The sequence below is a fragment of the Piliocolobus tephrosceles genome, chromosome 4 (genome assembly GCF_002776525.5).
Source record: "Piliocolobus tephrosceles isolate RC106 chromosome 4, ASM277652v3, whole genome shotgun sequence".
Classification (NCBI taxonomy): Eukaryota; Metazoa; Chordata; class Mammalia; order Primates; family Cercopithecidae; genus Piliocolobus; species Piliocolobus tephrosceles.
The window spans coordinates 164,593,897-164,724,911 of NC_045437.1; the positions used below are offsets into that span (position 1 = coordinate 164,593,897).

A 131,015-nucleotide genomic window follows, 5' to 3' on the forward strand; every position below is an offset into this window, starting at 1 on the left:
TCTATCTATCTATCTATCTATCTATCTATCTATCTATCTATCTATCTTTCTACCTACCCATCTATCCATCTATCTATCATTTATTTTAAACTTTTGGATGCACTCCAGGCAAGTTAAGAGGTGTAGAGAAAAAGAAGCAATCAAGGGTCTCTAGAGAAACAAGAGCTAAATCTAGAAGGTCTGAGAACAGAGAGAAGAAATATTAAGGAAGGTGAAGAACCAAGGGTCAGCTACGCAAGTAGATTCTGAACAACATGGTAGCAGAAACCCAGGATAGAGTCTAGAAAACAAGAAATCAGAGTTTAGACAAAAAGTTTAGGAACAGGTACAAAATTAGTAGAAACTGTGTTTGGCTCTTAGAATTAATGAATTGCATGCTTTCTGTGTAAGCTCAGATGAGATTCAGAATGTGGGTTGGTTTGGGCTGTAGGCAGGGGTAAGGTAATATGCCTGGCTAGAGTTAGACAGAGACAGGGTGGAGGAAGCTGTTGTTGATAGTCAACACAGCTCAACAGGAACTTCTCTACCTAATACAATCTTTGCAGGAGACCCTAGTAAAGGGAAACCCTAACCAGATGCTCTGATTATCACCATTAGTGAAGAGATTGGAATATTAGTACAGGGCTTATTGGTTCCTCCATGGTGGTTAAAATTAGTGCCAGATGGCTCACCTGACCCATACCCTGTTTTCTGTTCTCATCTATTAAAAAAATAACTAAAAACAAAAATTTTAAAGGATCTGCTATTACTATCACTTCAAATGCTGATATAATATTCATTTCAGTAAGATTAGTAATAATTTGTATCATTCTATAGATCTCATGCATTGTGCATGCACTTCACTTTCTTGATACTAATCTAATGAAACAACTTAATCTCTTTTTGCTTGTAAAAGCTCATAGTGTCCATTTTTCTTCCTGAAAAGCAGAAGTCTTAGAAATGAAATATTGTAGGTGAATTGATAGAGACAAAATAGAAAGATACATTTCTATAAACTACATTTATGTTTTAAATACATGGAATAAATATGTAATCTCTCTAGACATTTTATAATTTAAAAACTATTCCATATTTAAAAAGACTCATTCTATGACATTTATGTAGGATTTTCAATGGTGTGTTCATATAGTCATAGGTTTCCAGAAAAAAAAGAATATAGATGACATTATAATAACCTTTGGCATAAAACTGCATAAATTAGGAGAAACCCTTCTGTTTACTCCTACCCAACTACCCCTTTGCAACTTATAATTACACATAAATAGTTGTTTCTAATTTCTTTGAAGAATTTGATTCAATAATATAGTCATCATCCTTATATAGTCTTATAGAAGTCAAAGCTTCAAATATTCAGGTGGCCCATTGAAATGGTCTATCTAAACCAGCAAACTTTGTTACAATGCTTTTAGTTATTTAAATAAATATTTAAGAATTTCACAATTTATTTTAGCCCTGGGCGTTAGAAACAGACTAATCTTGATAAAGTTTGAAATTGTGTCACTTATATGAGAGCTATACTTTTTTTTTTTTTTTTTTTTGAAAGTAAGAAGAACAAGCACTGAAATCTCTTTCAGAAAGATTTACAGCATTAATAACTTCAGGCTATTTTAAGTCACAGTCAATCTTTATGGAAGAAGTACAGAGATTATACAACAATTATCTTATTTTTTTTTCCTTCTAGAATTGCAAACTTATATTTCATATAAAAGTTATTTGACGAAAACAGTGCATTCACACTTCAAGAATACGCCTAAGGTCATTACTTCCTCTTTTTCTTATTCTTTCCATCTGTGCTCAAATGCTCAATGAAAAAAAAGAAAAAGAGTGCTACACTGAATTTATCAAGCCCAAGCAGGGCCTGAAATGGAAACTTATCTGGTAGTATGAAATACACAGTTGTCTACATAAACCAAATGGACTCTCAGTTTTGTGGGGAGAGACTGGGAACCTGAAGATAAGATGCAGGATCTAAAGATCTATATAGAAATGTCCACAGCAACATTATCCATGATAGTCAAAAATTGGAAGCAGCACTGATGTTTATAAGTAGAAAGAATAAACAAATTTTGGTATAATCATAACAGAATATCCCTCTGCAATAAAAAATATCAAACTACTGATACAGCAAACATCATGCCAATTGAAAGAAGAGTTATAGTAGAATTAGTATATAGTAGAATATAGCAAGAGTAGAATCAGAATTAATGAATTGCATGCTTTCTATGTAAACTCAGATAAGATTCAGAATGTGGGTTGGCTTGGGTACTAGGCAGAGCTAAGGTAATATGTATAATTCCATTCAAAAGATGTGCTAAATAAAACTAATCTATGGTGGGAACAAAAATAAGAACAACAATGGTTGCTTCTGAGGGGCAGAAAGTGGGTACTGACTGGGAAGGGGTGTAGGGAACTTTCTGGAGTGATGGTAATATTTAATATTGTGATAGTTCTGGTAACATTGATGCATGCATTTTTCAAAACACAGAATTCACATTTAAGATGTGTGTCTTTTATTGATTATCAATTTTAATCATAAGAATAAAACTATAAAGAAATGTTGAATTCTAGCTAATACACCTAATGAAGAATTGGGGAAAATGTACTGAAGTCTGCAATGTACTTTGAAATGCATCAAGAAATGAGATGGATTGATCGATATCTATGGGGATGCACAAACAGATGAATAGAGAATAAAGCAATATAGTAAAATGTTAATGGTAGAATCTAGGTGATGGGTATACAGACGTTCACTACAATACTATTTTAACTTTGTGGCATGTTTGACATTTTTCATAATCAAATTTTTTTTAAATGGTAGAGAAGGGTCAACCTTGAAAGAAAGATATCTATAATCTAATGGTGATTTTGTCAAGAAATCTTAGTCTGCTGATGTGCCATTTCATATATTGAAATATATGAAGACATCACAAAACAGCATTCAAGTGTCAACATTCATCTGAGGAACACTGAGTTTCTTATCATGCACGTCTTCATTGTGAACCCTACTGAGCTAAATAAAATTCCAGGGAGTCATTTTTCTACACAATACAAACACGTCCTTCGATTTTTACTTTTTATTTTAAAGTACACCCTATTAACTGATGATCTTATTTTTTAAAATTAGAAACCAAAAGAGGCTGGGCGCGGTGGCTCAAGCCTGTAATCCCAGCACTTTGGGAGGCCGAGACGGGCGGATCACGAGCTCAGGAGATCAAGACCATCCTGGCTAACACGGTGAAACCCCGTCTTTACCAAAAATACAAAAACTAGCCGGGCGAGGTGGCGGGCGCTTGTAGTCCCAGCTACTCGGGAGGCTGAGGCAGGAGAATGGCGTAAACCCAGGAGGCGGAGCTTGCAGTGAGCTGAGATCCGGCCACTGCACTCCAGTCCGGGCGACAGAGCGAGACTCCACCTCAAAAAAAAAAAAAAAAAAAAAAATAGAAACCAAAAGAAATGAAAACATTCTTAGTTCTAGAAATCCCCTAATGGTTACTAATATGGTTGTTGTTTGGTTTTTAGCTAAAAGTGGTGTCTGACTTTCTGGGGGGAAGAAGCGAACAACTTTTTATATACTCTTTGGAAACAATCATCCAGAATTTTTTCTTTTTTTTTTTTGAGACGGAGTCTCACTCTGTGGCCCAGGATGGAGTGCAGTGGCCAGATCTCAGCTCACTGCAAGCTCCGCCTCCCAGGTTTACGCCATTCTCCTGCCTCAGCCTCCCGAGTAGCTGGGACTACAGGCGCCCGCCACCTCGCCCAGCTAGTTTTTTGTATTTTTTAGTAGAGACGGGGTTTCACCGTGTTAACCAGGATGGTCTTGATCTCCTGACCTCGTGATCCACCCGTCTCGGCCTCCCAAAGTGCTGGGATTACAGGCTTGAGCCACCGCGCCCGGCCAATCATCCAGAATTTTTACAGGTTCTTTCTATGTCAAAAACTGTGGTCATGGGGATCCTCAACAATAAGTGAAAAATACTTAGGCTGATTTATCTCGAGTCTGGTTTGTCTCAACATGATTCCTTCAAACATCTCATCACTAAGTTGCTATTTAGTTGTCTGCAGGTTGTTGGCATCTGCAATTTTCATTTTAGAAAATGAAGGCCTGTATGTGGGCTTTGGGATGACGGATAGCAGAGTCACATATTTGCAAAGTTTGTGACAAGAATGACAACTCTCTCAAGACATTGTTCATTGTGAGTCAGATTCAACATATACTGCTCATTCTCAATGTTTCTTTGGATCTAGATTTATCTGTTGCTGAATACAGGATCTTTCCACATTGTGTTATAGGATATAAAATGTTTCCACAATGTTGTCTCTGACCTTAAAGCCTCCTTGGCTGTTCCATAGCTGCAACTCTGCCCTGCAAGTCAAGGATGGAGCCATTTTAGCAGCAACTCGAATCTGTGCCCTCAGTTTGTGCTGGTTTGTTGTTGATGTAAATATATGCAGTTGCTTTGCCATGACTTCTTGATACTAAGTTAGCTACACACTCATCAAGAGCTCAGAAATTGGATGCAAATCTATTGATAATCGTATCAATTTATGCCATTTCAATTTTTTTCTGTCCATTACCATCCAGGCACTTTGGTGGTGGATTACTAATCTGTTATCTTTTTCTTTCACTTAACGTGAAAGAATTCGCTTAATGAAAACAAGAATTGATTTCATGTTTGCTATCCTTTCATGCCCTTTCCCCCAAATTTTCTGTGCCAGAGACATGGGGCTGACTGAATCAAAAAAAGTCTCATCAAGGAGAAGAAACAGCAACTAATGTGTTATTTATGTGATACAGTGTTTTTTGCATTTTGTGTTTTTTATTTTTCATTTTTATGTAAAAACAGTTGGAATGCCAAAGATGGAGAGTCTCAACACATGCTCCATTTAATCTCTGATTGTTAAAAGTCAGACTGTGAAAAAAAAAAAAAAAAAAAAAAAGTGCTGTTTTTAGTAGGAAAAGCCAGAGCTTCTATACACATTAGCTGAAATAGTATTCAGTCTCTACAAATACCTTTTAATGGATCCAAGAAGGAAAATAAAAGTTCTTTTTATCTGTCATTTTCACTAATGTCATGAACTTTGAGTATATAAGGGTTACATGTGCTCCTTTATCTTATTCTGTCCTTTACTTTTCTTGTTTCCTAGTTTCTAAATACAAATTTCTACACTGTAAAAAAATGCACGATTGTTCTGATTTATTTCACACTAAGTTTACGTCTATGCTTGCCATTTTCATGTGCATTCACACAAATCTTCTATTCAATTAGCCATCTGGAGTAAAGAGTCTTTCTTTTCTGTAATATTTGGTATATTAGGGACTTCGGTTTTCTCTGTTTTATCATAATCTGAATTCTCTTTGTCCATGCTATATTTTTTTGTAAATTTTATACTCATATAAAAATATTTTTTCTCTAACATGACATTTTAAAACTAGAAAAGGCCTTTGAGGCACCTAGACCAAAACCCAAAATTCTTTTTTCTAATTACAAAGAAAGAGTACTGGAGCCATGAAGTCATACCTGAAACCCACATATCCTGACTTCCCATCTCTTTTTGTAGGCCTGTGTATAATCTCAAACTATTCTTATTCTTTGACTTCCGGCTTTAGTCCATAGGTAAGGCAACTATTAATTTTCTATAGATAAAAGGGTTATGTACACTCAAATTTTGAAGAATTTCCTTGGAATTAATTTTTCTCCTGGAGTCCAAGAATATAGCTTGGAAGCTAAACTTTTCAAAGTTATTTGAATGGCACTGTCTCATTCTGTCTTTCTCTGCTCTTTCTGTCCCTTCCCCCCTTTCTTTGTTCCCTTGCCTCCTCTCATCTTTCTCTACTCCCCTTTTGCCTTTCCCTGTCCCCATTTCCCCCACATCTCTTTGGAAAAGTTTCTAGAATTTGATCGCAAAACTTAGTGCAGCAAGTTTTGGGCCTGTTTTAGTTCACAGCTGATTGTAATGAGCCATTATACTTACGACTTTTGAATTGTATTGCTTCATCATTTGTGTGAACCCCCTACTAAGCAGCAGTTTGTACTCTGGTGACAGCAACAGAATCATGTGTTGTTTTCTGAAAGATGTGGCGAGATGGAAGTACTGGAAGTGTGCTACCACTCTGGCAAGACACATTCAGTTTTCCCTTGCTAATTCACATATTTTTTCAATAAGGTGTTATTAGCCAGTCTTGGGGAGCTGAGACAAAAGATGATGTGATTCAGGATCTAGTGAAATGCCAAACTGTGCATCTTTCAGAGTTTTGCAGATAGAACATCATCCATCCATTATCTATTCAAGGAACTACTCTGTGCCAGGTACTGTACAAGACGTTAATGATACAAAGGTGGATGACGCATATATTCTGCTTTGAGGAACTCATGCTTCTTTAGGACGACAGAGAAGTAAGCCAAGGTGATGTGTGAGCTCAGCAGTGGAGCATATCACTCAACAGAGGAGAAAGGGGACTTTAAAAATTATCAGGAATGATTCCTGAAGGAGGTCACAGTTAAACTGCCTCTAAGGATGAATAGGGATTAGCATGTAAAGACAGAAGAGAAATCTAGGTCAATGAATATCATTTGTAACAAACTGATGTTATGACAATAAATGTCCTTCCTGTTCTTGGAACTTCAATGAACAAAAATTTATAAATTTTAGGCAATGTTTTTCAACTCCCAAAACAAAATAAGGAAATTGCAATGATGTCCTCTGTACTAAAGAATTCAGCTACAGAGTTCTAAGCCTGCTCCCTTTTTATGTCCAATCAGATAATTCCAAAAGGTATTATTATCTGTCACACTTGCTCTATTCACCACTTTTTCCTCACCAAACATACATAATTGGCAGCTGATAGTGGAAGAGATGGGGGAAGAACACAAAGGGGAGTACAATGGAGAGATGACTGAGCATTAAGTCAGCAGTCTAGAGTCCACCCACAGCTCCAACCCTCTCCCCATCTCTGATCTTGAAAATAGCATTGAACCCCTCTGTACTTCAGTCCGCTCAACTTTTCATTGGGACAGAACAATATCTTTACTTCTTGACAACATAATGGAGAATAACAAATGAGAAATAAGGAAGTAATATAGAAAGTGTACAGCATTCTACAGATATAAGCTATTACTATCTATATATAGGGTACATATAACAGCCCTGTCTGTGCAAAAATAATGCACATATCCATCTATATGCCAAGGGAATGAAGGGAGCATGCACTGTTTCCCAAAATGATAAACTCCATGTCTGTTCAGTACATAGGTTCTGTGCATTTCCTTTATAGTTCTTCACACCTGTAATAGTTAATGTTCACTTTCTCTGTTAGGTCTGAGATTGTATTATTCACTACCATATTCCCTGCACCTAGTAAACTGCCTGGGAATATGATGAAGGGGAGGAACCAACATAGTTCTCAGTAAATTTAGTCTGACTAAAGAATGAAGATTTTAAACCTGAATTATATAGCAGGTCAACATTTTACTAGCTCTGAAGACATACTATTTTAATTGTACACAAAGTAATGGTTGGAGAGATTAATTTCCAGTGGATTTTCTTACGTGGTACTTTTGGCCAGCTGTGATCCTTTTTGAACATGCATAGGAGTATTCTTAGCCATATTCCATTTATTCAATGCACAGTTGTTAGACAGCTACAATATAGATTTATGGCATTTAACTATGTTCTGTGCAGAGAAACAAGAAGTATTTAATAGGAGCCTCCTATCTATATAAAGTTATCTGGCCATACAAATCAACGAGTGTTCAAGTGTGCAATGAGGAGTTCAGGCCAAAATAGTACAGTAGTTTAAAGGAAGGAAAGACATGGGCTAGTCAGGAAATGACTTCGTGGTGCATTAAAATAATAGCTAATGTTTATTGACTGCTTGCCAAGTGCCAGGCACTGGCCTAACTCTTTTATACATATTAACTCATTTAGTGCTCACAACAACACTTCACTTAGGTACCATTATATTCTCATTTTAAATTCAAGGAAATTATAGCTGAACGTGGCTTAGTAACTTGCAAATTTCCATAGCAATAGAGCTGAATCAGAACCTACGCAGTCTTACTCCAGCACCTACACTCTAAATTACTATAATATGCCCCCTCCAATAAACCTTCAGGGCTGAGTCAGATGTGATTAGTCAGAGAAAATAAATAAGAATGGGGGAAGAGTGAGTAAGAACAAAGTCATGGAGATAGGATAAGAATAGCTCAGTTCGAATGTAGGTATGTTAGGTCATTCTTGCACTGCTATAAAGAAATACCGAAGACTAGGTAATTTATAAAGAAAGGAGGTTAAATTGGCTCTTGGTTCTGCAGTTTGTACAGAAAGCATGGTGTTGGCATCTGCTCAGCTTCTGGGGAGGCCTCAGGAAATGAAAACAAGGGTAGAAGGTGAAGGGGAAGCAGGCACATCACATGGCTGGAGCAGGAGCAAGGGGGTCAGAGCTGTACACGTTTCAACACCAGATCTCATGAGAACTCACTCACTTTTGGGATGATAGTACCAAGAGGATGGTGCTAAACCATTCATGAGAAATCTGCCCCTGTGATCCAACCACCTCCCACCAGGCCCCATCTCCAACATTGGGGATTACAATGGAACATGAGATTTGGGTGGGGATACACATCCAAACCATATCAGTAGGATTACAGCTGAGCAACAGCAGAAGTCTGATTTAGAAAGTTCAGATGAATTGATACTACGAAGTCTTGAAAGATAAACTGAATAACCAGTAGAGACTGGTTACCGAGAGTTTGGCCAAGTTTAAATACGTTAACACAGTGACGTGCAGAGGTATGCAATAGAATCTGTGCCTTCGGTCTTTGAGGCAACAATTATTTTCCCAGAAAGAAGAGCATGCCCATCTCTGAACACTCTGCTTTGGCTGCCTCACCACCATCCCTTGTCCTCTTCCTAACAGCCCTGATTTCCATGTGGGCATCCATCAGGCTCCATGACTGGAGAGGGTGAATGAGGCTAAGCCAATCAGAGACTTTGGGCTCTCTGACAACAAAGACATTCAAATCTGCATTACCTTCAGACTTTTCCTTGAGGTGTTTAGGCAAAGCATGGGGTTGAGAGTAGGAATATGCGGCCAGAGGAGCTAGGCCAGGAATAAACCCGACTCACAAGGTAGAGCACAACAATGAGAAATAGAGCTCAGACTCTCATGATATAACTGACCTATCAATCCCACATGCCTGAAGCCCACCCAACTTCTGAACTCTTCAGAGAGGTGAACCACTATATTCTCTTTGTTATTTAAGCAGGTTTGAGTAGGTTAGCTATTATTACAATAAAATGGTAAGTAATATATTGCTTCATGCTAAGGATTTCACCTTGATTTTAGGACAACTAGAAGCTCTCTCTGAGCTGGGTGACACAGCTCATAATATTATCTCCTTCTTTTCATGACCCGCTCTTCAGGACATCACCTGGACAAATCCCAGTGATTTTTCATAGTTCAGCCCTGAAGCCTCAAATCCCAAGTCAGTATCATCTTTCCCAGGACTGCTGACGTCTCTGCAATCTGGAGCTTATAAAGACACTGGGGTGACCGAGGAATAGCTGTATATCATCCCCAGGGTTTTCACATCAAAGGACCCAGTGGAGGCCTCATCCTGTTCAAAATGACAAATTAAAATGAATCCCAGAGCTTTATTCTCTAAGAACATAAGACATGTTTTCTTTTTGAACATTTCATTGCACTGTCTTCAGAATCAAGCTCTCTAAAGAATGTTATTATACCTTGAGCTTCTTGACACATTTCCTAATAATTTGAAGCTTCTGACATTTATACAATAAAAGATTGCACTCTGCAAAAGAAAAAAAAAATCAATGAATCTTTTTGGCAATCGTCCTAAATCTGTAGAGATTAAGTTCACTTCCCAGACATTGCTATTTCATATCAAACACAGAGTCACGCAGTATAATTAAGATAGTTGTAGAACCATATATTTCATGCCCTAGCTGTCTGCTTTAAACTATCTTGGGAAGTTCAGAAATAATAGGGAAGCTACATCTTAACCAGAGTAATTACATTTGCTAAGCAGAATGGGATGAGCAAGAGCTATGTAAAAGAATAAAATAAATCCACCACAAAACCAAGAACTTCTACATTCATTCTGATATATAAACCTTGCTGATAAAAAAGAAAAAAATAATAAAGGGAATAAAAAGAAGAAAGGCTCACCTCCAGTTACAACTCCCAGGAGAATGGCAGCTATTATTTCCTATTGAGTTGGTACTTACCACACAGAGCCTGAACAATTCATACAGAAAAATAAACCATAACATTCCTGTTTATTATTACTTTAGCTGAGAGGTGGTGACATTAAACAGTTCTGCACTGCTGCTATAAATCAGCAGGCTAGAGATGTTCTCAGCATGGGACTAGGACTCCTTGGAAACCACTCTCATCAAAGCAACCAGCTGTCAGAATTCTTCAAATTAAACTGTTATTACAGTAGTATTCATTAGTCAGTTACTGGCTATTAAGATATTTTTATATCAGCACCATTGACATTGGTTGTTGCTTTTTAATATGCAACTTATATATAAACATGATTCAGTGGCTCATGTGAGGCCGACAGCCTCTATTAGAGCTTGGTGTCCTCTGTCTAAAGGCTACTGCAAAGGGTTGCTGTCTTATCCATGCACACTTGAATTTCTCTGGGAAGCTGGATGTTTGTTCTGGTGGTCGGAGTGGGGAGAGGGCTAGTAATAATATATTTCAACACTAGTATTTGCTCAGCAAATTGATAGCTCAACATCAGAAATTATAACTCTTAAAGCTGTTACTGAGCCCCTGATGACAGTGGTTTATGCTCCTCCAACTTGACACTCTGGGTTTCTGTTTAGATGCTGAGCATGTGTTTAACTTTTGCCTGAAGTCCAAAACTAAACAAAGGATGTAAAATGGAATATGTGGAGAAGTGAAGAGGAGAATCAGTCTACAGGCTCGGGTAGAAAGAAAAAGTATGACAGGTATTAATTGAAACAGTGTTCTTAGCATTTGGAAAAGTTCTTAAGCCTCAATTTAGTTTCAGGGCAAATTTAACCTAAATCATTTTATTCCAACTAGGGAAAAAAAGACACATACTAACTATTAACTGGCTTAGAAAGATTAATATGATACTTATATGCATACCACAAACTCATTCGCACATGGAAACCACAGAGTTTTTACTTTTCCCCAATTCTCACTTTAATCTTCATACAGCATAGAGAATACTAGCCTATTTAATTGAAATAGAGAGAATTCAGTCCAAATTGTTTATTTTGTAGATGACAAAAATGAGACTCAAGGAATTAGCTTACTGGTATCAGCCTTAATTTTGTTTTCCTCCTCTCTGTTTTCTAAAACATGTTGGAGCTCCCTCCTCCACTTGGAAGATAAGACGTTTCCTGATCCTCAGACCCATAAGATGCCAATACACAGCATATAAACAATCTCTGCCTCTGCTGCAAGGAGTTGCAGCATTTCTCATTTCCTCTGACCCAGAATTGAGATACCAGGGGTTCAACACGGGGGTAGGGTTTCACTGGTTGTAACTGGCTTGTGCCAGCTCTTACGAGACAATTGTTAAAGTTTCAGGAATTTTGTGATCAATTAACATCATGTTAGTAGTATTCAATGGACTATTTATATCACAAACACTACAAACGGGCAAAAACCACAAATCAAGGTTGTTGTTGTCGTGGTTACTATTGTTGTTTCTTCTGAAGATCCAGTTGTTACCCAATTACCAGTACACCACTGGTTCACTGCTGAGTCTCTTTGCTACATCCAGACCAGGGAGAGTGTGCTCCACCGATGAACATGGCCACAACCAACCCCCTGAAGTTCATTTACTAAACAAATATTTACTGAATGCCTACCTTATTTCAGATACTTTGGCCACCTCCTACCATTGTGCAGAACAAGTAAGGACTGCCTGCACACCTCAAAGCAGTCTTAAAATTGTGAAAACACATTGTTCCAAATCTCTCAAAGAGATTCACAGAACTATGGGCTTGTAGGATGCAATCTATAGCTTGGTGTCTGTCAAGAGGGGTGCTTTTTCTTATTTACTTAAAGGGACATTCTGGGCCAACAGTGGGCCCTGAATGCTGTGCATATGCTAAAGGCACCGGAGTGTGCAAGCCAGACAAAGTCCTGGCTGCAGAGCTCACCTTCCAGAACTGGAAGAAAATGAACATGATAATTTCAGAATGTGACAGCACCTTGAAGAAAAACCACCAAGAAGATGTGAGAGAAAGACGGAGGTGGTGGGAGGGGTGCTGCTTTGGGGAAGGAGTTCAGGACTGGTCTCTGTGGTCTGCGTAAAGTGCACGCCAAACAGAGAGAACAAGAGCCAGTGCCCAGAGTGAAAAGGGAGTGTGTGTTACTAAGGACAGACAACAGCCCATGTTACTTGGAGCAGAGTGAGAAACACAGGGAAGGGTATGAGTTGGGGACAAAGAGGTAAGCAGGGGCCCTAGTTGTCCATGAAATGGAAGTTAGATATTATTGTTTGGGTAATGAGAAGCTATTGCAATGTTTTAAGCAGTGGAGTGATTTGCATTTTTAAAAGATCATGCAGGCTTTCATATGAAAATCAGATTGTAAGGAAACAAAAGTACGTGCAAGAGACCAGTTTTTACAAGGCTGGATGCCTCTCTCCCCAAATCTGAGTACACACTCCCCAAGATGGGGCTTCTCCTTTGTGTTCTTTATTTTAAAATCTTATCCCTGCACCTCAGCCCAGACTTCCTGACTTAACCACCACTTACCAGTCCAAGACCCAACTTCCATCTCTGAAAGCTTGTGTTTGGTTTTCTTTGATTTATTAACAATATATCATATCATGGTGTCTATACTAGAATAAATCAAAAGATAATTTAAGGAACACAAGGCATCAAAAACAGAACAAGAGCACCAGGACAAAGGAAAAATAATCCTGGTACATGCCAGATTAAATGCTGAGTTTGAGATTAGATTTCATACCAGGGTTATTAGCCTTTGTTAAATCAAGTTTAGTTTAAAGCTGCCTCCTTACATATTTTAAGTTTGGCCTAAAGTTTCTCTGTACAGCATTAACTATAGCCTAAATGGGAGTGTTAAACAGACTATAGTCTACGCTTGTGCCAATCACCAAATTTTGACCAATCAAATGTGGCCAAATATTCAGACCGTGTCCAAATAAGACAAACATCGAACTATAACCAATCCAGTTGTTTCTGTACCTCACTTTAGTTTTCTGTACGTCACTTCCTTTTTCCGTCCATAAATCTTCCACTATGTGGCTGCCCTGGAGTCTCTGAGCCTGCTCTGGCTTGAAAGGCTGCCCAATTTGCGAACTGTTCATTGCTCAATTAAACTCTTCAATTTAATGTGACTGAAATTTTTCTTTTAACACCTTGCGGGGCTAAAGATCCCTTTTCTAAATCGGTTCTAAGTCCTGGAGGCATGTTGGTGTCACCTGAAGGACTTATAAAAATACCTATGCCTAGGTTCAATTCCAAGAGTTTCTGATTTCACTGGTCTATGGCAGAACTGTGATACTGGAGTTTTTTTTTTTTTTTTTTAATCTACCCAAATAATTTTAATGGATAACCATAATTGAAATTATGCTTCTAAATGCATGGGCATTTAGCCAGGAAGAAAGGAAAATTGATATATGGAGCAATAGCAACAAGACCTTCCCACCCTTGAGCCTGAAATGAGGAAGAGTAGTACTACTTTTTTTTTTTTTTTTTTGCCATGAAGGATGCAGGTGGAAAGTTAATTTGCAATACAGAGACCAAATAGCAAAAAAAAGGAAGTATTTCCAGAAATCAGAGCCTTAGCTAAGTCTAGATCTAAGCTATCTCAAAAAAGAAATGTAAGCTGTCTCAAATACTAGATATCTAGAAGTGACTATTTAAGAGCAACTGGCTCTACTTCACACTTATACAATTTAAAATACAAATCTAAAGTGGAATAATGTGAGATCTCTTTCCAAAAGACTTAACTGCCACTCAGATACTCAAAGCTTGAAAGGAAACACATACCCAAATAAATATCAAAAGGGAAGTTCTCTCTTGCCTTCCAACCATCTGGCTCAAACCCCTTCATCTCCCAAAAAATAAACACTAGTCAGGAAATGATACAAAAGAGCAGAGCTGGTGTTGGAGAATTCAGAAGAGGAGAGGCAATGGCACACACTGCTTTCCTACTATGTATCAAGCATTGTGAGGGACATTCCCCAAATTACCCCATTTATCATAAAAACGATCCAGTGTTAGCATCATTTCTATTTCACAGTTGTTTAAACTGAGGATTCAAGTATTAAGTACTTTTATTAAGATCCCACATCTAGAAAGCCACAGAGAAGGGTTCAGAGCTCCAAAACCCACGTTCTTCATTATGCTATGCTTCAATCAGCCAAGATAAGGTGGGGCAAAGGGAATGAAGAAACTAGGCAAATTGGAAATCAGGTAGATACTGAAAAATGTACAAAATTAAGAAGCTGAAGAGAGACAAATGCCAAAATTAAGAAGTTGAAGGTGGACAAATTTCTGCCTGGAATCCCTGACGTAATATCTCTGCTCCCTCCTTTCTGGCACAGAGAGGAATAATTCCAAGTAGGAATTTAACGTGGAATGTTGAGGGACCCCAGGCTAAGAATATGGCATGGACAAGAGAGTCAGCAAAATGAGGGATGGGAGAAGACAGAGCCACCTGGGACTCGTCGCACCAATTGCCGATGACTTGCCTTGTGAGATGGGAGACTCTTTTCTTCCTCCTCACCTATCCCAGAAGAGCATTTCACAGAGACCTACTTTCAAATGTCACATTTCCCACTTTTTCTTTGTAAAACTGTCAAGAACACTTCCTGCCTTCTTGTATGTTTATTTTATGTAGGAGCTTGTTCATTTATGGTGATATGGATAAAAAGAGCTTTGGGATGTTTCTCTTTTCTTTTCGGTTTGCAAAGGGATTTTGAGAGTGCTGAGGAATAGTGTTGTTCTTTCTCTGTGAAATAAACATTTGCTGACATGGACCAAGGAAGCAGAAGTGAATATTTTCTGCCCGCTGCAACACTTCTCAGCTTATTTCGTTTGAGCCACTTAGACACCTCGCTTCTAGTTAAGCAATTTCATACAGAACTCTTTTTTCCATTATGAAATCATTGTTGTTCCTTAAGGGACAAAATATCTTCTCAGCAAATGAAAAACTTGATTCTAATCATTTACTCTACTCAGTAATTAACATTTTGCCAAACTACTAAGAATGCAACGACACACAGAAGAGCATTTTCATGAGGGTTTATGCATGTTTCCCAGCCTGCTTCTTTTTAATTTTTAAAACTCTCACAATAATTCTCTTAAAGATTCTATCAAACTACCTTTCTCAGTCTCTGTGAAATCCGAGTTATTATGAAGACAGACACTATTTATAAATGGCTAGTGGACATCAATATTCTGTCCATTCATTCAGTACCTATGGGCCTTTTTCTTTGTTTTGTTTTGAGTCCCAAAGAACAAGACAAAGATAAAGTCGAACACAAAGCAGTCACTCTTTGCTGAAGAGTGTAATGATATCAGAGGCAGCCAAACTGGTTATCTGTTAGCGAGGCTATTTGAATCCTGCTGCCTCATTGGTTTCCTTGTTATAAAGGTTGCTCTGGCCTTTCCCCACACTTGGAGAAAATTTTATTCATTGCAATGTCACACCTGTGAAATAGAGCTCTTTGATGACAACACTGCCTCAAGATAGAAGGTAACCTTTGCTTCACTATCAGGCAGCTGGGGAAGTGCAGCCATATCTCAGGGCTGTGAGTGATGTCATTGAAAGGCAAGGCTGTTAGAAGGAAAACCAAACACAAAACACTGGACTCCCACTGCATTCTCTCCAATAAGAAGACATTCCATCCGAGAACAACTGTCATGGCTGGGTTGGATTACTCCGAAATTGCCAATGGCACGCCAGAACAAAAGGCATTGATAGCTGCCAGAAACCCAAACTGTGATACAAAAACAATTATGTCATGGTTTCGTAGGTGTGTTTCCTCTTTTTGTTCTGTTGCCGCAAGGAAGAGAACTTTATCCCTATAGATAAAACTCAAAGGTAGAAGGCCAAACTGAGAAAAGATGGTGTTGGAGACTTTTTAAATTTCTAGTGAAATCTGGTGACGCTTCTAACCCACAACTCCTAGCTCAGACTTTAAGTTGGTAGTTACTCAGCTTACTCTTACTTTAACATAAAATAAAAGCAGTTTCTCTGTTTAGAGATGTATAAGCCTCCATTAAAAAAAAAAAAAAAATCAGAGACTTCTTTATGATCTGCTTTATTCTGAAATAATAACTTTTCTTAAGTGTATGCTATTCTTAAGCTCAGTATAAAAGAAACTTTGAACTATTGACCTTATGGATGATAGGGGCAGGTACCATTCACAACCTTTTCAAGCAGCCATTTCAATTTTCTGAGGGTGAATTTTTTTCCCTCATATTAGGCAACTCTGGTATCTTTAAAGATTAATTATTCACTTTGTGAATTTTCTGGACCTTTTGTTCCTTTTCTTTCTCTCTCCTGCTGCATTATCATGACATGACTATTCACCCTGTGTCAAAGGGAACTCAAGGATATAGAACTCACACCAGCCAGCATGGCTCCTTGGAAACAAGTTTGGCAAAGAATATCGTGGGTGAGGAAGTACTGGGAATTTCTAGCTAAAATAAAGTTTTAAGAGTTTTCCATGGATTTTTTGGCTTTCTTTGGTCTCAACATTTCCAATCGAAACATAATTGAAATACAACTGTTTCATGTATCAGCATTTGAACACAGCACAATCCATTGATGTAGTATGATGTTTGGAGTAGTGGAACATCTGGTAAGAAACAGGGGTTCTGACACTTGTCTAAACTATAGATGTTGTAATTGTTACTTTTCTATCCAGTGTTTATAGAAGAGTAGAATTTTCCACATTGTTGACATAATTTATATATTAAAATCATATGGAGATGTTGTTTCAAGACATACATATGTAGTATCCAAGGCTAGAGATTCTAATTTAGTTGTCTGTGATGGGGATGAAGCATGTGTGCTTTTTAAAACTTTCTAGGTGCTTCTCAACTAGACCACTAACTGAAAACCAATGGTGTAAAGATTTATTTTTTTATACTTTTTAAAAATGACATTTAAAAATTTTTAAGTTAAAAAAAAATAAGTAAATAAATAAATAAATAATTTTAAGTTACATCTCCACTATGTATTTTATTTTTTGTTTGTGTTTTTTTGTTGTTGTTGTTGTTATTTTTAAGACGAGGTTTCATTCTGTTGCCCAGGCTGGAGTGCAGGGACAGGATCTTGGCTCACTTCAACCCCTGCTTCTTGGGCTCAAAAGATTCTCCCACCTCAGCCTACTAAGTAGCTGGGACTACAGGTGTGCACCACCACATCCTGCTAATTTTTTATATTTTTTTGTAGAGGAAGGATTTTGTCATGTTGCACAGGCCAGTCTCCTACTCCTGGACTTAAGCAATCCACCTGCCTCAGCCTTCCAAAGTGCTGGGATTACGGGCTTGAGCCAGCTCATGGGACTCTACTATCTACTTTAAAAAGAATCTCCTGGATACTGTTTAAATGTCTTATACATGGTATCTGTATTTCCATGGTCAAATTTTCTCAAGATCCACTCCATTAAGTTGCATGCTAAGATCCTGATGGCTGTATTCATTTTAGTTGGCAAAATTAGATTTCTCAATCTCATCAATTAGGGAACAGACATATAAATTCCTGTTGTCAAATGTTTAACTTTAAAATTACACGCTGTAGAGTAAACAAAAGATTGGAGTATGAGTCAGAAATGTGGGTTCTAAACACAACCATGCCACTAACTTAGAGGTCAGTATCTGCATTGGTTAAATGTGGGTTGGATTTAGGTGTGGCCTGAGATCCTGTTCAGATTCAGCATATGTGATCCCATTTACACTCTGATCCTGTGTGAAATGGACTGGCAGTTGCTAACAGAAATAACGAGTGCAGGAGAGGTTGCCTTTGCTGCTTTCCAGAGGGTTGCTGTAGCTATCAAGTCAGGAATACCCAGGAGCTAAGCTTCCTCTGTGCCATCTGCTCCAGCAAGTAATGGCTTAGTTCACACAACCCGCTGTCTAGGTAGCAGGCCTTGGACTGTCAGCTCACCCGTCAACTTCAGTCCTGTTAGATTCATGACCCCTAAAGGTATTAGTTGCCTGATTAACTGACTGATGATGACTGACATGTATACACAATTAACTCTTTAGTCTCACTAGCCCTCAAATGAGACCCATATGTTCCTAATCTACAAATATGCTTTAGTCTCTCCTCCCATGGTGAAATCACAATTGGGCACTTCTCGGGAGATATAGACCAGTGATTTTTAAGCACCTTTGCAGTCACGCAAAATTTCCACTCCATTGACTGTTCCATACCACACTTGATAATGCCTGTCTTTTATATGTGATTTTACAGCCATCTACAGAGATTACACATAGAGAAGTACACTTTTTTTTTTTTCTTTGCCAAATCATTCTTAAGCTACCGCTGACTTAGTTTGTCTCCATTGTTTGCATCTGGACATTTGGGCTACAAATAATTTTTCCACTAAAACAATTTCTGTTAAAAATACTCTATACACATATCAACAACACTAGTTAAATACTAACACATCGTACTGTGTGTACTAATATGCAAATACGTGATTCACGGTAAGAGTTGCTTATTTGTGCATCTGTGACATGAAGTAAGTTGAATTATCACTTTTAATTTAGAAATGCCTACAATTTCTTGAACATGGAAATAAGTAAGGCTTGGATGGGTAGATTTTAGTAGACCTAACAGCCCTTTGCCAGTTTAAATATATGCCACCTACTTTGCTTTTTAGAATCCTTCCAAGTGGCTTTCTTATAAAGAAGGAAGAAAATCTGTTTTCTATATCACGCTCATTTCCTGAGGATAGTAAGCCATTGAGGAAAGGAACAATATCTAGTCTTTATTTGTACCCCAAAGTGGCAGTTCTCTGTGCTTCACATGAGTCAATAGCCCAGATTATCATATATTCTCCCCATGTGTCCAAACATTGACCCACACTTCATCCATGCATTCAACAAAACCATCCTGTGAGTTTCTACTATGGATAAGTACTCTACACGGCAGTAACTGTAGTACTCTACAGTGAGCAGTGTGCAAGGAGACACCATCCCTATGGCTCAAAGAAGACCAATAAAAATAAGTAAATAAATGAATAAAAAAGATATATTTTGGAGAGTATTAAATGCTAAGAAAGAAAAAGAAGGGCAATGTGATAGATGTAAGCTAGAGAATTATTTTCTTTGTTTACTAATAAAAAAACTATACTTAGTAGCACTCAGAATGTCAGCAAAACAGCTGCAACTTTTTTTTTTTCAATTACAGAGTGATATTCAGTTAACAGAACAACCATGATTTCATATAAGCTGCATCAGAGACAACTAAAGATAAAAAAACCACCATCCTTATATATAACTAATTCGTGCTGTGTACCAAAAACAACCTGCTTTATATTTCCATGCCAATTTGCAACCTCCGTACTGTACCAGGCAAGGTTAGTGGCTTTGGAAAATGCCACCAGCATGGGCTATTTAAAGACACATGTGGTAGTATGTTAACTACATAATAAAGACACTACAGTTTAAAAACAAATCATCCACAGCCTTATGTTTCCATTTTTGTTTTAATTCAAAGGAATGCATTGTGTATGGGGCAGGGTAAGTGCTTTTTAGAACAGAAAAAAACACTTTGCTAGAACCGACTTTTTCATCATCATCATCTTCATGCTCCTCATCTTCCTTTTCTTGCTTTTTTTTCAGCCTTGACAACTCCCTTTTTTACTGCATCAAGTAGGCAGCAGTATGCTTTTCATATTTTCCCATCAGCTTTGCAGCCTTCTTGTCATAAGGCTGCTCATCATCTTCAGCAGTGCTATTGTACATCTCTCCCAGTTTTGTTGCTACATCACCAATGGATAGGCCAGGATGTTCTCCTTTGATTTTTGAGCGATTCTTGAACTTTTTTGTTTCCCCTTTAGGAGGGATATAGGTTTTCATTTCTCTTTTGTAATGGGCCTCATATGCCATGGCCATGTCTTCACATTTTTCCTTTCTCTTTAGCAGACATGGTCTTCCATCCATCTCAGCACTTCTTAGAAAATTCTGAGAAGCTGATTAAACCATCTGAGCTCTCCTCTTGCGCTGCTCCTGACAAGTTTGTACAAAGAATATGTACGATGATATTTTGCCTCTTGGCTTTTTAGGATCTCTTTCTCCTGTGTTTGGTTATTTTGCACAGTGCCTCTTACTTGCCTGAGTGCTGTCTCTATGGAGCTCAATGGACAGCAGTGGCTCTGAGAGTGGGAGCCAGATGCCCAGAGGATTACTTTAGATTAAGAAGGGAAGAAAAGCTGTGCTGAGGAGGCAGCAATTTAAGTTGAACCTTAATGGGAAAAGAAAAACTAGCAGGTGACATGAAGAAAGAGAATCCAACGGCTGAGGCCCCAAGACAGCCACAAACATGGTGTTTTTGAAGAACAAAAGGCCAGTTGTATGGGCAAGATGGAGAAAAGAGAAAGAGATCAGAGAGGGAAGTGTAAACCACAGCAAAAAGGTTGGATATTATTCTAAGTGCCCCAGTGAGCTGTGAAGGACTCGTTTACATGTAGTAAAGAGCCCTGAGAAGTATTGCCTGACTTATATTTTCAAAACTGGTTACTTCATGGAAATCGGATTGCAAGGAGCAACAGTAGAAGAAGACATGGGAGGCAACAGCCCCTTCCTTATGGGATAATTATGAGGCACATAGAGGAGTCTTACATATTTTCAGTATTAATGAACGCTAGGCATCAGTGTAATTTGTCTTCTTCCTTCTTTTCATTTTCCTTCTGGTTCTCCTGATGATGATAAAGATAATCCTAATTATCATTACTAGAACTTTCATAGTTCACCTGTGAGGTGATAATGGGCTTGAACTAGGAGGTTATTGCTGGAGATGAAGGAAAGTGAATGAATTTGGAAAATGGTTTGTGGTTACTACTTATCTTTTGATGCCCAGATCGTCCCAAATCCTCTGTGACATTTCCCCTACAACCATCACTTCTTCCTCAATATACCTACAGTACCAGTCATTTGGCTATTATGGACATTCTCTTCTTGAGTCTTCTAGCCAATTCTGTGTCTAAAACTCATTCAGAAAAAGAAAGCATTTGTAAGCATTGTTGAAATGTTGATGCTCAGATTTAATGTTTTTTTTTTTTTGTTTGTTTTGTTTTTTGAGGCAGAGTTTCAGTCTTCTAGCTCAGGGTGAGGTCCAATGATGTAATCTCCACTTACTGCAACCTCTGCCTCCTGGGTTCAAGTGATTCTCCAGCCTCAGCCTCCTGAGTAGCTGGGACTACAGGCACCCACGACCATGCCTGACTACTTTTTGTATTTTCAGTAGAGACAGGGTTTCACCATTTTGGCCAGACTGCTCTCAAACTCCTGGCCTCAGGTGATTCACCTGCCTCAGCCTCCCAAAGTGCTGAGATTACAGGCGTGAGCCAGCCCGCCCGGCCATAGTTCTTACTCAGTATCCTTACTCAGTAGGGTGAAGGAAGAAATCCGCATTTCAATACAAATACAGATCATGATTCAGATCATGGTGGCTTGTCAATCTCACCTGAAGGAATACTCATCCAGATCAGGACTGGAGATATTTAGAAGTCATTCATGATATATATAGCATTAAAACCAGGGACATGGATGCAACTATGTGGAGATAGTACATAGACGAAGGAGAGGGAGAGGCTTAGAACACAACCTTGGGAAAACTTGACATCTAAGAGACAGGTGACAGAAGACTCTCAGGAAAATAAAAAGAAAGCAAGCCAAGAGTTTTGTCAGTAAAGCCTAAGAGCAGGATTTCAAAAAGATGTAGTCACAATTCATTCCTACAGCAATATTTTTAGATGGCCTTCTTTGTGTTAGGCACAGGGATGTAGCAGAGAATAAGACAAACAAAAATCCCTGCTTTCAGAAAATGTGCAACCATTCCTCAGAATTCCTCAGAATTAGTGGGAGATGAAAAAGTGGAAACAGGAATTGTGAGTTACCCTTTCTACATGGTCATAAAGCAGACAAAGGAACAAAATCCATATGGCCTCTCTCTGCCACTTACCTTTGAGTTGTATAACCTCAGTGACACTACATTTCTACCAAGAAGTGAAAATTTAATTTTGAACTCTAACAAACAAAATTATAGATTTTGAAAGAGCTAAAATACTTTCAAGTCCCTGGAACCAGGAAGAACAAAAATAGAATTATTTGCAAAATAGTCCAAAAAACTAACATATGACAATAACAATGCTTTGGTTTCCAGAAGAAAAAAAAAAATCAGGGTATTTGAAGGTTAGCAAAAGGAACAAAGGTGAATTAATAAATGCACAACAATCAAGCATGCAAATTATAAGATTAATATTCTGCAAAGTTGTTGTGACACTTTTTTAACCGCATAAAAAAAGAGGTAGAAAGGAATTCAAGACCAACTCGAATATACAAATATATGATTCACACCCATTTCCTCCCTTCCTGACTCATTTCCTCCTGCTCTTTTGTCCACAAACTAAAAACAGCAGTCAGGTCAGGGAAATTAGTTGAAAATTCATACTGCCATTCTCTGTTAAACCCTCAAAAACTAGCTGGGGTGTCAAAATGCCTTATTCTAAACTTAGAAAACCTAAACATCATTTCCCATTAGCAAAATAAGATGTTCATTTTTGGAGGTATAGTCTTTAGTTATCAAGACAATTGAGTCTCTCCAAGAATACATTAAAATTTTTTCATCTTTTTGGATTTTTCCATGATTTTAACATGAAACCAATCAAAACTCCAAATATTTTTGGAGTGCACAGTATATTCAGCAAAATGATACTACATTGATAATTAACCTAAAAACATATGAAAACTATCACAAAAGTTTATAAAGAAAATGAAAGTACATTTCTTCCTCATACTAAATAAATTTCAGATGGACCGAGAATACAAAGAGAAAAAACAGAACCACACAAAGTCAAGAAGAAAAAAGACAGAAATTTATTTATAATCATAAAATAGGTAATACTTTGTTTCAAACAGTACACAAAACCCAGAATTGATAGAGTGTCTGACTTGATAAAAATTTAAAACATTGTATAATAAAACATTTACTGAAGTTGAGTGACAAATACAAAAGAAGTACTTGGAATGATTATCATAAGGAGTTAATTTTCTTAATTTCCAAAGAGTTCACGCAATACGTTAAGAAAATGCGAAATAAACCAATTAAAAAATGGCAAGCAGGGCAATCAGGCAGGAGAAAGAAATAAAGGGTATTCAATTAGAAAAAGACAAGTCAAATTGTCCCTGTTTGAAGATGACATGATTGTATATTTAGAAAACCCCATCATCTCAGCCCAAAATCTCCTTAAGCTGATAAGCAACTTCAGCAAAGTCTCAGGATACAAAATCAATGTGCAAAAATAACAAGCATTCTTATCCACCAATAACAGACAAACAGGGAGCCAAATCATGAGTGAATTCCCATTCACAATTACTTCAAAGAGAATAAAATACCTAGGAATCCAACTTACAAGGGATGTGAAGGACCTCTTCAAGGAGAACTACAAACCACTGCTCAACGAAATAAAAGAGGACAAAAACAAATGGAAGAACATGACATGCTCATGGATAGGAAGAACCAATATCGTGAAAATGTCCATACTGCCCAAGGTAATTTATAGATTCAATGCCATCCCCATCAAGCTACCAATGATTTTCTTCACAGAATTGGAAAAATCTACTTTAAAGTTCATATGGAACCAAAAAAGAGCCTGCATTGCCAAGATAATCCTAAGCCAAAAGAACAAAGCTGGAGGCATCACGCTGCCTGACTTCAAACTATACTAAAAGGCTACAGTAACCAAAACAGCATGGTACTGGTATCAAAACAGAGATATAGACCAATGGAAGAGAACAGAGCCCTCAGAAATAATACCACACATCTACAACCATCTGATCTTTGACAAACCTGACAAAAACAAGAAATGGGGGAAGGATTCCCTATTTAATAAATGGTGCTGAGAAAACTGGCTAGCCATGCGTAGATACCTGAAACTAGATCCCTTCCTTAAACCTTATACAAAAATTAATTCAAGATGGATTAAAGACTTAAATGTTAGACCTCAAACCATAAAAACCCTAGAAGAAAACCTAGGCAACACCATTCAGGACACAGGCATGGGCAAGGACTTCATGTCTAAAACACCAAAAGCAATGGCAACAAAAGCCAAAATTGACAAATGGGACCTAATTAAACTAAAGAACTTCTGCACAGCAAAAGAAACTACCATCAGAGTGAACAGGTAACCTACAGAACGGGGGAACATTTTTGCAATCTATTCATCTGACAAAGGGCTAATATCCAGAATCTACAAAGAACTCAAACAAATTTACAAGAAAAAAACAACCCCATCAAAAAGTGGGTGAAAGATATGAACTGACACTTCTCAGAAGAAGACATTTACGCAGCCAACAGACACATGAAAAAATGCTCATCATCACTGCTCATTAGAGAAATGCAAATCAAAACCACAATGAGATACCATCTCATACCAGTTAGAATGGCAATCATTAAAAAATCAGGACACAACAGGTGCTGGAGAGGATGTGGTGAAATAGGAATACTTTTACACAGTTGGTGGGACTGTAAACTAGTTCAACCATTGTGGAAGACAGTGTGGTGATTCCTTAAGGATCTAGAACTAGAAATACCATTTGACCCAGCCATCCCATTACTGGGTATATGCCCAAAGGATTATAAATCATGCTGCTATAAAGACACACGCACATGTATGTTTATTGTGGCACTATTCACAATAGCAAAGACTTGGAACCAACCCAAATGGCCATCAATGATAGACTTAGATTAAGAAAATGTGGCACATATACACTATGGAATACTATGCAGCCATAAAAAAGGATGAGTTCATGTTCTTTGTAGGGACATAGATGAAGCTGGAAACCATCATTCTCAGCAAACTATCTCAAGGACAGAAAACCAAATAACCCATGTTCATAGGTAGGAATTGAACAATGAGAACACTTTGACACATAAAAGGGAACATCACATACCAGGGCCTGTCGTGGAGTTGGGGGAGGGGGGAGGGACAGCATTAGGAGATATACCTAATGTAAATAACAAGTTAATGGGTGCAGCACACCAACATGGCACATGTATACATATGTAGCAAACCTGCATGCTGTGCTCATGTACCCTAGAACTTAAAGTACCAAAAAAAAAAAAAAAAAAAGGCAAGAAATACGAGCAGAGGCTTCATAGCATAAGAAATATTATTTGTTATTAAAATAAATATAAAGATTCTTCCCTACATTCATAACTCACAAACTAAAGTAATTCCTATGACAACTGCATGACTTGGGGGTACTATTATTAGCCCTCTTTCAGATGGATAGTCAATTGTTTGAATATCATTTGCTTAAAAGTCCCTCTATGTCCCATTGATTAGCAATGCTACAGCTGCTATGTGGTAAATTCTTCTATGAACTTAGTTATTACTGGGCTCTCTGTTTCACTGGTTTAGTTGTCTATCCCTGAACAAATGTCACAGTATCTTAATTACCATTGCTTTATAATAAGTTTTGATATACGATAAGCAAAGTTCCCCCATGACAGTCTTCTTCAGAGTTTTCTAACTATTTAGGGGTCTTTACCCTTTCATAAAGTCTCAGAAAAAATCCATTTTTTCTGTTCCACAAAAGAAAACTTGTAAATAGGAATAGGAAGTTATAAATATATTTGTGGAGAATTAACATCGTTTCAAAATTGAATATTCTCCCCCATGAACATGGTATAGCAATTCATTTATTTTGGTTTTCTATAATTTTCTTCAATAATATTATATAATTTTTAGGTAACTTGCAAAATATCCTTTTTAAGAATTATTTTTAGTTACAGAAGACTTTTGTTTACTAACTACCTTTTTCTTATGTAGAAAATGTTAACCAACTTTTTGGGTAGAGTTGTAGCAACAAATACCACACACTCAACATTAGTAAGAACTGGATTCTGGGAAGAAAGAAAGAAAGTGCTTATCAGCCAGAGTCTTAACACATAAAAATAACAGCCTTTCTCTATATATCTGTGTTTACCTCTCCTGATCAACCTGACTTCCAAGAATGTCTTAATGATCCACAAAAGGGAAGTTTCCTTCTTATTACAAGTAAACAAACTTCGAAAGAGTAAACTGATAGTATCCAGTTGAAAAGGGGTCAAAAATACACATTTGAAAGATAATTAAATTATTCAAATAGTAATATTCCATTAAAAGTCTGTACAAGAGTAATGATCATGGTTCAAGGGAGTAATACATTAAGAAATTTTTTGCTAGTTGAGTCTTTAACTTTTAGAATCACATGACATAATCTGTTGATTAAAGAAAATTATCTCCTTTTCAGTAGCACTCAAAAATCAGGAACAATTATCCCAACTCATTTCTTTGTAAAGATGTTCACATTTCAAATTTACTAATGATATTACAGTGAACAGTGAAAGGAGAGGGTCTTAGAAGAAATGTGGGTTTAAAAAACAAATACAATAATTAACACAAATTATTTTCCTCCTAAAATTCTACTGACCATGCTTGCTTTATTATACAGTCTCTCTCTTGTAGCCATTCTCATTTTTTCTTAATGCTCATAACCATGACAACTTTATTAAATGAATACCCAATAGCACTATGCTAAACTTAAAGGATATATAGGAATAAGATAATTATCAAACCCCAAAAAGAAACTTAAAATATTTTTGTGAAGGTAAGAAATATCAATATGGACTAATTAGTAAACAAATATGCATAACATAGACAACAGATCAAGCATCTGTCTGCTGGAAAACAAAACAAAAAAGAAAGCAAAACTTAGATTTTCCAAAGGAATTCTATGAAATATAAACTAAAAGGAAATAGAAAGGATATTTCTATTTTCCTAAATTCTGGTGTCTAACTTCTCTGAATGTCTATGCCAGTTTATTTTAGGCCGAGAGCACCAACATAGAAAGCTAAAGTGTTAATATGAAGGATTCAGTAGTACATTATTGCTTCTTTTTATTCTCCCTTCAGTAATAGGGAATGGCCTACTCAATTATTTTGTCCAACACTTAGTTTGCATTTGCAAAAAGAAAAATGACCATTCTCCATTGTTTGTGTGATTACTGCATCATGTCTAAGCTCCTGGAGTACACATTGTTCACTGCTTGAACGTGCCCATGTTGGGCAAAGTGTTGCTCCCACTGGGTTAAACCAATCTCTACAAAGTAAAGTTCAGCATGGTAACGGTTCCTGTTTGTTCATTAAATAGTGTTTTGCACATAGTGGGTACTCAATAAAAACTTGTTGAATAAACAGTAGTTTATTTAGACCTGTCACAGAAAATAATATTTGGTACATAATAGTAGGAAGGCCACATACAAGAGTAGGCTGTAATAGTGAACACCTGGTTAGGCTGTGTGAATCATGCTCCTTTCAAGCAAGGCCTGTAAGTGATATAACTGTTTTGCTATATGTGTCCTTGGATTTTTGTGGTATCTTTCCCTAGTTTGTCAGTTTTTTGACAAGGGTATAATATTTTATAAGAAGAGATTTCAAATCTATAAATATAGTAATTTCTTCTCACGATTATTCAATATTGAGGGAAAATATTTTAAAACATAACACACTTGGACATTTACAAGTAGATAGTACCATTTTATTGGATGAAGACGAGCAAGGATTTTGATAATGTTTATATCAGTTAACTCACTTTTTTCTTTAAACAGGATAAAAGATAACAACCCCTGCCCCTGCCTTCTTTGCTGTCAACATGCAACATAGAAGGTGGTTGTGAGGCAGAGAGACAAGTAAATTTCAACTTTATGGATAACCTTTGTTACTGAACAACAACAACAAAAAAATCTCGATCTTGGCCTTCAAAGCTCTCTGATGTAGAAGTTAATGTCAACTTCAGCCTTTGTCCAGCATTAACAATGACCATAATATTTAAATATTAAAACTTATTTCAACATTGAAATAGCTAGAATTTAGGGATGCTCATGAATAATAATTTTTTAAAAAGAAGTCTCTATGAAGAGGAATTTACTCTGAACATATCCTTGGCTCTTCCTGCTCTTTAATCACTCTACTCCACAAAAAGTGGAGTGATCTGCCCAAAGGGTGTCTGAAAGCCAAATCTGGGCATGCGCAGCTCTCTCAGCCCTTCTGCCTCTTGAGAGCCTGCACCCTTAGTACCTCCTGAGGCTATTACCAGGGATGATGGCTGGGGAGCGTGTTAGTTTCCTGAGACTGTTTTAACAAATTGCATCACATTTAGTGGCTTAAAACAACAGGAATTCATTATCTCACTGTTCTGGAGGTCCAAAGTCTGCATTCAGTTTCACTGGGAGGAGATCAAGGTGTCCACCGGCTATGCTCCCTCAGGAAAAGGGAGAAGAAGTTCATTCCTTGCTTATTCCAGCTTCTGGTGGCTGCCTGCTTTCCTTGGTTTGTGGGGTTGCATCATTTCAATCTCTGCCTCTGCATTCGTATTGCCTTCACTTCTTATCTGTCTAATCTCCACCTGCCTCTCTCATAAGGACACTTCTGCAAGTATTTAAGGTCCACCTTGATAAACCAGGAAAATCTCACTTCAAGAAGCAGCTTTTTTTTTCTTTTTTTTTTTTTTTTTTTTTGAGATAGAGTCTCGCTCTGTTTCCCAGGCTGGAGTGCAGTGGCGCAACCTTGACTCCCTGCAAACTCCACCTCCTGGGTTCACGCCACTCTCCTGCCTCAGTCTCCCAAGCAGCTGGGACTACAGGCGCCTGCCACCATGCCTGGCTAATTTTGTGTGTGTGTGTTTTTAGTAGAGCCAGGGTTTCATCACGTTTGCCAGGATGGTCGTGATCTCCTGACCTCATGGTCCGCCTGCCTCGGCCTCCCAAAGTGCTGGGATTGCAGGCGTGAGCCACTGTGCCCAGCCAAGAAGCTTTATTTAATCACATCCACAAGTCACAAGAATCAGGATCTAATATCTTGCCATTAGAGGGTCAAGTCTGCCCTGTCTGTGTAATTATGACAGACCAGGCATCTCCCAAATGCTGCTCTATTTGGCCCACAGACCAAGTTACATCCCCCAACTTAAACTATGACCATGATAAAGCTGATTTTTTGATTTATCAATCTCTTAATCCTTATTTGTCAGCATATTCAGAACATGAACAGGGAAAAGGCCGCCTTGAAACTGAATAGGGGAAATGAAATGAAAATAATGGCATAGATAATAGCAGCTGACTACTTGAGAAACCTCCTTTTACCGTGTATCAATGTAAAGAAGAAGCAAAAGCAAAATAAGATGAGGGGACAGAGGGGAGGCAGAGCACTGAGATCTAGACCTAATTCAACTACTACATGCATATTCATTATGCACAGTGGAGTATCTACATATGGCACCTGAAAAATATCACTGAATTAATAATTTAAGTCATGATTACGCCTCTAATTTCCTACCATATTCTACTAAATAGACATTGTAATGAAAAGCATATTTTATTTACAATTATAGTTTATAAACCCAAATGTAAACTGACAGTAATGAGAAGATGGTGTCACTAAATCCATTTTAATGTAAATTGCCACATTTAAGATATTCTGAAAGCAGTGAGGGCAGTTAATGAACCTAGTCCTGCTATCCTTGTCAGAAATGCCTGGCTTAAACCCTGATCGTCTGTTTCAGACTGGATGATGATCACTTCCTCATCATTTAAGTGTTTATTGTTTCTCCTCGTGATACTCTAATTATAACTGTTTTTCTTCCTTGCCCCCTCCCAGCTATCAGCAAACCTGCTTTAAATTAGAAAGGAACAACTCTTTGGCTATAAACACAAATCTGTCTCCCAAGCGAGAGCTCACTTGCTGCGTGTAGAGCAGGGAAAGGGATGATGTAACAAGGGTAATTATAACCTGAGCTAGCTGGTGTCACTGAAAAGAAGGGCCTGTGAGCATTTCACTGTGAATGATCATACCCACGCCTCTGCTGACATGAAATGCCAAGTGTTAGTGCTTTGGTTCTCAGACAGCTTTAAGTCTAAGAATGAAAGTTTTAATTGAAGAATGTGCTACAAAATGCTCTACTTGCTGCAGCGATGCTATGATAAGGTACAGGGTTTTTTTGTTTTGTTTTTTGGTTTTCTTTTTTTTTTTTTTTTTTTTTTGCCTCTCTCTAGAACTGGAAGCTACTCTTGTACTTAAGGCCAGGATTTTAGAAAGGAGCCATGAGAAGAATGATCCAGACTAAAGGTGAGAAGGTAAAGAAAGGAAGAGTTTATTTAACAGTTCTTTTTTTCTCTCTCTCTCTTTTTTATTTCTTCCCTCAAAAATGTGTTCTCTTGGTGATATTTTAGTTTGTATTATCCAGAGACCTACAACAATCTGATGAAAATTTATAGAAACTAGAGAAAATAATGACGAATAGGTCAATACCCACCCTTAAATTCATATAGAAAGTAAATGATTTGGGAAAAATAGTTGCAATTGCTATCATATATAAAGTCTTCATCTTATGAATAAACTCTTAGAACTTGAGTTCAAAAATATCAAAAATCCAATAGAAATATGGGCAACAAATATGAACAAACATTCCATTAATACAAATAAATATAAATGTTAAGATGTTCAATCTCATTCATAAAAAGAACAGTGCAAATTAAAGTAGCACTGAGATACTCTTTCTCACCAATCATCAGATTGGCAAAAATCTCAAAGACTGGCAACACATTCTGTTTGTGAAGATGTGGGGGAACAATCTCATCAATTGCTGATTTGATGAGAGTGCAGAATGGTCCCTAGAAAGGGTGTACTTGTTTTCTGTTGCCGCTATAATAAATGACCACAACTTCAGAGGCTTGAAACAAGACCAACTTATATTCTTGTAGTTCCGTGTATCAAAAGTCCAACACAGGTCTTGCTGGGCAGGGCTGCTTTCCTCATTGTAGACTCCAGGGGAGAATTCATTTCTTTGAAGTTACAGGACAATGCCCTTGTTTTCTCACTCATCCAGGTTGTTGGCAGAATTCTGTGTGCTGTGGCTATCAGCTGAGAGCCATTCCTAGTCTCCCAAGGCTGCCTGAATTCTTTGGCTCATAACCTACTTCTTCCATCTTCAACGACAGCAAAGGCAGATCGAATGCTTCTCAAAACATATCTCTCAACAACTCTTCTGGCTTCTTACACTTTAAAGCACTCATGTAATTAGATTGGGCCAAGATAATCCAAGATGACTTCCTCATTTCAAGATCCTGAAGTTTAATCACATGTTTAAAGCATCCTTTGCCATGGAAAGTAATATATTCACAGGTTCCAAGGATTAGGTTCCGGGCATCTTTGAGGTGATGTTATTCTGTCTACCACAGAGGGCAATCTGTCAGTATCTACCTTATTACAAATATTAAACTGGTGGAATTACTTTGCACGAACCTAATACGTTTATCCTTAACTCAGTAATCTCACTTTTGGAAATTTATTCTACATATATAGCTTGGCACAAACAAAATGGCCTATGTACTAACTTATTCTTTGTAGTACAGCTTCTCATACAAAAGAACAGAAAAATCCCAAATATCTACCAGTTAGGCACTGACTAAACTATGGTATATCCTCTTAATGCAAACCTAAAATAGAATGAATGAGCTTTGTATTGTTATAGAAAGATCTCTAGAAAAAGCAAATTTATATAAAAGTATATATGTATTTAGTATGCTACTTTCAGTTAATGAACTTAATATTGATAGCCTTGTAAAAAATTGCCTAACCTAAATCTTCAATATTGACTATATACTGTGTGTATAGTTGTCATAATAAATATAATACAGTCCATATGCAAATTTATATACACATATACAGTCTTTCTATATACAGAGAGAGGCTGTATTTATACCTGTTTGTTAACAAACAAAAGTGCATAATATAATAATCTAATTAAAGTGTGATTACCTATAAGAATAAGTAGGCATGAAAAGCTAGACCATGTCAAGGGTGGGAACATGATTTCTCAATAAACCACTCTAATATTTTGACATTTGTGACCTGTGATTGAATTGCTTATACTGAAATATGACATTAAATTAAAAACCCAATAAGTAAAGAACCAACTTTCAAGAAAGCCACTGGAATTGGGGGAATGGATGTTGTTCTGCACCAGAGTAGGTTTATATTTTCTTTATGCATTAAACAGCATCTTGGGTAAGTTAATGGAGGGCAGGCCTATTTGTTGACATAGGAGTTTGTTTTATATTATAGTTAGGAAAAAATGATCAAAAGTAAAATAATCAGCAATATGACTTTTTTGTAGCATTGGGAATAATGTGAGTTAAAAATAAAATATATTTGCACAGTAAATGTGTTTAAATGTCCACTGAGAGTTTTTCTCCTTTTCTAACATTCCCTGTGCTTTTCAGTTACTATGAATTCCATTTGAATAAGAGGTTAAATGTCATTAATTACAAATTTAACTTTTCAGCCTAGCATGAGCTTTCTAGTCTCCACAGAGTATAAGAAAAGAAAGTGAACTGAAGAACCGTGGCTTGGTACCCAGAGCCAACACTGGGGTCAGTCCTGTAAATATCTTCTGTTTTGCCAGTGTCTAACCTCAGAAATGAACCAGGGTAAATTACAAACTGCCCAATATGGTTTGTTTCTGTGTCTGCACCCAAATCTCATCTTGCAGTTCCCATAATTTCCATGTGTTGTGGGAGGGACCTGGTGGGAGATGATTGAATCATGGGGGTGGGTCTTTCCCATGCTGTTCTGGTGATGGTGAATGGGTCTCATGAGATCGGATGGTTTTAAAGCTGGGAGAGAGCATAAGCTCTCTCTTTGCCTGCTCCCATCCATGTAAGATGTGACTTGGTCCTCCTGGTCTTCTGTCATGATCGAGGCCTCCCGTCATGATTGAGGCCTCCCAGCCATGTGGAACTGTAAATCCCATTAACCTCTTTCTTTTGTAAATTGCGCAGTCTCAAGTAGGTATTTAACAGCAGTGAGAAAACAGACTAATACAGTAAATTGGTACCAAGAGTGGGGTGTTGCTGAAAAGATACTTAAAAATGTGGCAGTGACTTTGGAATTGGGTAACAGGCAGAAGTTGGAGCAGTTTGGAGAGCTCAGAAGAAGACAGGAAAATGTGAAAGTTTGGAACTTCCTAGAGACTTCATGAATGGCTGTGACCAAAAGCCTGATAGCGATATGGACAATATGGTCCAGGCTGAGGTAGTCTCGGATGGAGATGAGGAGCTTGTTGGGAACTGGAGCAAAGGTGACTCTTGTTATGTTTTAGCAAAGGGATTGGCAGCATTTTGCTCCTGCCCTAGAGATTTATGGAACTTTGAACTTAAGAGGGATTATTTAGGCTATCTAGCAGAAGACATTTCTAAGCAGTAAAGCATTCAAGATGTGACTTAGGTGCTGTTAAAGACATTCAGTTTTATAAGATAAGCAGAACATAAAAGTTTGGAAGATTTGCAGCCTGACAATGTGATAGGAAACAAAGTCCTATTTTCTGAGGAGAAATTTAAGCTGTCTACAGAAATTTGCATAAGTAACAAGGAGCCTAATGTTAATCCCCAAGACAATGGGGAAAATGTCACAGGGTATGTCAGAGGTCTTCACGGCAGCCCCTCCCATCACAGTCCCAGAGGCATAGGAGGAAAAAGTGATTTCATGGGCCAGGTCCAGGGTCTTTGTGCTGTGTGCAGCCTAGGGACTTGGTGCCCTGTGTCCCAGTCACTCCAACCATTGCTGAAGGGGGCCAATGTAGGGCTCAGACTATGACTTCAGTGGGGGCAAGCCTCAAACCTTGGCAACTTCCTCATTGTGTTGAACCTGCGAGTACACAGAAGTCAAGCACTGAGGTTTAGGAACCTGCACCTAGAATTCAGATGATGTACGAAAATGCCTGGATGTCCAGGCAGAAGTTTGCTGCAGGACTGGGGCTCTCGTGGAGAACTTTTGCTAGGGCAGTTCAGAAGGGAAAGGTGGGGTTGTAGCCCTCACACAGAGTCCCTACTGGGGCACTGCCTAGTGGAGTTGTGAGAGGACGGCCTCTGTCCTCCAGACCCCACAATGTTAGACACTGACAGTTTATACCATGTGCCTGGAAAAGGCACAGACACTCAATGTCAGCCCATGAAAGCAGCTGGGAGGAGGCCGTACCCTGTAAAGCCACAGGGACAGAGCTGCCCAAGACCATGAGAACCCACCTCTTGGATCAGCATGACCTGGATATGAGACATGGAGTCAAAGGAGATCATTTTGGAGCTGTAAAATGTGACTGCCTTGATGTATTTCAGACTTGCATTGGGCTTGTAGCCCCTTTGTTTTGGCAAATTTCTCCCATTCGGAATAGCTGTATTGATCCAATGCCTGTACCCACGTTGTATCTAGGAAGTAACTAATTTGCTTTTAATTTTACAGGCTCATAGGCAGAACGGACTTGCCTTGTCTCAAATAAGACTTTGGACTATGGACTTTTGAGTTAATGCTGAAATGAGTTAAGACTTTCGGGGACTCTTGGAAAGGCACGATTGGTTTTGAAATATGAGGACATATTTCAAAGGGACCAGGGGAGGGACTAGGGAAGAAATGATTTGGTTTGGCTCTGTGTCCCCACACAAATCTCATCTTGTAGCTCCCATAATTCCCATGTCTCGTGGGAGGGACCTGGTGGGAGATGATTGATTCGTGGGGGTGGGTCTTTCCCATGCTGTTCTCATGATAGTGAATGGGTCTCATGAGATCTGATAGCTTTAAAAATGGGAGTTTCTCTGCACAAGCTTTTTCTTTGCCTGACGCCATCCATGTAAGATGCAATTTGCTCCTCCTTTCCTTCTGCCATGATTGTGAGTCCTACTTAGCCATGTGGAATTATAAGTCCAATAAACCTCTTTATATCTTGAGTATGTCTTTATCAGCAGTGTGAAAATGGACTAATACACTGTCCAAACTGCCAACTTCAGTAGTGTTATCTGTTACAAATTATAGGGTGCAGCATTTATTATCACCTTGGTTTTCTACATGAACAGGCCATGTGAGGCACTGGGATTGTACTCAATGGGTTTGGAGTCAAATGAGGAGAGCATCTTACCTGCTTTCATGCCTCCCTATAAAGAGTGCTTTTACTCACATTGAGAACAGATAAAGGTAAACAAAGGAAAGAACAAGCATTCAAAGGACAGAACCTACGGGAGGAATATGTGAGTTCTTAGTCGTTTTTTTTTTTAACCTCTCAATGATGGTGTGAAATTCCAAAATATACAACAATGTTAACAGTATCATCTCAGAGTGGTAGGATTATGTGATTTTTGTTTTCTTCTTGCAAATATTTTTCCAAATAAATATACATTACATTCTGATCAGGACAACTATAGGTTATTTAAAGATCCATTAGAAAAATTTCATTCTACTTTTATATGAATTTTCCATACCCTCCTATAATAATTATAAAAACCTATCAAGTATTTAACAATTATGCCTATCATGTTTCTGATCCTGAGCTTACTGACCTGATTCTGTCCTTTCTCATCATCCTCAATCAGCCTGATGCTTCTGATGCTTTGCTCTCCTAGCACATCCAAGCATGTCTGTTAAAAGTGAAGTCCAAAAATGTGAGAAAGACAGAGAGAGAGAGAGACAGAGAGAGAGAGAGAGAGAGATTACACAAGAACAAAGAAGAGGAGAATAATTACATTGCAGTGAGGAGCACACCCTTCAAAACCAAAAGGGCTCCGATAGGAAGAAGAAGCAAAGAGAAAATCACATGGTCATTTGCAGTTTGATTTATGGTTTACAACACATCATCTATGCCTACTTATTTACTTCTTTATAGATTGATTACAAAACCAACCCTCTGAATAGAAGGAACAAAATTTCCTATCAAAGATTCTGCTTAGCATCAGCATGGATTCATTTTTAAGTCAGAAAAGCATCTTTTCTCACCACTTTAAAAATTGTGGCCAACCATCATCTTCAAATAATCTCTTTTTCACATACTACCTGTTCATACTGAGATCACATCACCCAAATCCCAGCAGAGACCTTCAGACAGTGCAGTGGAAAAAAAAAAAAACAGCTCAAAATTTAGATTTGGGTTCATATTCCGCACCTTCATTTAACACCTGGGTGTCTTCAGATAGGTGCCCTATCTCCAGATATTCAGGAACTTTATCAGTGAGAAGTCTTCTTGCCCTCCAGAACTGTTTGGGGGACTTGAAGAGAGAGCAAGTGCGAAATGCCTGTGGTTGCAATTCAAGAAAGATCCCTTGCCTTGGCTTCTGGCCTTGGGACTCAAAAAAAAAAAAAAAAAAAAAAAAATTCACACAGACACAGCAAAAAAAAAAAAGGAACCCATTTTTAAGAAGTACTTGCTACTACAAAAAGAAATTTACCACAGATTACTTCAAACCAAGAAATTACATTAATGCATTCTTAGCCAGGAAAGACATTATTTTATCCCATAACCTCACGTTTTCTAAAATCCAAATTTGCATTGGTAGCTTGGCAAAGCCTGTGTTGATATCCTTCGCAGCACCTGAGAGCATCTCATAAGTGGATCAAGTCTTCTTCTTGAGAAGATGAGCATTCATAGGGTACCCCTACTTATGTAAACGCAAGCAGAAATTTCTCTAAGATCTTAAATAAGGTCCTTGTATAATCTACCCATGATTACCTGTATACACACTTATACACATAAACACTTTTTGTGTATAAGCCTGTGATGATGTGGCTCAAAAAATAAATACTTGTTTGAAATCCTATCATTTTACTTAGACTCAAATTTATGAATCTCATTGGGATTCCATATTAGACATTAGAGTGTAAAAATACTGTTCACACAGTAATGAATAAATAGTTAAGTTGGGCTCAGTTTATAGATCTTCTTGGACCTCATTATAGGAGATGGAACTAGAAACTGGACTTGGAATTGGAATTGGGGGTGATGGAGGTGGTAAGAGACAAGCTGTGCTGGATGTAAACAATGCTTTTTCACTCAATTTTATTCTTTGGGGAAACACACAAATAAACCTCATTAAGTCAATATGGGTCTAGTAAAAATGTCCCACAATTCTAAATAGCTGTGATTCCTCAGCCAAATAGATGCTGCCTTATTAAAACATCAGATAACTCAAACTGGTACATCAGATAACTCAAACTGGTACAGATAGTGATGATCCATGCTTTCACATTGGTGAGGTTTCCCTATTGTCTTGAATTGGAGTTTCAAAACACAATAGTGAAGCAGAATACAAACAGCATAGACCCTACCTGCTCAGAATGTCCATCAGTTTACACACATGTGCACACACACACACAGGTACATGCACAAAGACACATAAACACACACTGATATTGCTTGAGATTGCTTCTCAAGTCAATGAAATAACCAAAAGGTAAAGCTCAAAATGTCAAAAATAAGTAGAGAAAGCCAAGCAAATGAAGATCTATTCCAATTGTACTATTCAGGAAGCCACAGAGAAATAAAAAACTTTCATGCCATTTGTGAAAATGGGAAAGAGAAATTAATTCTTTTACTAGAAGCCCAAAAGTTAAAATATGCACCTGTTATTTAATTCTGAATCAGTCATGGGACAAATTCACTTTTATGATGTTTGAGATATATTTCACACTGTAAATCACACTAAAACCTACCCTCCCAAACTGCACCACACTCACTAACTTATCCAGCTTGAAATTAGATTAAAGACTTTTTGTTACATCATTGAGTCTACTTGGAACAAACCTTTTGTGAACTCAGGAAGGTTAGAAAGAAACGGGAAGTACAGCAAACAAAGTAAAGCTTGGGTGAACTTTTCTGAACTTCAGAGGTATTTCAAGTTGATTCATAACTACCCTTGAGAAACAGGATCAAATAAATTTTTATTTGCTTCTTCATCAAGACCACAAACAGATCTTCACAGCACAAAGCAAGGCCCAAGTGCATATGATTCAGAAATGATGTACTTGTATGGGTGGCCAGCTATGTGCCTGGACTGCAGCAGCCATGCAACAAAGGTGTTTGAATGGAGTGTAACTTTTATCCAGATGACCCACAGTTCTAGGTCTGTTTTCTGCCTTTAAGTAACCGCAGAGAACTAGTTCCAATGTAAAAAAAAAAAAAAAAAAAAAAAAAAAAAAAAAAAAACCCTAACACTGCTTTACTCTTGTTTTTTTTATTTGTTCTCTTCTGATTCATAAGGCAGCAAATGTTTGAGGACTAGTGCCAGGCATTATGCTGTGTATTGGAGATAAATGATACATAAGATGAGTTTCTAACCTCAAGAAATGCACCAACTATCAGAAGAGCTCACAAAGTTTGCTTTCAAGTGCTCAATTATAGAAGTGAGGCTGATTCTTGCAAAGCTTTGGTAGGACACTTCACACAGATGTGACTTCTCTGCAGGATATTCACTGATGAAACACCTGAAAAATCTGGCTCGATCTCTTTTTCTGTAGACAACTTGATGCAACAATTTAATGGTAACATAGTAGAAAAATTCCAAACACATTATCTAGTGAATATAAGAAACAAATATGCTACTGCAATAAAAGGCACTGTGAAGAACTATGCATTGGATATTTTTAAAGCTTTCCTTTTTTTTAAATCTTGATGTTCAGGTAAATAGAAGAGTCACTTTTTGGAAGAAGAATGATTTAGTTGCAACTACAACTAAATGTTTCCACGTTCAGTGGTTACACTTTTGCCAGAGGCAAATTTCAGATAACTCACAGCTGCTCATTACAAAATTAGGTGTTTAAAGCACAGAGAAAATGTCTATATTTGATAGTAGCAGTGGCAAATGTTTAAAAATGTTAATGAATTAAATTTGTATTTGAATATTTATAATGATAGAATATAATGTCCAAATAGTATTTTGTGTCTTTCTATTTTATGTGATGCCCACAGTCAGAATGAATTTCTTACTATCCAAACAATCTACAGATTCAGTGCAATCCTTAACAATGTACCATGACATTCTTCATAGAAATAGACAAAACAATCCTAAAATTTGTACTTAATCACACACACAAATGCTCATATAGCCAAAGCAATCTTGAGTAAAAAGAACAAAGCTGGAAGCATCATACCACCTGACTTCAAAATATACTTCAAAGCTATAGTAACCAAAACAGCATGGCACTGGCATAAAAGCAGACACATAGACCAATGGAACAGAACAGAGAACAGAGAAATCCACAAAGCTGCCAATGTTTGTGGATTTATTTCCACATATAAATGGGGTACATGTAAACATACACTGAGGAAAGGACCTGAGTTAAGGACCTGAGTTAAGGTCATACACTGAGTTAAGGACCTCCTTAACAAATGGTGTTGGGAAAGTCAGATATCCATAGGCAGAAGAAGCAAATGAGACCCCTATCTCTCACCACATATGAAAATCAGCTCAAAATGGATTAAAGACTTAAATGAAAGACCAAAAACAATAAAATTACTGGAAGAAAACACAGAGAAAACACTTCAAGAAATTGGTCTAGACAAAGATTTTTTGGATAAGACTTCTGAAGCACAGGCTACAAGAGCAAAAATAGACAAACGAGATTACACAAAACTGAACAGCTTCTGTGCAGCAAAGGAAACAATCAATGGAGTGAGGAGACAATCTGCAGAATGGAAGAAAATATTTTCAAACTATCCATCTGACAAGAAATTAATATCCAAAATATATAAAGAACTCAAACAAGTAAACTGCACCAGCAATAATAATAATAATCTGATTAAAATGGGAAAAAAGGTTCCTAAGAGGTTTTTCTCAAAAGACGATATACAAATGGCTAACTGATTTATAACAAAATGCTCAAGATCATTAATCATCAGAGAAATGCAAATCAAAACCACAATGAGACATTATCTCACCCCAATTAAAATGATTATGACCAAAAAGACAAAAAATAGCAAGTGCTGGTGAAGATGCAGAAAAAAGAGAACTCTTATATACTATAGGTAAGCATGTAAATTAGTACAGACATTATGGAAAACGGTATGGTATTTCCTCAAAAATCTAAAAAAAGAAGTATCATATGATCTAGTAATCCCACTACTAAGTATATATGTGAAGAAATCAGTATGTTGAAGAGATATCTGTATGCCCGTGTTTATTGCAGCACTATTCACAATAATTAAGAGATAGACTCAACATAAGTGCCCATCAATGGAAGAATGGATAAAGAAAATGTGTTATATATGCACAATAGAATATTATTCAGCCACAATAATGAAATCCTGTTATTTGTGGCAACATGGATAAGCCTGGGGGACATTATGTTAGGTGAAATAAGCTAGGCACAGAAAGACAAAAAACATGTTATCACTCATATATAGGAGCTGAAAAAGTTGATCCTATAGAAGTAGACAGAATGGTGGTTACTAGAAGTTGGGAAGGGTAGTGATAAATGGGGGACAGAAGGAGGTTAGTTAATGGGTACAAAGTTACCATCAGACAGGAGGTATAAATTCTAGTATTCTATAGCACAATAGGGTGACTATAATTAATACTAGTTTATTATATGTTTCAAAATAGCTGCAAGACAGGATTTTGAATATTCCTAACACAAAGAAATGATAAATGATTGATGTGATAGATATGCCAATTAACCTGATTTAGTCATTCCACATTGTATGCTTAAATTATCAAAATATCACATCTACTCCATTTATATGTGCAATTATATATCAATTAAAAATAAAAAAAAAAAACATGAAGTATGAATTTTGTCAAGCACAGGATATTGTTAAGTTTTCAAAATTTATCTTTTATGTGTGTGACCAAGGCCATTATTACATTGGTATTTTTGTTGTTTTCTGACTATTGAGTTATTTGAATTCACTCTATAAGCTGTTTGCTGAAGCAGATAAGGGAATGTATACAACGTTAAAAGAAAAACATGATTGTATATACACGTATGCTAGGCTTATGAAGTTGAGCTGAGGGCTTTCCTCATTAATATTTTCATAGAGTCGATTTTAAGGACCAGTATAGAATTTCAAAGTACAACGGAGTTTGGTTATCACGCTTTTGTTTAAGCTGTAATGTGTCCTGAATTATGAACAATAAGTGTAGACAGATTTATCAAACACCTTTCTCTTCCTTCATGGAACACACATTAACTTCAAGTATTGCAAGTCAAGAAAGAAAACACTGCAATAGGGGTGTTTGGCTCTCTTTTTGCACTTTCTACCACTCAAATGTAAGTATACATCCAAGGTCTTAACCTAGAGAGAGCGAGTGATTTTTTTTTTCTCTCTAATATTTAAGAATACGTTTTCACCACCTTTTACTAGTATGCTTGCTGACATAATAATTATAATAATTAACATCTATTGAATGTTTACTAGCTGCCAGGCCTGTGACCAAGTTTATTATAGACATTTGTTTTTATTATAGTCATTTGTTTCATTTAATCTTCAGACTCAGCAAGGTAGGTACTATTATTAAACTCATTTTACAGATGAAGAAAGTGAAGTTTAAAGAGGTTAAGTAACTTGCCACAAAATCATACAACCAATAAACATCACAGCATTTATTGGAACCTTGGCAGGCTGATTTGAAGACTTTGTTCCTAGCCCCCATAATATCCTGCTTAAGAAAATTATTCCCGGACAAACCCTGTCAGGATCCATCAAGGCAGCAGGGGAGTGGAGCTGGGCACTAGTCTGTCTGGACTCGGCATGGAGCCTAGAGAACCTCTCCAACATAGAAGATGGTGAGTGACTGAGAACCCCCAGGGGGATTCACACTTTCCACAGGGACGTGTGCAAGACCGGGAATGAAAGAATCCCACTGGCCCTCCTGAATGCCCCACTGGCCAGAAAAGAGACACCCAAACATTTCTAGACAGGTGAAGAGCCATCTAAATATTTTATGGGGGCAACTCTCGAGTCCAGGGACCCTCTACAAGCCTTGGGCCCTGGAGCCGACCAGTACCAGTGCAACAAACCCAATAGACATTGCAATTGCAGTGCCTGGGAACAGTTAGATTGCTCCATGCCACCTTGCAGGTCAGGAGTTGGCAACAGCTTCCAGCCCAGCAGTCTCACTTAGGCCTGAACTCAGCCGGGCTACTCTACCCACTGCCACCACTGGTAGCAGATGGACAATGCTTGCTAGAACTTCTAGCCCAGCAGTCCTACCTTTGTGTGAACTCAGCCAGTTAGCATAGCTTCCTGTTGTCCCGGAAAGCACCCTGAAGGCAAGGGGCGTGCGACCCCACCCACCCCTGCCACTGATAGGCAGAAGGGCAACACCTGCTAGAGCTTCCGGCCCAGCAGTCTTGCTTCTGTGTGAACTCAGCTGAAGGGCTCAGCCTTCTTTTGTCCTGAGATACACCGGAGAGCGTATCCCCAGGTGAGCCACACCTGCTCATGCTTCCAGTCCAGTGGTCCTACTTTTGCCTGAATTTGCCAAGGGGTATAGCCTATTGTTGCCCTGGAAACACACTTAAACCAATAAAAATCAAAGAAGGCAAAGAAGGGTATGAAATAATGGTAAAGGGTTCAATGAAACAAGAAGATCTTAGTATCCTAACTATATAGATATCCAACATAGGAGGACCCAGATTCATAAAACAAGTCCTTAGAGATCTACCAAGAGACTTAGATAACTACACAACAATAGTGGGAGACTTTAACATCCCACTGACATTATTACACAGATAATTCGAGCAGAAAATAAAAGATATTTGGGACCTCAACACTTGACCAAATGGACCTAATAGACATCTACAGAACTCTTCAGCTAAAAACAACAGAACATACTTTTCTCATCTGCACATGGCACATACTCTAAAAATAGACCACACAATCAGTCTCAAAACAATCCTCAGCAATTTAAAACAAACACACACACACACACACACACAAAATGAAATTATAACAACTGTACTCTCGGCCGGGCACGGTGGCTCAAGCCTGTAATCCCAGCACTTTGGGAGGCTGAGACGGGCGGATCACGAGGTCAGGAGATCGAGACCATCCTGGCTAACACAGTGAAACCCCGTCTCTACTAAAAACTACAAAAAACTAGCCGGGCGAGGTGGCGGCGCCTGTAGTCCCAGCTACTGGGAGGCTGAGGCAGGAGAATGGCGTGAACCCGGGAGGTGGAGCTTGCAGTGAGCTGAGATCCGGCCACAGCACTCCAGCCTGGGTGACAGAGCGAGACTCCATCTCAAAAAAAAAAAAAAAAAAAAAAAAAAAAACTGTACTCTCAGACCACAGAGAAAAAAAAAAATCAGTGTTAAGAAAATTGCTCAAAACCATATGATTACATGGAAATTAAACAACCTCCTCCTGAATGACTTCTGGGTAAATAACAAAGTTAAGGCATAAATCAAACATTTTTTGAAAATAATGAGAAAAACGATACACCATACCACAATCTCTGGGACACAGCCAAAGTAGAGTTAAGAAGGAACTTTATAGCACCAAACGCCCACATCAAAAAGTTAGAAATGCCTCAAATTAACAAACCAACATCACACATAGAGGAACTAAGGAAACAAGAGCAAACCAACCCCAAAGAAATAACCAAAATCAGAGCTGAACTGAAGGAAATTGAGAAGTGTAAAACCATACAAAAGATCAATTAGTCAAGGAGCCTGGTCTTTGAAAGAATTAGTAAGATCAATAGAACACTAGCTAGACTAATAAAGAAAAAGAGAAGTTTCAAAAAAAACATGGTCAGAAATGACACAGAGGGCCTTACCACTGACACTCGCGCCACCCCCCTCCAACCGCCAATAAAAGACTCTCAGAGACTATCATGAACATCTCTATGCATACAAGCTAGAAAACCCAGAAGAAATATGTGGAGCCCTGGAAACATACAATCTCGTAAAACTGAACCAGAAAGACTGAACCAGAAAGACATTAAACTCCTTAACAGACCAATAATGAGTTCCAAAATTGAGTTGGTAATAAAAAGCATAAAAACCAGTAAAAGCCCAGAATCAGATGGACTCATAGCCAGTTTCTACCAGACAGATAAGGACAAGCTGGTTCCATTTCTACTGAAGTTACACTAACAAACTGAAGAGACTCCTCCCTAACTCATTCTTGAGGCCAGCATCATCCTGATGCCAAAACCTGGCAGAGGCATGACAATAAAAGAAAACTTCAGGTTGATATCCTTGATGAAGATAGATGCAAAAATACTCAACAAAATACTAGCAAACCAAATTCAGCATCACATCAAAAACCTAATCCACCATGACCAAGTAGGCTTTATCCCTGGGATGCAAGATTGGTTCAACATACACAAATCAATAAATGTGATTCACCACATAAACAGACCTAAAAACAAAAATCACATGACCATCTCAATAGACGTGGAAAAGACTTTCGATAAAATTCAATATCCCTCCGTATTAAAAACCCTCAACTAGGCATTGAAGGAATATATCTCAAAATAATAAGAGTGATCTATGAAAAAAATCCATAGCCAACATCATACTGAATGGGCAAAAGCTGGAAGCATCTCCCTTGAAAACTGCCACAAGACAAGGATGCCCTCTTTCATCACTTCTTTCTGGCTGAAAGTCCCAGCCAGAGTAATCAGACAAGAGAAAGAAATAAAAGGCATCCAAACAGGAAGAGAGGAAGTCAAACTACCTCTGTATACAGATAACATGATTCTATACCTAGAAAACCCCATAGTATCTGCCCAAAGGGTCCTTGACCTGATAAACAACTTTAGCAAAGTTTCAGGATACAAATCAAGGTACAAAAATCCATAGTATTCCTATATACCAACAACATCCAAGCTGAGAGCCAAATCAAGAAGGCAATCCTATTCACAATAACTACCAAAGGAATAAAATACCAAGAAACACAGCTAACCAGGTAGGTGAAAGATCTCTACAATGAGAATTACAAGACACTGCTCAAAGAATTCAAATATGACAAAAAGGAAAAAACATTTCATGTTCATGAATAAGAGGAATCAATGTTGTTAAAATGGCCATACTGCCCAAAGCAATTTACAGATTCAGTGCTATTCCTATCAAACTCCCAATAACATTCTTAATAGAATTAAAAAAAAAAAAAAAAAAAAAAAACTATTGGAAAAACATCCTGAATAGCCAAAGCAATTTTAAGCAAAAAGAACAAAGCTGGAGACATCACATTACCTGGCTTCAAGCTATACTAAAAGGCTACAGTAAACAAAACAGCATGGTACTAGCACAAAAACAGACACACAGACCAATGGAAGAGAACAGAGAGCCCAGAAATAATGCTACACACCTACAACCATCTGATCTTGAACAAAAACAGGCAATGGGGAAAGGATTTCCTATTCAATAAATCCTGCTGGGTCACCTGGCTAGCCATTTGCCAAAGATTTAAACTGGACCCTTTCCTTATACCACATAAGAAAATTAAACTCAAGATAAACTAAAGACTTAAATGTAAATGCTAATACTATTAATTGTGATGCTATAAAAACCTAGGGAGTATAACCTAGGAAATACCCTTCTGAATATAGGAACTGGGCACTGGCAAAGACTTCATGATGCAGATGCCAAAAGCAATTGAAACAAAAACCAAAATTGACAAATTGGACCTAATTAACCTAAAGAACTTCTGCACAGCCAAAGAAACTATCACCAGAGTAAACAAACAACCTAAAGAATGGGAGAAAATTTTTGCAAAATATGCATCCAACAAAGGTCTAATATCCAATATCTGTAAGGAACTTAAACAAATTTACAAGCAAAATACAACCTCGTTAAAAAGTATTCAAAGACCATCAACAGACACTATTCAAAAGTAGACATGCATGCAGTCGTAGGCTATGAGAAAATGCTGAACATCACTAATCGTTAGAGAAATGCAACTCAAAACTACAGTGAGATACCATCTGACACCAGTCAGAATGGCTATTACTGAAAAGTAAAAAAAATAACATATGATAGTGAGGTTATCTAGAGAAGGAAACACTTATATACACTGCTGGTGGGAACATAAATCAGTTCAGCCATTGTAGAAAGCAGTTTGTTGATTTCTGAAAGAATGTGAAACACAGTTACCATTTGACCCAGCAATCCCATAGTTGGGTTTATACCAGAAAATATATAAACCATTCTACAATAAAGACACATGCACGCATGTGTTTATTGCAGCACTATTCACAATAACAAAGACATGGAATCAACCTAAAAGCCCATCAACAGTGGACTTGTTAAAGAAAATGTGGTACATATACACCATGAAATACTATGGGGCCATAAAAAAGAATGAAATCATGTTCTTTACAGTAACATGGATGCAGCTGGAGGCCATTATCCTGCGCAAACTAACACAGGAACAGAAAACCAAATACTGCATGTTCTTACTCATAAGCGGTTGCTAAACACTGAGTTCATAGAGACACAGAGAAAGGAACTACAAACACCAGGGCCTACTTGAGGGCGAGGGATGGAAGGAGGATGAGAAACAAAAAACTACCGCTGGGTGTGGTGGCTCACACCTATAATCCCAGCACTTTGGGAAGCCAAGGTGGGTGGATGGCTTGAGCCCAGGAGTTTGAGACCAGCCTGGGCAACATGGCAAAACCCATCTCTACAAAAAATTCAAACATTAGCTGGATATGATGGCATGTGCCTACAGTCCCAGCTACTTGGGAAGCTGAGGTGGGAGGATCACCTGAGCCTTGGAGGTTGAGGCCGCAGTGAGCCATGATTGTGCCATGGCACTCCAGCCTATGTGACAGAGGGAGACCCTGTCTCAAAAAAAAAAAGAAAAAGAAAAGAAAGAAAAAGAAAATAAAAGTTCCCTATCTGGTACTGTACTAATTACCTGGTTGACAAGATAATTAGTATACCAAACACCCACAACACACAATTTACCTATATAACAATCCGCATGTGTACTACTGAAGCTAAAATCAAAGTTAAAAATAAAAAGAATGTTGATTGTGACACTTTTGTATTATAAATAAAATGGAAATGGATTAAATGTTCAAAAAGAAATCAGATGTGACATAATGATATGTAGCCATTAAATAAATAAATCTACATGTACTAACAAAAAGAAGAAAATAATTCTCTACAAAGAAAAAAGGAGAATGTTAACTTTGACAATTTCACGTTCATCAGGTTCAGTTTAAGCAAACTGTAGAAAGAAAAAAAAATGGCTAGTAAGTTTTCTCACATACTTTTCCAATACTCTATCTTTCACCAGTAGTTAGATATATGTTGAAAAATGGGAAGAAAAGCACTAGAGATGTTGAGGACACTCCAGATTTTGAGAACTATCCATTTTTATCCAAATTGAATCTTGCATTTTTGATGTTTTGAAAGGTAGGAAGAAATTTTCCCGATAAATTTTCAAATTCAAAGTACATAATTGCGTGTATGTCAGCAAATAATACCTTAACTATTAGGTATACATAGTTAAAGCTGTTTGCAGATATACATTGTTAATTAAGCATCTTTAAATTTTTTATTATGTAATATTTGATACATACAAAAGAATATATGTGACAAATATAAGAGATTTTTTAAAAGTTCATGAAAAATGTGTACTATGAAAAAATATGCATTAATTCAAAACGTTTTTGCACCCAAAGAAACTTATACTAACTTATTATAACATGCCTGACCAGGACCTAGTTTGAGGCAATAGAAAAGATGGGACATCAGTTTGAGAAAAGTCTTTTTCAGAGCAACATGAATTCTGCTAAAATTGAAGTAAGAACAAACATGAAATTTATAGTGAAGCTTGGGTGGAAGAATAGTGAAATTGCTGATGCTTTACAAAAAGTTCAGAGGGACAACACCCCCAAAGAAATCAGCAGTTTACAAATGGATACATTTTAAGAAGGGATGAGACGACGTTGCAGATGAAGCCCACATTGGCAGACCATCTATATCAACTTAAGAGAAAAGAATAATAATCTTGTTTGTACCCTAATTGAAGAGTATCAGTGATTAACAGCAAAAATACAGTCAACACTACAGACATCTCAACTGGTTCAGCTTATACAATTCTGACTGCAAAATTAAAGTTGAGCAAACTTTCAACTCAGTGGAAAATTTTGGTACTGAGTCCCAAAACCCTGACACCCAGATCAGCTGCAGGTAAGATCAGAGCTTTCAATGGCAATTGTAGACAAGTGAGATCAAGATCCTGAAGCATTTCTTTGAAGAACTGTAACAGGAGATGGAACATGGCTTTGCCAGTATGATCCTGAAGCTTTACAAAACAATCATAGCAATGGCTACCAAGATGGGGAAGTGGTCTAGTCCAAGGTAAATCAGACTGGTCAAGAAGAAAGGTCATGGCAACAGATTTTTAGGGTGCTTAAAACTTATTGGCTGTTGGCTCTCTGGAGCGCCAAAGAACAATAACATCTGCTTATTATGAGAGAGTTCTGAAAAGGTCAGCCAAAGCTTTATCAGAAAAGCAGCCAGGAAAGTTTAACCAGAGAGTGCTTCTCCACCATGACAGTGCTCCTTCTCTTTCCTGTCATCATACAAGGGCAATTTTTGTGAGAGCTCTCATGAGAAATCACTGGACATCCACCTTAGAGTCCTGATTTGGCTCCTTCTGACTTCTTTTGGTTTCCTCATCCTAAAAAACCTTTAAAGGGCACCCATTTTTCTTCAGTTAATAATGTAAAAGAGACTGCATTGACAAGGTTAAATTCCCAAGACCCTTGGTTCTTTAGGGATGGACTAAATGGCTGCTATCCTCACTTGCAAATGTGTCTTGAACTTGATGAAGCTTATATTGAGAAACAGAGTTTATATTTTTTTGTTTTTATCTTTAATTCTATAAACTTTTTGAAGTTCTCTTGTATATAAACTATGATGCTTAAAATTTAAATAAACATCAGTGATGTCACCAGCAAACTAATACCATAGGTAGCTAGCTACATGGCCCTTAAACTAATGCCTTTTCCAATCTCTTGCCCAAAAGGAGGTAACTGCCATCCTGAATTTGGTTTTATCATTCTCTTTTTATAGCTTTGTTAAATTAAAAAAAAAAAATTGTAGAGATGAGGTCTCACTGTGTTGCCCAGGCTGGTCTTATACTCCTGGCCTCAAGCTGTCCTCCAGCCTCTGCCTCACACACTGTTGAGATTACAAGCATGAACTCCCTTGGCTTTTCAAAACAATTATATCACATGGGTATACATTTCTAAACAATATACTCATTAGTTTTGCAAATTTTTTAGCTTTCTAGAATGGTATCACAATGTGTACATAGATAGTCTATATGAGCTTGCTTATTCATTCACCGTTTCATAAAATTGTTATTATTGTATAACTGTGCTTCATTTGTTTTGTACCAATATTCCCTTTTATCAATATACCACTTTTTCTCAATTATCTTGGCAATGGGTATTAAAGTTATTTTCTGTTTTTGCCCTCATAAACAATGACCATATGAAAGAGAATTACACATACCTCCTTTCCAGGATTATCTCTACATTGAGGATAGCCATAATTCTAGAACAACATTTGGAAGCTCTTTCTAAAAATCCAGTTCTCAAGCTAAGACTTATTGCTATGGTTTGGCTGCATCCCCACCCAATTCTCATCTTGAATTGTACGTTCCATAATCCCCACATGTCATGGGAGGGACCCAGTGGAAGTTTATTGAATCATGGGGCTGGTTATCCGCATGCTGTTCTTGTGATAGTGAGTGAGTTCTCATAAGATCCAGTGGTTTTATCAAGGGCTTTTCACCCTTTAACTTGGCACTTCTCTTTCCTCCTACCATGTGGAGAAGGATGTGACTGCTTCCCTTTCCGCCATGGTTGTAAGATTCCTGAGGCCTCCCCAGCCCTGCAGAACTGAGTCAATTAAACCTCTTTCCTTATAAATTACCCAGTCTTGGATACTTCTTCATAGCAGCATGAGAACGGACTAATACACTGATGAGTGTTGTTTTCTTATTATAGCACATGCTTGCAAAATTGCCTTGTATAATGAAAACGATATTTTGTCATTAAATGTGTATTCTGTTTACCGTGAGTATATATAAAACCAGGAAGCAGGTACTTTTTAGTCATGAATATTTGCCAAGAAATTATTTAAATAAAATACATTTATAATGAAATAATAGAGCTGAAAAATGCCCATAATATCATTTGAGCTTTTGTAGTCTTTCTGACCAAATAAGAAGGCTAAAACATTTTATTTGTTTAAAGGGCTATTAAAAGTGTTAAACACATGCTTGCTTAATGAGTCTATTGCCAAAATCATTCTAGCGAAAGAAGTACAAGTGATATTTAAAACATACATATGAACAGGTAATGAAAATATCATTCAAAGCTGGAAAAGTTGATAAGAAACCAGGGGTGATGTCAGGTATATTGTTTACAGCCACAGTCTAATCTCTTCCTTTATAGTTCATTGACATTATGGGTTCTAAATTCAGTATCTTTAGGAGAGGAAAGAACTTTAGTGATTGTCTTGTTCAATGTTTTTAAAACATGTTCATTTTCAACTAAAACAATCTAATGATCATATATCAGAACTCTTTCCATTGCAAGTGACAGAAAGCCCAACTTAAATCTCTAAGCAAAAGGGTAATTTATTAGGTCATGTTATTAAGAAGTCTTGGATAGCTCTAGCTCTAGCTGTGGCTTGACTCAGTGTCTCAATGCCCGAGGACCTGGTCCTTCTTCTGATCTTGGCTTCACTCATTGCTGTTGGCCGTCAGAGCTACACAACCACAAATTTAGGGCTGGAGAGAATAATAAGCATGCATTTCTCTCAGCAATTCCTGCCAAGTATCCAGCATTTCATTTGCTGTCTTACCGGGTCACATGCCCATCAGGAGTCAGTCATTGTAGCCAAGAGAATGCAAGGGTCTGATTAGCCAGGCCCTCCTCACTTGCCCACCTCTGGTGAGAGAACAAATTATCTTTATCCAAAACACTCAGCTGAGCCACAGAAGAGTGTTGAAAAGATGCTAAGTGGCTGATTTTCACTTCAAGGTTTTTTCCCTCTGTTTCTGCAGAATTTCATTTCATATTCTGTAACTCATTCCTAATTACCCTTCTCTTTCTGCTTTGCTTTCAGTAGAGTTATTTCATGTTCTCCAAGTTGAGTGGGATATGCAAATCAGATTGATTTGGGTACCAAGCATCATCCTCCACAGTATCATTATAGAGAAGTATAATATATTCTGCACACTTTCATTCAGTGTAACTCACTACAGCAATCTGTGGGGGTAGAGAGGAATCTGACATTCCTGCAGTGTCCCTCTAGCAAGTCTGAAAGGAATAATTACTTCATTCAATAGATTCAAAATGTCCCAAAGCAAGTTTGAAACACTTCATAGTTAATTTTTTTTAAGTTAGCTTATAATTATCTCAGCTTTGGTTTCAGTTTTCTTGTCATCCCCACAAAATTATTTTTATTATGTCATGCCAGGGGAGATCTCCCCCTTGGCACCCAAATAGTTTAAAATCTGACATTCTAGTGTGGCTACAATAACTACCAAAAGAGTCCTCACACACTCATACTTCCACCGGCTCATTCCTGTGAAACACATATGAAACATATGCTCATTAGTTACAGGAACCAATTTAAATGATAATTTTTTCAAATGGCCAACATCAAATAAACTTAGGGAGTAAACATCATTGCAACATGGTAAACAAGCTATGAAGTGCAGCTGAGTGTGAAGGTGATTGTCAAGGGACAGGGCTGGTGAAAACAAGGCAAGCAAAGCAATCTACTACTGGATAATAATGCAAATTTCTCATGCAGTGCACTTGATTACTTCTCCCTCAGCTCTGCTGCTATGCTCCTCTCCCCTGCAGGATTAAAAAAAAAAAAATTCCTAACCTCTCACAGGCACGTTCAATGTCCACTAAAAATAGGGAGAGATATTTCACAGAGGAGAGGTGGGGCATGAAGGGTTGGTGTGTAGCCACATTGCTCTGTAAGGTGTGTCTGAATAGGGACATGAGTATTGTTACGCTCTTGCTATTATGTGTCTTCAAAATTCTGAATATCACAGACTTACTATGTAAGCTAAAGTTCCTACTCTAAACTTCAATACTTCAATATAGAAGTATGTAAAAAAAAAAAACTCCCTTCATCTCCTCTAATATTAAGCATATTTTTCAAAAGTGTCATAATACTTAGAATATTTTAGGAAAAATCTTAATACCAAGTAACATTTTCCAAGCACAAGGCTAAACACTAAAAATGCAAAGAACACAATGCACTTAGAATATTTGAGCTGGTGTGAAATAGTAAAAGGGGAGTTTACCAAATTGACAAAGGAGGAGGAAGATATTCCCAGCAGAAAACCCAGAGAAATGAAAATATATGACCCATTCTGAAAGGAGCCAGTTAAGGAATGGGAAAAAGAAAAACAAAGGAAGAAATGGAGCTAAAAAGGCAGCTTAGGCCTTATTGGTTGTTAATTTTAAATAGCAAGTATTTCAAACTCTTTAGTAAATTAAGAATAAGAAAAAAAATCATAATCTCAATACCTAATTAACCTTGTTGGCAACTTTCTAAACAAAACCATAAATATATATGGGTTATTAAAATTATCCATAAAAATACAGGAAGAAGGTAAAAGCCCTTTTCTCTGATGTCTCTCCCCAAGGAAATTTCTATTAATTGTTTCTCAAGTTTTCTTAAAGAAAGTATTTTGAACAATACAAATTTTCATACAAGAGAATTCGTGTTACATGAGCTGTTCTGCATCTTGCTAGTTTTTGAGGGGAACTGTGATATATTCATAGCATCCTCTCCTGGTAATATACAAAGTCCTAACTCAATATTATTAGCACCATATCTTATTGTACCATTAGAACAATTTAACTGATTTGATTGATGACGATTTGGGTAGTTTTCTGAGTTTTTCGTAATTACTATTTTACATAAATACCTTGGTAAATAAATGTCTTGGCCAAATGGCTCTATAGACTCCATTTTATCCTTCCATCAACAGTTTATCCAACATGCTCTACTATCCACAGACCTGCCAGCCATCAGTATCATCAAACCGCCTAAATTTAATTATGTAATAGGTGGAAATTTCATATCTTGATCATTTTACCTGTATTTCTTTTTTAAAAAGCATCACTGAGAATCTTTCCATAATTTAGTTAGCTATTTTTGGACACAGATTTTGAAGAAATTTTTATTCCACTCTAATAGATTTGGATATTATAGTTTTGAAAATTTTTGTGTCTTTAAAAGTTAACTTGATAAAATCTGACTGATAAAATGGAAAGGGAAGTAACTAAATTCTACTTTATGATTCTTGTCATTTTATTTTAAGTATTCTTAATTACTACACTATAAATATAAAACTGTCAAGTTTACTCTTGAGGCATGCGGAATAAAAAGTAACTAGGGAGGAGCCATTTCTTCAAGCTTTAGTATTAATCTACTGAAGAGAAGCAAGAGGAATAGGAATGGAAGCTCTCATGCATGGAGTAACGGCGGTGGGAAAGGCACTACCATGTGTATTTAATGATATAAACTCACTGAAATCAATGTATTTATCATTGACTTCTCAACAAATATTCTTTTTTATTCTGATTAAATCAATCTCATTGCATGAACAGATTTTAAAAAGGTCAGATCAAGAACAGTGATTAACTTTTAAGTCATTTATTCAAATACTTACCACATTCTGATTCAACAGAAATGATACTTTGTTATCACTGCATTGAGTGGTAATAGAAACCCAGAAAGACTAAGCAATATTTTCAAAGGGACACTAGAATCCTCATTGCATGTATCTAGAGAGGTCAGCCTTGCTACACCACATATAATAGAATCCATAGCAGTCTCTGGCCTTTGTATGCCACGTTTATTATTATGCACATGACTTCATCTGTATTTCTAACACCAGGTCTCAGAGGCAGACTGAACTTCAGCATATTTTATGAAGTACTTGGGTATATGCTTTTAACACTCTGCCTTGTTGACCCCCATACCACCATGAAAACATGTATTTATGTTCAAAAACCAGGTGCCCAGTTTGCCCATGTGATATGTGACTCTACTAGAAACTAAACTCCATCCTCAGAAATGTTGTCAGCAAATTGTCAACATAGGATATGGGCAGGTTTTCAGAGGACAAATCAATCAGGAGCAGAAAGGAATGGTTTCTGTGAGAGTCACCAAGTCCTTCTATAAATTGCTGCTTTTATAGGGAGGCAGGGACCTCCCTATTGTTTAATCCAAATATTAAACAGAATTAAACTTCTCCTTTTGGGATAAATATCCTTTAACTTAAACTGGGCTTTAAGGAACTATTTCTGTACCATATCATCTAGTCAATCTCATGAAGTTTGGTTTTAGCTTTAGTTTTTCTTTTTTTTTTTTCCCCATAGTGAGCGACACATTCAACATGTTTTGTATTTACAAAAAAAAAATAATAAATTGAACAACTTCTATTTTAATATTTTTTAAATAAAACTGTTAGTATAGAAAATCCCACTGCGTTAAATTACAACAATGTTGACATCCCTTTCCATGACCCCTCAACCCGATATTCTACTAAAAGGTTATTTTATGGTCCTTTTAAACCTCTTCATAAATTCATTATGGAGACAGAAAGAGCCCACTTTCATATTGCTCAGCAATATCCCTCCCTTTCCTTTTGCTTTTTCTTTCCTTAGATTTGTAATCCAAAAATCAGGGATGCAAGAGCATCATCACTATGGAGATTTTCATGTGCCTTATTCTTCCTTCTCTCTGACTGTGAAAACTAAGTCTGTGTAGCACATACAACAGTGTAATTGACTCTCTGGTGCAGCTGCCATTGGGTATTTCTTACAAGAAATTATATTAGCCTTCCTTTTAAATGTGTTCAGGGTAATAAGTCATCCTTGACATTCACCATTCATACAACAAAATGTCTGTGTTACAAAATCAGCCCCAAGCTTATCAAATAATTAATACCAGATTTGTAAGTGACACAGATGATGTCAGGTTTTTGTATTAAGTAGGACCTTGATCCCTAGCATTTACTGGTTGCAATCCTTTTACTAACAGATAACATCTGCCAATGAGTAATATTTGGTTTCAGGAAAGAACAGCTTTTAGTGATTTTATTCCTATGACGTTCACTAGGTTGCCAAAACTTGAAGCCAAATGCTTTTGTTTAACCATCATAGAACAAGAAATGGCCATGCAATCTCTTTCACACTTTTTTTAAGCCTGAGGGAATCATGTTTAAGGATAAGAAGAATCCTAGTCAGTCCTTGGCAAGGACTCAGTTCAGAAATTATCATTGAATTAATTAATTGCCTGTATAGTTTTAGGTAGTATCAATCTGTTGAGTAGGAAGTGGAAATACATTATATTCTACAACCATGGTCAGACAGAAATGACTGAGTTACTATGCTAGCTAGACGTCAAAGGAAATGTAGAAAAGGTTCCCAAATTGGCCAAGTTTCTCATTGTTGGAGTTGAAAGTTACAGATAAGCAAAGAAGAGTCTAGTATGATCTATGAAAATTTGATTTGGAGATCCTGGTATAAACTCCTGTTTAGCTTACTATAAATACATATTGTTACATAGGTTAATATTTATAGATATGTGAATATATTAATACATGGGTTATACATACATATATTTCCTTACTCTGTCAGCTGAGAGGACATAGAAGCAATGACACTTCAGTAACAACCAACATACCTTGCACCAGATCTTGTTCTCCAAATCCATTCTCCAATAAAAGAAACCAGGGCTCCTTGGAGAAATGGCTGATCCTAAAATTGGGGTGGTAAACATACAAAATGAGGCTCACCAAACAGCCAAAGTAATACTAAGCAAAAAGAACAAAGCTGGAGCCATCACATTACCTGACTTTACACCATACTACAAGGCTACAGTAACCAGAACAGCATGATACTGCTAGAAAAACAGACACACAGACCAATGGAACAGAAGAGAGAACCCAGAGAAAAGCCACATACCTACAATAAACTGATTTTTGACAAAGTTGACAACAAAAATGGGGAAAGAGCACTCTATTCAATAAATGGTGCTGGGAAAATTGGCTAGCCACATGCAGAAGAAAGAAAGTGGACCCCTACCTATCACCACATACAAAAATTAACTCAAGATGGGCAAAAGACTGGAATGCAAGACCGAAAACTATCAAACTCCTAGAAGAAACCCTAGTAAATACCCTTCTGGACATCAGCCTTGGCAAAGAATCTATGACCAAGTTCTCAAACGCAATTGCAACAACAACAACAACAAAATGACAAATGGGACCTAATTAAACTAAATAGTTTCTGCACGGCAAAATAAACTATCAAGAGAGTAGACAGACAACCTACAGAACGGGAGAAAATATTCACAAACTATACATCCAACAAAAGTCTAATAGCCAGAATCTATAAGGAACTTAAACAAATCAACAAGCAAAAACCAAATAACCCCATTAAAAAATCGGCAAAGGACATGAACAGACACTTCTCAAAAGAAAACATAGAAGCAGCCAAAAAAAAAAAAAAAAAAAAAAAAAAGCAAAAATGCTCAACATCACTAATCATCAGAGAAATCCAAATCAAACTACAGTACGATACCATCTCGCACCATTCAGAATGGCTATTCTTAAAAAATTAAAAAAAAAAACATATTGGTGAGGCTGTGTGGAGAAAAAGGAACATTTATACACTGTTGGTAGGAAAGTAAATTAGTTTAGCCACTGTGGAAAGCAGTTCGGAGATTTCTCGAAGAACTTAAAACAGCCATTTGACAGAGCAATCCCATTGTTGGGTATATATTCAAAGGAAAATAAATCATTTTACCAAAAAGACATATGCACTTGTATGTTCATCACAGCACTATTCACAATAGCAAAGGCATGAACTCAATCTAGGTGACATTAACATTAGTGTGGTACATATATACACCATGGAATACTATGTAGCCATAGAAAGGAACAAAATCATTTCCTTTGCAGCAACATGCATGTAGCCAGAGGCCATCATCCTAAGCAAATTAATGCAGAAATGGAAAACCAAATACTACACACTCTCACTTATAAGTGGGAGCTAAACATTGGGTACACATGGGCATAAAGATGGGAACAACAGACACTGAGAACCATAAGAAGTGGGAGGGAGGGACTGGGAAAGGATTGAAAAACTACCTGTTGGGCACTATGATCACTACTTAGGTGAAGATCCCAGTTGCACCCTAAACCTTAGCATCACGCAATATATCCTCATAACAAGCCTGTACATGTACTCTCTGAATCTAATATAAAAGTTAAAAAACAAAAACAAAAAATGAGGCTTAATCATCTTGTAGTCCCAGAAAGTTAAAAAAGTGTTTTTTTTGGTTTTGTTTTGTTTTGTTTTGTTTTCCAAAAAGACCCACAGTGATGGGGACACTTTCAGATCAATCAAAAAATTTCAAATGGCCAAAGTTGAAACAATTTAAGCAATAAAATAGCATAGTATATTATACCCAAAGTATAAAATAAACATCCATGGGTTTATATTGATATAAATATATGGTTGAAAACTAAATGGGGAAGACTAGACAAATCTCCCATGTAGAAGATTCTGTATAATTCAGGTAGCTATCACATCTTCAAGGAGGTAGTGCAAGACTCTGCACTCTTTCAGCGTGGGCTGCACAGTGACCTCTTTCCAATGGATGTGGTATGGAAACGGGGAAAAATGTAACCCGACAAACACTATGTCAGCCAGGTGGTCAAGGTTAACATCAACAGTGAGACGTCATGGTGATAGCATGAACCCTTGATATAACGTGATACAAATGGCATTCTCGTCTGTGGTCTTTCAAAAACCACAACCCAAGTCTAATTACGAGAAAACCATTAGACAAATCCCAAATTGAGGGACAGTCAAGAAGACATGTGATTAGTTCTCCTCAAAACTGTCAAGGTCATCAAAACAAGGAAAGTTTGACAACCTCACAGGGCAGAAGTGCCTAAGGAGACATGATAACTAACTACATATCATGAGATATCTTTGATAAAATCCTGGGACAGAAAAAAGGACAGTAGGAAAAACTAAGAAAATCTGAGTAAAGTGAGGACTTTATTTAATACTCATGTATCAGCATTGGTTCTTCCATTATGGCACATCTACCATAGTAATATAAAATGTTAATAATTAGGAAAATTGCGTGTGGGACCTATGGGAATTCTTTGTACTATCTTCACAATTTAAAAAAAAAAAAATCTAATTTTATTCTAAAATTGTAAAAGCTTATTAAAATTTGCTTAAAATACTCCCCAGTTTACTCTCTTTATTATTCGTCTGGACTTTAAGTGGATGTCAATATTTTTATGACAACCAACCTAAATTGTTAGTCTCTGATGCTCCAGAGATTAAGGTGGTTCTTCTAAGTGCTTTAATCAAAGCCTTAATTTTACCCTGAGAATGGTCTTTTCAATTATTAGGAAAATATTTTCTAAGTTGTTCACATGCTTTCATTTTAGTTATTACACCATTTCTGATAAAAGACTGCTATAGCTTGACTCTCCATTTTATTAACACTCTATTATGATTATCCTACTAAAAACACTCTAAATTCTGGTCAGCCTCACTCAGAGTAGTAATGAGGGTGAATGTATCATTGCAAGCCTAATTCTGCCCATTATATTTCTGCCTCTCCATTTATGCCAGTCTAAAATTGTTATTTGAGCTGGAAGATCATTCTGTAACCTTCAGATTACTGCAGGGTGGCTTCGGCAAAAAAGGAATTACCAATGCATTAAATTTGAATTAGCTCTGAGAAATCATGCAGATGTATGCACAGAACATTATAGCAACACTGTCTTCAGGCACAGCAGAATTGCTTTTATGCAGTTTTAAAGAATCACTTGAGCAACCCTTAAATTGCACACATGATGATGCTGAGCCAGCATCTTCTGTTAAAAAAAAGTATATACATATATATATATATATCCTGCAGCCCAAATATAGCCTTTCAGGGAGTTGTCTTTCAGAGAAACCTGATCACACAGGGACTGCTGCTGAGTGGACTGTTTGGGTTCCAGCCCCACCATATTAGAGTGCCCTGGCAGAGTGACTGCAGAAGTGTCACTTAGACTAATGATTATGAATTATGCAGAGGGTCATATCCTCTTAGTTACAAGTCATTTACACAGTTTCCCTCTAGACTGCCTAGCCTGGTTCAATTTTTTTTCCTCCTACTAGGAAATAACTCATTGAATAGATGTTCGATGTTGAATTTATTGACATTCTATTTTTCTTCCATAATGCCAAGCTTGCAAAACAACCAAATGAAAAAATAAAAATAAAAAACCAGATACCTACCCTCAGTGAAATTATAGCAGTAACAAGTCTTGTTTTATTATTATTTTTTCTTTCTAGTCTGTCAGGGTGCTTCCCATTTTAAAGTTCTGACAGTTCTAATCTCTGTCTCGCTCTTCTATCTTCAGTTACATTGAAAAGGTGGTGTAAAGATGTGTTCATGGGGAAAGAGAGTTCTAACACTAAAATCCACACTTCTCAATCTGTCAAATGTATGTTTCAGTGAGCTACTTGGAAGGAAGAACAACAGGAATATCAGAGATTCTCATTTTTGGAATTAAAGCCTGTCAGATTTCCCCAGATTTTTCTGAATCTAAGCCCTTAAGCCTACACTTAAAATGAAAGAGACAGGCCATAGAAAATTCTGTACATTTTAACAAGTGATATGAATAGTGATGTGACTCAGTAAGCATGACTGTGTAGAAGGGTGATGAAGTCAGCTGAAAAACAGAGATCTGCTTTTTTTGTTGCTTGCTGACCTTAGTTTCAATGGAAAAAATAAAATAAAAGAAACATTGACCTCTCCCAAAAAGTGGACCATTCATGACCATCTTCAAAGTCAGAGACTATTTCTTACAGTAAAACCAGCCTGGAGAAGGAGGAAATGTCTTTTCCAAATTGACCTGGTGGATTTCATCTTGATGAGAACTGAGCAAGGCAGAGCCTCTCACACATCCATAACCAATTTCAAAGCCAACAGGCCTTGTTATTGTTTATATGGTGGTGGTCATTCAGCCATGCACAGTGCCAACCAACACCAACCTCCAGGCAGAGGAACTGCCCTGACAGCTAGACCACTTCGAAAGCAGGCCCCTTGTGGCCAGAAATGGAAAAGGAGTGCTCTGGAATTTCTGTTCACATTTTCAACAACTTGATTTTTGAAGGTGTTGGAATAATTCGGGGATGGCTTCAAGCAGCCACATTTACCACCCCTGGGAAACCTGAAGCATCTAAGAATATCCCTCCGGAGTACAAATATCTCTCCAAGGAGTAACTATCACCTTGCAGCAGCTGGATCTCATTCCCATGATCCCTCTGTGCCCCCAAAATAAACCCAGAGAAGCTTCCAAAGGGCAACTTGTGCTAGCACAGTGGAGTTTAATGGCATGTAAGGGCCTTCCATGGCAGGATGCTTCACTAATATAACAGCCAGAGGGATCCTTTTAACACAGAACTCTTACCATGCCCCTCCTCTTCTCAAACTCACCTTCTCAACTCTGAGAAAAGCAAGGTTCTAGAGTGACCTACAGGTGAACAGTTCTGCTGCTCCAAATTGTTCGACCTCTGCTCTCACCTCCACACAATCCCACTGGCCCCTTGCCCTTCGTCATATGTGCTGAGCTTGCTCCAGTCCACAACCTCTACCTGCAATGCTCTGCCCTCAAATGTTCACCCACACGGCTTCTTCCCGAAATCCCTTCAGGTCTCAGCTCACACGTCATTGCTGACACTAGGGACCTTCCTCTAGCAGATAACAACCCCCACTAGACATAGCCTATCCCCTGTACTGATTTGTTTTTCTAAATAACATTCCCCCTGAATGCACAGTATATTTTATGTACTTATTTGCCCATTCTTATCTCTTCTAATAAAAATGGCAACCGCATGAGGGTAGGGAGTTTGTTTTGTTGACTGCTTTATTCCTAGAAACCTGAAAGTACCTGACACAGACTGGGTACTCAGTGACACTCATTCAACTAAGAGAATGAGTCTCCATGTGTGTTACCTCTCTGCATTTTCCCCTTGTTACCCTATTTCCCCCTTCTTCCGATCTCCCACCACACACACACACACACACACACACACACACACACACACACACCCCAAACACACATACACCCTCACATTCCAAAATGACAGACCAGAAGATTCCTTGCCTGGGAGACAACTGTGTTACCAGGTAGAAAACAGAAGCACCCCACTTTCTGGATTTTGCTTTCTGGAAGCCTGAGCTTCTTGAGGACTTGAGGTGAAGGAGAGAGGAGAGAGAAGAATCCATACTCCCATAGCTGGGAAAGGAGACTGTTCTGTAGATTTCCAGATCTTCAGACTCAGGACCCACAGTCCCAGCAGTCACCGGCAGAGGAGCAGAACCTCACAGTGCATTGACCATGGGAGCATCTGGGGAGACGGTTGACCCTTAGGCAGCCAAAGACCCTCTAGGAGAGGGAAAATGCGGAGTACCCACCCCCAAGATGGTAAACTGAAATGCAGCAGCCCCCCTTGATGTTTGTTCTGTGTAACATCCACAGGACCGTTATTCATGGGAGGAGGCCTCCAAAAGGGTAAGGGTACTTTTTGATGTTAGGTTTAAAGGGACCCCGACTGGATGTGGGTTGGTTTAAAGTCAATAAAGAAATGTGACGTTACTGAACACCAAGATTGCAGTTGCATATCCACCCCTGTGCAGGCAGCCCTTCCAGACTAGCTGAGAATCCTTGGCTGGGTTGACCAGTTTCATGGGCCTGCAGACTGTAATGTCACACAGGGCCCTTCTCAGCTACACTTGGTTTAATTCTCTGGTAACACTCTCTTGAAATGTTTTATTTTACCTGTGAAGTTGTGTTTTGTGAGTAAGTCTGACTAGACCATGGAGCCCCAGATGAGGAGAGGGAAACACTCTTGGTACCCATGCTGGTGCTCGAGCCTGCAGGTACAGCAGGCAGCATGAGCTCCAAGTGGATGGCCAGAGCCAGGTCCTGGGCCCAGATTGCTGGTGACAGTAGTGGCAGCAATGGCAGAAGCTGCAAGAATGGTGGCAGCATCCATTGACCCATGAGAGAGGAGGGGCTCTGCCTGTGCCAGTGAGGGGATCTGGGGTATCTGTCAATTCCCAGAGCCCACCTCTATAGCATCTGCATGAATATTAATTCGATGGTCTGAAAACCGGGGCAGAAGTACGGTACTCAGACAGAAAACCTTGTCAGTAAATTCTTACAAAATACAAGTGTACTCATGGACACGGCAATAAAGCATATCAGGGAGTTATTAGAATTCTTCAAAGAGCTTGAATCTCTGGTTTCGAAGACTGTTGCAACATTAAAGAGCAAACATCCACAGAATTAGAAATAGAGATTGAAATTAACCATTGTCACATTTGACAGAAGAGTACATTCTTTTCATATGAAGCATTGGATGAATCAATTATTAATGAGGGAGATAATTTTAAAATTAAGTTTTTCTTGTAATTGAAGAGATGATGATAGAATACATAAACAGACTCTTTGAATTAGATACAAATCACGAAACCGCTTTAGGTTTGTTATATGACCTCCTCAAGTCACAGGAAATGTCAGAGAAAATATCAAAATGCCATTATATAAACTTACATTTAAAATTAAATTCGGACAACTGGAAACTGATTTATATGAAGAGTTAAATATTTTTACTTAAAAAATGGGTACATAAGAATTGTCAATGCTCTAAACATACTAAAATGTATATTTTGAAATAATTTACCAGAAACTCATCCCAATGTCGTCATAGCCTATAAAACACTCTTAACAGCTTTAGTAATGGTTACATCAGCAGAAAGATATTTCTCAAAATTAAAAATTACTTGCAATCTCACACTTTCCAAGAGCAACTGACATTGCTTTCAATTATATCAATTGACAATATAGTAGCTAAAGTATAAATTTAGAGATCTAATGAATAAATTGGCAGAAAAGTAAATCAGAAAAATCTTTGGAGACATCATGTTAATCACACATCTTTATTCTGTTATATAAAATTGCAATCCCAAAGTGTTTTTTTTTTTTTGTAATTTAAACCTTTATATTGTTTACTCATATATTACTATTCCCCCATTATGTTTTACAAGCAAAAGTTATTTTAAAAAGCTCCATCTTTTCATTTTTTCCTGCGACCCACAAATTACGTAGCCAGCCATTCAGCAAAGAAGATACTTTGATTTTCATGGCTAATGAGGGAATCTCTACTGGCATTTAGCAGGTAGAGGCCAAAGATGCTACTAAGCATTCTACGATGCACAGGATGCTCTCACAATAAAGAATTATTCAGCCTAATGTGTCAAGGTTGAAAAAATTCTGCTGCAGACTAATTTAACTCATAAAATTGGAACAGATTAATTTAACTCACAGAAGTGACTTAGAGTCCCAATTGTGATTGGCATCAACTTGCCTGACCTTCATGGTCTGCCAGGAATGGGTAGGGAATGGGGGTTGGGGTTCTTTGCTGAATCTGACTTGCGTTTACTTGAAGAAGATAAAGAATAGCAACATTTCTTGAATGTTTAAGATGTGGCTACAAATGTATATCCACAAGTGTAGCTCTCATCCAGGATTGCTGATATACTATGTCACCTAAGACCTATGAAATGCCTAAAACTGGGACCTATGTTTCAAAACAATGGAAAAATAGCTATGATCCTCCAGGAGAATAGTGTGTTGATTGAGGGAGTGCGGTGACTTGGTGAAGTACTGAGTTTGAAAGAGTAATATCAGCACTTTCAAACTACTAAGGGGTTGAATATGGGATGGTAATAAAAAGTATGAATAAAAGAATAAATACAATATTATAGGTATTTGCTAATAAGATTCTTAGTAGATAATACCCACCCCAATCAACCTAGCTTAAGGATCTCTACCAAAAAAAGACACTGAAGAGAAAATATTAAAAACATATCCCAAACTCTGGGTTTCTACAAACACTGATCCTTTTCATGGAAAGGATAGGGTAGTATCCAGTAATTTATTTTGCAGAGTCTAAAGTATAAGAACATTTCTTGTTGCCCAGATTCTGATTCTGTCACCAAAGGCAGGCTACCATACCAGGATAGGCTATAAAAAGTTTGTTCTTCCTTTGATAAAAATAACTTCCCACCAAAAACTGAAGTTGTTTCCAAGGCATGAAACTTCAGTCCCTAGAAAATATGCATGTGAATCCTGGTTATGACACACTTCTGAAATGTGACACATCAGTGTCAGATACATGAGGCCAAAAAAAGGTCATGAATTTCAGAACACCTGAGGAGTCCAGCTTTTGAGAGTGTTGACATTGTCAAACATCAGGGCTTTAGTCACTAGGACTGAATATCCAGGCTTTTGAGCTTACTAAAATCAAGTTCATATGGCAAGCTAAGTTCTTAAATAGTCCCCAGAAAATAGGTCTACATTTATTCTGAGGTTAGAAATTGGCACAGAGGGCACTGACCCAGGATATTCAGACTCAAAAAGCACACACAAATATAACCCATTTAAAGAGCTGCTGGCATGACAAGGTCAAGGCTGAATGGCCTGCTCTGTTCGAAGCTTAGTCTGACTTGCCTCCAAACTACTCACAACTTCTCCCATTAAGAGGAGCTGATGACAGAAGGCACTGAGGATGAATCAACTGCACCTTCCTCATCAAACGGACACAGACACAGATGGGTCCACTTCAGTAGCACCAGCTCAACCCCGGCTGGATAGGGAAGATGGAAGGTTTTTATCGCGGTATTTAACACTTTGTTGGGTTTATGAGAAGCCATTCAGCAGGCTGTCTGAGAGCGGGCTGCCAAGGTGAGAGTTCCAATCAGGTTAAAAGGGCCTCCCTGTAGTCTACTTTCAGAATAACCTTGCTGGGGTGGGAGGTGGGGGTGGGTAGAGGAATAAGTGAATAGTCCCTTAGGAGAGGTATATGTTTCCTCCTCAGACCTTAGAGCCTGAAGGTGGGAGTCATTTTTTTTTTCTTTCTAGGGAAGTATAAACATGCTAGGTGCAGAATTTGGAAGGACAACTTAATGCACTATCAAATTGAGTTGATTTTCTGTATTTTTGACTCTTTGGCCCCTAGGGTCATGTGAAATAGTCAGAAACTCTTTCAGTCATTCATTCGTACTGGTTACTGCTGAATGAACAGTGTTCAAGCCCAAATTGTCCCACAAAGCCTGGCAGCTTTGTGACATCATGCAATACTTGGGTCATGGGAATGTTTGGTATGCCTGGAGCCCTGAAGCCCAGTATCTCACCCTCTAAGATACACAACTCATCGTTCCTTCCTGAGGTTCTCCACCTTAGAGATGACAGCCGATGACCTGCACATGTATGTGAAGGGTAAAGTCTGCACTTAATACCTGAAAACTATCACCTTCATAATAAGGCACTCTCTATGTATCCAACTTGGCATTGGGCATGACCATTATAAAAATGAAACCAACAGAACTCCTTCTTCTGGTAGAATGTTTCAAGATAATATGCAAAAAGTAAACTGAAACTGCACAAGTGGAAGAACTAGTTTTCAACTAAAACTCCAAGAAAGGGAAACACATACATGATGTAGCGGAGGCAACATTTTACCTCTACCCTCCTAGGGTCTTTTGGCTGGGCCTGAGAATTAAATTGAAATAAGATAGATCAATCAACAGAAGAAAAAGATATGGATTTATTTAGTATAAGTTTTATGTAGCATAGGAGCCTTCACGAGGAAATGAAGACCCAAAGATGCGGTTAGAATTGAATACTTACATACTGAGTTGGACAAATAGCAGTGAATTACAAAAATGTGACAAGGCAGAGGGGGTTGGGCTAAGGTAGTTAATTAGATAGAGAAGTGATGAGGGGGATGAGGGTTAGTTTAACAAGGTTTGTTTGTGTAGATTTCCCTTGGTCCCAGTTTCCCATCCTTGATGATGGGAATGATACTTTCCTTACGGTACATGGAGGACATCCTTCACATGGGAATTTTATCCCTTGCTTTTCAGAAACAAAAGGAAGATCAGAGTAATCTTGTAGCTGCTGTTTTCCAAGTGCCTTTAACTCGAAGTAGCTAATATGCCAGGGCAGCATATTTTGGGGTGGCATATTCTTAACTCCTCACCACACACAAAGACACACATTCATGCACACATACATATCCACCTCAATGAGTTTGTATTGCCAGACCACAGAAATGAGAAAAGCTGATGCAAAAGATGGAAGCATTTCTACATAGCAAAAATAAACAAAAACAATAAACTCTTGAGCTCCCCAATAAGATGCCTAGTATACTTGTCTTGTAACATACTAGCATTGTGGAGAACATGAACATGGAATGTGCCCCAAGAGCATTTCAGCAGATTCAGTAACTCTAGTCCCACACTGGAAGAGAACAGAGGTAGATAGCATAATCTATTGCATAGTCTTCAAATTTATATATATATATATATATAATTTACCCTATGTATACCATATATTACATATGGTATATTACATATATTATATTCATTCATGTTATAACATCATATCATAACATGACAGAATGTCCTTTACTAAAGTTAAATAATATTCCATATATTAAATATAGTATATTATATATATCACCACATATATCATATATACCATAATACCGTATATACATTATATATGAAACCATATATACCGTAATACCATACATACCATATATACCATATATTATGTATGGTAAATTATAGAGTTCACATAAATGTATTATATTTATGGTAAATAATAGAGTTTGCATTGTAAAGTATATATTCAGTTATTCTCCAAATATAATTTCATCATCTTTTAAAGATGTTTTGAAGGGACAGATATTCATGTTATTATATGTAGATGTTCGAACTAGGTAGACTTTTGAGTACTCAGAATGGGCACAGCTAGATGAGCTGCTCCTGCATTCAGAGTTCTTTCCAGTTGTTCCATGTGCAACATCAGCGTGCACATTATTTTGATCCACAGACCCTTATACATAAATTCAACCACCTGAAAATTACACCCAAAGCCAAGGATGGAAAGTTGACCTCATCTTGCATACTAACACCAATCCATCAGTGTGGCTGCCATGTGGGTTGTACTGAGAGGAGTTCAGATGCTATGTCCGGGTGCAGTGGAAAAGAAAGTAATGATTCATTTCTGTCATGTATTTAAAAAGGGGACAGTGACAAGCATATGTGCCTTTATTTGCCATCTCTGTTTTAGATTCCAGCAGCAATTCCAAGCTTGGAAACATACTAACTAGGGAAGCGCTGCAGAAATCAATGAGGGATGGACATATGCTCAGTGTGACAAGATATATTCAAAAATTGCTATTGTATACATTTTTAATCATGCTGTATAATTTATTTTGAAATCACAAATAACATGACAAATAAGATGAGAGCTTTTGTACTTGATGAAAGAAGGCGGTGCATTTTAAAATTCTGAGAAACACTGCCATAGTCTATAAATTCATAAATAACTTCTTCCACCTTGGCCAATAAATATAATTTGGTCTAATAAACATTACCTAAACAAATTTGTGCAAGCCACTGTGCTAGACGCTGTGGGCAGTTCCCACAAAGGTTTATAATTGCCAAATTAAATGCACATTCATGTATTTTTTTTTCCATCTTGCAAAACTGAAACCATATTGAACAACGTCCATTTTCTGCCTCCCCCCACCACTGGCAACCACCGTTCAACTTTCTGTTTCTAAGAGTTTGACAACTATAGATACCTCATGTAAGTAGAATCATATAGTATTTGTCATTTTGTGACCAGCTTATTTTGTGTAACATAATATCCTTAAAGTTCATTTATGTTATAATATATGACAGGATGCCCTTTATTAAGGTTGAATAATATCTCATTGTATGTGTATACCACATTTTCTTTATCCATTCATCTGTCAGTATACATCTGGCTTGCTTATGCCACCTCTCTTATGAATAATGCTGCATGAATGTGCAAACATCTCTTTAGTATACTGTTTTCAATTCTTTTGGATAAATGCCCAGAAGGATTTCTAAATAATATAGTAATTCTGTTTTTAATATTTTGAGGGACTTCAATAATATTTTCCATAGTGGCTGCACCATTTTACATGCCCACTACGAGTGTATAAGGTTTTCACTTTCTCCATATCCTCACCAACAATTTTCAGGTTTAGTGGCTGGTATTACAGGCACCCACCACCATGCCCAGCTAATTTTTTGGTATTTTTAGTAGAGATGAGGTTTCACCATCTTGGCCAGGCTGCTCTTGAACTCCTGACCTCGTGATCCACCCACCTCGGCCTCCCAAAGTGCTGAGATTACAAACGTGAGCCACCATGCCCAGCCTTCTCTCTCTTTTTTTTTATAGTGGCCATCCTAATGAATATGAGGTGATATTTCATTGTGGTTTTAATTTATGTTTTCCTGATGATTAGTGATGAGTATCTTTTCACATGCTGTTGTCCATTTGTAGACCTTCTTTGGAGAAATGTCTATTGAAGTCCTTTGCCCATTTTTAATTGGATTGTTTTCGGTTGTAGTTGTTGAGTTGTAGGAATTCTTTACATATGCTGAATATTAACTTCATATCATATCAGATGTGCAGTTTGCAAATATTTTCCTTCATTCTGTTGCTTTCTTTCACTCTGTTTACTGTTTCTTATTATGCACAGAAGTTTTTAAGTTTGATGTAGTCTCATTTGTCTATTTTTACTTTTGTTACCTGGGCTTTTGGTGTGATATGAAAAAAACCATTGCCAAATCCAACATTAGAAGCATTTCATCTGTATTTTTTTCCAGGAGTTTTGTAGTTTCATGTCTCATGTTTAGGTCTCTAATTCATTTTAGGTAATGTTTGCATATAGTGCATAGTTAAGGGCCTGATTTTATTTTTTGTAGGTGGATATCCAGTTTTCCCAATTATAGTTTCCTCACTGTGTACCCTTTTGAAGATAATTTGATGATAAATGTGAGGGTTTATATCTAGGCTATCTATTACGTTCCCTTGGTCTGTACCTCTGTCTTTATACCAGTATCATACTGTTTTAATTACTGTGACCTTATAATATGTTTTGAAATCAGAAAATTTGAGGCTTCCCCCTTTGTTTGTCTTTCACAATATTGTTTCATCTACTTGTGGTCCTTTGCAATTCCATTAAAATTTCAGGACAGTTTTCTTTATTCCTACAAAAAAAAAAAGTAATTAGGATTTTGATAGGGATTGCATTAAGTCTGCAAATCACTTTGGGTAGTATGGACATTTAAGCAATATTAAGTCTTCCAATTCATGGAAACAAGATATAATTTTCATTTATTTGGGTATTATTTATTTCTGCAATGTTTCATACTTTTCAGAGTACATGCTTTCTTCCCCGTTGGCTAAGTATATTCCTAAGTATTTCATTCTTTTTGATGTTTGTAAATGGGGTTGTTTACCTAGTTTGCTTTTCATTTTGTTCATTGTGGATATGTAGAAACACAACTGATTTTTGCATATTGATTTTGTATTCCACAACTTTACTGAACTAGTTTATTCTAACAGGTTTCTTAGGGAAATCTTTAGGGTTCTCTGCATATAAAATCATGTCTTCTATGAACAGAGATCATTTTACTTCTTCCTTTCTAGTTTGGATTTCTTCCATTTCTTTTTCCTGCCCAATTGCTCTGGTGAAGGCTTCCAATACTATATTGAATAGAAGTGGTGAGAGTAGGCATTTTTGTCTTGTTCCTGAACTTAGAGGTAAGTGCACCTCTAAGTTTTTTTTTTTTTTTTTTTTTTTTACCATTGAGCATGACGTTAGCTGTGGGATTTTCACATATGGCCTTTATTATCTTTAGGTAATTTCCTTTCATTCCCAGTTTGTTAACTGTTTTCATCATGAGTGGATGTTAATTTTGTCAAATGCTTTTTCTGCATCAATTGAGATAATCACATAATTTTGTCTTTCATTCTGTTAACGTAGTGCATTACACTGATTTATTTTCATCTGTGAAACCACCCTTGTATTTCAGTAATAAATTCCATTAGACCATGGTGTATAATCCTTTTAATGTGTTGTTGAATTCAGTTTGCCAGTATTTTGTTGAGGATTTTTGCATTAATATCCATCACGGAGATACTGGTCTGTAGTTTTCCTTTCTTGTAGTATCTTTGTCTGATTTTGGTATTGGAGGAATACTGGCCTAAAATGAATTCAGAAGTGTTCTATTTCTTGGAAGGGTTTGGAAAGGATTGGTGTTAATTCTTTTTTAAATGTTTGGTGGAATTCTGTAGCAAAGTCCTCTGATGCTGAGTCTTTCTTTGTTGGGAGGTTTCCGATTACTGATCCAATCTCCTTATTAGTTATAGGTCTGTTTAGATTTTTATTTCTTCATGATTCAGACTTGGTAAAATTGTATGTTTCTATAAATTAATCTTTTTTTTTTAGCTTATCCAATTTGTTAGTATATATCTGTTTATAGTAGTTTCTTGTGATCCATTTTATTTTTAGGGCTTCAGTTATAATGTCTCCTCTTCCCTTTCTAATTTTTGTTATATGAATCTTTTCTCTTTTTTATTAATCTAGCCAAGGATTTGTCAGTTTGGTCAATTTAAAAAAAAAAAAAGTCTTAGGTTTTTTTTAATGTTATCTAGTGCTTTTCCATTCTCTACTTCATTTTTTTCTGCTTTAATCTTTTTTATTTCCTTTCTTCTGTTAATTTTGGGTTTAATTTGTTGATATTTTTCTGTCTTTTGGAGTGTAAAGTTAGGTGGCTGATCTGAGATCTTTTCTTTTTTCAACATACGCATTTATCACTATAAACCTCACTTTTGGTACTAGTTTTGTTGCATCCCATAAATTTTGGTGTGTTGTTTTCATTTTCATTTGTCCTCAAGATATTCCTAATTTCCCTTAAGAATTCTTCTTTGACAAGTTAGATGTTTAATTTCCATTTGACATAATTTTTTGTTACAGAAATAGTTCTGTTAGAGATAATTACTAGAGCATACCCAAAAGAAAAAACAGATACAAAGAGTTTTAATACTACCCAAGTAATGTGAAAATTCAGGCACCTTATAGACAAGTAAATTCAATATACCTAGCCCTGGGATTTTACGATAAAAGCTGTAAATCTTTATGAAGGAACCTTCTCCTAGATATTTGTAATATACCTAAAAGAATCCCTGCTTCATCTTTGTCTGTCTGGCTCTAAGTGGCTCCATGGTTCAGATCCTACTCTCATCATCACCTCTGAATCAACAGTTTCTTATCCTGTCCAGATTATTTGCTACCCACTAACTAAAGACCTATAGTCTCTGGCTACAGCATGATTTTTGAGAGCTAGAGTTTACTCAGAGCTTGTGAGCTTATGATTTTCTGTTTCTAAATTAAAGAATATGAGACATATAATTTTCAGTGTTCATTTTCTAGAAGGAGGAATAAAATAATTTATAGTACTTGTCTCTAAGTAATAGCCACTTATATACTGAATATATATAGTTAACAATACCCAATTAGCAGTCAAATAGAATTCCAAGCAATCCATAGAGAGATGTAAAGTTTTTCTTTACAATGATCATAATATAATACCATTTGCATTTATTATTTCTACTTATTGACTTATGCAATTTTTATAAAATCTTAGTGAAAAATGCAAGGTTATATCTTAAACACTCAGCATATGTAGATGTCATATTTGTAGTGTTAACTTTTGAAATAAACCCTAAATTCTGTGACATGAAGTAACTGGCAATTGTGCTGACAAATAAATTTCAATAGTATGCCCTATAAGCCTGGCTTGTTGGAAAAAGCAGGGTATGCTACAGTGAGCCAGGGAACATGAGGGATACTAGATGAGAGTAAATATCTAAATACAAAGGCCAGGTGAGGCAGCTCATGCCTGTAACTCCAGCAGTTTGGGAGGCTGTGGTGGACAAATTGCTTGAACTCAGGAGTTCAAGACCAGCCTGGACAACACAGCGAAAGCCCCTCTCTACTAAAAATACAAAAATTAGCCAGGAATGGTGGCGTGCACCTATAGTCTCAATTAATCAGGAGGCCGAGGCATGAGAATTGCTTCAATCCAAGAGGTGGAAGTTGCAGTGAGCCGAGATTGCGAAACTACACTCCAGCCTAAGTGACAGAGCAAGACTATCTCAAAAAGAAAAAGAAAGAAAGAAAGAACAAAGAAAATCACAAAATACTAGCTACCAAATTCAGCAAAAAATGAGAATATAACACAACACAGCTGCATTGGATTTAGATAGAAGTACATATTAATTTAATATTAGAAAAATAATTGATTACATTATAAATCATAATTACCGAGAGAAAAAGGAAAAATATTTGATACCATTTTACTTGCAGTCATGATTGAAAAAAAACCCCTAAGCAAACCAAGAATAATGGAAAACTCTCCTAATTTATTAAAAAGCATCTATAGAAAAATCTATAAACATCTTACTTAATGATAAAACGCTGCACTCACCTTACTTTCAAACAAACAAAAAAAAAGAAATACATTTCTATTCAATATGGATCCTATCCAGCATTGCAAAGCAAGAATAATAAATAAAAGGCATAAAAACAGGGATGGAAGAAAAAAAAAAACTGGCATTAGTCATAGACAATATGAGTGTTCACATGAAAAAATAGGAAAGAATATACAAGGAAATTATTCGAATTAATTGGGAAAGTACATTAAATTGCTAGGTCCAAAAATCAGTAACTGAAATTAATTGTATTTTTATATACCAGAAATAAATGTTTAAAATAGATAATTTTAATGAGTAACATTAAAATAACATCTAAAACGTCAATAAAGTGGCTAAGACAAACATAACAAAAAAACGTGTAAGTCCTTTGTGGTAATTTCTAGGATTTTAGTGAAGGAAATTAAGAGTCAAATATACAAATGGAGAGATATACCATGTTCATTGATTAGAAGACTAAATATTATAAGCCATTTCTGGCACAATTTACTGATAACTCACTAAAATCATAATCAAATTCTGACAAGTTTTGTGTGTGTGCATGTGTCTATGTATAAGGAACTTGGGAAGCTAATTTAAAATTGATACGGAAAGAGCCAAGAATAGCCAAGAAACTCATCAAAGGAAACGAGATGGGAGGCCCTTATTTTACAAGATATTCTGACCTACTAGAATGCTATTAATTAAGAAAGGATTATATCAGAGCAGGAATTGGAAAAAAAAAAAAAAATGACCAATCCAACAGAATAGACAGTCCAGAAATATGTTGAGAACCAAAACCTTTTACTTTCACACTGTGCCTGGACACTGAGAACTGAAACCACACCTGATTGCCAATATGAATATGACTGTGCTATTTCACTATTTTCCTGCATTTCTTTACTGTTCCGTGACTGTCCTGTCAAAGCAAATGGTTTTATTGTTTATCACAGGAACGCTCCAAAGGACTCAACAACTCTTCCATGGAAAACGTCAGCAGTTTATACGCTGAGATGCTTTGAATTCCTGACCTCAAAATCCCCTCTTTATTTTTCCCACCAGTCCTCAAGTGTCATGATTCCTACCTAATACTAAGCAAGTCCTCACAGTAAAAGGCAAGTCTTAATCGCACTTCCAATTCTCAATAGATTTTGACCTTTCTTTCCCCACTCTAGGATGTTGCCAGTGTTTTGTGAAGTTATGTTCTCTTTTAACACACTATGCAATAAACTCAACTTTGTCTCCTCTTTTGGTGATATCTGAGAAGGCCAATTTAAACAATATCCACATTTATACAGAAACTTAATTCATGTCAGAACTGGCACAGCAGACCAGTGAGGAACTAAATTACTGACTTTCAATACTTAATTTCATCGTTATAGAAAACTAAAAAATTGGGCCCTGTGTCTACCATGTACAATAATCAATTTCAAAGGATATTAAAGACTTATGTGCAAAAAGTAAAACTATAAACATATTAGAAGACAATATAGAATATTTTTATGATTTCCAGATAAGAAAGTTCTTTCAAACAAGATACAATAAGCCCAACACATAAAGAACAAGATTGATGAATTTAATTTTATTAAGATTAAAAATTCCAGTTTATCAAAATATATTATATAGAAAATGAAAAGGCAAACCACAAGTTTAGAGAAGAAAGTTAACAGCACAAATAACACACACAAAAAATTCAAATCAACAATATAGAAATAACTCCTCCTCTTCGGTAAAAAAAGAAAACAATTAGAAAAGAAACACACTTAGTAGAAGAAATAATAAATAGGCACTTAATAGGAGAGAAAAAGACACGTTAAAGATGCTCAATTTCACTTATAATAAGAAAAATACAAATTAAATTTATACAAAGAAAACATTTTACACATACCAGATTAGCAAAAATTTAAAAGTCAGATATTATCAAATATTGGCAAGGATATAGACTAGGAATCATACTATACAATTGGGCTTGCAAATAGGTAGAATTTCTTTGGAAAATCATTTGATGTTATCTGACATATAGCATACTTGCCCTATTTCTCAACAATTTTTCAACTATTTTTATTTTTGTTTTGTCAATCATTTGAAAAAGCAGAAAGAACAAATGAAAATCATCCTAAAAGCCTTCTAAGACTTCAAATGGTTCAATTCTTCAATTATCCATTCTCCTACCAGTCTTCAGTTCCTCAACAAGAGACTGACATATGAAGGAAGAGAAAAGGGAAGGAAAAGGAAATTGCTGTTTTCCATGCAAGGCTCTACAATCTAATGTGAAAGTGCCTGGAAATTATATTTCTCCTCTTGCAATCCTGAACTGGGCACAAAATGGAGAAACTATTGAAAGGAAGAGAGTGCAGATGTGTCAGTGCCTCAGTCTGCAGTTAACTCCAGTAATAATAGTTTGTCTCTAGGACATTATTTGGGAAGTTAGCTACAGGCACATCATTCTGCCAATGGCTAAGGTCTCCTTCTTTCAACCAGTGGAAGAAAAGGCCATGAGGCTTTTTCCCCCTTCATACTCTAATGGGAATGCTTTATTTTGGCTGGGTGACGGCCCACTAAAGGCTGGTATTTCTCCATTATTTCTGCCTCTGCTCTGAATTCCCACAGCTCTTTGTACTGCTATCAAGACACTTATCAGAATTAGAAGGATGCTGCAGATTTCTATCCTGCTAAATTGTAGACCTTTTCAGAGAATCTTTACATCCCCTAACACAAGGCCTTGCAGGTCGTTTGCAATAAATTGTTGCTCTTCGACTTGAACCCATTCAGCAAAGAACACAATTCTAAGTAACATAACTAACCTACAGGGCCCAATTTCTGACTTTTTGCTAGTAAAAAGAAGAGGTTGCTAATGAAGGTTTTTGAGTCATGTGTATCTCCTAAGGCAAAAATCCTAAGGTTGAAAGTAGCATCCTGCATACTCAAATGAGTGTGAATCAGTCCTTATGAGACTTAACTTTTGTAAAAATCCATAGCTTTTTCAGCCTGTGATATAGCTGTCACTGGTAGATAAGGAAAAAACAAACACCCCATAAATGCTTATTTAAGTAACAGCATGATAACATTTTAAAGAAAATACTACCTGGGAAAAAAAAATAATCAGCAGATATTAAGGAGACTCTATGAACATTGATCCTCTTTCTTCTAAAAAGTTTTTCTGTTTTACAAGCTGAAGCCACAAGCTTACCAAAGAAAATGGGGTTCATGGCTGTCACTTGGAATCAAATTAAGCAAATGATGCCCTAATGGCCTAAAGGAATTAATATACTTTCAATATGTGAGCTATTTCCTTCAGAGAAGTAAGGTCCTTATTAATCTGGACAAGAGATTCATGAAAAAAAGGCAGGTATCAGAAATGTTATCCCCCTTTTGGGGGATAGAGCAAGCAAGACAGGAAATTAAAATGGCTGACCTTTGTCATAGAGGGGGCATGTGTCAGAGCTAATTATGGAGACCATTTTGGCTTCTTATTTTAAATTGTCACACTTTAGCAATTAGAAATCACTTATGCTCTCAGTGCTATATTAATTTGTTCTTAGATCAAAGACTCAGACTGTCATACCTAGAAGCAGCCCTGGAGACCAACCGCTTCATTTTTCAGATGAGGAAACTGATACCCAGAGATGCGATAAAATTTGTCCAGTGTCAAAGTCACACACACACACAAGAATAAAAGTTTGGCTTAAATCCAGTAGTAGTCTTTCCTTCGGTGATGCTATATGATGGAGAAAATGTACTCATTTTAATTTCTTTTAAAAATATTTTCTATAATAAATATACACGTTAATTTTTAAAGCATGTTATACAATTTAAACTATGTTCACCTCATGCATTGCTTCCAAGGCACCTTTTCTGCTATTAACATGCATACCCCAATACATACATGAATACGTATGCCACTACTGGGTGACACCGCCTCCGAGTACCTTGATCATTGCATTAAAAATACTTATAAAGATCTGTTTATATCCTTGTTACTCTTAATATAATGCTAGTCCATTGAGGATAAAGGTGAGGTCTTACTCTGCTTTGTACTTCAAAATCTTAATACAAAGTAAACCTGTTGAAAGAGTAAATAATTTATAATTTACCTATTACATGACAAACATTCTACAAGTAATCCATGACTTTATCTGAGGTCAATTATTTATTTATTAATGATTAATTAATTAATCGATCATGTTGTCCATGATTTAATAAGAAACATACTTTGGCTACTGGGGAGGCTGAGGCAGAAGAATGGCGTGAACCCGGGAGGCGGAGCTTGCAGTCAGCTGAGATCCAGCCACTGCACTCCAGCCTGGGCGGCAGAGCGAGACTCCGTCTCAAAAAAAAAAAAAAAAAGAAACATACTTTGGGTCTTCCGGAGAAGGAATTCCTAAATGAGGTAAACAGATTACAGCATCTCCTCTCTCCATCTCAAAGAAAGAAGCATGCTATGGTTTGTCAAATCCAGCACCTCCATGCAAAGATGGAATCCTAACACACTTTCTGGGCATTATTCTGTCAGTCACTCCTGACTCCTCAGTCTCTCCACTTACTTATTGTCCTCAGCCTAACTATACCAAATAAATGGAAAACGTTTCCTGTTACCCCATGTGCCCCATAAGCTACTGCTCTATTTTTCTCTTCCACCCTAAACCTATTATGATCTCTATTCCCTGTCTCTTCTCATTGAGTGTTCATTTTTTCCTCCTCTACTATACATTTGACACATAAATGAATGAATGAACGAATATAACTTCAAAGTCTAAGCTTGTGGAGTTGAGTGACCAGGTCCAGCTGCCTTAACTTATCTCAGTTTGTTTCCTGAGCAGCTCCAGGTCTCCATGGCTCCTAACCTCTTAATTCACTGTAGCCTCTTTTGTTTACCAGAAGTGAAGACTGGTCCTTACTCTGTAGCTTTGATCCTGCTTTTGAGTCATATTGGAATCTGGGGAGGTAGCGGGGCAAGATGAGCAGAAGGCTGCCTAGTAACTCTGAAAAAATTCTTCCTCTTCTATAACCCAAGTTTTAGGTACCTAAACCAAAGGACGGGTTTTCCCTACGGGCTTCTTCGAACAGTTGACCCCAGAGCCACCACAAATGAGATCAGAAATAAAACCTAATCAAGGTAAAAGAAGAAAAAAAAAAGGTGAGAGGAAAGTTAAGAAATTGATTCATTAATTTAGAAAGCCAGCATGTCATCTGACATGTCAGTAGAAAACTCTCTCATTATCCTCTCTACCCCAGGTCATGACAAAGGCTTCCAAAGCCATTGTGTATTATCCAGCCATTCCCAGAAAATAGACATTCTTGGTGAGAAAAACTGTCCAAACTGTCCCCACAAACCTTGTCCCAGCTTCTCTTAGGTCTTTCTCTTCTCCCTTGTAACTGTAGCCCAAAGCAGCCTCTGCTCTGGCCACATCAGCACTTCTGAGATTTCGGGTCACAGGGCCATCTGTTTTATCGTGTCGGCTTGCTCTTCAGGGTTTTATAGATCCCAGCACAGGCATTGGAGCGGCCAAATCAATTACCTTGGCCTGTCAGAAATATCAACACTAGTTCTTGCCTGTAAACTAGGAGGAGTACAGTTTGCTTAAATCCCAACTTAGGCACCCAATCAGCCACGTGAACTTTAGCAAGATTCTTAATGATCCCTGGGTCTTCGGCAGAAAAATCAGATATAATGATACCTAGATAGAATAATACCTGGCCTATGATAAGTTGGAAATTTTTTATTAAAGTACTAGCAAATGATACAGGTTACAGAAATAGCTGTTGTTTTAGTATTTATCATTTCTAATGTTATTACTTGTTATAACACTGGTTTATTCCAAGGGGAAATATTTGCATATCTTCTCTGACTTGTGCCAAGATATCTGACTTCAGGGGTTAGCTGTTTTACAGGTACATAAACCCTATGAAGCCATGCATCAAATTTTCTCTGTAGTACCAATTTTATTCATTGGATAAATTTAGCTTTACATTTAATTCATTCATTAATTTAGGGAACAATATGATATCCCTACAATGTACAAGGTGTTATGCTGGCCACTGGAGAGAAAAGTTGTAAATAAGATAAACAGGATTGCTGCCTTTATAAGTTCAGAAGACTCTGCAAGGGTTAATAGGAGAAGGTGAGTCTTCCAGTCAAAGTGAACTGCACATGAGAAGAAGGCCTGTGTGCCTGGAGGAATCTCCTCGGCGCTATTGACCCTGGTTCCCCTGCTAGCACAAAAGGCACAGCTGCAGCCTGGGCTACTGAGTAAGTTGATACAGCAAAAGTGCTGAGCCGCCTTTGAAATCCAAGAAATGTGAAACAGGACCCTTGTAGATACTAGTAAGTCTAATGCTGGCTTTATTCTTCCATGACGGTGGCTATTTATGGTGGTATAGTAACAGGTAGAATCAAGACCGTCCAGTTCTCAAAAAACTCAATGAGGAAAACCATGCTACACACTCCTCACGCTTATTCCAATTTCCTGGCTTACATAAACAGGATATATACTGACAGAGAATCTGGCCTGAATACCAAAAGAATGTCATAACATTTATGGGTTTTGCTGCTTCTTTCTCTAGCAAATGAACTCCAAATGAGTTTCAAGGAGTTAATTCTGCATCAGCCCCTTGTCATATCTTAGAGGTAGAGGAAAATTGGTACTGTGAGGGGCAGCTCAAGGATTTAGACTTTAGGCACAAATGCAAAAATAAATGTCCAGTCGCACCTTCAAACCTTCTGACCTACTCTGAGATGGAAGGCACACAGTGCATTTGAAGAAGAAAGAAGTCAATAGGGATGGTGAAAATAAGAGCATGAAGGGGAATGTGGCAGGAGCTACTGATGTTATATCTGCTCACTGAGTGTTCAGCTCAGTGTTCAGAGATCAGCTATAACACCAGTGATCCCTGTTGGGATGGACAGGGATCAGATTGCATAAGACACTCAGGCCATGTAAAGAAAAACTGGGTCCTACAAAAGACAACAGAAAATGTACTATATCTTTTTGAAAGGTTCGAAAAGAAAATGCATTCAAAGTGTAAAAGGCATCTCAAATGACACATATTCTGCCAGGAAAAAAAAAAAAAAAAGACCCCAATATGGTGATTTGATTGCTATGACTTCTCTTTGATCAGTAACTGAAGAAGGCACGAGGAAAACATTGGATTCCTATGTAGATGCCATTCACTCGGGGAGCCAGGGCCTCGCTGAGTCCCACGTGGCAGTTCTGGAGTGGGCCTGGAAAGATCACATGGCTTTGCTGCCTAACAACAGGCAAGCGAGATGAGGAGTCAGGACAGACTGAAGAGATGGCTTTAATATTGTCCCAGGAAATGTGTGTGTGTCTGAACATATACAAACATGCACATATGCATGTCTGTTTATATATGCATAGGTGAATACACACATATATGTGTGTATCTTTTAACATGAGGGGGTCAACAGAAGGAGATCTAAGGACTGCTGAAAAGAAACTTAGGTGAAAAAAGAAAGGCATTCTTTTAACAAAAATTTATTATGTGGCTTCTGTTTACCATTTTAAATGACAAAGGATATGGCAGGAAATATGACAACACTTCTCACTTCCACACGTACTGGGGGTCAAGAGGTAGATGACAAACCTATAACCAAGTACATAAATAGGGTATCAGAGGCAACAAGTACAATGCAGGAAAATTAAGTAAGGAAGAGAGAGGCAGAGTGCTGTGGTCAAAGAAGGCCTCACAGATAAGATGGCATCACAGATAAGATGGCATTGGAACGGGGACCTGATGGAAGTAGGGAGCTCATCTTATGGATATCCCAGGAACAGCCTCTAAACAGGAGCAAGAAGGGCAGAGCCCTAAAGCAGAAGTGTGCCAGCAAAGTGAACGGGGAGGTCAGAAAGGAACAGAGGCCCAGTTATCCTCAATAAAGAGTCTTATTAAATTGTTTACTGTACAGTAAGCAATATCTGCTCTCCATTTTCTCACACAACCCTTCGGTAAAATCCTCACAGCTGGCTCTTGCCAGCAGCGTGGATGCAGTAAATTGCTGAGTCCTGTTTCACAATTGGTCTTAGGCTGTAACCCCAGGCTATTGAAGGAAGGCCCAAAACACCTGGATTAAAGTACACTATGATTAATGGAAGACATATATTGGAGGACAGGTTATACTTGAAAATATCTCCCAGTTTTAAGAGCAGAACTTCCATTCAGGGGAGTTAACCAACGGACTGCACAGAAACCTCCAGGGACCACAGGAGAATTCTCCATAACAGGCACATCGGCATGAGCTTCTATAGAACACCATGTGGGGAGCTGCATTCTCAGTGTTTGTATATGCTGTAGAGACTTGTAGGGTGCCTCTATTTCCATAGCTTGCTTTAAGAGAACCCCTTCCCTGAGTTTCAGCCCTGTTGTTTAGGTAGGGACAAAATCCCCCTCCTCCTCAGATTCAGGGGCAAGCCCAGAGTGACTGAAGCCAGTTATGCAGCTATTCCAAGCTGTTGGTCACAGTACTTAGGGTAGTGCATAACCTAAGCAGGTCCTGTCGAAGTGACCCTTGAAGCTTTTGTTATGAATGCTGGGTGTACTCATTTGCTAGGCTGCCATAACAAAGTGCCACAAACTGGGTAGCATATACAGATATTTGTTTTCTTACAGTTCTAGAGGCTAGAAGTCTGAGAACAAGGTGTTGGCAAGTCGAGATCCCGAGATAGGAATAGGTTTTTTTTTTTTTTTCTTTTTTATCGAGGCCTCTTTTCTTGGCTTGTAGATGAGTGTCTTCCTGTCTCCACATGGTCTTCCCTCTGTGTGGCTGTGTGTACCAAAATCCTCTTGTTAAAAGAATACCAATCCTACTGGGTTAGGGTCCTCCCCAATGACTTCATTTAAACTTGATGACCTTTTTAAAGACTCTGTTACCAAGTATAGTCACATTCTAAGTTGCTGGGGGATAGGACTTCAACATATGAACTTGGGGGCACATATCTCAGTCCATAACACTGGAACAAAGACCAATTTTCCTGGGGAACCATCCTAAAAGGTCTTTCCTTAGGATGCACCTCTATCCTAAGATGGAAATTTTGGTGTGAGAATGTCAGCAGCAATTCCCTGACCTGGAAGGACCATGGAAGGTCTTCAGTGACAACTTCTGAGCTGCTGTATCAAAACTCACCTGCTGAGACAAACAGAGCTTTTCAGTTACTCAGATCAATAAATTCCTTTTGTATTTACACCCATTTTGGTCTAGTTTTGTTTTGTTTTGGTTTTTGGTTTTTTAAATCACTTGTAATTTTTTTTACAGTTAAAACCTACAGTGAGTTCACTGATGTAAAATATTAATAATATAGAGGATTTATATTTAAAGTCTAAATACCATTTTTCCCTGTACCACCAACTGAGGTCTCTCTCCTTTGTAATCTCAGATAAGTCAAGATCCCTAGATAGCAATAGGACACAGAGATAAAACATAAATGTAGCACAAGGGGAAACACATTTTTTCTTTCTTCTGAAGAAAGCACCAAAATAGTCATCTAGACAAGGGATTAACCACACAATTGAGAACAAAAATTTCTAATTTCCACCACCAGTTACAGTAATAGTTTTTAAATTTATGTTTCCATAAAAGTAGTTGTTTGGTTTTGGCACATAACCCTAGTCTTAGTCTTCCCTCCTTTGAAATAAGCCCAAACACTTCCTTGGCTGTACACACAATTCGTACGCCTAAGAAAATCACTGAAGAGAGAGATGCATATCGAAAGCATGGGTCCATGGTGACTATGTATAATAGATATTCTCAGCAAAACAATCAGAATTAGGAAGTAACAGCTATTTATCTTTTATAACAAGGGCCAACTAGAGATTCATGTCATGGTATTTAAGTAGTCATTACTTCGGGTTTTATTTGTATTTCAATTTTCTCCTAGCTTTCTATGCTACATACTTAAGTTGCCAAGAAAACTCAAAAGAACAAGATTTTCTGAATGATTTCCAGTGTTTCTTCTTCCTTGAAAGAAACTGGGAAAATCATGTTCTTATAAAATACTAAAGCATTCTTTTATTGATTCTGTATGCCAGGAAAACAGGGCTGGAAGTTTCCTCAAGGAAAGAGTTATTATGCTGCCAAAACAGCAGAGCTGAAGAGTCAGAGTTCAAAGTTACCATATCATCTTGCCTGAAAACATTTCCTTTTTTTAAAAAAAATTATACTTCATGTTCTGAGATACATGTGCAGAATGTGCAGGTTTGTTATATAGGTATTCACGTGCCATGGTGGTTTGCTGCACCCATCAACCCGTTCATCTACATTAGGTATTTCTACTAATGCTATCCTTCCCTTAGCTCCCCACCCCGCAACAGGACCCAGTGTGTGATGTTCCCCTCCCTGTGTCCGTGTGTTCTCATCATTCAACTCCCATTTATGAGTGAAAACATGCAGTGTTTTGTTTTCTGTTCCTGTGTTAGTTTGCTGAGAATGATGGTTTCCAGTTTCATCTATGTCCCTGCAAAGGACATGAACTCATCCTTTTTTATGGCTGCATAGTATTCCATGGTGTATATGTGCCACAGTTTCTTCATCCAGTCTATCATTGATGGGCATTTGGGTTGGTTCCAAATCTTTGCTATTGTGAAGAGTGCTGAAGTAAACATACGTGTGCATGTGTCTTTAGAATAGAATGATTTATAATCCTTGAGTATATACCCAGTAATGGTATTGCTGGGTCAAATGCTATTTCTGGTTCTAGATCCTTGAGGAATCACCACACTGTGTTCCACAATGGTTGAACTAATTTACACTCCCGCCAACAGTGTAAAAGCGTTTGTATTTCTCAACATCCTCTCCAGCATCTGTTGTTTCCTGACTTTTTAATGATTGCCTTTGTAACTGACATGAGATGGTATCTCATTGTGGTTTTGATTTGCATTTTTCTAATGACCACTGATGATGAGCTTTTTTCCATATGTTTGTTGGCCACACAAATGTCTTCCTTTGAGAAGTGTCTGTTCATATCCTTGGTCCACATTTTGATGGGGTTGATTTTTTCTTGTAAATTTGTTTAAGTTCCTTGTAGATTCTGGATATTAGCCTTTCGTCAGATGGATAGATTGCAAAAATTGTCTCCCATTCTTTAGGTTGCCTGTTCACTCTGATGATAGTTTCTTTTGCTGTGCAGAAGCTCTTTAGTTTAATTAGATCCCATTTTCCAAGTTTGGCTTTTGTTGACATTGCTTTTGGTATTTTAGTCATGAAATCTTTGCCCATGCCTATGTCCTGAATGGTATTGCCTAGGTTTTCTTCTAGGGTTTTTATGGTTTTAGGTCTTACGTTTAAGTCTTTAATCCATCATGAGTTAATTTTTGTACAAGGTGTAAGGAAAGAGTCCAGTTTCAGTTTTCTGCATATGGCTAGCCAGTTTTCCCAACACCATCTATTCAATAGGGAATCCTTTCCCCATTGCTTGTTTTTGTCAGGTCTGTCAAAGATCAGATAGTTGTCAAAACATTTTCTATTTCTCTGCTTAAAACATCAGGAAAATTGTACGTGAGAGAAGCTCAAAAATAAAGACGTATTTTTGAAATTGCAGTTTGTTAACATTCCATTATCAATGTATGAGAACTTAAACATTAGAAACTTCTGTCAAATTTGTCAAACATGTAAACAACTTCAAAGGACAAGGGACTCAAAGGAGGACACAACTCACATTGCAGTGAAAACAAACATCTCAATCGCCTGATCAGAAAGGAGGCCCTCTGCATTTATGCTTGGGTCTCGTGTTTCAGAAGACTGAATGACAATGAAATGGAATTTTCTTGTCCTCGATGGTGAAGAATAAAGTGGCCTCCTCCCAGGGCACTGGGACATTTTATTTATTCACCCCTTGTCCTAACAAGCTTCTCTCTCTTCTTTCACCTCAGGTCAGGAACCTTTGTCCCAGTCCCTGCCTTGTTCCTGTTTTTAGCTTGAGTCAGTGGCCTGAGATTATCTCACCTTTGTCTTGTTCTCATCAAAAGTGTCTTTCAAGGAGAAATGGTATACCACCCCTTATATTCTAACACTACAAGTTTAAAGTATCTCTAAGCAAACAATACGACAGATGGGAGGTGAAAATACGGATACCCCTCTTCTGTCGTATTAAGCACAATAGCTGTCATCATTCTTCAGGATAAAAAGAAAGAACCAGTTGTAGAAAAAAATTACAGATTATATCTACCTCTTACTACCATTGAATTACACTTTGCAGTCTCAGATCTATCACGCCATTTACCACAAACACAGATTAACACTTGGGCCTCCGTGCTTTTCCTGTTTGTTGAAATGTCTCTTGCTAAGCCAAATGTGGAAACATTTTTTCTAAAAGTTTAGTCATAAGCAAAACGACTTCTAGATGTTTCTCAACTTTTAAGGGTCATTATCTTTGATGCTTTCAAGTACATTAAGAGTGCCCACTTACCAATGATGTTTTACATCTTAAAAATATTGTGTATGGTTATGTTAGTTTGGATCTTTTAAAAAATGTTAGTGAAGAAAGACATCACAAGGGAGAAATGTATATATCATGTCCTCCCTATTGACAGTGCAATTTGCCAAGGTTTGGGGGTTTTATTTTTGTTTTTGATCTTATTTAAGTAAAGAGAACAATGTTCCTCAATAGAAATATAATGCAAGCCATGTATGTCATTAATTAAAACCTTTGTTTTTTTAAAATGCAAAGAGATGGGTAAAGTTAACTTTAATAATATGTTATATATAATATAGTATGTTTAATCCATATATATTATATCCAAAATCCATGTCTAAAATATTATAATGTAAGCAAAATAATACGTTTAAACATATAATCAATATAAAGATTTTTAATTCGATATTTTACATTATTTTCTTATACTAAGTCACTGAATCTGGGATATATCTTACACTTACAGCACACCTCAATTTGGACTAGTTACATAGCAAGTGCTTAATAGTCACATATGTCTAGTGTCTGCCCTACTGAGCAGTGCCCGCATAGAAATATGCTTGTATACTCTCTGATTTATGTGAGTATCATTATGTACCACAATTTATGTAAACTTTTGACCTGGACGTGCCTGTAAGGAAAAGTGCTTCTCCCGAGAGATAGGGTTCATTATTTTTTTCTCTTAATATATTGCAACTATTATTCTGAATAATCAAATTTATACACTCACACATTTTTTAAGTATTAAAATTATTGAACACTGGCTCCCCAAATATCAGCAACACAACCTGTTGAGAAGACGAAACTCATTGTGTCACTCACCATAGCAATGGAGAACACCACCTGATACAGATTATATCTACCTCCCACTACATAGCCCCTTGGGGATGGGAAGGCAAAGTCAAAATTTATTGAGCATTGAAAGTGTCACTGGTGGAGGGTGTCCAGGTTCTTTGCATCTTGAATAAAGAATTGGACAAAAGGCATAAAGCAAGGAAGGAATGAAGGATTTATTGAAATGAAGTACACTCCACAGTGTGGGAGTGGGCTGAGCATAAGGGCTCAAGGGCCCTGTTGCAGAATTTTGGGGAGTTTAAATACCCTCTAGAGGATTCCATGGTTACTTCTGTATGCCTTGTGTAAATGGAGAGGATGCAGTAAAGTTACACAGTTATTTACTTGGCCTATGCCCTATAGAGAGAATATTTCCTCTCGTAGCTGAAGTGTGAATTGGCGTTATGTTCCCTGCCTCCAGACCCTACTTTCCTGCCTCAAAAGTTTGGTGTGAAGTGGTTCTTCCAACACAAGCACTTGATTAGGATTGGGTAAGGATTGTAATATATATCAGTTTAGGCTTGGTGGAACGGAAGTGAGGCAAAGGATTCAAAGAATCTATGGAAACAACTCCCTGTTGATGTTTTCTAACGAAGGGTTGATGGATATTTCAGGGAGTTCCAGTAATGAACAATCAAGTTACTTGCCTAGGCAAGAATCTCCTGGAATAGTAAAGTCATGCTAATGAAAATAAGGAATACTAAATGTAGACATGTTGATGTAGACAGTAAGCTGTAGGAGAAGGAAGTTCGTAGTTTTGATTCTAAGGGTGGCATGTGTGTATGAATTACAATATAAACAGATGTCCAGCAGAGAGAAGATTCCTCCTTTTTCACACATCTAACAACTCTGGGAAATATTTACCCAAGTGAGTTTTATCTTTGCATGGCTAATTCCACATAACCAAATATAGAAAATCAAGTGTTTATAGAATAAATTGGTAAAATCAGGCAAAAGTGTTTTTGAGAAAGCTCAAGAAATCTGGCCGGGCACAGTGGCTCATGCCAGTAATCTCAGCACTTTGAGAGGCCGAGGCGGGTAGATCATGAGGTTAGGAGTTCAAGACCAGCCTGGCCAATATAGTGAAACCTTATCTCTACTAAAAATACAAAAATTAGCCAGGCATGGTGGTGCATGCCTGTAGTCCCAGCTACTTGGGAGGCTGAGGCAGGAGAATCGCTTGAACCCAGGAGGTGGAGGTGAAGGTTGCAGTGAGCCATGATCGTGCCACTGCACCCCAGCCTGGGTGACAGAGTAAGACTCTATCTCAAAAAAAAAAAAGAAAAAAGAAAAAGAGAAATCTACCCTTGAACCCAAATGATTCAGGTTAAATGCCCAAATTCTTGAAGTTGTCCTCATTTACCACATGTCGGATACTCAGTGAGCTCCTACTATGTTCTAAGTAAGCAGTGTACTATATGAGTAATATATCAATGAATAAAATACAAACAGCATCTGCCCTTCAGAAGCTTACATTCTAGTAATTTCTAAAAGAAAGCAATATAATAAGAAATCAGTAGAGGTGTACCACAGAAGAAACAAGAAGGCACTACAATACCTCAAGTGAAGAGGTGCTAAAAAAGACTCTCCTATAGAGGTTACGTTGGCTTGTTTCATAAAGATGGAGAAGCAGCCAGCACAAGAATCATGAGCACTGCAATTACCTGTCACAGAGTATTCTTAACTTAGAAAAGCCAAGTCCAGATGTCCTGTGGCAGGAAAGAGTTTAATTTTTCCAGGAAAAAAGGCCTCTGGGGCTAAAATTTAGTAATTGATGATGGCATTGATACAAAGTGAGTTTCAAGAAGTTTTGGCAGGAATCAAGTAATATCAGGCCTTGTAAGCAAGGTCAGCTTCATCACACAGGGTTCTATGCACTTGCTTTAATCTCTGCTGCTGCTGTCTTGGGATTGTTAATCATGTTTGAACAAAGGATATCTCATTTTTATTTTGCACCAAACCCTACAAATTACGTAGCTGGTCCTAATGGTAAATCATAGAAAGGACTTCAGTTCACACATTGTATGAGGGTGACTTTTTTTTGTTTTTTTTGTTTTTTTGTTTTTATTTTTCTCCTCTCACATTCAGGAAATCTGTAAGTAATCAGGCCAGGGTTAGTGTGCTCTCTGTGGTATCAGAACCCCCAATTCCGTCTATCCTGTTGTTCTGCAGTACAGGGCTTTCAATCCCAAGAACACCCTGGAGTATAAACTGACTGCTAGAGCTGCAGCCATTACAGCCTCTGTACAACTGTGCTCAAGAATATTGCCTAAATTACCATACCACTTCCACCTACATCTCATTGACCCATTCTAGAAAATAATCATGCCTAGCTGCAGGTGAGGCTGAGAAAGTCTTAATTCCAGGAAACCATGTGCCCAGCTAAAAACCGAGATCTCTTTTCCCATATGAAAAGGAGAAAGAGATGTTAAGGGACTATTACCAGGCCTGCTATATACTCTCACATATTTCTTTGACTGAAATAATCATTCATTTATGTATTCATTCAACATTAATTCACCTAAAAATGTTATTGAGAGCCTATTTTGTGTCAGGCTGTATACCAGGGACTGAGGAGAGGAAGAAGATTAAGAGTTAGGTCTTACAGAATAATATAGTGGGAGGAAGAAAGATCACAGATAATTACGGTACATCGTCACAAGTACTGGAATAGACTGTCCAAAGAGAAGAGGCCATGAATAACTAACAGGAGATGCTGATAAAGCTACACAGAAGAGGTAAGGCGAAATATGAATTTGGTTTTATAAAGATGCAATAGGAGACCAGGGGAATGTACTTCCAAGTTACACTTTCTACGGGAAATGTGATTTTGAAATAATATTTAGGATTTCTGCGGCTTTGTTACAGTTATTACTCAGATTTGGTAAATAAAGCATGGCCCAGCGAATTGTTTGGTTAAATCATTTCATGATCAGTGTGGGTCCTCACACAACTATTTTGGCGGCAGACATCAGAGCTGTTGCTAAAGAGATGTTGAAATGAATGGATTGGTCATGTTGCAGCTCAGATCACCAGCAGATATAACCTCAGAGGCAAAGAAATATACCAGCTGACAGCAGAATCAGGCATTGCCTTTATAGACCATCCCTCTAGTCTCATACCCATCCAAATGACAAATCCCCCATCTGCTCTCAACCTGCCTCCTGGGCCAGTCATATTGCATCAGAGGCCCTACAAGCCAGCAGCTTCCCGAATTGCCCTGGCATTACAGGAGGATGTCTTGCTCTGTGACACCCCATCCAACATTGGGAGAAAATTTCCATATTTAGTCATGCCTTGCTCATCTTTTCCAGCAAAGTTTATTTAAAATAAAAAGAGTGAGATCTTTTGGAATCACGTTGAGCTTTGAAAAACAAAAGAATTCCTCAACTTGAAAAACAGAGATATATTCAGATTTTTCAGACTCTTAAGATTCAATCTACTGAAGCTACAGCCATACCCCCACTGTGGGGATGGCGGTCACCGTCACAATGGCAAGCCTCCTGTTCAGCTATTTTGTCCTGAAACAAAACAAACAAAAAAAAAGAGCTCTGTGATAAATCACATCTGCAAGATGTGTTTCATATGTCAAGCACACATAGCTTCTAAATCAAGTGCTGATACATGACTTATTCCGTCAAAAGTAAGCAGAATGCTGTAATTTATAATCATCTTGAAGCACACTGCGGAGAAAATGAAAGCAGACCATTAAATTTTAATGCCTGTTCAGCTCTCTGAAACAGAGTGTTTCTGGCCAGTCTGGAAGCAGGGTAGTGTTTCTCGCACCATTGTGCACACCCCCCAAAAACAGCTTGTGTTTGCCAACATTTGTGGAAACTAATTGAAAAAATGATTTAGCTGTTAAAAGCAGCCATTAGTCAGGAAGTTCTCACGAGAACAGAGGTACCTGCAGAGGAGCCAGTCCTGTCCAAAGCCCCAGTCCCCCTTAGCTTTTTAACAATTGTCTGTTGTTGTGCAAGCCAGCTCCCCACAGCAGGGCTGCGAGCAAATATTCATTGGGGTGTCATCTCTGCTTAGACTCTCCTCCTGCACACCTATTCATCTGGGTTAAGTGAACAGCAGCATCAGCTCAAATTAAGCTGGCTTGAAAACAGCCACTGTTAATAATTTCTGCTGTGATTCAACTTAGCTTTGGCTAACAGGTGAAGATGTTTCATAACGGAGGCAATTACAGCTCTGAGAGTGCTTTCCCGCTGCCTGTGTAATCAGAGGAATGGAACACTAGCTCCTCGCGTGCGTGGGGAAGGGCCAGCGCAGCCACCATTGGGCTGCATTCGTTATCTGCTAGATTGAACAAGCTGCCTGCCGGGGACAGATGCTTAGTGCAGTGATTAGAATATAAAGCAATTGCAAAGGCTGAGGGGATTGGAGTCAGCATCCTTTATCTCAACTTACTACAGGCTTTTCTGGTCAGATAACAAGTCTTCCAAATCGCTCTTTATAGATGAGAAATCATATGTATATCAATGCATGAAGACTTATGCATATTCATTAGTCTGTACCCTGTGTGAATTTTCCATTTAGATGGAGAATTGTTGAAAAAAAAAGAAAAAAAAAAAAAAAAAAAAAAAAGGAAGGGAAAGTCTTCAATTCCATGTAAGTAAGTTTAGTTCCTTTTATAGCCAAATTTTTATGACAAGGAATAGAGGCAATAAATGTTAAATCTGTACAATAAAAATGCTTGCCAAATTTCCTTCATTATTTTCTGAGATTGAAAAGCTCAATAGTTTTACAAATTTCCAAGCAGCTTTCATATTTAAGTTGAAAAAAGAGGAAGATAAGTGAAAACTTTATATAACCCTAGATTTTTACTTACTCTATAAGGAAAGAAAACTGAAATTATGTGTGGGTTTTGTTGCTGTCTACATTATAGAGATAGCATATTTCCATCTAGAGGGAAATCTATCATTCTAGCACAAAAGTACTTTTTCACGTCAACTGTGCATAACATCAAATTACAGCAAAAACATAGCTGTATACTTCCTAATTGTGGGAATTTTCATGCGGTTTATTTCCAGCCAAACATTTTTCCTCTTCTGCTAAAAGAAAATCAAGCAGTCTAAATTGAATTTTTATACATTACAATTTCCTGAAATGTAGTTGTTAATGCCTTCTGATGTGCTTACAGGAATGAATCTTAAACTACCTTTCTCCCCCCAGCCAAAGAACTAGGGAAATGAAAAAGACCCTTTCTGCTACTGGTATTAAATTTCCATCGTATACATTAATCTGCTTTCAGAGTATTTTCCTTCGGTATATTTTCCATAAAGGGCCTATAATAAAGTTCTTGGTAGGTTATGTTTAAAGAGCAATTGATTACAGATCTGTGTATCCCCCAAACTAAGCAAATTTTCTACAAACCACAGAAAAGTAGGGAGGGGTAGCTGGCGGTGGAGTTGGGGGGGAGGAGAAGATGGGGGAGGGGTTAGTCACATGCTTTTATTTAACAAATCTTTTAAGAGCTTGGAAATAGTTCTGATTTTATAACAGCAAGGTTATACTAAGAAATTTATTTCCAGCTAGGTTTTTTTTTTTTTTTTAATAGAGATTGTACTTTTCATCAATTATTTAATAGGCTTTGAGGTTGTGTGTGTGTAAATGTGTGTGCCTAAGAAGTTTTGGGGATACAGGAGTAAGAGAGGAAAAAAAGGAAAATAGAGTTTATAATTGCTAAACATATGATCCAAAGCTGTGTTTGAAATACCTGCTTAACAAGATAGCAAATGACTTGTCTCCTTTAAAAGGTATTTCTTTCTTTCTTCATCCTTTAGAACCATTCATCAAGACTATCTTGGAATATTCTCAGCAAGAATCCACTGCCTACTGTATCTTCCCCTGACAATTACTGTTGCTCCTTACCCTTGAAGCTTTGAAAGCCTGTGTAACATTAGCCTATCTAGCCCAGTGAGAATGTCTTTACAGATTAGTGTAATGTTAATACTGCTGGCTCCCCGCTTTTGACCTGAAGTGGAATATATTGCACTGCTGGAGCAGATGGAATCAGAGTTTCACTGGGCTACAGAGATTGGCTGGCTGCCTGCCAAAAGTTCAGTGCTAGTGGCCGCGGAAGCTCCAGCTCAGAATAGCAGGCTTGAATCTATTCTCTGCTCTTGGAGAGAAAACAAAAGTGTCACATAAGTTTGTGTAGAATCAAAATACGTTGGTTAAGACTGTTCATCTGCAGATGTTTACCCAGCATCTGAAAAGTCATTGAATCTTTTGGTGTAAAATGGAGACATCTTTATTCACTTTTGCTGAAAGACATGAGACAAAAGCCAGAGCAAAGAATAAAAAAAGAAATTATCTGAACTCCATTTAACCTTCCAGTTGAATGCCGATCTCACCATAAGAATACAAATGTGCACTTGTAGAGTGTTTAAAGCCTGTCTCTTATGTTATGACTGCAAATAGATCTTAGTCTAAAATAATAAATCAAATTCATAAATGGGGAGAAAAATATAAGCTTGTATAGCCGAAGTGAAATAATTATCCAAATAGTTCCAAACCAGAATCTAAAACTGAGGATGTGGGGCCGGGAGATCTATTTCCTAATTTATCCATACTAGCTTTATTATTGACTGCATCATTCAGATAAATGTTCAAAATCCTTGCTGGATTTGTATGAACAGAAAAAGCATACAAATATTTGAAATCATATCTTCCAAAATAGATTTGCCTGTTGATAACTGTCCTTTCACCTGGAACACTGGGAATATTGGTTAAAAACTTGAATAACAGCAGCTGAAAACTATGGTTGTCAGATTTAGCAAAATGAATAAATTATGGTGTGGTGTAGGGGATAGGGGGCTCCAATTTAAATTTGAATTTCAGATAAACAACTCATGATATTTTAGTATAAGAATGTCTCAAATATTGCATGGAATATGGGGCGTGCAAAATTTGAAATATACTTATATAAAATATTATTCATTTTTCATTTGAAAGTTGACTTAATTGGGAATCCTGCATTTTATCCGGCAACCCTGCAAGATATACTCTTTATTGTCTTACTTCCTGAATGTACTAAGACGTCCTTTCCTTCACACACACAGATGCACACACACACCCTCTAACTTTCAATTAACACAGAGGGTTTTTTAAAAAATATTTATTCATCAGGTTATCTCTAAGTTTATTTTAATCATATTTTCCTCTCAAGTACTGCCTTTCCACAGCAGTAAAACATATGCTGTTTGCTGCCTAAGTAGATGGGTAATGTAAGCTGTGATGTGGAGAGAATTCTTCTCTTATCCGTTCTCTCTGAGGGTGTAGTTACAGAAACATATATATGTGCTTTTATCTGTGATAAGAGCTACCATCTGCTAGCTGCAATGTGCACAGCTTACCGTCTGAAGTGCTTATACATATTATGAAAACACACAGCTTTTGTGTATGTTGAGAATACATATAGACAGTGTTCTAATAAACCAGAATATTAGCTGTTTGAATATGTCAAATCGATGCAAAATATATAACGATAATTATGGACAAGAATGATTAGAGCTGGCATGTTGCCATGTGTGTATTTATGCCAGTAGCATCTTTGGGATCTTTCAATATTGCATTATTTGCAACCTCTTCCTATGAGACAATTATTTTAGACAAATGGAATCTTTTCAATGAGGCAAGGCTTTTGCTTCATTCAAGGAGCAGAAGCTTCATGCCGGGGATACCAAATCCCCGGGATATGGGCTGCATATATGTGAGCAACGGGAGAGACTGAGACCGTGCGACAGAACATATAAATCTGAGTTACTTTGACCTTTAATCCAGGAGAGCACGAAGAGAAATGCACTAGGAAGGTTGGTTTGTAGCTGTCTGGAGACTGATAAGCTGTAATAAAGGTGCACTCAGTTGCAATTCATCTAAAGCTTCCATTGCTATCATCCTCCTTTTTCGATTTTTGTTACCTTGAGTACTTATCTAAATCCCTTTCAATGCCAGCTTGAATGCACTTTGTGTTCTCTCCAACTGTGACTAGGGCTGTCTGTGTGCGTCCGTGTGCTGCAGCACACTCTCTTTCCCCTTGTTTGACAAGAACCAATGCCAACACCTAATTAAGGACAAGCCACAGAGCTCTCGGCTTTATCATTGTCAACTGCTCCATTCCTAGCTTTCTGCCTAGTTGAGTTTTTAATGACATGAGCAACAGTTCGGTTCAGCATTCCTCAGGCCCGTTCCAGATCTCAGGGACTAAATATGGCAAGCAGCAACAGCGGAAAGATGGTGGCCCTCTGGGCCCCATGTCCTGTGAACACTAGCGAAATAGGGCCACGCTGGCTTCCATGTGTTATCTGCCCACTCTGCACATGCAGTGCAGACATGCAGGGATGTTGGACGAAAAATTCACAGGATGTCTCTCTCAGAAGTTTTCCAAATCTTCCAGGCACTTAATTTATGAAGTCTCATCTGTTTCAATTTCATATTACATTCTATTAAACATTCTAACTCAATTTTGCAAATGTAAGAGTTAATCAGTCCCTAAAACTCCGATGGAATCAGATTAAGATGCCTGTTACTTCCAAACAGCCAATTCACTGTATATTTTTAAAATAAAGTATGGCGTGTGTGTGTATGTGTGTGTGTGTGTGTGTGTGTGTGTGTGAGACAGAGAGAGACAGAGAGAGAGAGAGAGAAAGAGACAGAGAGAGAGAAACAGAGGAGCTTGTACCATGTTTTCCTCTATACTTTTCTATTATACTAGTAGAAGTGCAATCCTTTTCCTGGAAGGTGAGATCGTTAGTTTTAAATATGTGCATTTGCATTTCTCTTTGTTCTCTGACCTTGATTGAAGCTTAATGTTGTAAATGATCACAGAACTGTCACAAGGCATGGAGTTATCTCAAGACTATATCATTTGCTGAAAGATCATTGAAAGAAAAAATATCCAAATTGTGTGTATCACTAGTGTTGGTGTGATTTTCAACCATGTTAAAGGCACCTAGACTCAGTGGGGAAAAATTGATTATTTGTTTCATTTTCTATTGCCGCTTTGGTTCAGCTTTATGTTTTCTTTAAAATTACAAAACATTTTTTGTTCTGACTTCAATATCATCTCTTTTTTAAATTCACTTGGACGCTTTGACTCCATTCAAACTTTCATTTTGTTTTGTCTTGTTTAACTTGTAATTTTGGAGGTCAGGAGAAAAAAGAACATCAGCATTTTATCTGCAGACATGGAGGGGTTGAAATATTCTTCCAAAAGAAGACAATGTTAGTAAATGTGATTATTCAATAGTTCTATTTCACAGACTATTCTGGGTTGGTCCCTATGAGATCCATAATATGCTAGGTATAGAATGAATTTTTAAAAAATGCTAATTCCCACATGGTAGGAATTTAGAGTCCAATTAAAGATATAAAATATTCTATATCCAACATGTCTTTATGTGACTCTTTGGAAATAGCAGTAAATCTCGGCAAACATTTTAGAGTCTTAAATAGGATATACTTGTTCCCTTTCTTCCTGAGTTGATCAACCCAGCCCTATCTACAAAAGCAAAATGAAAAATTGAGTCTCTTATCTACTCTATTTAAACCAAATATTTGTTTTTGCCCAAGTGATCAGAATATTTTAGATAAAACTTTTGCTTACTCAAGTGATTCAGGCCTCAGTGCTTTCTGCCTGCCAGTTGAGACAGCATCCCTTCTGGATGCAGCCCCAGCACGTCAGAGGCAGTGACACTGCCTGCACCTGCCACCTCTCCTTCGGGATTCCAAGCTGATGCTTTTGATGTTTCTTCTGATTAACATGGTTTTTCTGAGCGGTGGTGATGGATTTGTATTAAAACATCTGTACTCTGTTATAACACACCCTGGGAGACTGAGGCAGCTTGGGAAGATGACCATGGAGAGATCTGTGTGCATTCTATGACCACAAACTTGAGTATTTCTCTTCCCTGTGTTAATAGGACCACACTGAAATCATAGTAATCAGCTTTACCTCTGCCTAATTCATCCATCTCCTCAAAGCTAATATTCTAAAATACTATATTGTCAGATGGTAGCAAATGCACACTTCTCAATAGTCTAGTTCAAACTGAGAGTGTGAGGGATTGGACACAGGCTACATCTTCTATAACAGGCCTATTCCTAAACTTGTGCCTCTCTAGTGGTCTAGAGAAAATCAGAAATGTCACATAATCAAGATCTGCTAATTCCATAAGGAATTTCTCAGTTGTTGGGTGGATCTCCCATTGTAGAAATAGCCTATCTAAACTCTGCAGTAAATAACAGTCAGTCCAGAAAAATATGAATAAAACCCCTTTAAGGGTATTTTATTGATCCTAGAATTATTGTACTTCATAAAACAATAAAAAGCTACAGTCTTTCATAATATAAACTGAATCTTTGTTGAAATAAATAATTTTCTGATACAAGTACAATGGGTCTAAATATGTTAGCCAAAAGTGAGCTGAACCAAAAAAAAACAAAAAACGGATTTTGTAAATTAAAAGTTTGGATTTTGCAAATTAAATGACATTTGTTTTCTATAGGCAGAAGTAGCAAATGATACTTGCTTATTGAACTTTCACATTATAATCATAATGATTGGCTTTTTTACACAAATAGAGGCTGAGTGCCTATTGCATCAATGGTTAATAGAGAATTGCCTACATTCTACACATGAAGAGTCCCATTTTAAAAATTCTTATATTCATAAGAATTTTTTATGTTAGTATCAATTAGAAACTTAAAGTATATTATGAAAAATGCAAAAGCAATACACACATTTGAAAATTACTTTGAACAAATTACTTGTAGTTTTTTTAATCGTATACCAAGTATAATCAATATATCTTTCATTTCCTAACATTTAAGAGCATACATTGCAGTCTATAGGTTAAGCCAAGCTTCTCTGTACATGACCCGATGGGTTGTTACACCAGTACACTTTTTCTGTATATTCAGGCTTGGGATTAAGTATTAGACAATGCTAGTTCTACATAACCTTTATTTACATACGTGTTCCATTGAATTTACCCAAGGGAGTAAACTGAGTTTGGCATTCATAAAAGAGTTCTATTCTCTAAGGATAATTATACTGTTATTGCTTTGAGACTATACATAAATATTTATTTCATATAATCTAAGAAATTCCAATTTATATTAAAAGTAGATTCACTATTTATAAGGCTACCTTCGATCTGATTAAACACATGTACGAGTAATCCATCTACTTATAAGACCTGTCCAAAAGCCATTGTTTTAATACAAAAGATGACCTATTTGTTTTGCTAGACAAAAGTATACATGGCATGGGTCAATAATTAACTTCCTCAGTGTATACCTTTCCTAAGTCAGTACCTTAAGCTGCTTATACTCAAAAATAAATGAACTGCATATGAAATAAATTGTTGTGACTAAAACGTAATGTCATGTGTTGTTCGTCCCTAGATTGGAAGGATCAGTGCAAATCTTTTATAAAGGGAACACCAACATGGAGATGTGGGTAGGTTTCATCTCCAGCTGAATCTGATGTCAGTGTGGTAATTACCAGGCCCAGTCAATAATACCTCTCCTCAGTATAATTGCAAATCCAGTACAACCATGACCAGAACTAAATTGCTTCAGAACAATCAATAGGAATCTTCTGATTGTATTCTCAGGTGTATGCATCAAATATAAAGAGGAAAACTGTCCATTCAAGCAAAAGGTCAATTTTATAAATAAAAATTCTGTATAAAAGTCATGTTATGTTTTATGTTCTTTCCAGGAAGAAGAGACTAAGTATATTGGTTAGTTGCCCATGGAAGGAAAGTGTGTAGCAGGGAATTCATCAGTGGACAGATAACAATGCAAGGAAAGCAAGAATATTTTTGAATTAGAGATTTACAGATGGCTGAAGATAAGCTAGGCAATTCAGCAAACATCTTCCTGCTGTTTTGAAACACAACTTTGAACTGAAAACTAAAATTCCTGTACTCCTTGGTAAGTCTTCAGTCATTAAAGGGGCTTGTTAACTAATGAGTCCCATAAGCTGTTAGTTTCATTAGAAAATAAGATTCGAGCTATTAATGCCCTATCATAAGCATGTAATAATAAAGGTTACTTGAAAGGGTCAGTGTCGCATCTGTTCAGATCAGTGCTCCTTAAACTGTGTGTGCGTGTGTGTGTGGTGGGGGCGGTGGGGGGGGGGGGTCAGAATTACCAGGGAGAATGAGAAGATTAGAACCACAGACCTACTGAACTATGCAAAAAAACAAAAATAGTTGTTTGGTGATAATGAACTTGGGCTACGTTACATTGTCTCACTCCTAGCCAAACAAGAGCATCTTCAGGTCTAAGAATATTGAAACTGGATTCCACACAAGTCTGGCCATGCTAAAGGCACCATGATGCTAAAGGGAGAGCAGAGTGGCCTTCCACACCCACTGGTCTCCTGCTGGTTGCCCCACTCCCAGGGTGACGACAGAAACATCCCCGATCTTTCTGTTGTAAACAGTCTCTCCTCCCTCAGTGCTCCACTTCACTCAGACTCTATTTACAAGAGTCTGTTTACTCTTTTAAATATTTAATCATTTGCTTTTTCTTTTTTTTTCTTTTACACTTTCTCTGTAAAGGCAAGCGTTGTTTCTCAACCATCTGTGCTCCGTATACGGCATGGAGCACAGTGTCATTCACATATGGACCCTTGGTAAATTTTGATTGCACAAACGGATGAGTGAATATTGTACACATTTGACATTATATCTAATGTCTCTCCCAAGGCCAGGACTGGGTCTTCTTCATCCACCAACAACTCTAATATGTAGCACAGCACCTTCTATATCATGGTAGACGGTTTTTAACGATGCATTGAATTAAGAGTTAAAATGAAGCTAATTATCACCCAGAGTAATAACAGCAATAACATGCTGCTACTAAAAAATTAATATGAAAGTTACCTAAAATATGAAATGCATAATCAAGTCTAATGACACAAAATTTAGAATTCACCATATCTAGAGCTGGCCCAACCCTCCAGTGGGACACTGAGGAAACTATGAGAGAAAACTGTGACTCCTAGTTTCAATGTTCTCAAAATGAGGAAAACTATTTTTGGTATAAAATTACTAGTTTTACATCACTTTTTGAAATGTTGCTGATATGTCATACATAATAAAACAGAATAGACCAAAAGGGTGTACAAATGCTCATTAGCCTGCACTGACGACTATTTCTTTTGATGTAAGATACATAGGATTTGAGATTTTTTTTTTTAAGTGACCAAATATTTTTAGCAGATGTGAAAGGAAGAAAGAGAAAGAGGAAGTGGAGTGAGAGGAGGGAGGCTGGGAGGGAGGAAGGAATTAATTTAAATGCAGTAGTAATTTCTAAAGCCTCAGAAGTAGCATGTGTCTTATGAGAGCAGGCCTTGTATAAATCATGTTGTCTAAGCTTCTTTTTACCACCCCACCCCCACTAGCAAAAAGGAATTCTATAGTTGGCATTTTTGCATTAAGGTATAAATGAAAATGTTGCAGTCAAAACAACCCAAAGGCTGTTAAATAGCTGATAATTTCATCCAATCCAAAATGAATGTAGCTATATTAGAAGCATAATGCTGTAAACATTTTCAATTACCTCCCTTAACCCGTTTGAAAAGCTAACTGGAGAACGTTCTCCGTGAGGTCCTGCACGAAGGAGCACACTGCAGTCCTCAGCCCTTCCATCACGCTGCTGGAAGGGGACAGCGTGGACTCTTGCCCACATCAGTTTTCAATTGCTCAAGCAATTGTTTCCTGTAGATGAATTTGTAATTCTAAATTTCCAGGAGAATGAAATGTGAGCCCTGTGCCTCCCTCAGGCCATTTCCAGAGCTATGGCTTTCTTGTAATGTGAGGTGGAGGCAGAGTGGTAACACGTGAAAAATAGAAAGACAGGGCTCAGTCAGGGAGGGAGGGAGACACAGGAGGGACAGACAGTGGACACAAGGAAAGAAAGAGAGTCGAAGAGAGAGTGGCTGAGACAACGACAGGAGACCCAGGAGGGCATAAACCAGTAAGGGGAGCTGTATCCCCCACCTTCCTCAAATGTATGCCTTGCATCCTTTCACAAGTGGCAGTTTTACACAACAGTGTCATCCTTGCATGCTATGCCTCATCTCATAAAAGGTAAGTAAATAAACAAGCAATACATAAATAAATACTCTTGAAGCAGGACTTTGCAATACAAGGAGACACATGTCTACAATGTTCGCAGATGGAGTGAGTTTTATTTACTGGTTTTGTAATAAACTAGTTAGTCCTCTCTCCTCATTCTAGCCTTATACAGGTCTGCCACTTTGTTTCGAAGCCAAAGTACCTGTCACATTGTAGAACAGTTTGGGTCCATGAAAGGAAATGCATTCTCTAAGTGCAAAGGTAATTAGGTAATTACTCTGAGACAGGGTTTTCATTCAGTCAAAATTTGTTGAACAGCCAGTTCTCATAGAAAACTATAGGAGAATACATGTTTCTTTAAACCAAATAGTCTTCCAAAGTCGCCAGTTTCATACAGTAGAGCTTAACCTTTCATTGAGACATGGATTCCTCTGGGAAAGTGATTTTTTAAAAATATGTATCCTCTTCCATGATAAATGAACAGAAGACTAATTGTACATTAGTACTGACTTTTCCTTCACCATGTCAAAATAGAAAAACAATATTTCTAAAAATGTGTATGTTGCTAGGCTTTTTGCATGTAAATATTTATGGCAACTTTCTAAAGTTAATTTAAATCAGTCCAAAATATGCAAAATTGTATCCATCTAAGTTTTGATCAAAAGTAAATTTCAATAAGAAGGCAGCCAAAGTTTGTCTTTAAGCAGACATTGAAAACATGAAATGGTCTTTGACACGGTAATATGCATGCCATCTTTGAGCCGTCAGCATGTTGTTTTGAAGCAAGAGGACTTTAAAACCCTCACTCACAATGACATGTAGATGCCAGGAACAGAAGCAGAGTTTCCACAGCTCCCTTTGCCAAACAAAGGGAGACATATCAAAGAACTCTTCTTCATTCTGTGTTGCATTATTTTCCTCATCTGCTCACTCAATAAGGCCATTTTTGGCAAGCTCTGAATCATCAATATCATCAGTGTTGTGTTATTATTGTTATAGCGAAAATAGAATAAAAGATCCATGAGGTCAGAGATTGTGTCTGAGTCATTTTCCACTGGACCTCCTACCATGCTGTTACAGAAAGTAGTGTGTCACAATGACTTGGAAAGATTCTTTCTTCATCAAACAATTAACAACGAATATGCAGATAAAATAAAACTTTGCTGTATCTGTGCAGGTACCTGATTTTCTCCTATAGTTTTGCTTGACAAGGCATGGAGCACAGTACCTGGTATATAGTAGGCATTTAATGGATACTTTCTGGACAATTTTGTAAAAGCAAGGCAGGAGTACAATTTTCAGGCCATGTCTACATATTGTTTGGTTTCTAATTTTAGGTAATTTATTGGGCATTAATCTATCAATGAGGTGAAAATGAATGTCACACTTTGGGAGATAAATTATTAAAAATTTGGACTCTGTGTACTCAATTGGAGTTGACTGAGTAATTGAGATTTTTAAGTCTGCAGAACATAGGGAACTGTTAAAAAATATCTTCACAGTTTTCAAAGCTCACTGGTTTTGCAAAATTTCTACTTGGCCTGGAAAATGTGACTTGAACTTATATACACACATCTTTACCAGGCCTCATCCTACCTCTTTTACTTCCCCCACCTCCACACACATGTAAATGTCTTCTTAGTTGATCTCTTTAAATCATAAATCATTAAAGCTTTCTCAACTCAGAACACTGCTTTCATTTCTTTTTGGAATACAGAGAATTTGATGAGAATGGCAATAACATTTTCCCCCAGAACAAATGAGCCATGTTTCCTCCAAGACATAGGTGGTACCTGAATGTGACCAGCAGAGCAAGACCCTGTAATGACAACTTTGAATGGACTATTTGTACTTGCACGTGTCAGGCTGAAGGCATGGCCTTCCTAAAGTTTAGTAATGTCTCTTAGGAATATTTCAATTATTCCATGACACATCTGTCTAGAAACATGTAAATATGATCATGAATTCCAAACTGACACTGGAAGTCAAGAGAAATATAGGTCCTATTTTAACTATTTAATTGCACATAGCGCTCTGCCTGATCTTCAGTCTCAGATGTAGAAACTAATCCATTTTTAACTGACTGCCTTGCTTCTGTGATTACCTAAATTACCCAAAAAATAATTGTTAGTTAAGGTAGATCTAAGATTCAAATCAGTGGTTTCAAAGACCTGGGTCTGTGTTCATCAGGCATTCTTGAGTTACTAAGAAGAGACATCCTCAGCCACCCAGAGTTCATAGGAGTTCAGTCTGTGAACACTGAGAGAAACAAAGGAACAGGAAGCCTTTCCAAAACATCTCAGGAAGCCTCATGAAATAGGTAGGGACTAAAAGTCACAAAAGTAAACCCCTGAGTAAAGTACCCTGACAGTGACTGGGTCTCCTGATAATCTCTCAGTCCAGTCAGTGCGCAGCTTACTAGTCCAGAGCTTCATCATCATGGGAAGACAACTGTCTACAATTAGGCACCCACTGCTGCTAATACCATCAGTCAAGTTCCCTCTACTTTCTTCTCTCACACATGACTTTTTCTTCATTTAAAGCTTTTGCTGCTTTATCTTTTTTTTCTGTGTGTCACTCATCTTCTAGATTACTCTGCTATCTGCTGATTCTTTCAAGATGTATTACATTCAAAAGTCCAAAGAGAACATGTGCCTGATTTGGCCAGTCATCTTTCACCAAAAAGTACCCCTATCGATTACTGTCCTTGTGCTATGCCAAAGCCAATATGTCAGGTGCCCTTAGGAAAGGTGCCAATCTCTTGTCCAATATACTGAAGCCAAGGAATGCAAAACAAACCAGACTGAGGACAAGGGACCACCCACTGCTTAGTTAAGGATAAGGTCCCATTTTGAGACTTCTCAAAATGACATCTTGCATAGATTCCCCTGGAAGTTAAACATTATCATTTCAATTTCATCTAAACCATCAAAAAAATTTTTAGCGAGAGATTATGAAAGCTAATTTTTAACATGCCTTCAAAAATTAATAGGGTGAAATGATACCACTGAGATACTTCTAGTAGAATATGGGGACATCTCCCCATTCTGTCCTGATATTTTCTTTGTAACCAACTCTGCACCATGTTAGTGATTTGCATATAATAGCCTCCTGGCACAGATTAAATAAAACAAGTTCCCACTGCAGCTAATAAACTCACTGTAACAAGTCCCTCAACTTTGCCTGGTCACAGTGCTCAGCAGGATTGCCATATGCGGAACTGGATGCAAGATAAAAATAACATTATTTTGTGCTTTCAAACCCATACAACTTTATATTGTCTCTTTGGAAATAAATTTTGTTTAATGACCAGTGATTATCTCCTATCTGCCTTGCTATAATACCAGTTTTGTTTTTTTTTCTTTTTAATCACTAGTGTTATCTGTACTTTGGAAGAAGAGCTACAATTAAACATATTTTGAACAGAAGAGAAAAAAGCAGCAGGGCTTTTTTGGCATCCATTCGTACAGCCTATCATTCCAAAACATTTCTGGTTTTACACTGGTATCATCGACCAATGTCAGCACAGCTGAGGTGGCTGTGCTAATTAACTGTCCTGCCGAACCAGCTGAGAAAGCTCGTAGAAACTCCATGGGAATATGAGCTATTAGAAAGAAATTCTATCCAGTGGAACTAGGGAACAAACCCAAATATAGAATCAAAACACAGAACAGTTGCCCTTAACCATCAGGTGATAACACCATCAGTTACAAGATGTTAGAGAGTTAGCAGAGTTGAATACCAGGCTGGTATGACAGAAGAAAAATTAATCACATGTAAAGAGTTCAAGGCCATTTCTTCTGTTTACAACAAAGCTTTTGGGAATAGCTAACTTAGCATCTCAGAAGAGAGAAAGTTCTCACAATCCAAGAGAGAAAGTACTCAAAATCCAAAGGCACATTCTCAAGGGAAAAACCAGTGCAACACAAGAAAGACTACAATCTCTAAGGGGCTACTTGAGATGTGTATGGGATGGGGCAAGAGTGGGGAGGGTCGTCCTGGGAATATGATGAAATGGTAGGTGTCATGCAGGATAGACAATTAGGGTCAAATGCCTGAAAGGGTGTATGTAACATAACACATTATTCTTTTTCATTATTTTAATCTCTTTGTTAAATTCATCTGACAGAATTTTGAATTTCTTTTCTGTGTTATCTTGAATTGTTTTGAGTTCCTCAAAGCAGCTATTTTGAATTCTCTATCCGAAAGGTCACATGTCTCTTTCTCCAGGGTTAGTTCCTGGTACCTTATTGAGTTTGCTTGATGAAGTCATGTTTTCCTGGATGGTGTTGATGCTAGCAGACGTTCTTCATTGTCTGGGGATTGAAGGGTTAGGTATTCATTGTTGTCTTCACTGGGCTTATTTGTAGCCATCCTTCTTGGGAAGGCTTTTCAATATTTGGAAGGACTTGGGTGCTGTGATCTAGGCTGTATGTGCCTTAGGGGGCACCCCAAGCCTAGTTACACTGTGGTTCTTGCAGAGTTGTAGGGGTACCACCTTGATGGTCTTGGATAACATCCAGGAGAATTCTCTGGATTATTGGATAAAGACTCTTGTTCCCTTCCCTTATATTCCCCCAAACATACAGAGTCTCCCTCTCTCTCCCTGTTCTGAGCCACCTAACGTCAGGGATGGAGTGATACAAGCATTCCTGTGGCCACCACCATTATGAGTGCACTGGGTCAGGCCACAAGCCAGCACAGTGCTATGTCTCACCCAAGGTCTGCTGTAACCAATCCCTGACTACTGCCTATATTCACTCAAGGTCCTGGGGCTCTGCAATCAGCAGGCAGCAAAGCCACTCATGCCTGTGTCCTTCCCTTCAGGGCAGCAAGGTCCCACAGGCCCCTAATGGGTTCAGAGTGCCATCCAGGAGTCAGGGACTACAGTCAAAAACCTTAGAAGTTTATCTGGTTGTACTGTTTAGAAGTTGTACTGCAGCTGAGCTGGCACTCAAACTACAAGATTCAGTCCCTCCCCTTTCCAAAGCTAGAAGAGCCTCTCCCCATAGCCGCCACCACCACCCCTGGCCACGAGAAGTACTGCCAGACTGCCGATGTTCCCTCAAAGTCCGAGGGCCCTTAAGGCAGCTTGTCATGAATGCTGCCTGGCCTAGGACTCACCCTAGCATGAGTCCACCAGGGAGTGGGTTCCCCTCTGTCCAGGGCAGGTCTAGAAATGCCATCCAAGAGTCAAGTCCTGGAATTATGGACCCAGGAGCCCACTTGCTTGGTGCCCTACTCCGCTGTGGCTGTGCAGGCATGTAAGGTACAACACAAAGTCTCCTTTACTTTTCACTCTGTTTTTCTCAAGTGGAAGAGGTTTTGCCCCATAGCCACCACAGCTGGCAATATGCTAAGTCTCACCTGAAACTAGCATCTCTCAGAGGCTCACCCAAGGCCCTTGACATAGTACCCTGATATATTGCTGCTGGTTATTCCAGACCCAGGGCTCTTCAGTTAGCAGTTGATGAATGCTGCCAGGACTGGGTCCTCTCCTTCAAGGCAGCAGATTTCCTTCTGGCTCAGGGTGTGTCTAGAAATCTCGTCTGGGAGTTAGGGCCTGGAATGTGGGCCTCCCAGCTCTGACCAGTGCCCTATCCTGCTGTGGCTGAGCTAGTATTCAATATGCAAGACAAAGTCCTCCCTACTTTTCCTGCTCTTTCCCTCAAGTAGAAGGAAAGAGTCTCTTTTGGAGCCTTGAGCTGTACAGCCCGGGGTTAGGAGAGGGGTGGTGCCAGCACTCCCTTGGCTGCCTCAGTTGGTGTCTCAGTATGCTGTGTGCCACCCTAGTCCACTGTCATTGGGCCTAATTCAGCCCTAGGACTCACCTAAGAGTTGCAGTCCTTATGGCCTAGACCGCCTTTCAAGTTTACTTAGACACACAGGGTGCTCTCTGCACCACGCAGGGGCTGCCAGGGTGGGAGAGGGATGGCATCAGTGATTCAGGACTGTTTTTTTTTTGTTATCTCGTCAGTGCCCCTTTCAATGATATGAAGTTAAAGCTAGGTACTAGGAGTACTGATTTTTCATTCTTATTAATGTGTTTCTTCTGTGTAGCTAGTTGTTAACTTGGTGTCCTTGCAGGTGGGGGGTAGAGGGCAGACATCCATGGGCTTCCTATTCTGCCATCTTGCTCTACCTTCTCACGTGGCACATCAATAAGAAAGATTTTGTTTGAGGCCAAGAACATGAGAAGCTTCAGGAACTTCAAGAGGTAGGAGAGTTTTAATAAAAGTTGCTATGAGCTATGTACCCCTACTACCACCATTTTTTTAAGTTTGTTCAAGATATATAATAAAGAATAAGTCTCTTTATTGGGCTATGTTTATCTAAATATAATACTAAGACAGTCTTGAACTCTATGGAGTTTTAGATTGGTTGGCTTTTGTTGAGAACTGTGAAGGACCTGAGACTTTACCCTGCTTGAAAGCTAACAAGTTAACCTGGCAGAAGACATGAGACTCCTGGGGCAGAAACAAAGGATTTTATTACTCACAGCACAGCAAACCACATGAGATTCTTGTTCATAGCCATCCCCTTTGCCCTCCAAGACCCATGAGGTGACACATCGCTTCAGGGGGAATGATAAGAATACAGGTGGTTTGCATCCCAGCTGAGGGACATTAAGTGTAGGGAACTCGTATACTTTTTATAATGTGCTACAAGCAAACCTGCGTGCGCCTTGCCCCCAAGGGAAACATTGTATTATACTGGACAATAAGCAAACCAGTCGTCAGCTCAAGAGAGACGCCATCTCTGTCTTCCAAGGCTGTTTGTTATGCAAGTGTCCCTGAAAAGATAGTGCCTCTGCTGGCAAGGTATGCTGAAGCATGAGACACCTATGGAGAATTGTCTCCTGAAAGCCTTATACTAACAGAGGCTACTGACAGTGTAAGTCATGCTCTCTTCCACCCACTGGGGCAACTCCAGGGTGGCAGCCAGTAAACATAATGTGTCCATACAAGTTCCACTGTGCTCTTGAGACACGTAGATCAGGGAATCTGGGAGCATCTTCTTGGCTCTAGGGACACGGGTAATTGTTAGGGATACCATTCATTTGATCTGAAGTCATACAAAAGCAGAATCAGTTATATAACTGAGTCATTATGTGAATTGCCTTCGTATTGAGGACAATGCATATAAATCTCAGCAGTTCTCCTTTTTCTGCCTTTTCCTCTATTTGCTCCCAATCGTGGAATTTCTCAATGAGTCAATAATCTCCCATATCCTCAGGCTCTTGAAGAGAGAGCTATTATAAATAGCTCAAAATGTTCACTAGTTCTACTAATCAAATGCTTTGGGTTACAAGGTTGAAGAATAACAACTTGGACTTTTTGATTCCCTTCCTAAATGACATATAAGTTGAAACTGAATCCATATTCTCTTAAGAAAACAGAAAGAGTCATAACTAGCTTTTCTATTTGAATTCCCATGTCATGATGGTTTCAGTGAAACAACATGGGCCTGGAGTCAGAGAAACTCAAATGCAACTCTATCACTATTAGTATGACTGTTAGCAAATTAAGAGACTTAACCTAGGTCTCAATTTACTCAACTGTAACATGGGGATAAAAATACCTATATCCTAGTGTTGTAATCAGGATTACATGAGAAAATTTATCATGCATTTTGCATAATACCTGGCTCTATGAATAATAGTTGTTATTATCAGCCTATCCTGTCACACCAAGGAGGCCATAAAATACAATGTTGTGAGTGCAGGATTGCCCTTAACTTATTGCCTGTCCTGAGATCCACTGCTATAGCTATCAATGAATCAGAAGTCAATGACTACTCTGCACTCTCACCAACATGGAAATGTGTGGAGCTGTGGGATACTCCGTTTGACTTCACTTCTTTGGTGGAGGGCACCACCTTTCTTCATCTGAATAATGGAGTTCAAAGGAGGATGCCAATAGGTTCTGATGAGCTGCCAGGAAACCAGGTCTCTACAGAGCTTTATCACCTATGAATATCTTGGATAGATCCTAATCCAGGTGTCTTTTTTAAAAAAATCTTTAAAAATCACTGTAGATTTTTAAAATTTCATATAACGTAGAATATAATTGCATTCTAAATTAAGGCTCTCCTAAGCACTTGCATTCTGAAAAATTGCAACTTAGACTAGAACTTGAATTGTTAGTGCTCAAGTCTATAATGTCATCATGTCCTTTACCCCTATCTTTTACATCAACAAAGCAGTTAAAACAACAAACCCTTAGAAGATGAAGAAACTGAACTCAGAAAAGGTATTGAGTTGTCCAATTCCCTTTCTATTCGGTAAATTATCTCATCTATATAGCTAAGTCATCAATTCACAAGGAAGATAGTTACTGAGATTCCACCCTGAGCAAATTATTATCATAGCCCCTGGTGATACGAAAGTATTAAGTCCTGATAACCACAGTCAGGAAGCTTCGTTCTCTGAAGGAGCGACAAGGCAGCTTTTACATTGCACCTACCAGGGTCAATGCACAGTGCTGGGTGATCCTGAATACTGTGTAATGTAGGATTCCTTTGCTTTCAAGTAACAGTAAAAAAAAAAAAAAAAAAAAAAAAAAAAAAAGCTTCCTTTCTTTAAAATTTAGAATCCTAAAGTAAAACACATCATAACCAGTACTTCAATCATGGCATCAAGCAACCACATTCCTTAGGAGTAGTTAAGGCAAATAAAGTGCTTTTAACAGTATCTGGCAGCTAAGTATGATGATTCATAGCAGTAATCCCCACACTCTGGGAGGCTGAGGTAAGAGGATTCCATGAGCCCAGCAGTTCAAGACCAGCCTGGGCAACATAGTGAGATCTCATCTCTACAAAAAGATTTAAAACTTAGCCAGACGTGTTACCACATGACTATAGTCCCAGCTACTTAAGAGGCTGAGGAAGGAGGATCTCTTGAGCCCAGAAGTTTGAGGATGCAGTGAGCTTTGGCACTACTGCACTCCAGCCTGGGTGACACAGTGAGACCCCCAACTGAAAAAAAAAGCACCTGGCATCTAGTAAACACTATTTACATTTTATGTGTTACAATTAGCTAGCACATGGCCCTCCACCCCAGACTCTTAAAGGGCCACAGCGGAGTTAGATATAAAGTAAATGAGAGCAGAGTAAATTTTACCCAGAGAGTGAAGGGCAGATTTCACAGAGAAACTTACATTTAACCTCGTTCTTGAGCCCACGAAGATTGCCAAATAAGCAAATTAAGTTTCTTAAGGCAGAAGATGCAACATGTACAAGGTGAGGAAGCTTGAAGGGCAGAGTGACTGGTTAAATAAATTCTGATTCATCTGTACAGGGGTTAATAAGCAACCGTTTAAAAGAATGAGATAGAAATGATGTATTAGATGACATCTTTATGAATGAAAAATTAGAATGACACAATAGTATGCATAGGAGGCTCTCATTCAATTTTAAGTACCTCTGCGTTATTTAAGTAATGCATGATAAGCACATTATTAACTATTAAAAGATAAGAAAGTATGTTATGAAATCAGAAAATATCAAGCTATTTATTTTAATCACAGGGATAGAGGATCATGAGATGGAATTATAATTGGGAATCAGATTTTATGCTATACAGTCCTAAAGATTTGGAATCTCATGCTCTGGGCTAGATCAGGATGACCAACTACAGCAGTGGGCTGATCCTGGCCCACCACCTGTTTTTGTAATTAAGCTTTATTAGAACGCAGTCACTGACATTCATTTACATATGACTATAGCTGCTTTTGCACTACAGTGGCAGAGTTAAAGACTTGTGACAGAGACTGCCTGGCCCACAAAACCTGACATATTTACTATCTAAACCTTTACAGAAAATGTTTGCTGACTCCTGCTCTAGATAATAAAAAGACTTCAAAGAAGGGAGTGGCATCATCAAATCTGTTTATTAGTAAGATAATATCAACAGAGCCTGGGAAACAGATATAAAAATGTTAATTATAGTAATTCAGACAGACTCTCTGCTATGCCTTATAGAAATTTCTCAATAATTCTCACAGTCCCCTATAAGTAAATATAAATATGATTATGTCCTTTTTATAAAAGGGAAAAATGAAGAAATGAACACATAGCTATTAAGTGGTGTCTTCCCTAACAGAATATATGCTCCAGGAGGAAGGAACATCTTCTTGTTCAGTGTGCTATCTCCAGCACCAAGGACAGTGTCTGACACACGATAAGGCACTCATCTAAGTAGATATTTATGAAACAAATGCAAGAAGCATCACACCAATAAATAAATGAATGACTGGGAAATGCATATAGGATAGGACTGAGGCAGCCTCTCAAAAATTATACTGCAGAACCAGCCATCCCAGCTCCATCATCCTGCCGCTTCAGGCAGCAACTAAAGATCTTCCATGTCACCTTGGGAGCTAGAAACCAGAAAAACCAAACCAGAACCCACAGGTTCTCTCTTAGCCCAAGGCTATCTCACTCCTCTGTACTCTACCTGAAGAGAGTTATCACTTCATTTGTCTGCCAATTTGTTTTTGCTATGCAGCATGCCCTATTTTCTTTCAATTTCTCACATCTGGTTAATTTCTGCTCTTTAACCCCAAGCACTTTTAGGGGTGCTTCCCATTGCTACAAGGATTCCACTCCCCTCAGCAGGTTACCTCTCCATCATCCATCTGATAGACAGGTTTTACTGTTGTCAAACATCACTGTTGTACAGTTTCCATCTAGTTCTTGGGCTTATCTTTCAGCTGTACCAGCCCTTGAAAGCTGACAGGATGAATTGCTTGCTTTCCAGGCCTTAATGTTTATCTCCCTTCAGATCTCACCATCTGCTGTGATTTGGCAGCTCAGGTAAATGCACTTTTTCTACTTCCTTCAGTTGCTTAGCCTCCTGCAGGCATTGCCATGTCTGTCCTCCCTCTTTTCAGACATCATTTCCTTGGAAGTGATAGGGTTTATGTTTAAACTGATGGATGTGCCTGGTGCTTTTTTCCTTCCACGCTGTCTGTCATTCTTTACATTGCCTAGTTTCAATCTGGCCACTGAGGCCTGTGCATAAAGAAGAAAAAATCTGTAAAATCAGAATCAGCTGTATCTTTTTTTTTCTTTCCATTCCACCTACTATCTATTGTTTCACAATACTATTTCCCCAAGTTTCTCTCTTTTTTTTTTTTCTTTTTTGAGATGGAGTTTCATTCTTATAGCCGAGGTTGGAGTGCAATGGTGTGATCTCTGATCACTGCAACCTCTGCCTCCTGGGTTCAAGTGATTCTCTGGCCTCAGTCTCCAGAGTAGCTGGGATTACAGGTGCCTGTCACCATGCCTGGCTATTTTTTGTACTTTTAGTAGAGACGGGGTTTCACCATGTTGGCCAGGCTGGTCTCGAACTCCTGACCTCGGGTGATCCACTGCCAAAAGTGACAAAATGGTGACGGCGAGACCCTTTGGTTTATTCTGAAAATGACTCAGAACCTGAAAGTTTTATTAAAGCAATGGAAACCAGGCTTCCTTTCTCAATTTGGAAGAAGTGGTACACTGGGGCTTGTATTTTCCTTTGTGTTTCTCTTTGGCAAAAACAAGCAAGAACGGATTATCAGTTACAGTCCTTTGATGCCATTCATACATTCTAGTTTTCCTCAGTGTATTAGGCTGTTCTTGCATTGCTATAAAGAAATACCTGAGGCTGGGTAATTTATAAAGAAAAGAGGTTTAATTGACTCACACTTCTGCAAGCTGTACAGGAAGTAGGGTGCTGGCATGTGCTTCTGGTGAGGCCTCAGGAAGCTTACAATCATGGTGGAAGGCAAAGGGGAAGGCAGCACATCACATGATGAGAGAGGAAGCAAAGAGAAAGAAGCAGGAGGTCCAAGACTCTTTTAAATAACTGGATCTTGCATGAACTGAACTCACTTATCACCAAGGGGATGGTGCAAAACCATTCCTGAGAGATCCACCTCCACGATCTAATTATCTCCCACCAGGCCCCACCTCCAACATTGGAAATCACATTTCAACATGAGATTTCAAAGGGACAAACATCCAAACTGTATTGCCTGGTCTCACCACTCCTCCAAACCTCCTTTCCATCTTACCAGCATAAAACATGTACAGTTGCTCCTTATGCTTGGCCTTTATAGCACCTGTACTTTTTTGAACTCTAGTGTAAAGCCAAGTTTCCAAAATCTTTCAGAGCAGGGGTCAGCAAACATTTTCTGTAAAGCCTTTGCAGTCCATGTGGTGTCTTACTACTCAATTCTACCATTGTAGAGCAAATACAACCACAGATAACAAGACTAAACAAATGAGTGTGGCAGTTTTCCAATAAAACTTTACTGATAAAAACAGGCAGTAAAACATATTTGGCCATGGCCACAGTTTTCTGACCCTTATTTTAGAGCATTACCTCTGATTTTGAAACATCCATCATCTATCCAGTCTATAGTGTCTATTCATATAAGGAGTAGTCAAAGTCTACTAAATTATTACACCAACTGGTAAAATCTACTTTCATACTAATTAACTGAGTTCATATATATATAAATATGGATATCAGTATGTAATTTGAGCAGCTATAATTAAATAATTTTAAAGAAGGCTGAATTTGTTTTCTAGATTTTAAATTCATTTATAACTTTTATGAACTTTAATAAAATATTATATATCCACTACTAGGTATTTTAAATGTTGTTTACACAAGTGAATAATAAACCCTAATGACCAGTGCCTGAGTTATTCTCTGGTTCTAACAGAGTTCCTTTGGGAGTTATCTGCTTCAAGCCACTATGGAGCTAAAGCATACTATAACAGAAGACAGAGTCACTTAGTACCCTCCCAGCAACTGTGTCCCCTGAGACTGTCATGGCACCAGGGAAAAATCTGTCTCATATTTGTTTAGCATTCTACATTAATTTCAACAACCAATACAGTAAAAACACAGCTAAGCATTCTGGAGATATTTCTTGATAAACTGCTATGTGCCAGGTACTGTATATGTAGATGAAACTAGGACAGGTTAAGCAGCTGGTCCAAGTTACAGAGCTTTAGTGTCTGCCTCTAAAGCACAGCTGAGTCATTATGCAATGACTTCTCTTCATACAGTATTTTCTATGTATTTATTCCTTCTCATACACCAAAAGAAGAAATATTTAACTTAGTGCTTGGTGCAAGGCTGATGATCAATAAATGCTTCTTGAATAAGAAAAAGTCTTCTCTAACCAAAATTTGGCCCTCTTCCCAGGAATCCTGTCTTAGTTAAAAGCATCACCATTCACTCGATTTATCCAGGCTAAAAACTGCAGAGTCATCTATTATTTATTTTCCTCACTCTTAAGCCCTTCATCCAGTTGGTCACTGTGATGCTTAATTTTATGTGTCAGTTGGGATGGGTCACAGTCCCTAGATATTTGGTCAAATACTATTTTGGATGTTTCTATGAGGGTGTTTTTTGGATGAGACTGACATTTAAATTGGTGGGCTTTTAGTAAAGTAGATTACTTTCTCTAATATGGGTGGGCCCCATTTAATCAGTTTAAAGCCTTAATAGAACAACAGACTGAACTCCCGAGGGAAAAGTAGAAATTCTGCCAGCTGACTGAGTTCAGGTTTGAATTGCAACATCAGCTCTTCCCTGGGTGTCCAGTTTGTTAGCCTACCCTGCTAATTTTGGACTTGCCATCCTCCATAATCAAGTAAACCAATTCACATGAATGTGCGCACGCATGCACAACCACACACACACACACACACACACAAACACATTCTATTTGTTCTGCGTCTCTGGAAAACCCTGACTAACATGGTCATTAAGTTTTATAAATTCTTTCTCTGACCATCCTCAATTCCCTGCATTGGCTCAAGTCCCAATCTTTTGCAGTAGCCTTATAATTAGTCTTTCTGCTCTTAGCTTCTCTAATTCTCAAACTGGAATTAGGTCAGTGGCTCCCAAATGCCTGCAGGATCAAATTCAGACTCCTTGGCATGACACGCAAGGGCACTCACAATTTGGAACCACATTTCCTACCCAGTTCCATCTCCCACCCCTAGTCCATTCCAGTCAGCATTCCAGGAACTGTCCCACTCTTTCATACCTCTGGGTCGTGCTGTGTGTGTTGTGAAATGTTATTCTGAAAATGTGAGCAAGAGTTCCAGTTATTACATACACAATCAAATAGAAGATTTTTGGCCCCGACTCCTTACTTGGCACTCAGTTGCCTAATCGGTGACTTTAGTCAGTGACTTTTGTGAGTTAAAAGCAAGAGAAGAGTTCAGCCTTCCCTAAGAATTCTTTCCTTATCTCTGTGGATCATATAAATCCATATGTGCCCTGTAAACTGTGTTGACACAATGAAAGAAAAACCAGTGGAAGGTGAAACAATAAATCAGCTACAGTCTACACATTGCCAAGCCACTGTTCTGACCACTTTTTCATTCACCTGATGCTTTTCACTTAACTGACACAATATCCCAGTTATGTTTTCATCGGGTAGCCACACCTTTAGCAAATAAATGATGTTAGACAGGGGCCCATAAAACTTCCAGCATAATTTTAAAGTCTTTTGTTTCATGTTGTATTGAATCAGACTGATTTCTGACTACCTGTCATGTATGTTTCCTTTGTTCATTAGAATGTAAGATTAGAATTACTTTGAAATTCCCTTTGGTGAATTGTTATGCGATGTGAAATGTTATCAAAAGGTCACTGAAGTACATGTACCAGAGTTTTCAAAATTAACAGACAGCACGGCCAATTCTTCATCTGGAAAATGGCCCAGTCAGGAATGCAGATATAATACTGCCAATATTCATTCATTCAGCAAAGGAAATTTACTTCCTCTCTACTGTGCTAAGTCTGGGAATATTAAAATGAATATAATACACTCTCTATCCTTAAGGAGTTCAGAGGAAGAAGACAGCCACATTAACAAACTATAACTTTGTGTATTATAAATAATGCTTGAAGATTTAAGAATAAGGTCTATGTTACTTAGGGAGTGGTCCAGACACGATCCACCAAAAAAAAAAAAAAAAAAAAACCCTTCTGTGTGTGTGTGTGTGTGTGTGTGTGACGGGGTCTCACTCTGTCACCCAAGGTTGCATACAGTGGAGAGAGCTCAGCTCACTGCAACCTCCGCCTCCCAGGCTCAAGTGATCCTCCTACCTCAGCCTCCTGAGTAGCTGGGATCACAGGTACGTGCCACTACACCTGGCTAATTTTTTTGTACTTTTGTGCCAAAAGTACAAAAGGAGGAGTTTCCCCACACTGTCCAGGCTGGTCTCAAACTCTTGAACTCAAAAGATTCACCAGCCTCGGCCTCCCAAAGTACTGGGATTTTATAGGCTGTGCCACCACACTCAGCTCTGATTTTTGAGCTGAATCAAATGGTGTCACCTGATAGAAAATCTGGCTTGCTTTGGAGAAGTGATTCATAAAATGTGGTCTCCCGGCCAACATCTTCAGCACTGCACGGAAACTTGTTAGAGTTGCAGACTCAGGCCAATTCAGGCCTCTTAAATCTGATGTTCTGGGGATGTGTTTTAGCAGCTCTCTTCATCATTCTGATGCACCCTTAACTTTGAGGGTCACCAATTTCAAGAAAGATACACAGCCCAACACAGCTGCTATTTAAGGAGTGGGCTTTTGGGGACAAGTCGTTGAAGAGGGCCACAGAAGATGAAGACTATAGACTGACAGAGTGTAAAGAAGCCTAAATACCTTGCTTAAAAGTTAAGACTATCCTCTAGATCATGGGAGTACATTAAAGTGTTGTAACTAGGAAACTATAATGATTAGATATGTGATTTTGGAAAAATAAGTGGGGCAGCAATTTAAGACATAAATAAATTCAAGGTATGTAAGCAGTGAGGGACATAGAAGACTGTTATAAAAGTCCAAGCCAATGGTGTTTGGGGCCTGAGTTAAGTAGCCAGTGGCAATGAGAATGAAGAAGGAAGGATGGATTTGAGAGGCTTTCAGAATGTAGAATTGCCAGTACTATTTTTGACTGAATAGATGTAGATCTTAGAGGGCAGGAAAAGAATGATCTCCTTAATTGTCTAGTGCATTCTTTCTCAAACTGAATGTCCAAACCAGTTTTAAATGGAGTGAAGAAGAGATGAAACTTTGCAAGTTGGTAAGTGAAGTGAGAGATGGAAGGAAACTTGAGTGAGAGGTAAGCTTAGGTTTAAGTAGCTTGAGGTATCTGTTAAAATATCCATAGCAGAGATAAAATAAAATATGTTGCTGTGTCTGTTGGGTGTTGTTTTTTTTAATCTTGCTCTCTTGCAATTTCCTATTGGACTTCAAGAGTACCCCAATAAAAAAGTGAGTACATATTCCGTATAAATGTCAATTCACAATACAATTCCAGATAAGCATTTGGCTGTTTGTATTACCAATTTACTTGATGGATCTCTTTGGAAACTACTACAGTAAATCACAACCCTGCTCTCCAAACTTTATATCATATTTTTACTCAGCTGGGAATTGTGTGGACAGGAAGATTACTGATATAATTACTTGGAACTCCTTTAAATATTTGTGTGGGGTCTTTGATTCTGAAGACTTTTAAAAATACTTCTGGATAGTTTACTAAAATATTCAATTACAGAAAAAAATGGGGAGAACATTTCTTAGCATCTGTCTTGTTCATCTTCCTTTGAATCAGGAAATCAATTTCTTTTGTCCACATATGTATTCTCTGGATTCACACAATTCAGCAAGTTGGACATAGAACGGGGAACCAATCACTTCAGCCACTTCGAAGGTCTTTCTTGAAGCCCATGTTGCCAAACTGACTGACGTACCTACGTATCTATCTTGTGCAAAGATCTGAACTTTTCCTCTTCCCTATCCACCTCCAACATTTATCTACTGGAAGAGGGTGCTAAAACCAAAGTCCCCTGAAATCCTAGTCCCTGCTCTCACAGTCAACAGAATACAAAGGGACCCCAAAGACTCCCTGTCCCCTCAAAGCAGCACTGAACCAGAGGTAGTTGACATGTCAAATTTAGTGACTACCCCATGGTGACATAGAAAAGAGGAGAGTGTTTTCTCTAATTTGAGCTACAATGCTAGAGTGCTGATTAAGATTACTGAGTGGAATTAGCATTAACTCTGTTAGCTATTATCTGCATGACCTTGGGCAAATTACTTAGCCTTGCTTTTAATGAAAAAAAATTTACCCACAAAACTGTGGGAACGAAAGGAGCTAAAGCAGGTAAACTATTTTGTATTGACTTCATATAGTCATTATTATTCTTAGGGTAGTCATTGTTCTGGTCTATTTTTGATACTGAAGGCTCCAAAATTATGGCCTTACATGCTAGACAGGAACCTGCAATCTGAATTTAAAATGTATTATAAAGAGTCATTTCTTAAAAGAGACATATAGAATTGTATCAACCCGTATATTTTATCATTATCCTAGTTTATTAGCTCTACCGTAATATTCCTGATTCACTTGAATAATGGCATTCAACATCATGACGCGCAGTGTTTGTGTTTGCTATTATTTACCTCATTTTAATGGTGGATTTGTAGACTATCTATACAATAGGATGGAAAAATTACAAGCAGACAATTTTAAATGCTGAAAATCCATTAAAAACACATACATTGGGCATTCACTAGTGCTTGGCATTATTTTTTTCTAATATTTATATAGAGTACAGTTTTTCAGTGTTCTCCTACCAAATACATCATTTGACTCTCATAACACTCTGGCAGGAAAAACTTACTCCAAAACTTTCTTTTCCTTTTACCACAGATTGAAAAATCTGGTGTGTATTACTCTTATATTTTAGTGACTTGGATTCTGCTAATGACTACAAACGGTCTCAATTTCTTAGAGCTTTAATCCATATTACAAAAGTTGTCCAAATCATTGTTATTATCAATGGATAAGTCAGCCTAATAGTCTTTCAGAATAGGAATGTTTGAAGGAGGTCTGTGTCTCATATTTGAATATGAAGCTTTTGTTAATTATTGTTCTCCCACGGTGTTCTAAAACATCCTCCCTAACACTTCCTAGAAGATAATGATACGGTTTCCTTGAGCTGGACCTACTAAACATTTGCTCAGATTTTTTGTGGGGTCAGGATGTAATAATTCATATTTTAAAAAATCTTTTCAAATTATTCTGCTATACAGATGATTGCACTGATCCAGAACATAACCAGCAGTTCTCTCCATTCTGCTTCAAGTTAAAGTTGGTTCCTTGGTCTTCAGCTGTAGGCAACCTATTTTTGGCTCTTCTTTCTTGAAATTAACCTACTTCTCCTTAAGGAGAAACCCTTTTAATACGGCTGTTAGAAAAGAACCCTCAAGTATATAACCTTATAGAACATGATGCTCCAAATTGCCACTTTCCATTTTGTAAATATAAATATCATTAAATCAAAAGCTTTAAAGCTGTATACTAAACCCTCTTCCTCTACGATAATAACTATTCTCTTTTCTTGTCTTACATTTTTTCTTGAATTTTAGACCTCAGACATTATTTTTATGGGGGAAATTCTTAAATGGAAGTTTGTTACCACTTAAAGATAGATGTATTTTTCTGCTCTCGTATGATCCATTTAAACTCACCATCAAAGTGAACTATGGACTCATTTTGAGAAGAAAATATATCCCATAGACCATAATTCCCCAAGACCTTTATTTATTTGATTTCTGCTCCCTGAGATCATGGCCTCATGACATGAAATTCTCAGTTCTGTGAGCCTCCTAGGGAATAGCATTCATAAAAATCATTTCACAGCAGAACTTCAATGCCAACCCAACAATAAAATATTCCAGCACATTCTCACACTGAAGGCAGCCACGGGCAGCCACTGCTCCATTCTTTTTACAGTAAAAAGACACCTTTTGGTAAAGACATCAAAGCCATCTCCACAACAGACCACACAGAAACCTCCTTTTAATAGAGGTGTCCTTGGATGTAAAACTCCAATATAAGATAATTAGAACTCTACTAATTCTAACTACTAGAAATTTAAGGGTACTATCAACACACAAATCCCCACAATTACTTTTTTAAAAAAATTAAGAAGTAATTTTGAATATAAAACTGGAGGGAATTCACATCCATCAAATGAAGTGAATCTTCAAAGCACCTGGATTCTTCACTCTATCTCTCAAAGCAAACCATCAAATCATCCCTCTTGTCTCTGGAAGGGAGGAAAACTCCTCCACTTCACATCTTCTCTGCTGAGTTTCTTTCTACCATGGAATTTCTGTACCTCACATCCCTCTAATTCCTCCCTCTCCCAGGATCCTACCTCTTATTCCCCTTAGCTTTGAATGTGATATCTTTAAATCGTTCATCAGATGCCATCAAGTTCCACTTTCATTGTGACAGCAAGGAAAAGCTGTTCTGACCTAGGGAGGAGCCTCTACAAGATAACCAGATTTTTGCAAATAGATCTCCTCTCTAAGTACTTTGTGCTTTCCAATGTAAATCACAAACAACACCAGAGTTCTTTTCTCTAACCTCACAATGTTGAGTGCCCTCTGAGTTTGCTTTGTTTTGTTTACTTGAGAGGCAGAAGGCTATATATTTAATAACACTTTTGCCCTAACTTTTGTACACATAGCCTGAATTCACTGGATAATTTCCAGCAAATTAGTAAATTATTCAACTTGTTATTTATTCTGTCTTTATCTAATGATAGTCACAAATAGAGAAACAACAACAACAATCGATTGAACATTTTGCTGTATTTGAAGGGATTGCTAGGAAAGCTAATCTTATAAATTAAGGTGAATGAGGGCTTTATCACATATATAACTTTGAGCTATATTAAGTAGCTATAGTATAGGGAAAAGACAGATATACTGTACATTATAGTCCCTGTTCTTACACTAACTGTTTGATAAATTTTGACACACAACAAACGTTGTCTAGGCAGTGGTTTCCTTATCTGCAAAATGAACATGTTTGAGTAATAGTCTCTGTGGAATTTATAGATCCAGCACTCTGATTTGAAACTCAAAAAATAATTTGTCATTATGATTTCTCTTAATACCTACTTTTTACTCTAAAGCTAATCAATTTTTTCTTCCTCTCTGACCATTCAAGTAAGACCCAAATCTTCACATACTAATAAATCAAATCTAAACTCAATTCCAAAGGTTTGATTTCATCCATTTCTGCATAGAATCTGGCAATTGATTTTTTATGATCTTTTAGCTCTCCAAGTATATTTGCAAAAGAATGGGTAAATTGGATGTACATTCATTGAATCATTTAAGAACACTTACTGACTCCTTGTATCTTTTATTTCTGTTTTCTTCCCTGAAACATTTCAAAGTAAATTGTGGCCATTATGATGCTTCCCTTCAGAATATTTTGGCAGGCATTGCTTAAGAAGGACATTTTCCAGTATAATCACAACACTATGATCATATAAAAAAGAAGCAATAATTCAAAAATATCTTCTAATATACAGAACACATTTGAATTTCTCCTGCTAGTTCAAAAATGACTTTCATAGGTGTTTTGTTTTTTAATCTAGGACCCAATCAAGGTTCACAAATTACATTTGGTTGTTATGTCTTGTCATTGTCTTTTACTTTAGGACAACAGTTAGTAAGTAAACTGTGGCCCACAGACCAATCCTGCATGGCCTGTTCTTATATCTCAAGCTAAGAAGGATCTTTACATTTCTTAAGAGTTGTAAAGCCAAACTACAAGGACAAAAACAAAGAAAGAAAGAAAGAAAAGAAAGAAAGAAAGGAGACTATACAACAGAGACTTCTATGTGACCCACAAAGCATGAAACATTTGCTATCTGCCCTTTACAGAAAAAGTTTACTGACTTCTGATCTATAACACTGCCTTTACCTTCTGCGCTTTTAGAACAGTTTTTGAAGATTCCAGGTAGTTATCGTAAAGAATATATCACACACTTTGGATTAGTTTCATGTATTCCTCATGACGAGACTCAGGTTAAAAATTTTTGCCTGGATCATTACAGAATTAGATTGTGTTCTTTCTATTACATTATCTCAAGAGGCACATATGTCAGGCTGTCCCATGATGGTAGCACAAAGTTTGACCATTTTGTTCAGCTGGTCACTGCCAGATGTCTCTATGACAAGGTAAAATTTTCTCTTTGTAGTTAATAAGTAATTGACAAATGATACTTGAGATTGCATGACTATCTTATTCCTTAGTAATATTCATCCAATAGTATTATTATCTATTGATAGTCTTTGCCTGAATTACTTATTACACTGGGGTCATATAAAATGGTGACTTTCTAATTCTATCATTTATTTTAGATTTATTTTCTGGCATGCATCTGTATAGAAAAATCCTTTCCCTTCTCTCTCTCTCTCTCACTATGATTTCTTGGGATTTTAATCCATTGTTATTAATATTATTATTTAAATGCCAAATTGTATATCATTTTCCTAGTGGAAGCCTTCAAGCTAGCCTTTTTATTCTTTTGACTCAGCCCCATTCGGATTTGATCACTTCCTTGATTTCTTGCACATGGTGTCTGAGGCTTACCATGTACATTCCCTGCCCCTGGAAGAATCCACCTTTCCCCAAAAATCCTGGTTCCTTTAGTAGACAGTGCTATTTAGTAATGAAGATCTGGGGGTTTTGTTGTTGTTGTTTTGTTTTGTTTTGAGACAGAGTCTCGCTCTGTTGCCCAGGCTGGAATGCAGTGGCACGATCTTGGCTCACTGCAACCTCCGCCTCCCGGGTTCAAGCAATTCTCCTACTTCAGCCTCCCAAGCAGCTGCGACTACAGGCACGCGCTGCCACGCCCGGCTAATTTTTGTATTTGAATAAAGACGGGATTTCACCGTGTTGCCCAGGCTGGTCGCAAACTCTTGAGCTCAGGCTATCCGCCCGCCTCGGCCTCCCAAAGTGCTGGGATTGCAGGCATGAGCCACTGCTCCTGGCCCAAGATCTGGGTTCTAAGTGTGTTCATGGCTACTTGGGTGTAACTGACTCCAGGCATTTAAGTAGACAGAACTGCATCAGGGTGGGAAGCTAGGAGGTAGGGGAATATGTTCCTAAATTTCAAGCAAAGAAGCAAATGGTATAAAACTTTAAAATTACTATAAAATGTTTAAATCAGAAGTTATTAAGTACTCATATAGACGCCTCTAATTCAAGTCTACCACCACAGATTCTGCTTCACATTCCCTGTTTTATATTTGTTTCTCTCTGCTTCCACAGCAGACACTCTGGTTTCCAGAAACATTAATGTATTTACACATTGCACCAGTGTAACATAAACACCATTAATAATAGCTAAACTACAAAGTAAGGTGCAAGATTTGATTGTGTGGTTCTTGTCCTATGGTCATACTTCACTAAGGATTTATGCAATATTATAGGAAAAGTAACTTAAATGCATCATTTTCCCTGTGTGTTTACAGAATAACTTGATATACAATTAGGGCCATTTCTTAGTATTTGTAATCAAAGAGTTTACGTTTTTCACTATTTTTCATAAATCTAATATTTGAATACTTCACACTTTTATGTGATTCAAAAGTCAAACCCATATAAAAATGTTTTTTCAAAAAAAAATGCCAGTGATATCTCACTTTCTCTATTTCCACTGGTATCTCATTTCCCCCAGTATCTATTCTTTTGGCAATACAACACCAACTTGATTATTGTAGGTTTCTAGTAAGACTGGAAGTCAATTAGTGTTAGTCCTCTGACTTTGTTCCTCTCCTTCATTATCAATTTGGTTATTTTGGGTCTTTTGCCTCTCCATATAAAGTTTAGAATCAATTTGATTATTTCTAAAAAATAGTTTGTTGTGATTTTGATTGCGATTACACTGAATCTATAGATCAAGTTGGGAAGACTGGCATCCTGACAATATTAAATCTTTCTCTCCATGAACATGGAATAGCTCTCCATTTAGTTAGTTCCTTGATACCTTTCAGAGAGTTTTATTGTTTCCTTCAAATAGAACTTGTACATATTGGGTTATACCAAAGTATGTTATTTTGGGGGGGGTGTTGTAAATGGTTTAAATGTATTTTTAATTTTGAATTTCCTTTAGTTTATTGCTGGTATATAGAAAAGCAATTGTCTCTTGTATATTAACCCTATATCCTGCAGCCTTGTTAGAATTACTTATTCATTCCAGAAGAGATTTTTGTTTTTGTTTTAGATTTGGGGGTTGTTGTTGTTGTATCTTTTGGATTATCTCCATAGACAAATGTTATCTGTAAACAAAGATAGATTTACTTATTCCATTCCAATCTATAGGTCTTTATTTCACTTTCTTGTCTTATTGCATTAGCTAGGAATTTCCAGTACAATGTTGAAAAGCAGTGGTGAGAGGGGGCCTTCTCAACTTGTTCATGATATTAGAGGGAAAGCATTGAGTTTCTCACCATTAAGCATGTTAGCTGTTTTTTGTAGGTGTTATTCAGTTGAGGAAATTCTCTCTATTCCTAATTTGGTAAGAGATTGTATCATGAAGGTTATTGAACTTTGTCAAATAATTTTTCTGCATCTGTTGATATGTTCATATAATCTTTCTTCTTTGACCTCTTGATGTGATTAATCTATGTTAATTGATTTTTGAATGTTGAATTAACCTTGCATATTTGGAATAAATCACACTTGATTGGGGTGTATAATTATTTTTTTCTTTTTTCACCTTGATGGGTTCAATTTGCTAATATTTTGTTGAGAATTTTGTGTCCATGTACACGAAAGATATTGGTCTGTAGGGTTATTTTCTCTTTTTTTTTTTAATTAAAAGTTTGTTTTTATTTTTATTTTACTTTACATTCTGGGATACATGTGCAGAACATGTAGGTTTGTTACATAGGTATACATGTGCCATGGTGGTTTGCTGCACCTACCAAACCATCATATAGGTTTTAAGCCCTGCATGCATTGGGTATTTGTTCTAATGCTCTCCCCCACTTCCCTCCAACTCCCCGACAGGACCTAGTATGTGTTGTTCCCCTCCCTGAGTCCATGTGTTCTTATCGTTCAACTCCCAATTATGAGTGAGAACATGCAGTGTTTGGTTTTCTGTTCCTGCATTAGTATGCTGAGGATGATGGCTTCCAGCTTCATCCATGTCCCTGGAAAGGACATGAACTCATCCTTTTTTATAGTTGTATAGTATCATACGGTATATATGTACCACATTTTCTTTATCCTTCTGTCATTGATGGGCATTTGGTTTGGTTCCATATCTTTCCTATTGTAAATAGTGCTGCAATAAACATACATGTGCATGTGTCCTTAGAATGATCTATATTTCTCTGGGTATATACTCAGTAATGGGATTGCTGGGTCAAGGTATTTCTGGTTCGAGATCCTTGAGGAGTCACCACACTGTCTTCCACAATGGTTGAACTAATTTACATTCCAACCAACACTGTAAAAGCATTCCTATTTCTCCACAGTCTCACTAGCATCTATTGTTTCTTAACTTTTTTTTTTTTTTTTTTTTTTTTTTTTTTTTTTTTTTTTGAGACGGAGTCTCGCTCTGTTGCCGGGGCTGGAGTGCAGTGGCCGGATCTCAGCTCACTGCAAGCTCCGCCTCCCGGGTTTAGGCCATTCTCCTGCCTCAGCCTCTGGAGTAGCTGGGACTACAGGCTGCCCGCCACCTCGCCCGGCTAGATTTTTGTATTTTTTAGTAGAGACGGGGTTTCACTGTGTTAGCCAGGATGGTCTCGATCTCCTGACCTCATGATCCGCCCTTCTCGGCCTCCCAAAGTGCTGGGATTACAGTCTTGAGCCACCGCGCCTGGCCGTTTCTTAACTTTTTAATAATCGTCATTCTGACTAGCATGAGATGGTGTCTCATAGTGGTTTTGATTTGCATTTCTCTAACGACCAGTGATGATGAGCTTTTTTTCATATGTTTGTTGGCCACATAAATGTCTTCTTTTGTTCATATCCTTTGCCCACTTTTTGATGGTTTTTTTCTTGTAAATTTGTTTAAGTTCCCTGTAAATTCTGGATATTAGATCTTTGTCAGATGAGTAGATTGCAAAACTTTTCTCCCATTCTGTAGGTTGCCTGTTCACTCTGATGATAGTTTCTTTTACTGTGCAGAAGCTCTTTAGTTGAATTAGAACCTATTTGTCAATTTTGGCTTTTGTTGCAATTGCTTTTGGTGTTTTCGTCATGAAGTCTTTGCCCATGCCTATGTCCTGAATGGTATTGCCTAGGTTTTCTTCCAGGGTTTTTATGGTTTTGGGTTTTACATTTAAGTCTTCAATTCATCTTGAAGTATTTTGGTATAAAGCGTAAGGAAGGGGTCCAGTTTCAGATTTCTGCACATGGCTAGCCAGTTTTCCCAGCACCAATTATTAAATAGGGAATCCTTTCCCCATTGCTTGTTTTTGTCAGGTTTGTTGAAGATCAGATGGTTGTAGATGTGTAGTGGTATTTCAGAGGTGCCTGTTCTGTTCCATTGGTCTATTATGTCTGTTTTGGTACCAGTACCATGCGGTTTTGGTTACTGTAGCCTTGTAATATAGTTTGAAGTTAGGTAGCGTGATGCTTCCACCTTTGTTCATTTTGCTTAGCATTGTCTTGGCTATATGGGCTCTTTTTTGGTTCCATATGAAATTTAAAGTAGTTTTTTCTAATTCTGTGAACAATGTCAGTGGTAGCTTGATGGAAATAGCATTGTATCTGTAAATTACTTCGGGCAGTATGGCCATTTTCATGATATTGATTCTTCCTGTCCAAGAGGATGGAATGTTTTCCTATTTGTTTGTGTCCTCTCTTATTTCCTTGAGCAGTGGTTTGTAGTTCTCCTTGAAGCGGTCCTTCGCATCTCTTGTCAGCTGTATTCCTGGGTATTTTATTCTCTTTGTAACAATTGTGAATGGGAGTTCATTCATGATTTGGCTGTCTGCTTGTCTTGTTGGTGTACAGGAATGCTTGTGACTTTTGCACATTGATTTTGTATCCTGAGAGTATGCTGAAGTTGCTTATCAACTTAAGGAGTTTTGGCAGTGACACAATGGGGATATCTATATATACAATCATGTCATCTGCAAACAGAGACAATTTGACTTCTTCTATTCCTATTTGAATACACCGACTTCCTTTCTTGCTCTTGCCTGATTGCCCTGGCGAGAACTTTCAATACTATGTTGAATAGGAGTGGTGAGAGAGGGCATGTTTTGAGCTGGTTTTCAGAGGGAATGCTTCCAGCTTTTGCTCATTCAGTATGATATTGGCTATGGGTTCGTCATAAATAGCTCTTACTATTTTGAGATATGTTCCATCAATACCTAATTTATTGAGAGTATTTAACATAAAGAGATGTTGAATTTTATCAAAGGCTTTTTCTGCATCTATGGAGATAATCATGTGGTTTTTGTCATCAGTTCTGTTATGACTGATGTTATGTGTTGGGTTATGTTTATTGATTTGTGTATGTTGAACCAGCCTTGCATCCAAGGGATGAAGCCAACTTGATCGTGTTGGATAACCTTTTTGATGTACTGCTGGATTTGGTTTGGCAGTATTTTATTGAGGATTTTTGCATCAGTGTTCATCGAGGATATTGGCCTGAAGTTTTCTTTTTTTGTTGTGTCTCTAACAGGTTTTCTTTTTTGTTGTGTCTCTAACAGGTATCAGAATGATTCAGGCCTCATAAAATGAGTTAGGGAGGAGTCCCTCCTTTTCAGTTATTGGGAATAGTTTCAGAAGGAATGGTACCAGTTCCTCTTTGTACCTCTGGTAGAATTCGGCTGTGAATCCATCTGGTTCTGAGTTTTTTGTTTTTTTTTTTTTGTTTTGTTTTTGGTTGGTAGGCTATTAATTACTGCCTCAATTTTAGAACTTGTTATTTGTCAATTCAGGGATTCAACTTTTTCCTGGTTTAGTCTTGGGAGGATGTATGTGTCCAGGAATTTACCCATTTCTTCTAGATTTTCTAGTTTATTTGTGTAAGGGTGTTTATAGTATTCTGCTTTGGTAGTTTGTACTTCTGTGGGGTCAGTGGTGATATCTCCTTTATCATTTTTTATTATCTATTTGATTCTTCTCTTTCTTCTTTATTAGTCTAGCTAGCAGTCTATCTATTTTGTTAATTTCTTCAAAAAACCAGCTCCTGGATTCACTGATTTTTTGAAGGGTTTTTAGTATCTCTATCTCCTTCAGTTCTGCTCTGAGTTTAGTTATTTCTTGTCTTCTGGTAGCTTTTAGGTTAGTATGCTCTTGCTTCTCTGGTTCTTTTCATTGTGATGTTATGGTGTCAATTTGAAATCTTTCCAGCTTTCTGATGTGGGCATTCAGTGCTATAAATTTCCCTCTTAACACTGCTTTAGCTGTGTCCTAGAGATTCTGGTACATTGTTTCTTTATTCTCATTGGTTTCAAAGAGCATCTTGATTTCTGCCTTAATTTCTTTATTTACCCAGGATTCATTCAGGAGCAGGCTGTTCAATTTCCATGTAGTTGTGTGGTTTTAAGTGAGTTTCTTAACCCTGAGTTCTAATTTGATTGCACTGTGGTCTGAGAGACTGTTTATTATGATTCTGTTCTTTTGCATTTGCTGAGGAGTGTTTTACTTCCAATTGTGTGGTTGATTTTAGACTAAGTGCCATGTGACACTGAGAAGAATGTATATTCTGTTGGTTTGGGATGGAGAGTTCTGTAGATGTCTATTAGGTACACTTAATCAAGAGTTGAGTTTAAGTCCTGAATATCCTTGTTAATTTTCTGTCTCGTTGATCTGTCTAATATTTACAGTGGTGCTAGAGTCTCCCACTATTATTGTGTGGGAGTCTAAGTCTCTTAATAGGTCTCTAAAAACTTGTTTTATGAATCTGGGTGCTCCTCTATTGAGTGCATATATATTTAGCATAGTTAGCTCTTCTTGTTTCATTGATTCCTTTACCGTTATGTAATACCCTTCTTTGTCCCTTTTTAAATCTGTGTTGGCTTAAAGTCTATTTTATCAGAGACTAGGATTGCAAACCCTACTTTTTTTGCTTTCTATTTGCTTGGTAAATTTTCTCCATCCTTTTATTTTGAGCCTATATGTGTCTTTGCATGTGAGATAGGACTCCCGAATACAGCATACCAATGGGTCTTGGCTCTTTATCCAATTTCCCAGTCTCTTAATTTGGGCATTTAGCCCATTTACATTTAAGGTTAATATTGTTATGTGTGAATTTGATCCTGTCATAATGATGCTATCTGGTTATTTTGCACACTAGTTGATGTTCCTTCAGTGTCACTGGTCTTAATATTTTGGTGTGTTTTTACAGTGTCTGGTACCTGTTTTTCCTTTCCATATTTAGTACTTCCCTCAGGAGCTCTTGCAAGGCAGGCCTGGTGGTGATGAAATCCCTCAGCATTTGCTTATGTAGAACGGACTGTATTTCTGCTTTGTCATGAAGACTAATTTGGCTGGATATGAAATTCTGGGTTGAAAGTTCTCTGCTTTAACAATGTTGAATGTTGGCCCCCTCTCTCTTCTGGCTTGTAGGGTTTCTGCTGAGAGATCCACTGTTAGTCTGATGGGCTTCCCTTTGTAGGTGACCTGGCCTTACTCTCTGGCTGCCCTTAGCAATTTTTCCTTCATTTTGACCATGGAGAATCTGATGATTATGTGTCTTGGGGTTGATCTTCTCGTGGAGTATCTTAGTGGTGTTCTCTGTATTTCCTGAACTTGAATTTGGCCTGTCTTGCTAGGTTGGGAAGTTCTCCTGGATAATATCCTGAAGTGTGTTTTCCAGTTTGGTTCCATTCTCATCTTTTTCAGGTACTCCAATCAATCGTAGGTTCAGTCTTTTCACATAGTACCATATTTCTTGGAGGCTTTGTTTGTTCCTTTTCATTCTTTTTTTCTCTAATCTTGTCTGTATGCCTTATTTCAGCAGGATGGTCTTCAAACTCTGATGTCCTTTCTACTGCTTGATTGATTTGGCTATCGATATTTGTGTATGCTTCACGAAGTTTTTGTACCATGTTTTTCAGCTCTATCAGGTCATTTATGTTCCTTTCTAAACTGGTTATTCTGGTTAACAACTCCTGTAGCCTTTTATCCACGTTTTTACCTTCTTTGCATTGGGTTAGAACATGCTCCTTTAGCTCAGAGGAGTTATTACCCACCTCCTGAAACCTACTTCTATCAATTCATCAATCTTACTCTCCCTCCAGTTTCATGCCCTTGCTGGAGAGGAGTTGTGATCATTTGGAGGAGAAGAGGCATTCTGGCTTTTGGAATTTCCAGCTTTTTTGTGCTGTTTTTTCCTCATCTTCATGGATTTATCTTTTTATCTTTAAGGCTTCATCCCAGAGGGGCACTGGCCTGATGCCAGCCAGAGGTCTCCTGTATGAGGTGTCTGTCAATACCTGTTGGGGCATCTCTCCCAGTCAGGAGGCATGGGGGTGTCAGGAACCCGCTTGAGGAAGCAGTCTGTCCCTTAGTAGAGCTGGTGTGCAGTGCAGAGAGAATCCCCCTTGGATTAAGAATCCCCCTTAAGCCACTCTCTTCAGAGCCAGCAGGCAGGAAAGATTAAGTCTGACTGAAGCTGTGACCACAGATGCCCCTCCCGCTAGGGGCTCTGTCCCAGGGAGATGAGAGTTTTGTCTATAAGCCCCTGACTGGAGCTGCTGGGTTTCCTTCAGAGACGCCCTGTCCAGTGAAGAGGAATCTAGAGAGGCAGTCTGGCACAGCTACTTTGCTGCACTGTGCTGAGCTCCACCCAGTCCCAACCTCCCAGTCTCCTTAGCACTGTCAGGGGAAAACCACCTACTAAAGCCACAGTAATGGTGGTCACCCCTTCTCACACCAAACTCAGGCCAACTCCAGACTGCTATGCTGGCAATGAGAATTTCAAACCAGTGGTTCTTAGCTTGTTGGACTCCATGGGAGTGAGACATGTTGAGTAAGACCTCTTGGCCCCCTGGCTTCAGCCCCCTTTCCAAGAGAGTGGATGATTCTCCTGTCTCACTGGAGTTCTGGGTGCTACTTGAGTATGGAAAAAAAAAAAAAAAAAACCCTACAGCTCAGTGCCTGCCTAACAGCCACTCAATTTTATACTTGAAACCCAGGGGCCTGGTGGTGTAGGCTCATGAGGGAATTTCCTGAGCCACGGATTGCAAAAATCCATGGAAAAAGCGTAGTATCCCAGGGCAGGTAGCACAGTCCCTCACTGCTTCCCTTGGCTTGGGGAAGGGGAAGACCCCCAGCTCTGTGCACTTCCCAGGTGAAACAATGCCCCGCCCTGCTTCTGTTCACTCTCTGTGGGTTGCACACACTGCCTAACCAGTTGCAATGAGATGAACTGGGTACCTCAGTTGGAAATGCAGAAATCATCCACCTTCTGCATTGGTCTTGCTGGGAGCTGCAGACCAGAGCTGTTTCTATTCAACCATCTTGGCCCTTCTGCCGGGTTATTTTCTTACAGTGTCTTTGTCTGGTTTTGGTATTAATCTGGATCTTAGAAAGAGTTAGGATATAGTCCCTCTCCTTGTATCTTCTGGAAGACATTATAGATAATTAGGATAATTTCTTCCTTAAAGGCTTCATAGAATATACCACTAAATCCATCTAGACCTTGTGCTTTCTTTGAAAGGTTATTAATTATTGATTCAATTGCTTTAATAGGTATAGGCCTACTCAAACTGCCTATTCTTTCTTGTGTGAGTGTTGACAGATTGTGTCTTTCAAGGAATTTGTACATTTCACTTAGGTGATGAAGTTTATAGACATGGTTATTTATGGTATTTCTTTATAATTCCTCTAATGTCCACAGGATCTGGAGTGGTGTCCCCTCTTTTATTTCTGATATCAGTCTACTGTCCTACTATAGTAACAGTTTTCAAATCTTTCCCTTTCATAATTTCTAGACTTAAGTAGCACAGGTCAACAAAAAAGTATCTATCCCTTTCTTTCCCCCAAAGGACACCTATTCTGAAGATCCAAAATATTTCTTAGCAGTTAGAAGTCTAAAAACTGTGGTGATTGATGGGATCTTTGGCATCTAGATGAGTGTTAGTCTTTAGTCCAGTGAATCTGAAGCAAAGCTGTGTGTACTCCACATCTTTATTTTCTTAGATTCACATTGCAACTATTTTTCTGACAAGAATTCAAGAAAAGGAAGGAAGGAAGGAAGGAAGGAAGGAAGGAAGGAAGGAAGGAAG

General features: G+C 37.8%; 1 pseudogene; it reads right to left on the minus strand.

The window, feature by feature from the left end:
* Positions 1-19,647: 19,647 nt before the first annotated feature.
* Positions 19,648-90,105, minus strand: LOC111530784 (annotated as a pseudogene).
* Between the last annotated feature and the right edge of the window lie 40,910 nt (positions 90,106-131,015).